Source organism: Erpetoichthys calabaricus, chromosome 2 (assembly GCF_900747795.2).
Source record: "Erpetoichthys calabaricus chromosome 2, fErpCal1.3, whole genome shotgun sequence".
NCBI lineage: Eukaryota > Metazoa > Chordata > Cladistia > Polypteriformes > Polypteridae > Erpetoichthys > Erpetoichthys calabaricus.
In genome coordinates, this window is record NC_041395.2 from 241,037,731 (window position 1) to 241,181,909 (window position 144,179).

Here is a 144,179-nt window from a genome sequence, read left to right on the forward strand (position 1 = left end):
GCATATTAAATCATGTGTATTTTGTCAACATTGCTGAAAGAAAACTGGTTAGTGTAGTGGTCTTTCCACCACTGTCATCAAAATCTGGTCTTGCAGTATATTGTTCTTGATCTGTGCTAAAAATCTTGGCAGTTAGACTGTGTTGTGAAAAGTGTTTCTTCCAGTCGTGCGATGTACATTAATGTCTGCAGTAATGAGCAAACACCCAATCTGCAGCATGAAAGCAGATTAACAGTCAGTCCTAAGCTTCCTTGAAACTGCTTTAATTGGAGAGGTGATGGTAGTTCACCATCCAGGTTGCATTCTGCCCTGTTAGAAAAGAAAAGTCAGCCCTTTGAGTAAAAATTCATCCATCACTATGCTTCTGTTAGAGATGTTATGTTAGTCATTCAGATGAAAATTTCATGCTTTGGATAAACATAAGACTTAAACTGAAGACTGGGATGTTTATACATAAAAATAAAATTTACTTGCAGATTTTTAAAAATTATAGTGTCATTTACAGCAACTATATTACTGAACCTTTCAATATAATTTAAGTCCTAATAATAAATGTCAAGCAAAAAATCACATTTGAACTATTATCCATACCATTGATTGAGTATCAGGGGTGTCAAACTCTGAGCCTGGAGGGCCGCAGTGGCCTGCAGGTTTTCATTCTAACCCTTTTCTTAATTAGTGACCAATTTGCATTGCTAATTAACTTATTTTGCCTTCATTGTAAACACCTTGTTTTTAAGGATTCAGTCCTCTAAATTTATTCCTTTCTTCATTAAATGACAGCCAAACAGAAATAAGATGTGAAACCAGCTAAAAGATGACCAGCTAAACTGGGATTTCAAACTCCAACCAATCTCTTAATGACAAGTTGATTCTTGCTGTTCATTATTTAATTCCATGGCCTGTTGCTGCTCTCATTTTGCCACGGCAGACATTTCTAAAACCGTTGATTTTCTGTTTTTTCTAAGAACACTGTCAAGGTGTTCTGGTGACCTGAGAGATGAACCTTACTGAGACCTTCACCTTTCTTTATTTTCAGATAATGTGTGACGGGTACAGGTGAGCTAGTCATGTGGTGGCTTGTTTTGTCTCTCGTTATTGTTTGGCTGCTAATTAAGGAAAAAGAGATAACTAAGAGGGCCTCAGTCAAGTTAATTAAAACGAAGGCAAAAGAAATTAATTAGCAGTAAAAATTGGTCACTAATGAAGAAGATGGTTAGAATGAAAACCTGCAGCCACTGCGGCCCTCCAGGACTGGAGTTTGACACCCGTGGAGTATATAATATCATTAGAATGGGGTTCCTGGGTGCATCTATTATCAGTTGCTCTAACAAGACCTTAGCATAACACATCGCTTTTTATAAATAAGTCAAGAGTGTGATGTTAAGAGTTTTGTCCCACAGGGGCACAAGGGCAGTTGCTATTTTTAATGTGTATATATATATATATATATATATATATATATATATATATATATATATATATATATATACAGTATATATATATATATACAGTATATATATAGTATATATATATATATATATATATATACACACACACACAAACGATTTGGGTAAGGATATAAGTAAAATGTTGGTTAAGTTTGCAGATGATACCAAGCTAGGAAGATTGGCAGATAATCTAGAATCTACTGAAACATTACAGAGGAACTTGGACAGCATACAGGCTTAGGTAGACTTGTGACAGATGAAATTAAATGTAAGTACTGTAAATATAAAGTTTTACACGTAGGAAGAAAAAATATTAGATTTGAATACACAGTGGAAGGTCTGAAAATTGCAGATACACATTATGAAAAGGTTTTATGTGTCGTAGTGGACTCTATGCTATCAACTGCCAAATAGTGATCAGAAGTCATTGAGAACGCTAATAGAATGTTTGGTTATATAGCACAATGTGTGGAGTACAAATCAAAGGAGGTTATGCTCAAGAATTATAATGCACTGGTGAGGCCTCATCTGGAGTACTGTGTGCAGTTTTGGTCTCCCAGCCGCAAAAACGACAAAGCAGCACTAGAAAATGTCCAGAGAAGAGCGACTAGGGTGATTCCAGGGCTACAGGGGATGAATTATGAGAGAAGATAAAAACAGCTGAGCGTTTGCAGTTTAAGCAAAAGGAGATTCCTGTTTAAAATTATGAAAGGAGTTAGTACAGTAGATTGAGACTGTTACTTTAAAATTAGTTCAGGAAGAACATGGGGGAAATACCTGGAAACCTGTTAAGAGTAAATTTTGAACAAACATTAGGAAGTTTTTCATTACACAGAGGACCATAGACACATGGAATAAGATAGAAAGCAGTGTGTTACAAAGTAGGACTTTAGAGACTTACAAAACTATATTTATTTTGAAGGAATTAAGTGGCTAGGACAGGCTTTGTTGGCCTGTTCACATCAAGACAACATGTTGAAATGTTTTAAAAAAAAGTCAAAATGACAACCACCTTAAAATAGGGGCTACCCATAGTACATCTATCATTCACATACTGTAGATTATGTGAAAAGATCTTAACAAGAGCTTTGTTAGTGTTACTTATTAATACGTAAGGAACAATGGATGCACCATAGTGTGACCTTGCGTTCCCTTCTAAAGACTTATAAAGAATTGGCTGTATAATGCACAATAATGAAAAGAATTTAACTTAACAATGTTATGAATTCTTCTTACACACAGACATTTTTCAGACTGAGAAAGCACTAGCATAATCATGAAATGTGAATATTCTTTTAACCATAAGCTGTAAAAAAACAGCTGTTATGAAAATGGAAGTATAATATATAAAAATGGTTAAGGCATACAGCACAGCAGGGCAGTCCATAGTAAAAGATTAAAAAAAAATCCAGAGGTGAAAATCTCTTAAAATAAAGCGTGACAATTAATCAGAGAACAGATGTGCTATATCTGGTGATAATTGCTCAGAAAAATGTTAGTACCTCATGTGTTTTGTGAAGACTTTACATTTCATGTTTTCACATTTGTCAAATATATTGTAATTAAACAGTGAAATATTAATGAGAATTGTGTACATAACAAAATAAACACTGCGCATTCAAGGATTTCTGGGAACTACAGCTGAACATAATTTACACACAGTAGTTACTCGCAAATGCCTCACAGCACACAGCACATTGGATCAATAAGAGTGTATAAAAAATGAAGATTCACCGTAAAAGTTAGCAGTATTTTAATTTTCATCTGGCTCATAGCATTTTCCAAAAGGTGGTAAAATTCATTTCTAATAGGACATATGTATATTAAATTTGAACTTAGCAGTGCTTTATTATCCATCCATCTATCCATTTCCTCATTTGTTTAATCCAATAAATCAGTATTCATTTTCATTTTATGCAACCTCCATTTTATAAACATAAATGGTCAATCGGGTTACATGATGTCTCTAAATTTTTATGCTTTTTATAGTGTATTTCTTTAAATGCCCCATATATAATAAATACATTTTGATAATTTTGATGAAAATCTCCTATTTTTATTTTGCTACTTTACATTTAAACCTTTTTGTCTTTCTAAATATCAAAGTAATCTTTTTCAAGCACCATCTAATGTAAGATGAAAACTAATTCTCTGAGCAAACCTTACATCAATGCTCTAAGGACACAGCAGGAAGATTTTTTTCTCATATCATACTTAGGTGGGTGTGATTAATTTATCTTCCATAGTTTCCAAAAATTATATTTATTACCGTGGTTATGACGGATAAATATTCTGAACTGTTCTGAAGTGTTCCATCTGTTCCTTGGGTTTAATCAAAGCTCCTCGTCAATGTGTTGGAGCTGTCAGCTATTCTGTATTAGATTAGATTAACTACAGGATTGCGCCACACTGACAATAGGTTTAAATTTTGAATTGCATCAAATAGTGAAGGGGAGATCCCCCATCTTAATGTACCTAGACTGTAAGTCCTTATTACTAAACTCTGCTAATTGGGTTATAACTGACTAAGGCATATTCTTTCACTATCAACCTTGAACTGATACAAAAGGAAAAAAGAAAAATAAATGCAATGCAATGGTTTTATTGAACCCTTTACATGTACTGTTAAAGATATAAAATAATGTTCCTGCCTTGCATCCAACGCTTCTTGAACAAGTTTTCACGCTCATGTCCCAGAAACAAACTGAATAGGTAGTATATGAATGGATAGATGTGTACTGTATTTTAAATTTTGTACACTTTTCTTTCATTACAATAATTTCTTTTCCAGTAATTCTAATAAACTGTCTTGGTTATCACTTTTTTACAAGTTCTTTCATGTTTTCTCATTTTGAATGCTTTTTCAGTCATTTAGTTGTTATTATATATTACTTTGAATATGGCATGACCTTAGTTCAATATTGTTTTGAGGTTATTGCTACTTTGTACTGTTTTCAGTATCGACAGCCATATCATTTATAATAACAGCACTCATTGCCAGTTATGGTGACATCATGTCCCACATATGTATGATGGAAAAGCATATATTTTTGGTGTCTTAGTTTTGACCTTTTCTCCACCCACAAAACTCTCTAGGATTTTCTAATTTGCATATCAGGTTTTAACAATCAACTTTCTAACTGGGTTTCTGTCTTTTTGACTTTTTACCTTTCTCTGACTATGTTACTGCTCTTAACTTTTAACCTGTTCAGCTTACATTTTTTCTTCTATGGACATACTCCAGCCTCTTTCTGCAAATTGTTCCATAACTTAAATGATAAGTATATTGTGACAGAATAGATGTTTGCGCTACCCAGAAATACTGCAATACAATACTAAATATCACAATAAAAATTTAATATGTTACATATTTAACAAGGGCAGCATGGTGGCGCAGTGGTAGCGCTGCTGCCTCGCAGTTAGGAGACCTGGGTTTGCTTCCCGGGTCCTCCCTGCATGGAGTTTGCATGTTCTCCCTGTGTCTGTGTGGGTTTCCTCCGGGTGCTCCGGTTTCCTCCCACAGTCCAAAGACATGCAAGTCAGGTGTATTGGTGATCCTAAATTGTCCCTAGTATGGGTGTGTGTGCCCTGTGATGGGGTGGCGCCCTGCCCGGGGTTTGTTTCCTGCCTTGCGCCCTGTGTTGGCTGGGATTGGCTCCAGCAGACCCCCGTGACCATGTAGTTACGATATAGCGGGTTGGATAATGGATGGATGGATGGATGGACATATTTACCAAAAATATGTTCAGGAATTAAACTTTTGAAGACTTATTATTTATAGTATAGTTTACAGCATATGTGTTTGTGAATAGAATGTGTATGGCCAATGTACACTAATTTTATACAGTATATGAACTGTACACACAAGCTAAGTAGAAAGTGAGTGAGGAAGATACAAGCATACTGTATGTGCAAAGCATGTACAGTATTTATGTGTGAATGAAGTGTATATGTGTGAGTAAGTATGCCTTTTGATGGACTGGCATCCCATCTTGGTCTGATTCCTTCTTATTTCTGTGATTCACTCATACATGCTGTAAATGCCCTGAACATACTGTACAGTACAGGTACAGTATATGTCTTTTACTCACACACCTTATACTTCTCTTGCATATACCATGCAAATACAAAGTACTTTGTATTTACCGATAAACATTAATTACATATATAGTGTTCATTTTACAGAGTTTAATTAAGATACACATCTATTTCTTAAGACTTTTGGATGGAAAATTTATATGGAACATTTTTTTTATCATAGTTTACAGTTATTATTAGATACAGTAATCCCTCGCTACTTTGCGGTTCACTTTTCGCGGATTTTATATGTAAGCATATCTAAATATATAACGCGGATTTTTCGCTGCTTTGCGGGTTTCTGCGGACAATGGGTCTTTTTACTTCTGGTATTTGCTTCCTCAGTTGGTTTGCCCAGTTGATTTCATACAAGAGATGCTATTGGCGGATGGCTGAGAAGCTACCCAATCAGAGCACGCAGTTAAGTTCCTGTGTGCTGCTGATTGGCTCAGCGACGGAGTGCTGCATTAACCAGGAAGTCTCATCTCACTCATTCAGCATTAACGTGCTCTTGCTACTGCATTCAGGGGATTATCACCTTCATCGTCATCATTTTTACTGCGCAGCATATTCATCACGTCATATATAGCTACGTGTACTTCGCTATACAGTAAGTGTAAACTTATCTACCGATTTCATATTGCTTAGCAGTTGTCCCTGTTATTAATAGAGTAAAGGGTGGGTTGTAAACAATACAGGGAGGGTTTAAAAACGTCCAAATACACGTTAAATAATTAAATAAATATGGTGTCCCTACTTCGCGGAAATTCAGTTATCGCGGTCGTCCTTGGAACCTATCTCCCGCGATAAGTGAGGGATTACTGTATAAGTATTTTAAAACCTCACCTTTCTTTGCAGCTTTTAACTTCAGTTTTTAATATCACCTATTTTAATATCACTTTCTGCACTTGACTAGTGAACACAATTTCTTATAATTATAAGTTCTTATAATCTTTAAACACAGGAATGAGTTAATTTACAGTAACTTTAATATTAAATATCAGTGTTTACCACAGAGGCACGGGGGTTCACACAGGCACTTTCTTTTTGGAGTTTGCACATTCTTTCTGTGTTCAATTGGGTTTTCTTCTTAGCCTCTGATTTCCGCCTTTATCTGCTGTCACACACTTGAGCATGGGAGACAGCTAAAGGGTCTAAATGAGAGTAATTCCATGCCAGACCAGGGAGTGGCGGAGTGCACTGACTTTTTTTCTTACCTTCCTGCAGACTTTTCATGAGAAATTCTACCTGGCCCTGACAACGTCACTTCTGGGTTTTGGGGCCTTGGCTGATGTCACTTCCGGTGAAGAACCCACGACCAAAGAGACTTCCGGTTCCGGCCCTTTAAAAGACGTCACGTCCGGGTCTGAACCTATGGAAGAGGACCCTTCTGCTTCCGCCCTCGATGACTTCACTTCCTTTTCTGGCCTTTAAAGCCTTCATATTTGACTATCCTAATAAGTTCTGTTTTGGACTCCGTTCTGAGCACATCAGTGCTAGCAATTTTCCCATTTGCACCCAGGGAATATTATATGGGTGGCTGCCCCAAACCTTTTTATGCCTCTTACGTCTGTTTTTGGTGACACTGTGTAATGTGCAGGTTATGTTATGGGATAAGTGAGAATGGGTATTGCATGATTGTGCAAGGGAGTGGCACTGCATTCCCGTTTGGCTCCTCTCTTGCACTGCATCTGTGTATTTGAATAAGTATATACGGTGTCACGTACGAGCGCATGGGGAGCAGCTTAAGGACCCGACGCGCATCGTGACAAGTTGTGCCAGGGGACAATGGCGGGGTACTAACCTCTTTCTCTCTCTTTCCGTAAAAAAGGCAAAGTGCCGCCGCCATAATTCTTCCCGGACAGTTTTGTGAACAACACTTCCAGGTCCCTTTTTCTCCTCTGGTCCCCCACTGATGACGTCCACCACCACGCCTTCCCAGCATTCCCCGTTCCTAATTTCTGGTCCGGCTCTTTAAATTGTCCATCCACCCATCCTTTGTTGTCTTGTGATTTTGATGAAATTTTTGACCTTGCTTTTGTTTCAGTATACGGGGCCAAAAACCCCAAACCTTTACAACTTTGTGCTTGTCATTATTACAATGGAAAATGAATGAACTATGCAATATCAGTGAGTTGATACAGTTTTACATATGTGTATGTGACTAAGATATTCCTGTCTAGAATGATGTTCCTCTATTTTTACTGTTTTTTGATAACATTTATATATGCAATAGACACTTGTCGCTCTACCAAAGTCTGGATATGCAGCTTTTCATCTTCCAAATCTCCCTTTTCATTGAGCTACAGTATCTAACAATTAAACTGCACAGTATGTATACCTGTCCATAGTCTAAAATGTACATTGAGTATTCATGCTGGTCTCTATGCAGCCAACATCATGATCATGTACATTCACAGAGAAGACAGATCTTCTAAGTCACTCCTGTTTTGAGAGGACAGCTGCCTCATTCCTTTACCACTAAACCACTACCGATTTTTTTAAATGAACCACATTTTCCTTCTTGTACCTACATTTTGACTTATGTACTACTTTACATTACATTTTAATTGAGTTCACCAGTATATACTTTGTGGCTATTCTTTCATTATTTAACAGAAGATCTTGCATGGTTTACAGTTCCCTTTTTAAAAAGAAATGTTACCTTGATAGCTTTATTGAGCAGGTACGGTTAAATTTAATGTTCTCTGTAAATGTATTTTAATACGCTTATTTAATATGTTGTGGAATTTAAATAATACATTTTAAACAACAATTACAAGAGTAATTTAATTGTATCTAATTAAGTAATTAACTTTTACAGAGCAAATGAAACAAAATTGTGGCTATTATAGGGTAATAGGTGTGTAATAATATGGTAATATGAATAAGATGAAAATGGAAAATGAATGCAGAATTGTTTATTTTAAACTCAGTATCAGAACATGCTGAAATAAATTTCAAAGCACTCAGGTTTTCAAAACTTCACATTTACTATAAACTGTATGTAAGCTTCAGAAAGTTTTGTATCCATTTGGAAACATCTACATAGCACTTTCTGTGACACAATTCCACAACTGTTATTACTACTGCCTCACAGCTCCATTAAAATTGGTTGATAACATGGCTTGGTCAGCAGTGGAACGGCTTCCTATTCAGGTTCAATGCCTACCTAAAACCAGATATTTTTAATTTGTGTTATGTTATTGTTTTTATGTGTTTAAATTAGTTTTAGGAAACTAGGGGCATCTGCTCCCTGCTCACTTCGCTCACCATCCCTAGGGGTGGGAGCTGAATGGCCACTATCTTGTAGCTAAGCCGCTCAAAGGGCGTTGGGGCACGTTAAAGAAAGTGACTGTATTTAAAGAGTTGGCATATAGAAGAGTATGTGGGGCACGGGAGAAATACGGTTTGGTCCTTAGTTACTATAGATAGAAAATCCATTACTTGAGTATTTCACTACAACTGTCTATTTTAAATACCAATGAATAATAAAACATAGGAAAAAGTGAAAGTAAAAAAGTAGAGGTAAAAAAGTAAAACATAATAAAAAGATAAATAAAAAGTTAAATTACATTAAACCTCTTTTCAATTTTCTTAATCAGCTCTTGCCACTCTTTTTCTATTGTGATCTAAAATTTGATGTTCTTAAATAGATCATTTGTTTTTCTGCCTTGCCATTATAACCAACCGCGTTGAAGAGTGACTTATCACTGAGAGTGTCACAGAGTGGTACGGAGAGAGGATGAGAACAGTAGGAGTAACAATTGGGCGAGTGGTGTGGAGGGGAATGGTGAAGGCTGAATAACGCAGACACAACGGAAAACTTTAATATAATGGAGAGACAGGCTGTATGCAGCCACCATTTTTATGTATTTGCAACTCCCCCTCCTCTCACTGTATAATTCTTAATACTGTATCATGCTTTCTTGATTTTGATATCTTTTGTACATCTTGATCAAAAGTTTATTTAAATAGTTTTGAACATAACTTGCATAACAATGAAATTTTAATTTAAAATGAATGCATAAGATTGAAAAGATTATTAAATGTACAGTAATCCCTCGCTATATCGCTATATATTGGCTGAGAAGCTACCCAACTTACTTTCTCTCTCTCTCTCTTGCGCTGACTTTCTCTGATCCTGACGTAGGGGGTGTGAGCAGGGGGGCTGTTCGCACACCTAGACGATACGGACGCTCGTCTAAAAATGCTGAAAGATTATCTTCACGTTGCTACCTTCTGTGTGCAGCTGCTTCGTGAAGCGACATGCTGCACAGTGCTTCGCATACTTAAAAGCTCAAAGGGCACGTATTGATTTTTGACTTTGTTTTTCTCTGTCTCTCTCTCTCTCTCTCTCTCTCCCTGCTCATGACGGAGGGGGTGTGAGCTGCCGCCTTCAACAGCTTTGTACCGGCGGTGCTTCGCATACTTAAAAGCCAAACAGCCCTATTGATTTGTTTGCTTTCCTCTCTGTTTCCTTTGAAGAGGAAGATATGTTTGCATTCTTTTAATTGTGAGACAGAACTGTCATCTCTGTCTTGTCATGGAGCACAGTTTAAACTTTTGAAAAAGAGACAAATGTTTGTTTGCAGTGTTTGAATAATGTTCCTGTCTCTCTACAACCTCCTGTGTTTCTGCGCAAATCTGTGACCCAAGCATGACAATATAAAAATAACCATATAAACATATGGTTTCTACTTCGCGGATTTTCTTATTTCGTGGGTGGCTCTGGAACGCAACCCCCACGATGGAGGAGGGATTACTGTATTTTGAATCTGGCGATTTCTTAAAAAAGATAAGACACTGAAAAAGTTAACTAGGAAAACTAGCTTGTCACACCTTATGGTCCATTAAATATTTATGTTTGGAAAATGTTTTATGTTTTCGTGAAAGATTTGATCCTGACCATGGAAAACTTGAGAGGAAGCTTTGGGTACTCTAAGATGACATATATTTGCCAGCAGTGAACAGAGAGAGCACAGAAAGAAAGAAAGAAAGAAAGAAAGAAAGAAAGAAAGAAAGAAAGAAAGAAAGAAAGAAAGAAAGAAAGATTCCATCACATTTAGGGGGCTATGAAAGAAAGGTCCTGCACAATCCAAAAAAAATAATTTCCCAATCTTTTTCCCACCAACAGCCACAACTAATTGATTTATTTTTATTCTAATATGAAACTACAAATAGAACTATAAATGTGTATTTCATGTGTACTTTTGCAGGAGCACTTTGTTTTTCTCCCTCTCCGTATGTTCACGTTGTACTTGGAGTAAAATGTTTTTAAGACGAGTACAGTGTGTGGTGTAAGCGTATTGTGGTTACATTTTTGTAGGGGAGTTTTTCTGTTGTAAATCTGTTTTCTCCTCTTTTTATACTTTATTCCCTGATGAAAGTAATCTAGCTAAGTTTTTTGCTGCCTTCCATAGCCAAGCTTCTCACCATGGACATATTTCTCAAATGTGTAGGTTGTAGCTTGTAGATGTTAAACATCATTGATATTTAACCCAACAAATTAGATGGCCCTTCCTCACAGTTCTAAATCTAGCATGAGTAAAAAAATCCTTCTCAATCAAATTTTAAAAAAAATGTTAAAAGTCAATTAAATAAAATATATGTATCTGCAGTAAATTGTGGTATGTGTATATGAGGTTTAACGCTATTAATACATTTATGTTCACATATTAAAATGATAAAACAAAAAGAAAGTTGGTGGACATACTAGTGTTTTTTGCTATGAAGACCACAGAGACAGGTAAAGATGAGAAGGATCAGGAGACTGTGTGCGAGGAAAAGTGTATTTAAGAAGAAAAAAGCTGACTTTAAAAGATGTCTACTAGTTTGGTTAGTATTTTTGAATCTTGTGAGAAAGGTTTTCAAAGAAAAGCTTTGTAAGATTTAACTTACTGTACCTGTTAGCACTGTAGCTTGCACATGTTTTTAATTTCTAAAGATATGTGATGGTCATGGGCAACTTATTTAACAGGAAAATGATTTTGATAAATGTTTATGCACCCAATGTCGATGATAAGGAATTCATGCAAAATCTATTTGCATCCATTCCCAATGTGAACACTCATAAAATTATAATGGCTGGGGACTTTAATTGTGTTTTAAATCCACTCTTAGATAGGACTCCTGTGACAGGGGGGATGACATCTAACACTGCAAAGACAATTACACAGTTTTTAACTGACCACAACTTATCAGACCCCTGGAGGTTTCTTAACCCAAACTCAAGATCATATTCGTTCTACTCACCAGTGCATATAGCTACTCAAGAATTGATTATTTTTTTATAGATAATAATTTCCTGCCTACGATTAAATCGTGCAAATACGACACAATTGTTATCTCCGACCATGCCCCTCTAGTCTTGGGGCTAAAATCATTAAGCCCCTCACACTCACCTTGTAGATGGCGTCTTAACCCTCTTCTATTAACAGACGAGAACTGCACAGAATTTATATCCAAACAAATCAGCTTCTTCCTAGAGACAAACACGCCCACAGAGGTTTCTGCAGGAACACTCTGGGAAACTCTAAAGGCCTTCTTACGAGGACAGATTATTTCATATTTTTCCCACAGGAATAAATTAGAAACCAAGAAACTGTCAGAGCTAAGAAGCGATATTACTAGAATAGATGAAGAACAAGCCAGGAGTCCGAGTGAAGCTCTTCACAGGAAAAGGCAGGCCCTGCATACAGAACTCAACATCTTAACAACTAAAGAAACTAAACAACTTATTTATAAGTCAAGACATCATTACTATGAACACGGAGAGAAAGCTAAATAAGCTTTTAGCTGAACAAATTCACAAACAAGAAGTTCGCAATGCAATACCAGTAATCACCAACACGAATGGAGAAGAAATCATTGACCATAAAAATATAATGCACGCATTTAGAGATTATTATAAATCCTTATATTCTACTGAGTTCAAAGAACACAACACACAATCTAATGCATTTCTGGATACATTACAGACACTACAAATAGATACTTTAAGTGCTGAGGAACTGGATAAACCTCTGACGCTAATAGAATTACTAGATGCTATAAAGTCACTTCAAAGTGGGAAATCAGCAGGCCCTGATGGTTACCCCGTAGAATTTTATAAGAAATTATCCACTCAGCTAGCTCCCCTCTTATTGGCAATATTTACAGAAGCTAGAGACAACCAAATACTACCTCAAGCATTTTGTCAAGCATTAATCACCGTCTTTCCTAAACAAAATAAGGACTTGTTACAATGTGCATCATACAGACCAATTTCACTCCTGAATAATGATGTTAAGATACTCTCAAAAATTCTAGCTAGAAGGATGGAGAAAGTGCTGCCCTTGGTAATATCACAGGATCAAACTGGATTTATTAAAGGCCGACACCTATCTTCCAATCTCCAACGCTTGTTTAATGTTATATATTCACCAGCAAAATCAAACACCCCAGAGATATTACTATCATTAGACGCAGAAAAAGCATTTGATATGATTGAATGGAACTACCTTTTCACTGCATTGGAGAAATTTGGGTTTGGCCCGAATATTTGTGCATGGATCAAACTACTGTATACCAATCCAGAAACTTCAGTTTGTATTAACAACATTTGCTCAGACTACTTTAAGCTAGAACGTGGTATCAGACAAGGATGTCCCTTGTCACCACTGCTATTTGCAATCACCATTGAACCACTGGCGGTTCACTGTCGAAATTCTTATCAGATAAAGGGGATTATCAAAGAAGGACTGGAACAGAAAATTTCTCTATGTGCAGATGATATGGTTTTATATATATATCAGACCCAGAAAACACTGTTCCAGCAGTTTTAACAGCACTCACAGAATTTCAAAAGATATCTGGTCTTAGAATTAATCTGAATAAAAGTATACTCTTTCCAGTGAATTCACAAGCATATACTATTAGATTGGACACCATACCTTTTACCATAGCAGATCAGTTTAAATACCTAAATATCACAAGTAAACATAAAGCTCTTTATCAACAAAATTTTGCCATCTGTATGGAAAAAATTAAGCAATACTTGCATAGATGGTCAACCCCATCTCACTCTAGCCAGAAGAATTAACGTTGTTAAGATGAATATCCTTCCTAAACTTCTTTTTTTATTTCAAAACATTCCAATATATATCAATAAATTGTTTTTTAAGCAATTAGATTCAATAATAACCTCATTCATTTGAAACTCAAAACACCCACGTATCCGAAGAGCGACCCTACAAAGACCTCAGGCAGAAGGTGGCATGGCTTTACCTAATTTTCAGTTTTATTACTGGGCAGCAAACATACAGGCCATGAAAACCTGGACACAAAAAAATGAACATACACAGGCTTGGTTCGCAATAGAATTAAAATCCTGTAGTACTTCTTTATACTCCCTGCTCCGCGCTCCAATAAATGCAAGTTATCGCAAATATACTAATAACCCAATTGTGCTTTACTCACTCAGAATATGGAACCAACTTAGAAAACATTTTAAGATGGAAAATCTTTTATCCGCGGCACCTCTGCAAGAGAACCATCTCTTTCAATCCTTGCAAACATATCCAGTTTTTAATACCTGGAAAAGTTTTGGGATTAAAATGCTCAGAGATCTTTATATAGACAACATATTTGCATCTTTTGAACAATTACGTTCCAAATTCAACCTCCCAGCTACACATTTCTTTCACTATCTTCAAATTAGAAATTTTGTTAAACAGAAACTGCCCAATTTTCCTCACCTTGTACCCTCCACCATGCTGGAAAAAATACTGCTCAATTTCGAGGAATTAAACACCATTTCCACATTATATAAAATCTTATTAGAGTCCCTACCTTTCAAAGACCCAAGAGGACATTGGGAAGAAGATCTTTTAATCAATATATCAAAAAAGGAGTGGAAGGTAGCAAAGCAGAGAATTCACTCGAGCTCCATATGCGCAGAGCATAGAATTATTCAACTAAAAATTATATATCGAGCTCATCTGTCTCGCTTAAAACTATCCAAAATGTTTCCAGGGCGAGATCCAACCTGCGAACGCTGCAACCAAGCTCCTGCCTCACTGGGTCACATGTTTTGGGCCTGCACCAAACTAACATCATTTTGGACCAAAATTTTTAAGTGACTTTCAGACAGCCTTGGGGTCACAATCCTTCCTAACCCATTAACCACTGTGTTCGGTGTTCCTCCAGATGGACTTAAAGTGGAGAAGGACAAGCAAACAGTGATTGCATTCACTACACTTTTGGCACGCGGACTTATTTTATTAAATTGGAAGAATCCTAACTCTCCTCTAATAAGTTAGTGGGAAACCGATGTTTTATATTATTTGAAATTGGAAAAAATCAAATTCTCAGTTAGAGGATCTGTACAGAATTTTTTCAAAACCTGGCAGGATCTAATCAATATTATTTTAGAATAAGAGAAATAACTATTACCGCATTTATTTCCCTTCTCCATTTTTTTATTTACCTATATATATATTTCTTCCTTTTTTTTGTTTATGATTGCCTTATTAAAAGCCCTAAGCAATTCTCCTTTGGCTAAGCTCTCCTTCTCAGGGGTGGGGTTTGATTTGTCTTCAATTTTTTTTTTTTGTTATAAATTGATCTATTTGTATGGAATGATTACAATAAAATTAATAAATAAAATTTTAAAAAAATTTCTAAAGCTTATAACATATACTTCTTTACAATATACAATGATTGACAAAAGACTGGGTAATTTGGGGGTTAAATAGAGAGTCAAGGAAGGCAAATATAATAAATCTTGATGATTTTATGAAGATATTGTCAAAAAGCACCATAACAGAAGAATAAATTTACATTGAATTGAAAGCAAGTTTATTTATGATAAATATGCCTAAATGCACAAACAGGAGATAAAAACTAAAAAAATGGAGTATTGTGCTAATATGAAGAGTGTACCATGCATGTTATTTGGTTTTTAGAGTATGCCTTTGAATTTTTTGATTTAGCATCTATATATATAATTCACTAAGCCGCCGCCAGCGCAAGCAAGACACCCATGGAAGCACGCAGGACGGAGCCACGCCCACCAACTCTAAGACCATTGGATACGACGACAACTCGCAGAGCCACACCCACCAACTCGGACGCGACAACTCAGAAAAAATGGCATCATTTATGTTCGTCTGTGCTGGAGTCCACATGCACCTCTGAGCCACGTTGACAGTTCATAGAGGCATGTAGAACAGTTTGCGAGGGGTATCCCATGGGATCCTTAAAACAATCCTTTAAAACTGAGGTTAAAACACAATGAAGGAAGCAGTCTTTAAAAACCAATAAGCCCTGTGACTCTTTTTCATTAGCATCTCACCTGCTTCACCGATGCAGGCCCTGCAACAGTCGAGACGCTCTCTCAGCAGCTGACCTTCTATGTGCCTGACTCCACTACTGTCAGTCGCCTGATTAAAAATGGCCTTTTGAAGGGGAGCTGTAGACCCGCTATACCACAGGAACACCTGTGACATTGCCTTCACATTGTTTTCCTTTTATTTCTGATCCTGTCGAGCAGATCAGACACCCAGGCAAACAACACTAAATAATCAATAGCTGCAACTACTTTGCCCGCCCCAACTCCTCACCTGAGTCGGTTTCGTCTGTGTTCAGCAGTGTTTCCCAAACTCGGTCCTGGTGAACCCCTGTGGCTGCAGGGTTTTGTTCCAACCGGATTCCTAATCATTAATGCTGGTGAAACTCATCCGGGATAAGTCGGTTTTTCAAATGCAGCCATGTAGCAGATTAGTCTAGCTGGATATAATAATCCGAGATGGATGCGCGCCCCCGCACTGAGTGAAAAGCCAATGTATATTGAGTCTAGAAAACATGATCAGTAAGTCTTTGATAGGCTGCAACAAAATGATGACAGAACGGGCGCATTTTTTTCACACAAGCTGTTTGGGTGGGTGGGTGTTAGTTAGGTAGCTCTTTTAGGGCGGATGTCGACTTTTGTCGACAGGAGGGGTTGAAGGCGAATGTCGACAAAAGTCGACATCCAGGGATAAAGGGCGACAATCAGCTGTTAATGGCGACAAATCTCACTGTCACGTCACAGGCATTCCCTCTGTGCTTGGAGGAATGCTAGACTCGTTGACTCGGCAAATAAACATTGCGTGTGCGTGAGTTGCGAAATGTAAACAATGGCAAGATGGCACCGACATGTGAAAAGGCAGCGAAGCAAGTGCAGAAAAGAAAACACTTGGCAGACGTTGTTTTGCGCATTACCGCGGAGTCGGACTCTTGATTTTTCAGAATCGGACTTTATTGGCAGTGATCAGGAGATCGAGCAAGAGAGTTAGAAGCAGGCATCAGCTGATCAGACACCAGCCGATGCCGCGCGAGCGGATCTGCTGCCAGTTGAGTGCCTTCGCGCAGCCGATGCATGTACGGCAAGGTTCGCATGGGATAAATACACATACATTGATCCGTTGAGAGCTGATATGGCTACCGGAGTTTACAAGACGGCATGGCTTGTTTTTGGACACAACAGATCACCAGCTACTGTACTTCAGGCTGCTCTCTCCTGATGCTGCTTTTCAGCTACTGTCAGACGAGACAAACAGGTAGGCAGAGATTTTTTTTGAATCGCGGGCTGCCTTTGCATCGCATTCTCGTTATTCAAAGTGGAAACCCACAACGAAAGACGAGATGAAGCGCGCCGTGGCATTACAAATAGAGATGGGACAGAACTGGTGAGATAACTTCAGGGAGCATTGGTCCAAACGTGTTTTGTCCCCGGGTGGCTTAGGTACGTGCTGCTGCAAAGTTTTATTCACTTCTGTAATAAACAGAAGCAAATCCCATGGGGTGAGCCAGGCTATAATGCCATACATAAAGTTCATAAAGTTTCAGAAGATGAAAAGAGGTGACAATACGGTTTTCATGCAGGCAGAAAACTTGGTGGCAGTGGCATGGCACGATGGCAAATGGGTGACTTGTCTCTCTACAGTACACACTAACAATATATGTGAGAAAATGCAGCAACAGACAATTGAAAAAATAGGCATCAAAACAACACATAGAGAATTCAGGCTCATACAACATGCAAGACAGTAACATTTGTCAAAAGTAAATATTGTTGATTTGATATGTTAAACAATTGCTTTGTGTTCTTTTTTAAAAAATGTTAGTTTTTGGAAAAATATTCAGCCCTGGGAGAAAAGAAACAAAAAAAAAATTAGCCCTAAAAGAGTTAATTAGTTACTCGAAGGATTTCAAGATTTAATATGCACAAGCAGTAACACTGCAAAAAGCAGCCCAAAATAGAAAAGACGGCTGGCAAAAAGTGGCTGACAAATTAAACGCGTGTGCATTGTACTTACTGAAAGCAGTATTATAGATTTTGCAAATGTTAATTTTTTTCCCTCTGCTTAAAAAACATTAAAAAAGCAGCGTGATTATGCGGCGTATACTGCACCGCGGGTTGGTATGCAGCGTGTAAAACAGTTTGTTTGTCGCGGATAATTTGCCTTTTACTTTTACACAAAGACAATTTCCTGTTAGATTTGTCTTTGCGATGACAATTAATAAGGCACAGGGCCAAACTTTCAAAAAGATATGCATGTATCTGCCAAAACCAGTTTTCAGTCACGGACAGCTGTATGTTGCTCTCTCCAGAGTTCCATCTTTTCATTCACTTACTGGTATGCCTGCAGGAACACGTGCAGCGAGCAAGCGAACGACACACACACACACATACAGGTACACGCGCGAGAGAGAGAGCGCTGGACACATAAGAAAATAATACTTCATTACATTGATATACCGGTGTTTTCAGTATTCAAAGCGCTATCCACACATGGAGGAACCGGGAAGAGAACCCAAAATCTTCCACAGTCCCCTTACTGCAAAGCAGCAACACTACCACTGCGCTACAAGGCAGTTAAAGAATGCACCGGGCTCGATTTTGTTTTCACTTGGTGGCTTATTACATTACGGATGTTTCACATGTTCATTTTTTCCCTGCGCTTAAAAGACATTAAAAAAGTGTTTCTCAACTGTGACTCTGGAACAACTCAGTACGCAAGCTATATTAAGCGTCACCAACGAAGACTCGCTACACCTTAATGAACAAGTGCTGAAACTTATCCCTACCGACGAAGTAACTTTCACCAGCGTGGCCTCCATCGTCATAGACAATCCCACTTTCAGTCACGGACAATTGTATGTTGCTCTCTCCAGAGGTCCATCCTTTCATTCACTCACAGTGGTATCCACAAACCCACCCCATTTGGACAACTGTGTCGTTCAGCAAGTGTTCACCCATCAATACATAATTATGCGGTGTATGCTACGCCGCGGGTTGGCTAGTTTATAATAAAATCTAAAATTTAGTACAATAACAATCTGATGCTAATTTGTATAAATTACAATGACAATTAATTTCACAATACAAATGTAGCAGAAAATCCAATCATATTATATGATATCATTTACTGCTAAATTCTGCTCCATACTTGTAATATTTTTATTTTTATACTGTATTGAGGATTACTTGTGTCCTCTTCTGTGTATTGTATTGTATTGACTCCTTTCTTTTTGACACCCACTGCACACCCAACCTACCTGAAAAGGGGTCTCTTTTTGAACTGCCTTTCCCAAGGTTTCTCCATTTTTTTCCTACTAGGGTTTTTTTTTTGGGAGTTTTTCCTTGTCTTCTTAGAGAGTCAAGGCTGGGGGGCTGTCAAGAGGCAGGGCCTGTTAAAGCTCGTTGCGGCAGTTCTTGTGTGATTTTGGGCTATACAAAAATAAATTTTATTGTATTGTATTGTAATGTAATTAAAGCAATGTATTTTTTTTAATTGGGCATGATAATCTATTTAAATTGGAACTGAACAGGATAATAAATAATAACCATTGCTGTTGCCAGCCATTGCACAACTATAGAGTTGCATACGTTGAATTTAGATTGTGACTGATTTGATGTACCTTCCCCAGTCAAATCCTTTTCCGTTTTTCTGGACACTGAAAATTTCCTGGAGGCACCCTTGGTTAGATACAGTATGACGAAAGTCTGACCTTTTGAATCTTCTTTAAACTGAATCCACTAGTGGTCATATTCTTTTTTTGTTAATTTTAGAGCTAACTAAACATCTCCCTGATTATAATACTAGATAGGATTGAGGAGTCATGAAAAAAATTCATAATCCTAAACTATCCCAAAATTTCACAAAAACTTTTACTGCTGATTCTATAATGTCAGTTGTTGCCAAGCCCACAGTGCTGGCATGTAAAGAATCATCACACAGGTGACATCATGCTGACAACAACAGTATGGTGTTTCACGGCAACAGGACTTCAAAATGGCAAGACCTGCAAAAAAAGAAAGTATGTTAGTATTCCTATGGTATATAGAAGTGTATGAGTGGTGCAGGACAAAGACAGTTTGATCCTTAGTTATTATAGAGACAAAAACAGTTACTTGAGTATTTCACTACAACTGTCTATTTTAAATTCAAATGAATAATAAAATGTAGTAAAAAGTAAAGGTAAAAAAGTAAAAGTAGAAGTTAAAAAGTAAAATGTAATAAAAAGTACATAACAAATTACATTAACACCTCCTCAAAAATAATATTGTAATGTCCCTTTCCAGGTGGAAGAAATAAACCACACAGGTAAGAGGTTGTAGCAGTCCTAAACAAAGGACTAATTGCTTTTCTGCCTTAAATGGACAATACAAACTCAGAACAAAAAACAACAGTGGCCAAAAAAGAAAACAGATGAAGAACAACCACATGTTAAACACCTCTCAAACTCGTTTTTTTACACCGTCCATACCTCTTTTTTTTGCACAAAAACACCCAGACACTAAGGACAATTTAGGATCGTCAATGCACCTAACCTGCACGTCTTTGGACTGTGGGAGGAAACCCACACAGACACGGGGAGAACATGCAAACTCCACGCAGGGAGGACCCGAGAAGCGAACCCAGGTCTTCTTACTGCGAGGCAGCAGCACTACCACTGCGCCACTGTGCCGCCCATGTTTATTTGTATTTATTGTAATAATACATAGTGTTTATGAGCAACTAAATACGTAATGCTGAGATAAAATGATTTTCTAGTGACGTTTACACAGTACTGTGTATGGGGATAGTACTATAATATGGTCAAAATGTTGGAACCACAGCTTTATTCTATGTTGGGAAAAGTCACGTGCTGGAGACTTCAGATTATATTTGCCTGTGACATTTACACTTGATTCAGCTGCCACTGTACGTCTAAAACATTTCAAAACTACAATCAAAAAAATCTGTCTTTAAAGAATCGTTAAATGATGTGATTTTCTATTATTGACTTGTTCCTTTTTATTTTCTATTTTTGCCACTGTGGTCCTTACAATTTAAGTTAAACATTTACAGCTGAAATTTGACATACAACTAATAAATAAATGTATTTGTAACTGATACTGCTTGCCCTTTAGTTTTCTTGGATGTTCTGCTATTTGCTCCTGAACAGTTTTTAACTTCATGGCTGTGTTTGGTGTGCTTCCAGATGGGCTTAAACTGGAGAAGGACAAACAAACTGTGATTGCCTTTACTACACTATTGCCACGTAGACTTATCTTGCTCAACTGGAAGAATCCTAACTCTCCTATTCTAAGTCAGCGGGTAACTGATGTTACATACTATTTGAAATTGGAAAAAATTAAATTCTCACTTGGCAGATCTGTACAAAAATTTTTCAAAACCTCCCAGGATCTAATCAATAACATTTTAGAATAAGCATTTAAATTGAGGAAGCAGGTTCTCTCCCCTCTTTTACTCCATTTATCTTTATTCATTTATTATTTTATCTATTCATTTGTCTTTAGTAGCATAAAGTTTTACACTGCTGGCCTAGCTCTCCTTCTCAGGGATGGGGGTTTATTTGTTTCAAACCTTTTTTTTTTTTTTTAAAACTTGAGATATGTGTATGGAATGTTATTTGATTTTAATAAATTTTTTTTTAAAAATGTGGTTTTGTTCCTTTTTATTTTCTATTTTTATATAATACAATATAACTAAGTTAAACAGTTACAGCTGAAATTTGACATAAAACTAATAAATAAATGTATTTGTAACTGATACTGCTTGCCTTTTAGTTTTCTTGGATGTTCTGTTATTTGCTCCTGCACAGTTTGTAACTTCATGGCTTCCCAACACATGCTGCTTTATAAATTCCAATACTGGTAAATTCATGGACGCACTGAAGAAGAGAATGGAATGCAACATATTAGGATCATGAAAGGGATGACTGTACAAATCTGTCCATAGGCTTTGTCCTTTTTTTGCACATATACTTTTCAGACACTCTTTCTCTCCATTGTTGGATTCCTTTGTGGTGGACAGGCACTGCTCACATTATTTTGACCATGGAGCAAAATAACTGCGAACTCCTTTCAAACCTCTTAGCCATTTAGCTTATGGTAATATATTAAGGGTGGACACATCATAGAAACAAATGGAAATTGGCTTTAAGACTATGCATACAGCGCAAATGAAACCTTTTTCTGTTTTGGGTCTTGTAGTCATGTTATCTGTACTATAATCAAAGTCAGCTATTTCTGTTTTGTCAAGCTGCATGACTCCTTACATCTTTCCAGTTTTAATTTTTATTTTCTTTCTCTGGTTAAAACACAAAACATTTTTAAAACTTGTAGAGCTTAAGCTTGTAGTACAAAATATTTCTAAATAAATATGCAGTTTAACGATTCACATAGCAATGCATGAAATATGATTTTTTCTTTATTGAACATACCTGTAAATCCAGATAGTCAAATATGCAATTACACAAACAAGGTAGGTATTATTCTATTTAATTTTTTTTAGTCTGCGATAAATAACAAATGCTGCTTTTATTAGCATTCCATTTAACAAGAGTTTTTCTCTACGTCTTCCTGTCATTCTCTTTGGGCTCCTGTTTTCTTTCTCACAGTACATGAAAATTAGAGAGCAGATGTTGAAGGCTACTCCCCCATCAGTCAGCTGTTTCATTAAATTAAACTATATCTTATACAACCCAGCAGTAAATTAGCACTCTGTTGAACGATCTGTCAATGTTCACCTCTTCTTTACTGCATCAGCGCAATAATAGAGCTTGTACAGGACCAGTCCATTCACAGGTTAACACTTTTTAAAGAAGCTGTTTAAATGTTAGCAGGAAAGTGAAAAGTCAAAAGAGTCTGTTATACTGCTACTTAAACCATCATCTATTTTAATAAACAATTGAAGTTTTGAATTAAATAAATTATATGTACTGATATTCTCCTTTAAATGTTTGAGAGTGAGGAGCAGAAATTTGGAGTTTTGTAAGCAAGTTGAGCAGTTATTGAAGCTTCTTCTGAATTAAAAAAAAAATGGAAATGGTTTTATTTTAACAGTGACAGTAACAATGTTGATCATGCTAAAAAGGTAATTTAACAGGGATTCAGTTCATTCAGAACTGCAGATGGTGGCCTTAATATTGAAGGTGACTTTACATTGCCATGCATAAGAGCAGATGGGGCCTGTAAAAATGTGGTTTTAATAGAGTACTGTCCTTTTTATACTGTGAAGTAATTAAGTGACATTTTTCTTCCAATAAATGTATCAAAAGGTTGTCTTAATATAAAATTAACACATACATAGGAACATCTCTTACAATAAATATCTCAACATCTTATATAAAGTATATACAGTATATAAACACACACATATATATGTATATATATATATATATATAGAGAGAGAGAGAGAGAGAGAGATATGTATGAATATATGTGCATACATGTGTGTGTGATTTAGAAGGTATTTAGACATCCTCACTTTCTGCACACTTTATTAAATTTTAAATGGATACATTTGTTACTTTCACACATTAATCTACATTAAATAACCCGTAATGAAAGTGAAAACATGTTTTCAGAGAGGTCTGAAAATTCACTATTTTGTAGAGGCTCCTTTGACAGCAATTGCAGCTTCACATCAAGTCTAATTCTCTACAAGCTTTGTACACCTGGATTTGGGCAGTTTATCCAATTCTTCCAGGCAGATCCTCTCAAGCTCCATTACACTAGATGGAAAGCATTTGTAAACTGCAATCTTCAGGTCTCTCCACAGATATTCTATGTGGTTTAAATCTGGACTTAAATCTGGATATAGGGAGAGTTGTAGTGAAGGACTGGTTAAGGCTATCGCCTCTCAACACCAGTTAATGTTCTTATATTGGCACTACTTATTTCTAGCTATTGTGTCACAGTCTAGGCCTAAAAATGGCCCATGAGGCTTTTTCAAGCCTTTTGGTTGGAGTATAGGAAGCTCTACTTGGTTATTCACACTGTGGGAAAATCACAGTAAAGTCTTTATTTTTTATTTATCTTGTGGATGCTTTGTATATTTACATCAAAACTGATTAGTTATTCTAGAACCAAGATATATACTATTTAGAACCACAATTCTTAAAATCACTCGGGCAACCAATACAGGTAATGTAAACAGCAAGCATTTCCAAGTAAATGGAGTTCTGATGAGAGAAGTGGTGGCATGGAGTGCGATACACAGCCTCTTCTGGAAGCAGCTTGCCAAGCCCTTTCACCTCCTTCCAGGACAAGTGTCAAGCAGGTGAAAAAGTGACTCTCAAAAAGCCTTTCCTTTACGGAGCATGTCTGTCCTTGATGCAAACCAACAGAGGCTTGACAAGCATGAACACATAAAATAAGCTCCAGAATGATGCAGCATTTTAAACAAAAAAGTTACACTTGTGCAAAAGTGCGTAATTTTAACAAACAGTCATTTTTAGGGTGATATTTTCAGAAATGCGATGGAACAATACCTCAGCTTGAAAATGGTTTCTGCTTTGCAGCCATGCGGATTAAGTAAATGTGGAAATCAATGGATAGATGGACATTTTGGCACTGAATAAGCCAAAGTAATACCCATGCTAAAGAAGACACTCAGTCCTGAATACATCCTAAAGGACCTGGCAGAGTATGCCCAGTGAAACAGAAGCAGAAACAACTAGAGTGCATGCTGTTGCTGTATTGGTGTCAGCAGCAAAATAAATTAGTCTTTCCATTTTGCACCAGGCAGGAACAATCCACAGACAGGATTTCAGTCCATGTAACAGTAAAATAAATAATATCAGAGTTTTAATTTTGTATTAATTCAATCAACGTTTTTTTTTGGAACATTTTCTTTTATTCTATTACATTATCACTGGGTACCAGTACCTGTCCTGGTAGCATCAGCTGAATGATGTGCCCAATCATCACATGACACAATAATGCACATACTCACACTTACTTACACCACGTGGATCTACAGTTACTCACCAACCTAAAGTGCACATGTTTTTGTTTGAAAAAAAAACAAAAAGCTGCTGTGGGCGTATGTTTTGTGAAGAAGTGCAAAGCTTAATGAAGTTGGACATGGAAGTAGACTTCAGTGAAAATGTTAGCTATACTACTAAAGACTAAAGAGATGTTACAGCAACAATTAACATAATTCATACGCATTTTTGTATTAAAAATGTTATGAAGATTGTGATGATTTTAAATAAATATGTTTTTCTTTGTGTTGTCTCTTGATTATAAATATTATACCGTATCAAATTAACAGAGTGAAACTACAAAGAATATAACATAATTAATACGCATTTTTGTATTAAAAATGTTATGAAGATTGTGATGATTCTAAATAAATATGTTTTTCTTTGTGTTTTCTCTTGATTATAAATATTATACCGTATCAAATTAACAGAGTGAAACTACAAAGAATATTTTTTACAGTTTATTTACTAGCAGAGTACAGCACCTTGTGCTGAAAATTCTAATTCAAGCTTTACAGTGCAGGGTCTACTGAAAAAATAAGAATGGCTCCAATTTACCATTAAGGTGGAACCTCACTTTATTTTTGCATTCAGTCTACTTGGCAATATTATTGCAGCACTCAAAGGAGCACTTTGGTGGGAACATCTATATAATTTTTATAATTTAGCAAAAAAATAAATATTCATTTATTGTTTGGTAAAAGTCACAGCATATGTTTGTTCCCTACCACACAGAAAAAAATCTTCAGTAACACATAACATAAATTAATTTCTTATTGGCCACTAGGTAGCTACTATACTATAACCTGTGAGAAAAGTAGTTATTCTTGCCATATGATCTCTACTTTGTGGTTAGAAGTCTTAACTTCTGAGACTTATAATCCAACATAAAAGACATGCAATAAATAATCATACTGGAAGATTCAGATACCAAGAGCACAGTGGGCTAATTATAAATTTCTATATGCAAACTTGCAAAAATAGCTTAGCAAGCAAAAGAACAGCTGGTGTATTGCATCACATGCCCGTAAGAACGCTACAGCAAAACAAGTTTTATTTTGCACTGATCGGATTGTTTATCTCACCATGCAAGCTTACCCTTTGCTATTGGATTCATTTGGTTGGAAGCATCTTAATTACTGTAGACTGTTAATGCATACATTTATTTACCATATTGTTTTGAATTCTGAATTAATTTGATGCATTAATTGGGTCAAATGTATATACACAGTGCAGTTAATGTTGTAACAACTAAATGTCATTGTTTTTAGATAGAAACAGAATAATCTAGACTTTTAAATGCAGAATGAAAGCTATGGGTCTTCAGTTTAATTTTTACTATGAGAACCAAAAGAGCCTAAAATCTTCACCAGTGACCAATTTCTGAAGAGTGAGAGACACTGACTGGAATGAGCAATCAGAAAAACCAGAAAACTAACTGAAGGCTGCTTGTGAATCAGTCGCTCTGTCCCAGTTGTAACTTTTGCTGCTCCCTGCAGAAATACCCTGAATTCTGTCTTTAGCTGCTAATACATGTTTTAAATAGTTTCAACACCATATTAAGTGTCTCAGTAACTGTTTATACAGTATATATCAGTGTAAGTACACAATCAAGTATCTAATAAGAATGAAAAATGTGCACTTACCTATAGGGGTACTTGACTTACACAGTTAGTTTACTGGGTGACGCATGCATGTCAGGGGGCTCCCTGACCAGCAAAGCCGAGTTAAGCAGTTCCACTCCCGGGCGAGAGGAGTAGAATGCTTAAGGTCTCCTCTACTTTGTCCACAGCCTGGAAAACGTATCCAATGAGAGCAACCAAGCCCAACAGTAAGGTCCGCAGGAAGTCCTGCGCCTTGTGGTCCCAGCGACTTAAAAAGTGAAACCCCAGGAAGGTGGCATCGTCTTGAGAGGACCATGGAGGAAAGAAGAACTCCGACCAGCACTTACATGTATACGAGCAGATTTATGCTGATACCGCTTCAGTTCTTTGAAGCCTGTGTTGTTTTATTTGTGGGTCTATTTCTGTTGTTGTCTTCACCTTTTTTTTTGAGCTAAGAAGTCAGTAGGGTTACTGGGGTGTTACCCCAGATTTTCACATTGTCTCATCTGCTTCTTGCCTGCTGGTTACAAAGTGCTTAATCACACCATAGTTAGACAGTACTAAGTAATTACAGTTTATTTACTGTATAGAACATTAAGGATCTTTATTTAATTGTAAATAGGGGGCTAAATAATTCTCAACATATTGTACCTTTTATCTGTATAGCAAAACATGCTGAGATTTTAGTAACAGTTCTCCATTCATTCTTGTACCATATCTACATATTCTCATTCAATGTAACAGTATCCAGATTTCATAGAAAATTATCCATTTTTACTATTTTTAAAGACTTAAGAGAGAAGTGGGACAACCAGATTAGAACATTTTAGTATCAAGAAGAGAATAAAGCTCACAATCCACTGGCACTGAGGACAAAAAAGGCCGGAAAAAAACAAAAACAAAGGAGGGCGCATTGAAAGTTTCACTTAGAAGGTGACAGGGGCCATTTGGAGTTTTGATCACTCTGATGTTTCTACAATTTATCAAAAAATGAGTGAGGGGTTACGCTAACAGTTCCAAGTCCACTGATAGACCATGAAGTGTCGGTATGCAGTCATTTATTGCCAGTACTTTAATGGAATGCCATGCAAACAGCTGACATTTCCAAGGTCTTCAGCTTTGCCTGCCGGATGGAGGGCATGAGGCCAAAAATGAGGTCATGTCCGGTTTTTGCAGCACATCTGGTAACCCTACATATTTAGCATTACGAACAGTCATCAAAAAATTACCCACTATATTTAGCTCAGTTATTCGGTGAACAGTTGTTTCCACATATTTATGAGGATTGTTTAGATTTCCCTGGATGCTTTGGTTGATACTGCCTTGAAAATTACAACATTTTATGTTTATAGTATCCCAATGTACAGAAAATAAGAGTTTATAGACAGAAAAAATGGGAGGACTTTTTTCTAATTTTATGAGGCCATTAATTATTATGTGGTTATAGGGTGGTGTTTACCAGCGCAGCCATGATCTAAAATAGTGGTCTCAAACTCCGGTCCTGGAGGGCCACAGTGGCTGCAGGTTTTCATTTTAACCCTTTTCTTAATTGGTGACCAGTTTTTCCTGCTAATTAATCCCTTTTCCTTTCATTTTAATTGAGTTGTTTTTTTAAGATTTGTTCCCCTGAATTTCTTCATCGTCCCTCTGAATTGCTTCATTTCTTTCCTTAAATGGCACCCAAACAGAAATGAAACATGAAGTGAGTGAGCCAACAGAAGACCAACTAAGTCAGGGTCTCAACCACCAACCAATTTCACCCCAACCAGTTACTTAATTAAGCTCTGATTCTTGTTGTTAATTAAACCCATTCTTTAATTCCATGGCTTGTTGCTGCTCTCATTGTGCAATGGCATACTGTGGTATAGTGGGTCCACAGCTCTCTCAGCAAAGGCCAGTTTTTTAAATAATCACCATGCTTGCGGCTTAGCGAGGGGGCGTGGTAGTTGTGGCTAAAGCGGGTCTCAGGACGATCTGCGGTGTGAGCGTTTCTCACCTAAGTGCACAGGTGAGAGACTGCCCACATCCGTGATTGTTCCTGGGGCTGCTAATGTGCTGCAGCAGCTATGTCCTCTCGGCATATATAGAAGCGCGAATCAGCTAGAAGAGGGAAAAACGAAAGATGAGTGGAGAAGAGCAGGAGGTTGCTGGAAGGAAGGGAGGAGAAAGCCGGTGTGTGAGAGAGAGAGAGCGCAAAGGCAAATTAACCCTAGCATGGTGTTTAGCTAACACCTAGGGCAGTTGATTGTAGTCGCTCCCGCTGAGCATTTGGAGAAGAGCAGGAGTGACTAGCGAGGAAGGTGACTCGCCGTGAAAGACAGCGGGAGTCGGGAGACTTAGGCATTTAATCTCCAGCGTGGGAGTCCTGGCCGCTGGAGAGAAGCTAAGTCCCGGTCTGGGATGAGAGCGAGACCAAAGCTAGGATTGGGAGGCCTCCAGACCGAAGTGATTGAGAGAAAGGTCAGCTGCAGAGAGAGTGTCTCACCTGCTGCAGGGCCCAAACGGGAGAAGCAGGTGAGACACTAGTATAAAAGAAGCACTGGGCTTTTAATTGTTTTAAAGGACTGCTTCCAGCATTGTTTTAACCTCTGCTTTTAAAGGATTGTTTTTTTCTATTGTTTTAAACCTCCACGCTTGTTTTTATGGATTATTTATTGACTTTTGCAATACTGCACAATGAAAGCACTTTGCACATTTTCATCATCCCCTTGCTGTGTTGTTGCCTCACTGTCTAGCTCATCTCGGTAACATTATCGACAGTGTTGGGTTCAAGGGCTCCCAAACACCGGATAGGAGCATGGAGCAGAACCCGCAGCGTTACATTTGGTGGCAGCGGTGGGATGAGCTAGCAGTGAGGACAGAAGAGGAGACAGAGCAGCAAGCGGGATTGGTGACAGATATTTTACAAGAATCCACGTACCTAAGCCGGAGGAGGACATTTTTAAAGGACGGAGCTTTTTATGGACATTTATTTGTTGATTGGTTTTTATTTGTCTTTTAAAGTTCTTATTCTTTTAATGTCCTGTTTTTATGAAGGGGGCTTGGGTTGGTTTTATTGTGGGGTTATTTGTTTTAGTGTTTTTATTGATTTTAGTGCAGTGTAGAGTGGCTCTGCTGTGGACCTGGGCTCCAGTTGCACAGGGTTGGCAGTGGCATGGAGCCTTCCTGTGCAACTGGAGTCTTATGGGGGGTGGAATGTGGTATAGCGGGTTCACAGCTCTATTAGCAAAGGCCGTTTTAAATAAATAATCACCGCGCTCGCGGCGTAGTGAGGGGGAATGGTAGTGTGGCTGAAGCGGTTCCCAGGTGGATTCGTGCTGCCGTCGTTTCTCACCTAAGTGCACAGGTGAGGGACAGTCCGCAGCATAACTGTTCCCGGGAGCTGTTGATTGCCACAGCTGCCACGTCCATTATAAAGAGAAGCCTGAGACGGTTAAGGAAAGAACAAGAAAATGAAAAGAGAAGGAAACGGAGGTTGCAGGAAGTGAGGAGAGAGAGAATGTCGGTGCGGGAGAACAAGCGAGCGAGAGCAGGCTTGCGGCAGCTGAGCAGACAGCCTGGGTGTTTGGCCGACACCCGGGGGAGTAGTAGATGTGGTCGCTACTGTAGAGTTTACTTTGAAGGACGGAAGTGACCGGAAGGAGGGAGACTCTCCGCGTGAGGCCGCGGAAGGCAGCGGGAGTCTGGACTTGGGACGTGGTGTCCCCAGTGTGAGAGTCTTGGTCATTGGGGAGTCCCAAGTCACTGTCATGAGGGGCTGACCAGAGCCAAGGAACGGTAAGGCGACTGACAGCAGAAGCAGACACTGAGAAGGTCAGCTGCAAAGAGAGCGTCTCACCTGCTGCAGGGCCCTAACGGGAGAAGCAGGTGAGACGCTAGTTTAAAAGAAGCACTGGGCTTGTCATTGGTTTTTTAAAAGACTGCTTCCTGCATTGCATTTTAACTTCGGTTTTAAAGGATTGTTTTTGTAATTATTTTAAACCTCCACATTTCTTTTATGGATTATTTTTTGGAATTTTGGACACTGCACTTTATTTGAACACTCATTTGTTTTGTTGGATTTTAAATAAAAGCACTTTTGCACATTTTCATCATCCCCTTGCTGTGTTGTTGCCTCACTGTCTAGCTCATCTCGGTAACATTATCGAGGGTGTAGGGTTCAAGGGCTCCTGAACAGCGGATGGGAGCATGGAGCAGAACCCGCAGCGTCACACATACATTTCCAAAATTATTGATTTTCTCTTTTCTAAGAGTACTGTTAAAATGTTTTGTGGACCTGAGCAGATCAACATACCTGAGACCTTCACCTTTCTTTATTTTCAAATATTGTGTGATGAACACAGTTTGCTGGTCATGTTTTGGCTCATTTATATCTCATTATTGTTTGACTGCTAATTAAGGAAAAAGAAACAATTGTGGGGGGTCTGAGTCTTCAAGAACAAGTCGATTAAAATGAATTCAGAAGAAGTTTATTAGCAGCAAAAACAAAGCACTAATTAAGAAAAGGGTTAGAATGAAAACCTGCAGCCACTGATCTAAAGTCAGAGAACAAACACTAGCTGTAACATAAAAAAAATTAGGAAAGCAGTGTTATGCCACGTAACCACCACATACATTGTAGTGGTCTGACCGTGGGGCATCTAGTCATTATACTATGGATAAGCCAGATTGAGTGACGGAGTTACAGGGAAGTTTGGTACAAAACTAGACTATACTTTTTTAAAAGCAGGTGGTATCAAAAGATTTCAAAAATATCAAAAGCTGAACTCAGTGAGTTATCACACAAACAAATCCATTCAATCATGGACCTTCATGTGTTTGAATAAATAAGATGCAGTGAAGAAAAATAAAATACAAATCAACACAATGATTGCAGTCCTTTTCCTTTCTTCCTTTTTTTCAGGCTGCTTTAAGGGAACTAAGAACTTCATAAATCCAAAAAAAAAAGAAGCACCACAATAATCCCAGTCCCTTCTCCCCTTTCCCAGGTTACTTACAGAAACTAAGGACTTCTCCCAAAAAGAAAAATTAAATGAAACTAATGTCCAGCTCAACACACAGCTCTAGGGGTAATTAAAAAGTAATGTGCACCCCTCCTAACCTTACTCAGGCTGCTCAGGAGGAGTCTGACGTCCACTCCATTAACAACATACTTCACTGCAGAAAAACCAAAGACAAACTCTAACATCCATCTTTCTGCCAGCGGGACCTCTTCCTCCAATCCCATCAGACACCACACTCTGTCCCCATTCTAATTACATACTGTGCCTTCAAGCAGTTTGTTCTATGCACCGTAATCCAGAAGTAACCCTTAAAATCTGTGACTCACAAGCGCATGTGGAAACAACCATAGCCACTGCAACTTTGACAAGTCCCTGGTAAGTAATCTCTTCTCTTTCTTTTGGTTCCTTTATTCATACTCAAATGGCATCAATATTTTTATTCTTTAACTTGCAGCTTGGTGCTTCATGCCAGGATACCTTCTCCCGACCAGGCTCAGACGAGATGTGTAGTGCTCCACCACTTGTCCCAACTGTCCTACAATTTTCTTCATTGGTGCTCTCACTGGCACCACCTTCAGACTCCTTAAGGTAAGTGCACCTCATAGCTATCTAAGCAAAACTTATGAAAGTTTACACCCCCACAAGATGAAAAATAAGCCATTGCACGACCAAACACAGGCAGCAGAAAAATCAGAATCCAGAAACTTAGATAAAAGGTCAGAATCACAAAAATATTAAAAAGGAACTCTACTATAGGCATTTGCAATGGCACTAAAGCAACAGGCTCTAGTTTTTTTCTTTTTCTTCCATGTAACTGCAGCATACTGTAATTAGTCTTGCACGGCAACAAATAAAGATAGGAGGTGGCTAATGAAAACAGATTGTAAAATAAGATTTTAGAGTGTAGCCAAAACACATTCCTGACACCAATGTAGCAATGACTTGGAGGACTGGAGGGGTTAAGAAAATTCCTCCAGTTCAACAGATGGCAGCAGAGAGATCACCTTAAGGGTACATGGAAGACAATTCCAAGAAGAGCCTAGCATTTATCTTATGGGTTTATCCTTTTGTTGGATACCAAGAGGCAACTAGCCTAATGACTCTTCAGTTGTTGAGGGCCATCTGTGAACCGGGTACTAACTGTATAGGTTAGCTGGGCAATAGCACTATAGGTTGATGTTTAAATGTTTTTCCAAGTAAGAGAAGTAGGTCGAGTATTTAAAGAGAGAGGGACAATATCTGAAGGTGAGAGTACTTTAAATAAGAGGAAATCACTCCACTGGACAGACAGAGACAAAGCAGCACAATTTTGACTTTTCTTTTTTTTATTTCTGTCCTCATTGCATTTATTATTTCCTACATTTGATTTTCGTATGTAACAGATTTTTGTTCTATAGTAGTGTATGAAAGTGCTCCGATCATGATTATTCATACACTAGCAAAATACCCGCGCTTCGCAGCGGAGAAGTAGTGTGTTAAAGAGGTTATGAAAAAGTAAAGGAAACATTTTAAAAATAACGCAACATGATTGTCAATGTAATTGTGTTGTCATTGTTATGAGTGTTGCTGTCATATATATATACATATACACATATACACACACATATACAGATATATTATATATACATATACACATATATTTTTTATATATATATTTTATATGTATATATATATATATATATATATACACATACATACATATATATACACACATAGATGCACTTACAATAACATAGAAATCAATATAAACAACATTAACATCATTATCATATGAGAATATGAAGTAATATATAAGAAGCACATTTCATATAAATATAAATTATTAAACAGTAAAATCTTCTTCTATAATTTGCTACCGTGGCTTTTCGTTGGTCTGTCCAGGATTTTAAATGACCTGTAGCTTGCAAACCGTTTCACCTATTGACTTGAAATCTGGTACACATATAATACGTCACGTCTGCTATCCGCTTTATGGGTGATGATTGTATTACTCTTTTTATGTTTATTTTATTTTAGAATCAACTCCTATCTGCGCACACCAGGGCGGCCGTGGGCAGATGCGTATGGTGTATTCACTCCATGTTATCGTGCATTGCGCTGTCACTGGTATTTTGATAAAAGAATTTGAACAATATATAAGAAGCGTATAAATTATTAAACAGTAAAACATTAACATTTAAGAAGTAAAGTTACATTGAGTACTACTGCAGTGCCTTCGGGTATACCTCATTTTTTGTTTGCCCATTACATGCTTAAATGTATAAATTTTTTGGTGTACCTACCCGAGAACACGCGACATATAACCGAGCGTGGGAGAAGCATGGATTTTAAACACGCGTTGAGTTCATCTGCTGGTCTCCCTCGTGGAATAACTGGTAATGTTTGACTAAAATGTACAGCGAGTAAAACGACATTACCTCCTTTTTTTTTTTACGATCTCTGAGATGTTGCTTTTTTCGGTTCAAGGCTTCATAAGCTCTTTTATGTGCCATGGTGTACTTAATAAGTACTAATTATCCCAAACCATCATCTTTGAATGTTGCAAGACTTTCGCCTTGTATGTAGATCGGGGTAATTACATTCATTGCATTCCTAGTGTGAATCACAATCTGATTGTATGGGTGGTTACCTGGCACTGTAGGGTTGCCACCCGTCCTTTAAAATACGGAATCGTGCCGCGTTTGAGAATGAAATTGCGCGTCCCGTTTTGAATCAATACTGGACGGGATTTATCCCGTATTTTTTTTATCATTTTTTTTTTTAAAGCAGCGTGTCATGCAAATCATCCCACACGCATTTTATGAAGATGCCTCCTTTCCTACTTTTGATTGGGTAATACTTGATGTCATCGTTAGTTTGATTGGTCTTTTTAACTGTCTAGTGAGGAGGGCGTGTCTTTTAAGTAGAGTCTGCAAAGTGTTGGCACTGAGATGTGGCGTCAGCGCCATAGTTGAAGCCCCTAACGTTGCGGTCAGCAAGTCGGCTAACATCCGCCATGTGCCGTCTTTCAGTTGCGAGAAGCAGATCATAGAATGGTTGAAACTGTTGCCCTTAACGTTGCGCCACGGCATGTGGTTCATTTATACCTCGTGTCTTCTCATTAAACTTTTATCTCGCGAATATGTTATTGCAATCCGCAGCGGGAGCGTTTCTATAAACTTAATTTAAACTTACGTTTTACACCGTGCTTTGTTTCCCTTATGAACATGCTTGTATGCTTCACTCGCTCCGTTGTCAATTGTTTAATTAATTTTTTGCTCTTCGCTGTTTCCGGCTGTTCCTCCATTTCCCCCTACTTCGTTCTTTTATCTCGCAAATATGTTATTGCAATCCTTAACGGGAGCGTTTCAATAAACTGATTGAAAATAGTTTTGCATTTACCTTTTTAGTAAAAGGCGAGCTTTTAAGCCTGAGAAATCACCCCGTAAATGCACACGTTTAATTGCACATGTGTTAATATGTATGGTTACACAGTATTAAAAGACAGTGAACAACGTCAGTTACCTTTGTTCCCGCGTTTGATAAAAGGTGAGCTTTTAAGCCTGAGAAATCACCCCGTAAATGCACACGTTTAATTGCACATGTGTTAATATGTATGCTTACACAGTATTAAAAGACAGTCAAAAATTAACGTCATTTACCTTCGTTCCCGCGTGTGACTCGTGCTGTAAATCTCTTCCTTGTTTTTAGTTCACGTGATTACGTTGGAGGCGTGATGACGCGATACGTGACTCCGCCTCCTCCATTACAGTGTATGGACAAAAAATATGTTCCAGTTATGACCATTACGCTTTGAATTTCGAAATGAAACCTGCCTAACTTTTGTAAGTAAGCTGTAAGGAATGAGCCTGCCAAATTTCAGCCTTCCACCTACACGGGAAGTTGGAGAATTAGTGATGAGTCAGTCAGTCAGTGAGTGAGTCAGTCAGTGAGGGCTTTGCCTTTTATTATTATAGATTGATAAATAGTACATTTAATACAGAGATGCGAGGAGGGAACATTCAGGAGAACACTCTAACTGCCAGGTACAATATAGGACAGAATGTCATACAATCAAGAATAATATGACAATTTCACTTAAGTTAAATGGAGCTGTTGAGTTCCTGGTATAACGACTGGTACAGCCTTCAGGCTTTATATTTTTTCATTACTGGAGACTGCAAGAATCAACATTTAATATAAGCAGATACTGTATAATATATTATTAGTCCCCTCTTGTAGTATACATTGTTCAACCCTAAAAGAATGTGAGTAAACAAAAGCCTGCACTTTTTAGATCATTTTGTTCACAGTAGCAGATAAATGACAGATGTGTATTTAAATCCATGATTTAAGTATTTAATGTTTCAGGTTTATGAACAGCTAGTTTTGGTTCCCACTTTACCCCCAGTGCTTCATGGGCAACTGAACTGGACGATTCCCGGTTCCTCCCTGTGTGGATAGCGCTTTGAGTACTGAGAAAAGCGCTATGTAAATGTAATGAATTATTATTATTATTATAGACAGGTCAAAAAATAGTTGAATGGATTGTTCATCTTTATTTCCTGTATGTGGATGTCCATGTGCAGTCTTGCTAGAATCAGCCACATCAGTAAAAATAAAAAAAGCATACATTTTAAAAAGGATAAGGTATTGGATGTAAAAGGAGTAGAAGATGTACACATGCTCATTGCATTTTAACATATCTTGCAAAATTAAAATTAGACAGCTTCCCATATTACATTTTATCAGCAGCTCTTATACAAAGGTCTACCCATGTCAATGGAGATCTGAAATCCATCCAGCACAAGCCAGCCTGACACTTTACTTCCTTCAATAGTACTGAACAAGACGTGTTATTTCCTCCAGGTACACATTTGGAATGAATCCCAAGGGAACACGTTTAGAGTAGTGTATTATATCATTGGGCACTACTTGCTTCAATCTTTACCCACAAATTGTCTCCAAAGGCCAAGCAACTTTGGAGATTTGCAAATTGTATCACTTTTCACCTCCATTTCTATGTTTGTTGATCTTATAATCTAAGGACATTTGACACCTTCAAAGAGGCCATCAAACGTAGATCCAGTCTGCAGACATTGCCCTGCCTGAAAAAGATAAATTCTTCACATACTTTTCTCTTTCAACATGATCATAAACTATTATACCAGAGTGTGCTTTGCTGTATACAAATTATTGTCATTTAATATTAGACATATTACAGAAAAGAACAGAAAAAAGATTATCAAGCTGCAACAGGACACTAGAAGTTAACCTTATTTTCATGGCACAATCCACAATGAGCTAATGTACTGTATTCTGCATATTGCTTTTGCCAATACAAAAAAAGGTAGCATTTCCAATATTGTTTTGTACCTGAATTTTCAGATTAGTGTTAAAATATCTGCTAAAAGATATGGAAACAAATGACAGGGAGCAATTTTTTCCTAAACCAGTTAAAAAACATAATAAAAAAAATGTCATTACTAAAATCTTTAAAATTGAAACATGTTGTCAGTTGCCCTTGTGGTTTAGGATCAAATGTTTCCCAAGTACTCAAACAGGTAGCCTTTCATGAACAAATGTAGAGGAATGTAACAATGCAACCACAAACAAAATAAATATCCAATAAATATTACTGAGTCCTGAAATGAAGACATCCAGCCTCAAGCCACTGCCTTCAAAAGCTCTTTTTTATATATTGTTATTTTTAGAGATGCCAAATTCAAAGAAGGAGAAAGTAAAGGGCACTATAATGTCATGGGAATGAAAGTTTGAAAGTCAGACAGGAAAGGCCTTTGCCTTGCTAAAAAAAAACTCACTGCACTGGCTTGAGGACAGCAAGAAGTAGTGAAAGATTTGTGAAGTGATGTTGTTTAACTTTTCAGTCTAAGAATCTCTTTAGCAGTCCAATAAAAAAATACTCTGGCATATTTCTTTCAGACTCTCAGCTCACTTCTACAGAGCAGTCTCCCACAGTTCTCCAAAATTACAGCTATGCGCCCACTCATAAGAATTTCAAGCTCTAAACATCTTTACTAAAATAGCATACCTCGTTTTACACTTTTGTTTCTACAGTGTTAATCCAGGGCTGAAGGATCAAAGACATCCTGTTGACTGCCATCTATTTTCTGTTCACTTTGTGGCTGTTCCTCTGTAAATATATTGCACATTAATATAATATAACATGCAGATGTCACTCTCTAATGGGATGGTTGGTGCCAGTGTAATTACATTGAAGGTGCACATGAAATACAGAAAGATATTTCAAAATGCATTTTAAGATATATAACATTAATTAGAGGTATTTGACAATATGTAACTTTTAATATATCTTAAATACGTTTTTAGATATGTCAAATGCATACAAGACATTGTGAAGGGTGTGAGACACGCCCGGACACCACCAGACTGAGACCACATCTTTATCCAAATGCACACGTTTTATTAAGCATCAATAAACACCAGCACACTGTGCCCCCAGCACCAATCACCCCTACTCCGGGCTTCTCTCTCACTGTTCGTGGGCCGCCTTTCCTCTCTGCACGGGAGCCTTGTCCTACTCCCACTCCCGACTCTAGCTCCCTGATTGTAGGGAGGCAGCCCCTTTTATAGTGACCCAGATGGGCTCCAGGTGCTCTGTCTGACGACACTTCCTGGTGTGGCGGAAGTGTCAGGAGAGGACCTGGAAGCACTCTGGGTGTCCCTGGAAGGATCATCCTCCATGTTCCCGGGTGTGGCGGAAGTAAATGTTTCCTGGGCTCTTTGAGACTTTGGGGCACCCCCTAGCCGTGGCCACGGGCCCCAATGGGCTTGAGCCTCCTTGCTCCTCTTCTGTGGTCCTCTCCAGATCCAGGGCGGTTGCCCCCTCGTGGCCTGGAGGACGATTACGCCACCTACTGGTCCTTCCAGGCGTCACGGCTGGGTCTGTCCCCCAGCCGCTTGTGACAAGGGCATGATTGTTCACAAATGCCTAAATGAACTGAGCAATGGGAATGACAGGAGAAGATGGTAGGAGATGTCACCAGAGTCACATAGCTGTCTACTATACACACAGCTCCAAAGTCACTGACCTGGAAGAAGACCTGTGACCACTAGTCACTCCACCTTCTGCCACTCCCACTCTGTTCATCTTTAAAACTCCTCTGCCAGCCTCAAGAGAGGGTTGTTGTTATGACCTGAAGTGAGTGGAGGCTCATTAGAGCTGCTGTACTTTGACTAACACCAGTATTGCTTTCACCATCACTTCAATATTAAAATGACCCCATCTGCGTTCTGTTCGAGTCACATTGAGTTATTAGACTTACATTATAAACTATTTCCAAAACATTTTTTAGATATTAAAAATAAATATTATTTTTAAAATACTTGAAATATAATTGCGTCAGAAAATTGCCTCTAATATAATTGTATTTGTTTCCAACAGGGCTTCGTATCATTTTAAAATATCTTGAAATACATAGGAAGTTAGATATCTGGACATCTCAGATATTCAAAATACATCTAAGACACTTCAAATCGATTTTCTAATATCTTAAAATGGATTTCTCCTCCACATGTTTTAAAAACTGTAAAAAATCTGGAATATCACTTTGAGATATCTAAAATGAACTCCAGTAATGACTAGCTCATTATTTAAGAGGTTTCAAATGCTTTTTAAGATATATAAACAGAAAATCTGACTGAGAAAATGAAAAATTCTACCGGAAGACATCTCGAAATTAAATTCTAATATCTTAAAATATATAGGATGTTACTTTGTGATATCCTGAAACACAAAGGAAGTTATTTTGAGATACAGCATTCTCATAAAATGCATGTGAGATTATTTGGAATATATTTGAGACATCTGAAAATGTACTGTACATACTTCAATGTTTAGGGGCAGATCCTTCTTATAAAGTGCAACTTTAGATAGATAGATAGATAGATAGATAGATAGATAGATAGATAGATAGATAGATAGATAGATAGATAGATAGATAGATAGATAGATAGATAGATAGATAGATAGATAGATAGATACTTTAATAACCCCAAGGGGAAATTCACATACTCCAGCAGCAGCATACTGATAAAAAAAAATATTAAAGAGTGATAACAATGCAGTTTTAAGGTATCACTAAATGTAAATTTAGCTTGCTATATATGGAGATGCTTTTTGCCTGTATTGTATTCCTATATGTAGTAATGCTTATTCTGTTTTGACCTTTTTCTTTGGATTATCTAATGCTGTAATTCCGAACATTTGTTGAAATCCTTCTAGATAACTTCACTTTCTTTATTTTACTATTGCAGATTATTGCTTTTGAGTGAAATATGGGATTGTGTGCAATAGTATACATTTGATTCTATAGCCTAGTGCATATCTTTAAAATATGGGTGCATTATTTCCATTGCTTTTACAATATGTGGGAGGAACTTTAGTGGTTTGTATTGAAATGCCGGGTCTGATTGGTGCCTGTATGAAATTTGTTTGTTTTCCCCATGTCTAGATGAGATTTTGTAAAGGTACCATCATTTTCTTTTCTTAACAAATGCACTTTAGGTTAACTGTTTATTCTACATTGGTCCTACGTGACTATGTGAGTGTGTGCATGAGTGTGCCGTGCGATGGACTGCAACTCATCTTCTGTAACAGGTTTCCTCCCCTGTAACCCAGAATTGGATTGGATTGGATTGGATTGGATTAAGCAGCCCCTGAAATGAAGGGATTGTGTTAAAAAAATGTTTTAGTTGCCTCGCATTTTTATGCAATCGTTTTGTTCACCCCACTGAATTAAAGCTGAAAGTCTGCACTTCGACTGCATCTGAGTTGTTTCATTTAAAATTCATTGTGGTAATGTACAGAACCAAAATTAGAAAAAAGTTGTCTCTGTCCAAATATTTATGGACCTAACTGTACGTTGTTTGCATTAGATACTCTGTATCTGACAATACACAGCAGGAACCAATCATGTAGCACACACACATCAAACTCAGATCCTGGAGGGTTGCAGAGACTGCAGGTTTTCTTTCCAGCCACATTTTTAATTGGTAATTAATACAACCTGCTTCTTTTGAGTTGATTTTAAATGCCTTGCTTTTTAAGGTTAAAAATCTTGCTTCCAGTAGCGAAACAATAATGAAATGTAAAGGAAAGCAAACAGATGACAAACTAACCTAATCCCACATATCCATCATACAATACCTGTTTTAATATAATATTTGAAAAAGAAAAAAGTAAAGATCTAAAAAATATTGATCTGTTCTGGTCCACAAAATATTTGAATGATGCTCTTGGAAAAAAGAAAATCAACCAGTTTTCGAAATGCCTGTTCTGGCAGGATGTGAGCACTAAGAACACATAGACTTAAATAATGTGTTTCATTAACAGCAAGAATTCACCTCTAATTAAGAAACTGGTTGCAGCAAAAAATGGTGGTCCTGAATTTGAGACCTCTGAGGTAGGTGGTCCATCTGTAGGTTCATTTTGCATCTCATTATTTTTTGGCTTCCGGTTAAGGCATAAGGAACAATTAAGGAGTCTGAATCTTAAAAAGTAAGTCAATTAAAAGTAAGGCAACATAATGATTTTTTTGGAAGCAGTAGTGCGTTATTAATTAAGAAAGTGGATAAAATGAAAACACTAAGCCCCCCCTCTGTGGCTGAGTTTGATGCCCCTGATGTGAAGAAATGTCATGGTTGAGTCCAAAAATCTACAGGCACAATGCTCCTGGGCTGCTAGCAGAAACCAGGTTGGAGGCTGCTGAAGTAACAGTACTTACAATTTCAAAAGTTTTCAATAGTTAATGAAACAATACAAGGACAAGCAGGAAGAGTGGCAGTTAATGAATAACACGTGCAGGGTATGACAAAGACAGTGGTCAAGTGTGAGCAGTGTGAGCTTGTGGGGAGCCAGCTCATCATTTCAATGGTTAACTACAATATAATGTAACAAAACATAACTCTCTGTTTTAAAGAGAAACATTTGCATTGAAGAAATGAGTGTAGGCTGGGTAGTAATGTATGGATGAGTCTTATCTTCCTACCCTACAATATATTCAAAAACCTGCAGCAATTAAAATTAATTAACAATCTGAACAACTATCGTGTGTTAACATAAAACACAGAAAAAAAAACAATGGTGTTCATTTTTGTGAACTCTCCAGCAAATCTATCAGCAGCCTATCAAACATGCCTGCTGGCCTTATTTTCTGTCAAACTTACCAAAGCATGTACATTATGCTATTATCACTCAGCTCTAAATGTGTGAAATGCACTCTCTTGGTTGAAGACAGGGGTCATATATCTGGTGGTCTGCCTTGAGAAACTGTAACAAATGGTTTATGTAAGATTAAGCCCTGTAAGATCAGACAATAAAATTAAACTCCTGAATTCTAATTAATTTAGCCTGCAGCTTTACCAGCATATAGCCTGATTTAATCAGATCGGAATAGTTAAGGCTGGGCTTAGTCAGTACTTTGAGAAGAGACTGCTGGAGTCTGTCAGTTGCTACAGGAAGAAGGGCCGAGGGGTTGTGTTTCTACAAGGATAGATTTCCATTTATTAAAACATCTTCTTTATTTTTATAGGGGTGTGGAGCTACTCTTTCAATACAAAAAGGGTGCAGACACTCTTTTTTGCAAGTTTATTAATATTAAGTTCAGTTGTAAGGGTATGAATAATATGTATAGATTATATAGTGGTGTCAACTTTGGGCTAAAATATTTTTAAAATGTAAATGTATAATACTGCGGTGGGTTGGCACCCTGCCCAGGATTGGTTCCTGCCTTGTGTCCTGTGTTGGCTGGGATTGGCTCCAGCAGGCCCCCATGACCCTGTGTTCGGATTCAGCGGGTTGGACAATGGTTGGATGGAAATGTATAATAGAAACATAAGGAAAGTGGTGCAATTAAAACCAAATAAAATAGTTAAATGAAAAAAGGGTGTGTTATGGGAAAATGTTAATAAACATTTAAAACAAAGGAAGTATTATATTAGAAAGGAGAGAAAAAGTAAATGGACATTTAAACGTTTGATTTATGAGATTATTATTGTCGTGTTTACAGAGTCCATGAAATTCTTGCGTGGTAATCAACACACTTAAATCTGCTGAAGTTTTCTTTATGTTGCTTTGGACACATACAGTTCAGATAATCTACACTTATTGGGAAAGGAGTTGAAAGAAACTGATTAGCACTATTTTCTAAAGCATCTGGCATATTGTCTTCCATTAGTATTCTACTCTTCACCTATGTTGGTTTTAATGGTGTTTGAAAGCTCATACCTCAATGAAGTTGAATTATTCAGAAGAATATTGAAAAGAAACCTTTGAATATATCAGGATTTGAATCTTCTGAGTTGCTATTGCACTAAGTATGAGATAAGTCAGAATTCAAGTAAATGCTGTCCTCTAAGCTCTACTATAGCCCAAAGAAGTCAATGTTTCACCAGCTAAAGTGGCATCATCAGGGCATTGGATCAGTTATCCTAGAAAACAAAAAAAGTATAGTACGCTGTCTGTCATGAGGCACTGGAGCAGAAAAAGCTATTTCATAGACAGGAGACACTTTACCCAATAGTGAACAGTGGTCCCTAAACCCAAATGACTACCAGAGAACCTAAAGTAACAACAGAAAAGACAATTTATTTAAAAACATAATTAAATCAGGGTAGAAAGTGCAGAAAGCAAGAGAGATAGAACAACAAAGCCTAAGTCTTCAGGGCCTATGGAAATGAAGGAGGTTTCTAACAATCCTGTGGGTTGACCAGTCCACTTAGCCAATACAGTACACTTTACCCATGTTCACCGTCTTCTGGATATCACTCTTCTCCTTGCCTTTAGCCTTCATTTCTTCCATAAATTAAAATTTTGTCTAATCGCTACTGCATAACTCCAAACTCATACGCCCTGGGCCTGTAATTACTTCTGATTAACTCATGCTAAGTGTTTCTAGTTACCCAGGAACTGGCAAAGGGCCTGGTGCTGCATAGACACACTTAACTCTAACAGGTATTCCAGCCTGTTACCCTCATCACAGTCCCGGTACCCTTGTAAGGGTACAGCATACTGGCCTTTTAGTGGATTTGAGAACCAAAACAACATTTCTTCTCAGTCTTTTACAGTGCCTTTAAAGAATCCAGAACGGAACTGAATCATTTGGTATCTCACTATATCAGTGTACCTGCTTCTAATGAATCATCATGTAACCATTTTTTATTTCCAGCATTCTGTAGTATGTGTTTTACCCAGGCAAATAAACTATTCATCATCCATTCTATTTACTATGTTTCTAAAATTTCTCAAATAATTTCAACATTTTGTACAAATGAAACTAACTACAATTTGTAATTCTTTGTGATTCCATGGCATTTTACATTAAAGAATCAATGAAAATTAAACTAATATAGGGAACATGACGTATGTTTATAAAACTTGGAGTGTCAAATTTTCAATAGCATATGAATTCTGAAGGAAACAAGAAGTTAATAAAAAGCTCTGTGATATCAAATGGTTATTTATTATTTGAAAATATGCATAATAAATAACACCTTCAACTAATTCTATGCTTTCTTCTTAATTGTTTTATGCCAAAGTGTAGAAATGGCAAAGTAGTACACGGAAATGTGGGAAAAAATAAAGTTCTGGGCTGAGAGTGCGGATGCCAAAGTCCTGCTCAGGGAATCACAATCTATGGCATGCATCACTTTTTTCTCCTCAGGGCATGAAGCTTCATTCTACTGTCCCTTAATCTATCCATCATCATTTGTCACATTAGCTACAACAGAGGAAGCAGACTCAAGTTTTATCTAATTTTAAACCAGAGCTCTTCGGCAGCCAAAATAGTCCTTTTCTGATGTTATATTAAAGCTACAGCAATGACAGCTAAAACGCATTATACATTTATTGTCCGGAGCACAAGAATAAACATGCAGCTTTCCATGCAGTCTTGTAATATACTTTACTTATTTAATTTTTCAACAAAGAACTTTGACAAGCGCCCACCTTTCTATCTCAAGTTACAAAACTAAACCTGAATAGCTTAGAATGCTTTGAATTATTCCTTTTTTAAACTTAAAAAAAACATATAACAAAACTAACACAATAACTACCTAGATTTTGTGGTATATGGTTGATTTTAATTCCTTACTGCTGTCATGGTGGTGCATTGGTTAAGACTTCTGACTAATAGCTCAAAGGAATTGGGTTTAAATCGCACCATGGTCACTCTCCATAAAGAGCTTACATATTCTCTCATGTTATATGGGTTATTTACAAGTGTTCCGAGTGTGTGGATGGGTAAGCCTTAGGGATGGCTTTTGTATTGTTACCCAATATTTCCATTGATCCTGAATTTGGGTTAAACGGGTCTGAAGATAGATGAATGGATGATTATTAATTTGCTCATTTAGACATTAAATAAAGTATGTTGTAGCTCTACAAAATACAACATAATTTGTGTCAACAATAAAGCTGCATAATGATAAAATTTTAACGCACATAACAAACTGAATTTTTCAATACGGGATAATGCAGTTTACCTATACAGTATGTTATTCTTTGGAACATGAGGTAAACACAAGTGAAAAGGGTAAGTGTGAGCACAAACAGACAAGGTGGACCTTAACACCAACAAAAGAAAATCCTAATAATGGAATACCTGACACTTGATCTCCCTAAACTTCATGGAAAGGGGGTTGACGTCATAATCAACACATCATGGCCAGTTAAGGCAATCTAGAAACTAAAAGAACTGCCTAATCCTATGTCAAAAGAAAGAAAAAGGGCAGGAGAACCTCTTAAATGCAAGAGACACATACAGTACAAAGGCTATTACTATCCCTTATGTAGAATGGGGTTTACTTGAATCCTTGGTAGCATAGAAGTGCAAACCAACCTAGTGGAAACTCTAGGTTGGTTTTGCTTAGTAGAGGATGTAAGTGCACCTCATCTCCAATGACAACTACTGAAATCTCAGGAGGAAGTGAGACCAAGTTACAGAGAAAAATTAATGAAAGTTGAGAAAATGGAGGTGTGCAACCAGTTAAAATGGAAAGGTGGACCATTTACTCCATCAGTAAAATAGATTAAATATTCCATCTTCAAAGTAAAGTAACAGAACTTTGATTTAAAACAATATAATCAGTAGTACATTTCTCCTTGGCAGCTTTTCCACTGCAGAAACTTTTCTCAGGAACCAGGGACTTTTTAGAAACTTAGGAACTTTTGTAGCATTTCCACCAAAGGAACTTGGGTTATTTGTAGTTCCTTTTTGATCAACAAGGAACAATCATTGGTGGGGCTTGTGAAGTGAATTGCATTGATTGGTTGACCACAATACTGTCACATCTTATAAACTGATTAGTATTTTGGGCATTAGAGAATTATTGGTGAAAAGAAGCACCACACTCTGTACCACATCACTCTCTATATCTGGCTCCATGGGGTGTCGGGCTATTTACTACTTTTCAAGAAATAATCTCCCTCATGAACTCCTGAATGGCCTCACTTCATACCACATCACTCTTTTTAGCATGTCACACATTTTGCATAAAGGTTAAAGGTTGTGCAGTGGGAATACAACACACGAAAGTGGACCACAAGTGGCACAGGGCCTACATTGTACAGGAACTCATTGGTTCCTGCTGTGGGAACACACCTATTGTGTCCATCACCCTCTGTGTGTGTGTTTTGTTTTTTTTTCTTCTGTCTCTAATAAAGACAATTCTTCATTTTTTAGATATTTTGGACATGGAAATGCTTTAAGATTGCCACTATTGTTCAGATCTTGCACATTTATCCATATGCATTGGATTCATTGGCTATCTATCTCTACACATATACTATATTTAAACAGTGGTGGACATAGCAGGGCAGGTAAAGGACAAAATGCATTGAAATCCAAACCATGAAAACTCGGATAGAGGCTTGGAGACATCAGATATTATAATCTGATGCTGATAAAGGCGGATAAAAAGCTGTAATAATACTTGGGTAACAGCGGGGCCAAGCCTAACACCTATGAAAATGTAATTAACGGTAGACACATGTACATAGAGAGAGTGAGAAGAACAGTGGTACATCAACTCTTCACTTTATGTTGTCTTTGTAAGTGAAACAGGTAGAGTGGTTAGAAAGTGGACTTTAAGCCATAAACTAACCAGTTATTTTCCCATTTCCAGCTAACTATGTGACACCCGAGTAAGTAACTTAACCTCTATCTTTTATATTGCATTCTAATCTGTTAATTCCAAATATACAATAAATATTAAATTAACCGGAGTGAAATTCTAAATGTGGAGGGACAGCAGCTGAACAGCAGCAGAATAGATTTAAAGGTATACTTTGTACAGGCATTTCATACCGGAAAGTTAAAACTAAAGGAAACATGGAAGAGTTAGAAGAGTAAAAGGAAATTACTAGGGAAAGGGTAACTCTGCAAGGCTGATATGAAAAACAAGAACATGGCACAAGACATAGAGGTGATTAGTACAGAAAAGCAATTGGAATTACTAACAGACAAAATTCAGCCATACTCCATTTTAGCGGAAAGGAGACACTCAAGGAATTGCTTGGCTGAGAAAAAGAAATATAGAAACAGAAAATAACAATACTACTAAATTATAGCTTTTTAAGTTTTCTTTGTTGAAGAGACCGGTACTTTGTTTTAAGCTACAGTTTATATTAGGAAATACTAAACAGTTTGGGGAACATAGATTTCAATGTGCTGCTGCAGTAGGATTGTAAATTGCTGGGAAGAGACAACAAGAGTGGTCAAAGTTCTTAGTGGTAATGTACTTTTAATGTTACTTTTAACAAAATCCCAGCTGTGGTTGTGAGCATGGTTGTGCCAAGTCAATTTGTTCTTTTTATAGCAGGTTTCTTCCTCTTCCCTTCGAATTATAGATATGTTTTCTCACCATAATACTTTTTCTGTCCTTTCTTATAATGGCTGATTTCTAAGTCTCTCTCTCTTTTTAACAGAGGCATTGGCAATATATCATCCTTCAGCTTCTAATTAGTAATGATTGACCAATACCAGATTTTCTATGTTTTACAAGTAAGGTTTATTTTAAGTGCATAATGATTTCTTTTAAGAGCACATGAATGAAATGAGTCATCCATTTAAAAAGTTGAATAAGCTATTTCTCCACCCCCAGAAGATATTTTGTGTCTTTATAACTAAGCACATGCTGTCTCATTGTCTTTAACTACTAAAGTGACTTCTAAACCAAAATACATGAAGCGGCATCTAGAAACCAAAACCTAAAACCATTCAGTATATGATTTATCATCACATCAATCCCTCCATGGGTTGCTATGTTAAAAAAGACAAAAACTTCTTCTTCTTCTTCTTTCGGCTGCTCCCGTTAGGGGTTGCCACAGCGGATCATATTCTTCCATATCTTTCTGTCCTATGCATCTTGTTCTGTTACACCCATCACCTGCATGTCCTCTCTCAGCACATCCATTAACCTTCTCTTAGGCCTTCCTCTTTTCCTCTTCCCTGGAAGCTCTATCCTTAGCATCCTTCTCCCAATATACTCAGCATCTCTCCTCTGCACATGTCCAAACCAACGGTAATATCGCCTCTCTGACTTTGTCTCCCAACCGTTCAACCTGAGCAGACCCTCTAATGTACTCATTTCTAATCCTATTCATCCTCGTCACACCTAGTGCAAATCTTAGCATCTTTAACTCTGCTACCTCCAGCTCTGTCTCCTGCTTTCTGGTCAGTGCCACCGTCTCCAACCCATATGACATAGTTGGTCTCACTACCGTCCTGTAGACCTTCCCTTTCACTCTTGCTGATACCAGTCTGTCACAAATTACTCCTGTCACTCTTCTCCACCCATTCCACCCTACCAGGACTCTCTTTTTCACCTCTCTTCCACAATCTCCATTACTCTGTACTGTTGATCCCAAGTATTTAAACTCATCCACCTTCGCCAACTCTGCTCCCTGCACAAAAAAAGAACAATTCTTTATTTTAATTTTCTTCTTACACAAAAATTTTGCAAATTTAAACAGATGCAAGGTAATTAAAGTACAGAAATATTTTCTGGTAGACTAAATTTATAGGAGCAAACCTGAACCACCTTCTTAATGTTTTTGATAACAATTATTAAAAAATTATTTATTCATCCCATCTCTAGAAATCATCACATTCTAAACATTTTTAGAAAGATTTTTAAGCCATACTAAATACCTTCATGTTCACATTACGTTGTTAATATCTGATATTAAGATCTGTTTAGGAAGCCACAAGCACCTTGATATAATAAAAATACACCATTACCAGTAAGCTATTTTCAGAGACACTGTGTGAGAACTTCACAAAAACATGATATGTACAAGCCACAACATTTGCATTCTTCCCAGATATGATCAAATGATTCCATAAGTGTGCAAACAATTGAATAGTGCTTTCTGTCTTTTCATTTTAGAGGATGCCAATTGCAGATCTTCATTATCATCTGCCTTATGAAGTCTATACAATGACAGGCGCTTACTAGATTTTTAGGTTTTGAAAGGATAAAATGTTACTGATAAACAGTGAGTGGGAGGGGAGTGTGGGAATCTGTCTGATACGTGGCTCTCTGGAGGGCCTACTTTGTAGCTTGGTTCAGGAAAGGTAAAAGGTTTACACCCTAATTACATTCCTTTCCTCCGTTCTCAAAACCCAACAGGCAAGAGACAGAACACCAACAAGCCACCCCTATGAGCACCAAGAGAAATAAGTACTTTTTTGTTTGGATTTACTAGTTGGAAAGCTACTAGCACATCATTTCAGATAAAGATCAGTCTCCTGATTTGAATTCCAGACCTCTTGACTCGGGTCTGCTGACATCTCTTCAGCATTTGTGACATTTACCAGTGATATAGCATTATATCATTTAAAACTCTAGAGAGAAGCAAGAGAAAGGAGGCCATGGTATATAAAAATGCAGATTATTGGAAAAGAAAGGGATCAGGGACCTTTAAAAAAATAACTGAAGAATAGAAAATTTCTGAATAGCTACTTACTAGAAAATAGGGCAAATAAGAGGACATTTTACTACAGATAAAAAAATAAATGCAACAAAAAGAAGAAGAGGAAGAAGAAGAAACATGCATTTACTCAGACAGAAAAAGAACTCTTTAAAGCATCTCTGGAAATTAAAATATGCCATTGAAATTATTTCTGTGTCACACTGGGCTTTGCTTAATTTATGTAATCTTTTTTGTATTCATTTTGAGATTCATGAGATTTATACTGAAAGAAAGGACCATAATGTAGGAATTTCCTAGATGTAACATACAAAACATGCACACAAACACAATCATTCACACAAGAGCAATTAAGGGTGACCAGTCAACCTGTCATTTCTTTAGTCTGTGTTAAAGAAAAAAAAAAGATTTCCAGAGAAAAGCCAATATAAATATAAAGTGAACTCCACACTGAGGTCATCCAACAGCCTGCCCTCATGGTGAGACAGTAACCTTATGTGCACCACAGTTGCATTTTAATTAGATTGTATATTTTTAAAATGTAAATGCTAGGTTTGTGTCTATTAAAGAATGGAAACAAATGACAGAGTTAATGATTAAATTATAGTAAAATACACATTTATATAGTACACATAAAAATTAACAACAGTAACGGTCAACACTATAGATTTAAAATATAATGTGTTAGTATTCCTGCCTCACTGTTCCAGAGACTTGGATTCAAGCCTCAGCCCTCTTCCTGCAAGTTTTCTTTTATTTGGTTCTTCCAACCATTTTGATTTCCTTCCACATCCCAGAGTTGAATATGTGAATTTAACTGTCATCTCCGAGTTGCTGTAGTTGAGGTGAGTGTGGCTATATGTAAGACCGTGCCTTGCGAAGGACTAGTGTCCTATCCATAGTTGCCTTGTATCTGAAGCAGGTAGAACAAAATCTGGCTTCCCTGTGTTCCCATCTTGGATTAGTGGATTAGTGGATTCACAGGGAAGTCCATGTTGGAACTGCTTCCAATTCTGTCTCTGAGGCGTCAGTTTGAAATTAAAAAGGGTACACAAACTCATGTTCTCACTGTACATAAACTGGTCTGCAAGTCTCTAAAAGATGCCTGTTGCTATATAAACATTCAATAATAAATTACTAGACTTGGATAAGCCTACACTTGATTCTTGGTCTGGGGTCTAGGCCATATATTAACTAACCCTAACCCTCTCCAAATAATTTGCCTCATTATTTCCAAATTAGGATTCGCAAATTTAAAGTGGAGCCCAGTCCCATTCAGGGTGCTTGTTCTGTCAGAAAAGAATAGGTAAACATATTTATAAAAACACATGGAAAATGTCAAAAAAGGAAGATCAGAAGAAAAGGAATTGTAGTTTGAAACAGGCTGAGGTCAAAACCAGAAAAAAAATCTAAGATTACTAAAGCCCAAAGCAAAAACCAAAGACAACTGTTAGAATAACTTGCTAAGATGAAAGTCTTTATTAAGATGAGAAACAGCTAGTAATACTGAAAAACTTGTCTTCTTTAGGAATCTAGAATCTTGTACAATATAAACTAGCATGCTATCTTATCTTATATAGTTATGACCTGCTCACATCACATGATGCAAAAAATGAATTAACAGTTAACTAGTCATTAAAAACTCGAGGCAAATTCATAAGAGTTCAATTTTTTTTCCAAGCGTTTAAAGTGTTTTTTCTAAAAGAATGGCAAGATGATAATATTGCATATGTAAATTGCACTGAATTGCTTATGATGTCATAAGAATTTGTCCATTACGTGACGAAACTTCACTGGGCCCCCTTTAACTTCAGAAGGCTAGGGCACAATGTTTCCAACAGTCACTAGTGCTTTTACATGCAGTCTTTATCCTTAACTTATATAATTGAGGGTACTTTTAAATGCTCCATCGTGTCAGTTATAGAAATGTAGCAGTGCCCTTCCAGGTTTTCCCACTCTGGGCATCAGGTAGCTGTCAAACATGAAAACCCGGTTCACCCTTTAGAAATAATTTCTTAAGTACCAAGTGTCATTGGGTTTAGACACAAGTAAAACCGGGACAGACCATGGATTGCTGCTCTCCATTATAACATTCAAGGACAAAATTTGATTCACTTCTGCATTGAATTCACCCATGCTTGCCTTCAGGATGTCTGTAAGGACAATCTTTCACCACTACTCTCCAGTCTCTATAGATAATAGTGTGAAATAAAGTTACCGGTAATTAAAATTTTTGGTTGATCATAATATTTATTTGGTAATCCTAGCAAGGGGCAGTATAGATTGGTCAGCAGAGAGTTCACTGTAACCATTTGTAGCTTTACTGAACTAAGCTTAAGCTATTTGAAAATTATTTGTGTCATATCCAGTAAACCCGGCTCATTGCAAAATCCCTAAACTAGTTTGGTCAGGGACTCCTTTTTTAAATATTTTTGCCTCTATCATGTGGTTTTATATCCTAAGGTATCCACTGAGTTAATTTATTTTTGAAATATAGTTGCAGATTTAATTTTGATTTGTGATTTGGGCCATTATATTGCCACCATTCTGATAACGTTATAGTTAATTCCTGTTGCTAGGATTGTCCCAGAGTGGGTGTGTCTTCAGCGGTTGTGACCTGTCATTCATGACACTATGGGATGAAAGGTCATCCAGGGGTATGCTTCCCATCTGAATACATGGATTCCAAAACCCTTCAAACATTTTTGAATATATTTTCTTTGCTTTGTTTCTCTGGTTTCTGAACTCTCTGCACTCTTGACTTTTATTTTGCCTCACGATTCTTGACTTAGATTACTGATAGTTGCTCTCCTGGTTCTGACCCTCACTGCAGTTTTTTGACTACATTCTTGTCGTCCAGTCACCCTCTGAAGTTTCATGCCTTCTGAGCATAATAAATTCTAATTAGTTTAAAACGTATATTGATATAAAACTGTAACATACTGGAGCTGCAATTTCTTCCCAAAGTCCAATGACATGCAGGTTAAGTAGATTTGCAATGCAAAAGAGGCCCTAGTGTGTGGGTATGTGTGTGTGTAAGTGGTTCCCTGGGATGGACTGGTGCCCTGCCCAGTGGAATGTTCCTGCCTTATGTGTTATGCTTGCTGGGACAGGCTCCATCCCCCCGCCACCCTGCTCAGGATTAAGCATAATTAGAAAATAGTATGGTATGATTATGTAACTTACCATACTACGCAACTTTTATTTATCAATTTTTCAACTTAATTTATTCCTATTAAGAGATGTGGATTTATATAACTAATTTAACAAAATATGATGTATTAGCACAATACTTAGAAGTTTTAAATATATCATGAAAAAAGTAAAAGTGAATTACTTTAATGTAGTGCTGATGCAACTTTCACCTCTGCTGCACGTTTCCTAACAGTGATTTAATTTGTCATTCATATTGGATCATTTTAATCTCATTGTTAAAGTATCTGTTTGCATTTGCTTTTTGTCACTTGAAGAAGTAGAGATACCATAAACTCCATGGACTTGTTCACTGAAGGAAAATAAGCCACTAATTAAAGACTATATTACTTAACCTATGTGGTCTGCTCAAACATTGCAAGGAAGAACTTATCGCATGCTTGTCAGGGGAAGCAAATTGAACTCTTTATGGGGCATTGAGATAGGTCAACAGGCATCATTTTTGCCTTCACCCACTTTCGAAAAGCACAGTAAGAAAGAGGGCAACTGTCAATCCAGCAGAGTGGTAATCATTACAGGTTTGCAGTCAAGCAGAAAAATACTGTAATAAACAGGTCTTGCCGCCTTCTATCAGACCATTCATCCTCTACTTCAAGTGCCTGGTCCTTCTGGCCTTGCTGTGCATCAAATCCCTATCCAGCTGCTTGACCCTATTACCAGAACATGATAGGCACTCCTGTCACTCGAAATGGCTGCAACAGTCGGGTGCGCCAAATCAGTCTTTCCGACAGGTAAACCTGCAGATAATTTATTTTTATATGGTACAACGACCTGTTGGAAGTTTAAAATGAATAAAAAAAATCTTTAACACATGCCAATGTAGAGATATTAAAGTTTTTGATTTACACTGTAATATTACTCATTCATTTTTATTAAGCCAAGTGACACTTCAAAAAAAAAAAAAAAAAAGTAATTGGTATTTTCATTGAACGTCTACAGAAAAGAAGGATCAGTTTTAATAATTTTTGTGTGTTATGATTATAGTCTGCCAAAGCTGATATAAAAATATAAGCCTAACATTAAGAGCTGAAGAAATGGATTATTAGAAATGCTAATATTCCATCAATTTTCCCTTTGCTTTGGATATACAACAGATTAAAACACCTTTGTTTAGATCATATCAGACACCTAATATTATATTATATTTTGCAAGTTTGCATAAATATGATTTTAGCCAATATCTTTGTGATATACTATTGCAATAGTGCTCAATATTTTTTAAAGATCCCAGAATAAACTTACCTATACTATTTGCATCATTCGTTTTATTGTCACCTGCTCCCTATTGCCACCTGCCATTTTAAAGAAAATCTTTTTTCCTTACTAATTGTCTTTTGGCATACGTCTCATCTCCATTACCACTTCTGACAGTATACCCAGGTACCCTGGCAAGAGTTGACTTCTCATTGTCGGGGCACATAGTGCCCTGTCCCTGTAATATAGCATTCACTGTAGCTTGTGATACTAGTCTTGACATGAAACAAACCTACATTTTTTATTGTACAAATGTAAAAAGGAGCAATACTGTTAATGACCATTTTTGAAGGAACAATAGATAAAAATATATAACCATTCTTCACCGGAAATGTACTTTGAGGTAAATGTTAAGAGAAAAAATTAAAAATAAAACAGTGCCTGGCCAGCCATGAGATAGGACCACAACCCCATCAGGCTAGAAATGAAAGACTAGAGAGTCAACATTTCCACATCACTAGTCACTCACCTTCCTACTAGCCAAGGGAAGACAGAAGGACAGAAAGATCGATTATGAATCATCCAATGAGAGGTACCATGGCTCTCTTTTCAGCAATGGTATCCAAGATAAAGATCACCTGATGTATAAAGCCAAAGGAAAGAGAAGAAATGTCTAGAAGGAGAAATATATCTGCTAATAAAGGAATATCTGTTGAACTGTCCAAGCAAAGAGCATTAGAAATAAGAGATCAGAAGAAAGAGACAGAGGGTCACAGTTCCCAAACTTGTGGAGGAAAGTGTCAAGTTGCATTTAAGGAGCAATGATGGTAGTTAGTCCCATAGCAAAACCTTTACAAAGCATAAATGATATACAGATGTTTTGATTTGAATAGGCTATAGGTTTGGGGTTTAGGAAAGTAGAACAACATTTTTAAAAATAGCACACCGTTATAGTTTGGTGGAAGATGAAAAGTCATGCTGCCAAGTTTAGTGTATAGGTAAAGGCTTATAGACGGCTTTACGCAAAGCAGCATATAGTGTGGCAAATGACTGTGTATTGGGAAAAGGAATAAGAGAAAAAAAAGGATGGGAGAGAAGTAAAGCATAAAGTTGAATTCCTCATTTTTTGGGGACTGATATCTATTGAAGATTAAAAGGGTTAATTAGGAAGAAGGAAAATTTGTGCAACACCAATGGTCCAAGTGTGGAAAGAAGATTTAGTGTCCACTATTTACAAGGGCTTTGTTGTAGAAGACTGGAGTTTGGGAGAGCCAGTTCAGAAATGTGTCCAGGTATACTTCAGCCTAACTCGATGATTTGACAGTATAAGCAATAAGAAGACTTGGCTTTCAGGGAGAAGAAGGAGAAACTGAAAAAAAATATATTTTAAGACCAATGGCAACTCTGATGCAAAAGAAAATGGTGTGGTCAACAGTTACAGGACTGAGCTAATCACTGCTGGAGAATTACTAGTCTACTAACAATACCTTACACTGGAGGGATGGAATATCAGACTAGGGGAGGAACTGCAGTCAACATAAAAACATGATGTAAAGTGGAAGTGACTATCATTAAGAGAAATTGCTGGTGGTCTGAAAATTTTCAGCATTGAGAGCTTTGTTTGGGTCAACTCATTTACAGAGATAGACAACAGCTCGAGAAGAAACAGGTACAAAAGAAATGTCTACAAACCCATCGGTCTTGATCTGTTACTGGAATAAAATTTAGGAAAGAGGGAAATTCACTGATCTTCAAAGTGCAGGTTATGAATTTTTGAGCCTTCTTGAGAATTCTCTCACAGCACAATTAATACACAAATTTATCAGGGAGACTGATTTAGATACATTTACATTGTCATCTGTCAATCACTGGAGAGATATAAGAAAGTCCAGAAAGTTCAGCTGGCCATGACTTCTTTGAAAAGTCTATGGGATTGCCTCTCTCTCTGTTTTCTTTATTCTCTTATAACAGAAAGACAATATTTATTGGATTCCCCTTCTCCATATCAGTTAATGAGAAATAAATCAGAAACAATAAAAACAATACCATACAATCTGAGAATAATACATAAACCAAAATTAAATATACAAAATACCAGAACAGAGGCACAAAAACAACAAAATAATAGATTTACAATACAGCAAGAGTGAAAGGGAATGTCTACAGGACGGTAGTGAGACCAGCTATGTTATATGGATTGGAGACGGTAGCACTGACCAGAAAGCAGGAGACAGAACTGGAGGTAGTAGAGTTAAAGATGTTAAGGTTTGCACTGGGTGTGACGAGGATGGATAGGATTAGAAATGAGTACATTAGAGGTCAGCTCAAGTTGAACGGTTGGGAGACAAAGTCAGAGAGGCGAGATTGCTTTGGTTTGGACATGTGCAGAGGAGAGATGCGGTGTATATTGGGAGAAGGATGCTAAGGATAGAGCTGCTAGGGAAGAGGAAAAGAGGAAGGCCTAAGAGAAGGTTTATGGATGTGGTGAGTGAGGACATGCAGTGATGAGTGTAACAGAACAAAATGCAGACGACAGAAAGCTATGGAAGAAGATGATCCGCTGTGGTAACCTCTAACGGGAGCAGCCGAAAGAAGAAGAAGAAGAAGAATGAAGTTCAGCAAATATCAAGGAATCAAATGTCCTACACAGCACAAAGATGTGGAGAGAAAAAGAAAAACAGTTAAAAAATTTAATTTTTATACATATCACAACATAGGTATATATAGGAAATAACACTTCCTCTGATGTTCCTAATTGTAATGGAAAAACACATGAACTTGGTTAACTAGGTCATTGGCCTCATACTGGTTCTTAGTGACTACTAATGTGAATGACAAATACGCATTATAAATGTACCACACATGTTTGTAATAACCCTTGAGTGTTAACACAATTTAGTATAATTAAATATTTCAATTTTAAAAGTTTAATTCATATTTTCTGCTCTTTATATTTTAAATGTGGAATGTAATAATGACTGACTTCAGATGCAGGCATGCAGTCACAAAGTGATAATAGCAAAAGATGTTGCTTCATTCTACCTCCAGTGATGAATTTTGAAATTGGAAATCATAGATTTGCCCTGGTGAGAAGCAGTGTTCGTTTTTCAATGAAATTGAAAACATAATTTTTCTAGAAATATAATGTCAGAATTGTATGTGGTTTTACTGAAACAGTAAATCAATAGCAGTTTAATCATGTTGTTAGTTACCATTTTGGAGAAAAATATGAATTATTAAAAATCCATGCATCAGATACTGTATTAAAATGGATTGGGATATGGATTATAGAGATTCTATAATGAGCTTAATAAGTCTGAAATTAGTAACTATGTCTTTAAATTATTTACCATAAATTATAAAAGCAGGTTACATACTTTTCAGATATTCTTTAAGAGGATGAATTACAGGACAGTGCAAACCAGCAGTTTTATTATTTTTTTTAAACTAAACAATTCATACATAAGAGTTCAAGACAAACAGAGCCCCTCAAATTTACCTCTGTAGTAAATATTGGGAAGAAGCTCTCTTTCCAGGATGTGTATTCATACCTCACAAGTGAGCATGGGGTGGGGGTGACAGATTTATGCTCTGCCATGCATCACTGAGATACTGCAGCTATGGTAGGTGAAGATACATATGTTGAAATGCCTAATTAGGAAAAGCATGGCTCTATTCCTCTAGAGCCTAGAAATTCCCTAAAGCTGGACTGTCCTTTGTTATGTGCTCCCAAAGGATGGTATATATGACAATATGGGAAATGTTATTGTTTTGCCACAGTCATAATGCTACAGTATAAATTACTACTGTACAATGTGATTTGAACATGCAGGATTGCATGGTCTGTAAAAGATTCCCACCGACATCATTGTATACTTGTCTGAAGTAGGAGGGTGTTGTACCGTGTTAGCCATTATGGATGCAATGTTTACATCTTGCTGAAGAAGGGGCCTGAGTTGCCTCGAAAGCTTGCATATTGTAATCTTTTTAGTTATCCAATAAAAGGTGTCATTTTGCTCGACTTCTTATACTTGTCTGAGAAAGTCTCTGTCCTCTGCACTGAAATACTGGTTTAGTAATGCAACAGAACAAATTTTTCACATTAAAATAGGCACTGCTTATTTAAAAAACACAAAGATTGAGGTCTTTTCAATAAAGACATCTGAGAATTGATTTTAAACTAGGTTTAATGCACCCATGACTTAAAAAAAAATGACTTCCAAGTCACCCTGTTCATTGCCATTTAAACCTACCTTCACTAAGTCTCCGGTTAAAGCTTCCAGAATCCAATCAATGTGTCAGTTAAATTGCTCTTCATCTGTCGAGATTAAGTGTGAGACTATTACCTCCGATTTAACAGAAGTCCTGAATACTGGCACATTTCACTGAGGCCATTAGTAACACCTGGAATCATTCACATTAGTTTAAGATCTGGCACCATAAATTTCCAGCCATTAATGATTATTCTGACTTCTTGGGATAAATGGCTCAATGTTTTTGATAATGAAAATATACACTCTGCACCAGGCCTTTCTTAAATTCACATTACCTTTGTAATGTACTTCATGGTTGATCATATCAGACGATGTCATAACTTTTTACAAGGAGGGGTTTATTAATTCAGAATCCGTTCAAGAGTTGGTCCTGAGATTCTGAAACACATTTCTTTTTTTGTAGGCTGTGCTTCCATAGTGACAGTTTCTGGCTGTCACCGTCTTCACAAATTGTTAGTCGATTATTTACTGTAGGTTTTTATTTTACAACATGCAAATAGTATATTAGGAAATATGCATTAATTTACACTGAGCCATTTTATTTGTTATTAATGAAATTAAAATTAAAGGAGAAATATTTAGGTTTTCCATACTTTACTCCTTTTTTTTTGTTGTTATTTTTCTCATACTCACAATCAGTCCTCATTACTGTATAAATGATGCACAGGTTTAATTTGTTTTCTTGTAGAAATCCCATGCGTGAGCACAGTTTTCTTTGATATTTTATGCCCTGACACAGCAAGTTATGAAACACCATATTTATGGTATATCAGGATGCACAGTGATATAATTTATACATATTGGCATCTATTATTCTTTTACATGAGAAGAAAGCTACACACTGAAAGTGATTTTTTACTTAACCCTGGAATAGAACTAACATTTAGTAATTGTGAATGGAAATATAGACAACTTTGTTGTATTGCTTCACAACCACAAATTTCATTTTCGTCTATATTTTGAATTAATGCGATTACATTTTCTTATCACTATATCTTAGATCTGTAGGAAATCATAAGACATGCATGCTGTGGGGTAAGTATTGTTGTCTACAAAAATCTTTCATACTAAAATTGTTATGTTAATGTAAGTATATATTATTTGATTTTCCCTATTGGCCTGCAGAATAATAATTACATTTATGTTATTAGAATGTAGCTACATATGTTACCCTTCAGTCACCAAAATGTTGATGGACAGGGGTTAAATACCAATGTATACAAATATTAAATAAACCAAGATCAATATATGTTATACTGTAAAAAATCTTAGCCTCTTCAATGACCTCACATCTTTAATTTTATTAAAGGTCAAAGTATTGGAATGAAATCTCTATAACTCGTATGATCTGTGTCATTTTTTTATATTGTAATGGAAATATATGAAGAGCAGAAATGGTGAGAAATTCTCAGCACAGTTAGCAGACTACATTTAATGAATCCTGTTAATATTAAAGTATATCAGTATGATCTACTACTGTTTCACAGTTCTATCAACACACGCTCAGTTCCAAGCCTGCACAGAGTTTCTTTGAGCCCCTCATTTCCACATGCAATGTTCTCTGGGTACTCTAGTTTCTTCTAGATTTCAAAAATATTCATCAAAGCTTAAGTGTCAACTCTGAAGTTCAGTCCTATTGTGTGAGTGAATGTGTGTGAAGAATGTGGAGAGGAATTTCATCCAGTGTGCCTTCCTGGCTTTTCATTTGGTACCATTAGAGTCCCCCTGACCCTGTAATGGAAAAAAACAGGTTCATAAAATGGATGTCGAAATCTTTTACATGCCTTCTTCATGTCTTTGGAGGCTGTGTAGAGAACAATTTCTATTTAGCACTTCCAGTGTCCACAGGAAAAATATTCATGCCTTTTTTATTTTACCATGTAGGATGTACAGGAAAACTTTAATATTCATAACAAATGACATCGGATTTTTGTCATTTTGAATATACACTACCATATTTAAATGTAGCTGAGATTATAATTATCTGAACTAGAATAATTAAACACAGTGGTGTAATGGTTAATAGTAGTGCCTCATAGACTTACAGATTCAAATCCTGGTCTGAATATTTTCTGTGTGAAGTCTGCACATTCTGCTCATTTTATCATAGGTTTCCTATTTTGATTGACTGGTCAGGCTAAACAGGCCCTGTAGGAGTGTATGTTTCTGTAAGTGCGACATACACAGCCTGCCTTATGACAAATCTTGCTATGGAAGGCTCTAAACATTCACAATTATTCAGTGGAAAAAATGATTTCAGAAAACTGGTAAGTTAATGCAGTTACTAACAACTTTCTATATATTTAACAGTGAAATTTTAACATATAAAGTACTTATTATAATCAGAAAATTTAAAAATCACACAAGAGCTCAATGTGAAGAAACACATTGGTGATTACATACTAGTATGAATTCCAAAATATTTTTGGAAAACCTGTCCAGTCTGCAAGCTGCAAAGATTCTAAAAAATAATAAGAGGTTTCTGTTGGCACAACATTCTCATCCTCCAGGCAATGTTCACCTTCAATTAAATGGAAATAAAATGTTACATTAAGTCTTAATAACCATGTGAATACAAATTAAAGAGAAGTTACTGTCTAACTCTACTGCTAGACAGCATTTGCGGTACTGAGTGCAATTCTTCACCACACTCCAATGAAATTTAGCTGAAGGAACAACAGCAACTCAGGGCATCCTGGCACTGACAGGTAAAATGAAATGAATATCTTTAGTCCTGAAATGTGAAGAGTATATGGAGACCTAATATAGGTCTTCACAGTTTTCAAAGATAATGATTTGGCTAAACTCCATCAATTAATTATCCAACTCATTATATCCTAACACAGGGTCATGGGGATCTGCTGGAGCCAATCCCAGCCAACACAGGAACAAACCCCAGGCAGGGCGCCAGCCCACCACAGGGCACAAGCGACCAAGCACAATTTAGGATCGCCAATGCACCTAACCTGCATGTCTTTGGACTGTGGGAGGAAACCCACGCAGACACGGGGAGAACATGCAAACTCCACACAGGGAGGACCCAGGAACCGAACCCAGGTCTCCTTACTGCGAGGCAGCAGCACTACCACTGCGCCACTGTGTCACCCTTGGCTAAACTCTTTCAAATCAATACTGACTAACATATTCATGGATACCAGTGGAAATTAAAAGGAAAAGCCTGCAAGACTGAATAGAACAAAACATTTTGTCACACTGAGAGTCATGTGCATCTGGTACAAACATCAACGTCATGCAGCTGAAGTGGAGACCATGATGATGATACACATGAGGTATTTACATTGCTCAACTATGCTTAAAATTTCCTATGTTCTACATTCATATACTTCTTGGTGTTTTTAAGCTGACTATAAATATACATTTTGTAAAAATCGTTAATTTACATTAGCAGAATATAATAATATGAAGGTAAGTCAATAATTATCTACAATTTTGGAATTATTTTGTTTGGGTTAGCTGTACAGCCACTCAAGGCACATGTTGAAATATGGTGTGTCTGGGGTCACATTGGTAAAATTTAAACCTTGATCAGTCAGCCTCTCTTGTTGTTTTCTAGGTGTAAGCATGACTGCTATCTACTCTCTGTTTGCACCAAGGTATTGCAGCAAGCAATGATGTGCTTTTTCCATGGCACATTGTTTACAAATGGACTGAGAAGTTTAAAAATGGTCAGTCAATTGTTAAGCACAGAGAAAGAGTGGGACATGTGTCCGACAACACCGAGTAAGTCCACACCATAATGTTAATGAAACGATAAAGATTTTGGCACCTGGTACAGCTTCAGACTACAAAAAGCGGATCAGTGCTCACTGCTCTTGTTTGGTGCAAATAAAGAGCAGGGCAGTCATGTTTACTCCTAGAAAACAACAAGAGTCAAGGTCAAAACTTTACCTCTGTGAACACAGATACTCCATGTTTCCACTTGTGCACAGTTAAAGCTATAAAGCCAACCCTAAAAAAAGTGTGAATAATTATTGACTTCCATTTGTAATAATATGTAAATAGAACTTGTCACAACTAAATAAAATACTGTATTAAGTGACATTTCTAAAAAAAAAAAAAAAAATCAAGCACTCTCCAGATTACATCCATATAAAATGCTCAACTATTTTCCAAACCAACTCCCACACCTTTTGAGTTCTGCTGCCATCACAAATTCAGAAACAGCTAACAAAATATTGGTTTCTGTCTTTTGTTTGTCTTATTTTATGAGAATTAATATTTTTCCTGATTCTCAGATTCATGCCAATTACTAAGCTGTTATTTACTGTATACTGTATCTACTGTATACATATAAAATCCTAATCCTAAAGGTGCAACAATTTTGTGCAACAATTTTATGTGACATTTTTTGTCATGCTTTAAATCGGGCTTATTTTCAAACCTACATATACTGTATATGTTTGGTATCATTCTTTTCAGAATTTATCAAACTTTAATGTGATGTTAGATTTTCAGATTCTTATTCTATTTTTAAATTATAAACTAAAAAATATCAAGAACTCACGTCCCGCGAGACGAGACTTTATGCCAAGAGATTTAACCATGCCCAGGGCCAGAAATAAAAGATAAAGAGCAGGACAGCTGCTTTACAGGCTTTTAAATGTTGGAAGCACCGCGCAAGATGCAGATCATGTGGCACGGGAGCAGCAGCAAGCCAGCAGCTGATTGGGCAAAGAGGAGGTAAAAAAAAAAAAAACTGTATTTGTTTCCCATTGTATCACCGTTTAAGAGAGGGTTTCGGAGGAGTGACCGCATCTCCTTGGGGTGCATTCAGCCCCCATCTTCACAACGCGAGTGGCAGAGAAGCGAATTGGCTGGCACGTAGCTCAGGCCATGGGGTTGGGTTTGACGAGGGAAGTGAGCAGGGGCGAACCCCCTAGTAATAATAAGATTTGGGAGGAAGTGAAAGGATAACATAGGGGGAGAACAATGAGCCCAGGGACAAACAAACAGAAAGGGGCATAATCCCGATGATTTTTACCTATTCAGCTCAGGCCCAAGGGATTACATGGATACTGAGAAGGAATTATCAGGAGGCGCAATTACAGGATGAGGATCTGCAAAAATTTAAACTAATGGCGGCATATAGAAAAAATAAAAACCTTAAGGACCTAAATAGTCAGGGCCTCCTGTACAATTAGATGGAGGAATAAATGCGCCTGGCAGATACCTTGTAGAGAGAAAAAAATCATCCGGAATCCTATAACATCTACTGAGTGCCCAATTTTCCAGGTATTATCCTTGAATACAGTTAATTGCATTTGTGCCATCCAATGCAAGGACTGTGGCCTGATTTACATCGGGGAAACAAAAAATGCCCTTAAGACCAGATGTGTACAGCACCTAAGGCTTATAGAGAACCAACAAAAGCATACAATATTATATTTGCACTTTAAAGACCCGGATCATACCCCTCTCTTTTTCCCATTAGAACATGAGACGTTTTGGAATAAAACGAGACATCTGAAAAAAGAGTTGGAGTGGATTCAGGCCCTGAGTACATTCCATCCCAATGACCTGAATGAAAAATAGGGCCAATTGGAGTAAGCTGGGCTGAATCAATTTTAGATAATTGTGGTCTTTATCTCTTGGTTATCTTTCAGGCAATTAATAACTTAAAAATAATTATGTATAATGCTGGACACAGTGAACCCGAGCATGCCAGCTTGGCTGGTATCCCCTACCCTCCCCCTAGTAATAATCTATATATATAATTCACTAAGCTGCCAGCGAGCAAGACACCCATGAAGCACGCAGGATGGAGCCACGGCCACCAACTCTAAGACCATTGGATACAACGACAACTCACAGAGCCATGTCCACCAACTCGGACGCAGCAACTCACAAAACACAGCGTCATTGGATACGACGACAACTCGCAGAGCCATGCCCACCAACTCAGACGCAGCAACTCACAAAACAGGGCATCATTCGAGTTCGTCTCTGCTACACTCCACATGCACCTCTGAGCCACGTTGACTTTTCATTCTTTTCGGTTACGACGCACGACCGCGTCCACCATCGCAAACTGTTTTACACGCCATGGTCTTAGAGTTGGTGGGCGGGTCTCCGTGAGTTGCTCTTGCGAGCGGGCACATGACCAGGCAGTGTGTATGCTTCGAGAATGAATGTGGATGCGGCAGGACCATCTAAGAAGAGGCAAGTTTGTCGGCGGATGTGAATCGCTGTATGCAGCGTGTAAAACAGTTTGTTTGTCGCGGATGTGAATCTCTGTATGCAGTGTGTAAAACAGTTTGCGGGGGGTATCCCATGGTCTTAGAGTTGGTGGGCGGGTCTTTGTGAGTTGCTCTTGCGAGCGGGCACATGACCAGGCAGTGTGTATGCTTCGAGAACGAGGGTGGACGCGGCAGGACCATCTAAGAAGAAGCATGTTTGTCGCGGATGTGAATCTCTGTATGCAGTGTGTAAAACAGTTTGCGGGGGGTATCCCATGGTCTTAGAGTTGGTGGGCGGGTCTCCGTGAGTTGCTCTTGCGACCGGGCACATGACCAGGCAGTGTGTATACTTCGATGTGAATCACTGTATGCAGTGTGTAAAACAGTTTGCAAGGGGTATCCCATGGTCTTACAGTTGGTGGGCGGATCTCTGTGAGTTGCTCTTGCGAGCGGGCACATGACCAGGCAGTGTGTATGCTTCGAGTGCGAGGTGGACGCGACAGGACCATCTAAGAAAAATTATGTTTGTCGCAGTTGTGAATCGCTGAATGAGTGTGCGACGGCGGTCCTCCAATTGTCAGTCACGGACAATTGTATGTTGCCCTCTCCAGAGTTCCATCTTTTCATTCACCTACAGTCGTATCCTCAAACCCACCCCATTTGGACAACTGTGTCTTTCAGGAAGTGTTCACCCATCAATTCATAATTATACGGCATATGCTACACCACAGGTTGGCTAGTAATAATAATAATACATTTATATAGCACCATTCCCGTGCTCAAGGTGCTGTATAGAGCAACAAATCCTCAGCAATGATAACTACAAACAGAGCTGGCCAGTTACATACAGTAGAGTTTCAGCAACTGATGCAGGTCTGTAAATTTTATTGTCTAGTTCTACATGTACACTCTCTTTATCAAACAATTAAAATAATAAATGTCAACCCTTATTAAAAGAGTACCTTGTTTAGTTCTATTTTGTGCTAGGGGGTTGGGACTCTAAGTCTCAGTCACTAATATTTCCAGCTCAAGATACAAAAATTAGCCTGTAATTCACTGCAATAGAAATTTCAATTCAATTTGATTATATATAGCGTTCTTCACAGTAGGCTAGCTCAGAGTACTTAAAGGAAAATGAATGCCCCTTGTGTAAAAAGTGGCTCTTATTCTTCTGATATAGGCAAGATGGTTAAGTACATCTTTTTAAGCAAATGAATTACAATCATTGCACAAAAACATATATCACACTTGGTACACAAAAAGTATTAAATGTCATTCTACGTGGGCAAACCAGTTTGCTAAGAGTATCATTTTACTACCCTTTAAGTGTATTATAGTACACACTACACTTTAAATATTATAGTATTATTATGTCAATGATGTTTCTTCTACTGCATGTCTTTTAATTTTATTTATCCATCTCTTGTATTACTACACTGATTACTCATTATGAGTTTCATAACAGATGAGATCAGTATGGGTCTCATGTCAATTAAGAATTACTTCTGCTTTTAAACGATTTTATATTTTTTCATATCATTGTTCATTCAGTAATAATTTAAATGAATCACAAATCACAATCACAAAACTTTCAAACCACCCACCACACGATGAACCACCTGCTAGACAGCCAATTATTTCTAGTGTAACATTTTGGAAGAACGGAGCAGTTATACATACAGATATGCTTATTATAGTATTACTCAAAAATAATTCCAAAACTCAACCATAAGAATCAACATGTTGCATGCGTATATTTCACATATTTTACATGTGGAAACTTTCCTGGATTATACTTAAAATTTTTTATGTGCCCAAATAAAACACTATTGTCGAATTATTAGTAATCAAATTGAAAAGTTCCATACTTTCTAAAGAAAATATCAAAAACAGAAGAGTTTCATCCATAAATTAATTTTCATAACCCACCATTCATCCCATTGTTTAACACACTTTTCAAAATTTAGGATTAAATATGGATAAAGCCTACAATGCTAATATGTGATACAAGGCGGGAATCAAACCTGGATGAGATGCCAGTCCAACTCAGGGCACACTCACACAAGGTCAATTTAAAGTCGCCACTGAACCTAACACTCCCATGTTATATAACATCCATGAAGAAAATCCAATATAAATATGGAGAGAATGTGCAAACTACTCATATATAGTAAACAGGTCTGGAGTTTATTAATAGGCAATGTCATCCAAGAAAAGACTACACAGTCTTTGCTTTTGAACTACGAATTCTAGAACCAGCTCTTGTGGCTTATCATTATACTCAAACACAATATGTCATTGTGTTTGGGTATGAACAGGGTTACACAAAAAATTAAATATAAAATATAAATAGTGTACAATAAGAAGCCCAAGAATTCACAAAGAAGATTGCTTTCTAGGAACTTCGGATGGATTTTCGTGTACTGCTTGCACATTTAAAGAGAAAATGGAATCCGGAGATGGCATGGAGAAGTCAGAATTCACGCAAGGGTTGTAACTACAAAGACTTTAATTAAATAACAAAGCTCAGAACTTGTAAACAGAATCATGATTATAGATCCAAGTGGTAAATCATAAACCAAAAAGAGTTCTTGGAACCAGAGTCAAAACATATGAGGCAAAAATAATAATAATAATAATAAAAATAATAATAAGAGGACAGAAAAAAAAGACATAATAAGCAAACTCAAAGACTAATAATGGCACAAGGATTTCTTTTTTTTCACAAATCTAAATCTTGGATAACTAGGTACACATGGCATAGGCTTTTAAAAACACTGCACTAGTGATGTTATGATGTGCAACCTCCGGAAACTCCTTCCAAGCAATGGGGCCACCCATCAAAGCAAGCAATCTCCAACATGATGGCACCATACTCAATTTTTTTAGCGGCCAAGAAACAATTGGAAAAAATAAAACTTCCGAGTCAGATTGTGACTAGTGTTGATCAGCATAATGTGCCAAAGTGTTTTTCACAGTAGATTTGCTGCATTCTCCAGTGTACTTGTTTGCCATGTGGCCACTTTAAGCAAACTTATTTATTCCAGCACTCAATTATACTTTGCAAGACCAGTGTGACATCACAGAGCTGTAGCAGCCATGTTGAAATGGAATGTCACTACCCAATCTGTGCTATCTGTCTGATTTGTGTCACGTATGTGCAGAAATGTCTCAGATACAACTGTAAGCTTACTCCACCTGACACTTCACGGAGCTGTCTGACCTGCTTTATGCATGCATGAATAATTTACAATGTATACATGCATGCATGATGTCACTGCCCAATCAGTACTCCAGCCAGATTTGCACCTCTCATATGTTTACAAAAATAAAAACACTTACAGTATTTCCATTTGAGGGGTACATTAGCTCACCATTAGGAGAATATTATGATAATACTTAATTCTCCTGCTCAAATTCGTTGTATGTTATGTCTTCAGTGCAGTAGCAAGCATGTTATGCTCCTCTCTATGTAGTGCAGATTGGGTAGTGACAGGGACAGTACCCCAAATATATAATATTGATCCCTTGCATCACAGGCTCTGTGGGCATTAGTTAGTCATAGTGATTGGAGCTCGGCTGATACAGAGCGATAATAATTTTATTCCTCAGAAATGCAGGGCACTGCATTCATTAGCACTGCTGCCTCACAGTTCAGTTAATATATTTGGCCACAATAATCAGTCCAGCATAGTTGGCAAACATTTCCTTAGCCATCAGGACAATTAAAAGACCATCGCATCCTTATAATCCCCTCAAAACTAGTTCAGTTTCTCGTTCCCAATTGACTTCAGTGTATTTCACTGAGCTCAACAGAATTCCAGAACATTTCCATATTTTTGACCAAATTCAAGGCAAAATGAATTCAGCAAGGTTAGCTCATCACTGATCATGACATTTGCTAGGTAGGTCTTATACTGCCAAGCCATAAAACATGTGTGAAATGCATACTGAGGCTTGTGGTCAAATAATTTATCACCTTGAGTCTTTCTAGGGCAGCCTTTGACCCTCTAAGTAACAGCCATCCTTATCTGTAAAGTGACATCAGAATGTGGTATACTTCAAAATAATTTACTTTACAGTAAGTAAGGTGAAAGTGCACCAGCAGGGACGTAGAATGAAAAGGTCAAGGTCCATGTTTTCCGTTTAAAGAATAAGGTGGGTAGGTTTTTAGAATGGCTTAGTAGAAACTGACACCAAATACCATGTATTACAATTGCATTTCGAAGTATTATAATGCTATAATTATTTATTGCCAATCTGCCTTTAATAGCCTTTTCTTTTACTAGAATAGTTATTGGGAAGATTCCTTGAATTTGCTTTCTGTCTAAGAGACCTTCAAGGAACACTGCGCTCTGTGAAAGTTAGTTTTTGTTCTCGTTTCCTCCACATCTAATGGCTAATCCAAACAGTGTTCAACAGCCCTTTATATTTTCAGATGGATTTATGCTTGAAATAAGACACCATTACTTCTTAAATACCACACATAAAGTAAATATGATTTCCTGTTTCATTCATGACTATTTTGCTCTTGAAGTGCTGCAGGATTAATGTTCAAGATGAATTAAAATAGAAATGTATTATTTGTTCCCACTTACAGTGAGAAAGGTACAGAGGACACAGAGAAGCAAATGTGAGAAATGCCATGCTGTTTTGACAGTAGTCATCATCAGTACATAAAAATGTAAATTGATTAAAGCTACAAATAATAAATTTACAACACATGCAACCAAGTAGAGTAGAAGTACATTCAAATGCTGTGAAAAGACACCCACATTCATGCTGACTTGGTAAATGATGGAAGATTGAATATTTTTTTCATAGTTTTTATGTAAATTTATTAGACTTTAAAAAATGCAAAGCTCTAAATGGATTTGAAGTAAAAGATAATTTATACAGGACACTCTAAATTGTCATTCTTAGTCCTTTTATTACTATGCAGACCTTTATGACTTTAAAGAAAATGTCAGTGGCAGCAAATGACATGTTACTGAATAACCTAGTTATAAAGGAGGAAGACATTTAAAACTCTTCGGTATCATCAAGGTTCAGTTCTGCTGAACATACATTTTCTCCCACACAGAATTTTTTTCTGTTCCTACATCATCTATACTCCCATTTTTGGTATACCTACCTTTTGTTTTATTTACTGATTTCAGCAATTACAGTTTATTGTCTTTAACCTTTGGGCTATAGTGATATTAAAAGCCCACAATTCATTTATACAGCACCAGTTCCTCTTCATTTTATAATGTACTATATATATTTTAGAAGTGAAGACAGTGGAGTTAAATGGTCTCCTTCCCGTTCTCTCATGACAGAATATATAGTATGTCATGCAGTTTGCAATGCTTTACCTGAAAGGTAATATTTTTAGTTGCCCTGCCTAATATGTAATGTTAATAACTTTAATAAAAAATCATTTTAAAACTTGGGTGTGTCCTGCAAGGAACTGGTATCTTCCACAGGGTTTGTTTCTGCCTTATACTTAGTGGGAGTTCTTGCCCCAGGACAGTGAATTGGATTAAAGGGTTATAACCAAAAGACCAACCCTATGCCTGATCTACCCAGTGAGGCCAAGCAGGCAAAAACCAGATGCTTCTGATAATATAGTTTCTGCTAATGAAACAACAGCTTCTGTTATCCTTGGCCCATAGTTCATCTTCATGTGCCATACTGCTCACTAGAAAGCTGTGAAATTTCTGAATCTTCAGCCTTTCACAATGACTAAAAACCTTAATGAACATTCCCCTGTGTTTCTTTATGCTCCTTTTGTTCTCATAAGCAGAATTCCACTTGCCAGACATTTTTCTTTCAAAATTCAGCAAGTTGTGCTTCTTACCAGCTGCCAAAGATTCTCAATACAGACAATAATGCTGTTGAATTTCACTGAACCTGGCCTACTGAAGTAGATGGAAAGAACCATTGCCACTTCCAAATTTTGCCATGTGGCTGTGCTGAGAATAGAAGATTCCCCAGCTTTTTCTCCTCCCTGTCTTGTGTTTGAAATAAAGCCTGAGAATGTAAAGCATACAAAGGGGTCTTGTCTGAAGTCTTTCAAGCGCCACACCTCATAACCCAAACTAGCTACATGTGGGATCAGGATTGGGGTGATGCAAATATGAAGGAACACCAGTATTACAGTATACTTAGCATGTGCCTTCACCTTCTCATACTGAGGAAGGACCACATCCAACCCCGTCTAGGACCTTAGCCACAGTGATACGCTCCATACATTGACCCTGTGATGACACGTGTCCCTGAAAGCCTATGAAAAGAGACATGGACTTCAAGTATTGTGACTAAAGACCAGTGGATCAGTTATCAAGTGCAAACTCCAGACGTGCATGTGCAAGAAAATGTTATTTTGTTGTATTATAAAACAGTAAGGACTGTGTGTCCAGTCCCATAGAGCAATCTGATTGGTCAGTTTGGCTTTGGCGTGATTGATCAGTTGGATACAGTCATTCCTCCCGTAAGACTTCCGAGTCAACTATCCAACAACACTGGCACAGGCTGATGCAATACTGGTGGTCCGACCCACCATAATTTTCTGCTGTTTCAAATGAAACCCCCCAGTACCAGTCAAGCTTGGGCATGGAGAGGTAAGGCTGAGTTGTATTGCTGTGGCCTCTGGAATTAACACAAAAGATCATCTTTGTATAAGAACCCATGTAGCAAAATGTAACATGTCTGCCATCTATATATATAAAATCCCTATGTGCGTCCAGGTGTCTGTGTGTGTGTGTCTTTTGGTGAAGTGCGCATGCGCGGGGCACGGTGCTATGCGCGATATTACTGTCAGAGAAAGTTAGAGGCGTTTTACGGAAATACAAACCAGTATTACTGCGAGAGGAAATTAAAGGTACACAATACAGTAATGCATATTACAGCCACATATAAGCCAGTATTACTGTCAGAGGAGATTAAAGGCATATTACCGACGCGCACGCCTGTATTACCGCCAGAGAAAATTAAAGGTATATTACGGACGTACGGACGTATATTACGGACGTACAAGCCAGCGGACGTACAAGACGGTATCCTTCAATAAGGGCGTGCACAGGCATCCTTCAATAAGGGCGCGCACAAAAAGGCGAGACTCAAAAGGACGACCTCAATTGGGCGCAGTGAATAAAGGCGCGCGTAAATAAAGATCTGCACCTGTTGCTCTTCACATATTCCAGAGCCATTTGAACTAAATTATCTACGCGCCCTTATTGAATAGAGCTGTACAAGACAGTATTACTGTCACAGAAAATTAAAGACACACAATACACGGCAGCAGCCCACGAAGAACGGTCAGCTCAGCAAGTAAACATCAACAAAAGAAAGGCTGAAAGACAAAGAAAAATACGACCAACAAAAAGAATGAGGTCAAAGTCCCTTGCCATTTAATATAGACTGTTCCTACTAATGTTTATGTACTACTGTTCTAGCGCCCGTTATTGTAACGGGCTAAATGACTAGTTGTGTTATAAGTCAGGAACTGTTGAAAATTTTTACATTTAAAAGGCTGAAGACAATAGAAAATAACTAGACAAATAATGATGTGGAAAAAGTATGAAACTGTATCATATAAACAAAAAAAGCAAGAGCCGCCATCTTAAGACTCTTTTTTTGCTAAAGTTTAAAACAGCTACCTACCAGCGTCCAAAAGAGCCTTCACTGCTAAAAAACTGCTGTTGTGGTTTTGGAGAAAATACCACTAAGTGTTAAAGGTAAAGTTCAATTTGAGAAACGACACTGAGGAGGGGTGCACCCCAAAAGTAAACTAAAAGAAAAAAAACAATGCTTACAGATCCACCGTTCAAACACCACTGCTGCAGAAACATCGACTTCCCCCTCTGCTGAAGTGCCAGACAGTCCCTGCTCTTTCTTTGGGGTTATTCAGTCATTTACAGAAGGATGACAATCATTTTGATTTTGCATTAAATCAAGCATACCTTACTCAAAAATAAATATCACAAGGAAATGAATAGAATGGACAAAGATTTTCTTGTTAGAATGCAGACTTTTGAATAATTTGAACAGAAGTAGTCACTCATGTACACTAGCAGGACGCTGTATTAGCAGAGTGCTCGCAAGTGGTGGCCCTGCAACCCTACACCGCTATACTTGGCAAAGCACCCAAAGCAGCATGCAAGCAACTTTGCCTGTCCCATGACCTTTAGCTTTCCTTGTTTTTTTTCCCCAGCTTACCTGGAATTTCTTTAATTTTTTTTTGTCCAATCTGACCAACTAAGCTTATCATCAGACTAAGGGCCATCTTAATGTGGGCACAATGGGTACTGACTGGGGGCTCCAGGAGCACAGGGGCCCATGATGTTTCTGATGCCTATGCAGGTTTCTGTTTTGCTATCGAAACAGGGGCCCTGGCACACTACTTTTCCTGGGGGCCTATGATCCTGTTAAGATGGCCCTGGCATTTAGAGACTTAAATAAACAATTCTTTATTTTTCTCTATTATTTTATCTATCTTATGTAAGAATGCATTATTTATTTGTCTATACTGTTTATGTATTATTATGCTTATCTAATTTCATTTTGTTTGCATGTAACTACTGTACTTCTTTGACATCTTGTAAAACACTTTGAACAACAACAACAACATTTATTTATATAGCATATTTTCATACAAACAATGTAGCTCAAAGTGCTTTACATGATGAAGAAAGAGAAAAAAGACAAAATAAATCCATTATCCAACCAGCTATATCATAACTATAGGTTCACGGGGGTCTGCCGGAGCCAATCTCAGCCAACACAGGGCGCAAGGCAGGAAACAAATGCAGGACAAAATAAATAAGAATTAAAATTAGGGAACACTAATTAACATAGAATAAAAGTAAGGTCCAATGGCCAGGGAGGACAGAAAAACACAAAAAAAAACTCCAGACGTTTGTATTTGTATTTGTTTGTATGAGAATGTGGTACAGAAATAAATGTTGTTGTTGTGGTTATCTCTATTTTGTGACCTTGGTTAATATATTTCCAGGTTGCCTCCATCTTTTCACATAGGTACTTGGTTCTTGACTTTTCTGTGAAGTGTATCTTTTGCCTACTGGACAGCCTGTAGAGATTTTATAATCTGAAAAAGTTAATATGGGAAAGCACAGAAGCACAATGGTTAATCTGACTCCAAGGTTCAAATTATGGCCCGAGTGAAGTATGCAGTTATCTTCATGTAGGTCTTCTCCTGGTGTTTCCACTTCTGTTTTTATCCCAAAGGCACTGATTAACTTGACTGGCAACTTTAATCTAGCCTGGTAAATGGGAGAGTCTGGTGTGTGGATGAGTGTGCCCTGAGATACTCTGGCTCCCTTTCCATGACTTGAACTTCTCCCTGTAACCCTATTTTGGAATAAAGGGATTAAGAAAATGAATGAGTGAGTGAATGCTACATATTCAAAAAGTTACAAATGTCCAATAAGCTTTCTGGTAGATTAAAAGAAAGACTTCTATTATTTGCTTAGCCTTTTTCTTTGGTGAATTTTAAGTTTACATTAAGTGAATGTTCTATAATATTAAAACCAAAATGGGTTTCTTTCATTGTTTTGGCTTGTTAAAAATGTATAATGAACAAAAGGGTTTTTGGTTTACAGAAAAAATCATCTCTTAATTATATCAGTTGAGCATTCTTATGTATTTTTGCTATTTGTGTCAGCTGTCTATTGCTACCTTCCAAAGTTATTTTAAAGATAAATAAAAAAAAAAAGAGAAAACAAATAAGCATAGTCCATGTGTACCAATTCCAGGACTGTAAATCGTAATATAAAATGGTAATTTATTGTAAAAGTTATACTTGGCAAGCATAATAATCAAAACAATAAGCTAAGTTGCTCAGTGATTAACTTCTCTATTAAAGTCTCTTTTTCTACTTGAAAACTTTTCCTCTCTAAATGCTAATCTTTTAGTGCAAATCTGTGCTTAATCTACTACAACTAATTAATGTGTTAGAGCTGATGAAATGTTACCTCTGCATTTTTCCGTTCCTTGTATACAATTATTGTAGACGCTGTAAATAAATCAATATTCCCAATCCAACTGTAAAAAACAATCAAGAAACGCAGCATTTCTCAGGGAAAAAAACAGAAAAAAAAACACACCAAATAATATTTATTAACTGTGCTGCAATCCACAGCAGAGACTAATACCACTCAAGCATTTTCTGCAAGCGTAATAATAAGCAAACTCCAGTACATGATGGAAGTGGCACATGCCAATAATTTTACCATTTTACACTGCAGGGTAATTGAAGGATTTAATGAGAAACACAGCAATAAAAAATAAGCAGCCCATGTCCGAGGTGGAGGAGTGCATTTTAAGCTAAAGTTCCTGAGTTCATGGTTTCATACTGAGCAAATTGTTTTGTTTTTTTTTTTCTTTTCTTTTGTTAGATCGAAATAAAACCTTTTACATATATATTTGTGTCGAGGAATGTAAGGAAAAAAGCAGACATTAAAACATATCAGGCTAATAACTAATACCACTAAAAGAATTTTACACTTTTAACTTTGGCCTATGGGAATAATGCTTAAGCACTGTAGGATTGGTACAAGGTTTTATTTTGATTTATTTGAATGCCACAAACATCATCAGGAATGATGAACCGAAGCTTTATAGTTTCAGATGACTTGCTTCTACTGTATCTTATCATTGACTGAGTACCCTTCTCATAGCAAGTTTGGAAAAGAAGATGGCATAGTACAAATTCATGGCTGATCAAATGTTTTTTATTTATGGTATTGATTCAGTCACCACCGTGTATACATAAACAATCTAGACAACAGGCATAAATGACCTAGACAAGAATATAAACAATAAGACGGCTAAATTTGCAGATGATACCAACCAATGAGGAAGGGCAGATAATCCGCTATCACCTAAATTGTTACAGAATGACTTGGACAACATACACTCTTGGGGAGATCGTTGGCTGAGTAAATTTAATATATATATAAATGTAAGGTATTACACATAGGGCATTGAAATGTTAGATGTAAATATACAATAGGAGATCTCAAACTCATGAAAAGTGCCTAGGAGTCATAATGTACTCATCATTATCTACAGTATATCAAGAAGCGATCGAGAAGGCTAATAGGATGTTAGGTTATATTTTATGATGTCTGGAGTACATGTCAAGAGAGGTTATGCTTAATTTATACAATGCACTGTACTATGTACAGTTTTGATCTCCATATTACAGAAAAGACATAGCAGTGTTAGAGAAAGTTCAGAGGAGATTGAGTAGGCTGATTCTAGAATTGAGAGGTATGAGCCATGAGAAGAGATTGAAGGATTTGAACATTTTCAGTTTAAGTAAACAGAAATAAAGGGGAGACATTGTTTAAAATTATGAAAGAAATTAGAACAGTGGATTCCAATTTTAAAATTAATATTCTTCAAAAAGAACTTAGGAACACAGTTGGAAATTTGTTAACAGCAAATTTCACATAAATTTTAGGAAGTTTTTTTTTGCGCAAAGCACCATAGACACATGGAGTAAATTACCAAGTAGTGTAGTGAAGAGAACTTTAGGGGTCTTCAGATTTCGACTCCATGTTATTTTAGACTATCTAGGTCAGGCATGTCAAACTCACTACCATTGGTGGGCCGCTTCGACTGCCATACGTGCGTCAGTGGGCCGCACTGTAACAAATATTATTATACTATTATATAAAGTTACTGTAGCTTTCTTTCCAATACTGAAAACTTTAAAAAATGTAACACTTAAAGTTTAAAGAAAAGCAATTTATTTCCATACAATCTCCGTACAACATCGTACAATTAGAGTCTTTGCCTCTTAGCTAGGTCCTTATATTATTATATTATATTCATTGCTTATATTGGAGTCTTACAGTGTGAGATCTATTTCTTTTGTCCTGACACTTGGCATCTCTTGTTAGTAACCAGTGCGTCAATATCAGGCTTGAAATCTTGTGCAGCTGTAACTTTTATGAGGGATGAATGGTGCTCGACGGTAAGTCTTGAGCGATGTGGGGTTTTGGTAGCTTTCATTAACAAAAACAATTGCTCATAAAGGTAAGTGCTTCCGAACGTAGACAGTACTCTCGATGCCAACTTACGGATCTGCACATACGAGGGTGGCAGGTAAGCATACAAGCCTGGCACACCAACTTCGTTGTATTTTGCCTTCAGAATAGAATCTGACTGCAGTTCAATCAATTCCATTTGGATATTCTCAGGCACATTCTCAATGTTGTAAGAGTATGGTGACGTAAACAGCACAAAGTCATGTTCGTGTGAACTGAAATTACGAAAACGCTCACTGAATTCATTGCTCAGTAATTCAAGTTGGAAAACAAATTTTACTTTACTAAGTTTACTTCAAAGATTATATTGTAAAATAAGCCGATATGCAAAAAGCCCCCTGACCTACACTAATTTTACAAACTCAAAATCACAAACATTTGTTAATAAACAACTCACCAACTTCTTGCATCCACTTCAGATCTTCAGCTGTAGTCTGCACTAACTGTTCGTTACAATACTAGCACAAAATTACATAAAACTAGAGCAAAAAAATGTGAAAATATGCGAGCTATTACTACTCGTGATGGTCAGTTCTGCCCAGTGGCCAGTCTCAGCAGCCCAGCCAGTAATGTAGCCTGCCAGGGGCAGCTCTAGGCTCGTGGCGGACCTGGGCAGAGAAAGAATCAGTGGCCCCTTCGCCCGACAATGTCAATATGGTATCTTATGCACGGCAGATAGCCACGTCCTTTGCGGACACTGCATAGCCACCTCGTGCTCATGACACGCTTCTATATGCGCGTGTCCGTAACTTGAAAAGCAAGTGGCGGCCCATGATATTCTCATTATGGCAGAACATTGTAATACTACATATAGCTTACTTCTCCGACTCGAGCGACATTAGTAAATACAGCGTACTAATTAACAAGAAACACAATGTTTTTTTCGGCCACATTGCCGTCAGCTGTGTCGTTATTTTCTCTTTCTGTTTTATATTCAATATATATTGGCGTGGCGGCCCTGTGCAGGTGCACAGTTTGCACATGCCTAAGGCCGCCCCTGCTGCCAGGCTGCTGCAGCCTAGCACTTCAGTTGCGATGTCGCGGCTCATTAAATTTGGACAAGGCTCATGGATATACTAGCAGATGACGTTTCCGGTACCGTAATGCCATGGGAAAACGCGCTTTTGTCAGAAGGCAGAAGTAAGAAAAGTCAATAAGTAACGCCGAAGATGCAGAATGATTCAATCACAAACAATAGAAATCATTTTGTACAAGTTTAGTGCTAACTAGGATCTGTCATGCGGGCCGCACAGATTTCTGTTGCGGGCTGCATGCGGCCCTGGGGCCGCGTGTTTGACATGCCTGATCTAGGTCACAGGTGTCTAACTCCGGTCCTCAAGGGCCGCAGTGGCTGCATGTTTTCATTCTAACCATCTTCTTAATTAATGAGTCGTTTTTACTGCTAATTAACTTCTTCTGCCTTAGTTTTAATTAACTTGACTCAGGCCCCTTAGTTGTCTCTTTTTCCTTAATTACTAGCCAAACAATAATGAGACAAACAAGCCACCATATGGCCAGCTCACCTGTGCCCATCACACAATATTTGAAAATAAAGAAATGTGAAGGTGTCAGTAAGGTTGGGCTCTCAGGTCACCAAAACATTTTGACGGTGTTCTTAGAAAAAACAGAAAAATCAACAAATTTGGAAATATCTGCTGTGGCAGAATGAGAGCAGCAACAAGCCATTGAATTAAATAACGGGCTTAAGTATCAGCAAGAATCAGCTTCTCATTAAGAGACTGTTTGGAGTGAAATTGGTTGGAGTTTGAAATCCCAGTTTAGCTGGTCATCTGTTGGCTCGTTTCACGTCTCATTTCTGTTTGACTGCCTTTTAATAAAGAAACAAATCAATTCAGGAGGACTGGATCCTTAAAAACAGGACTACTGAAATGAAGGGAAAAGGAGTTAATTAGCAGTGAAAACTGGGCACTGATTAGGAAAAGGGTTAGAATGAAAACCTGTAGCCACTGAGGCCCTCCAGGCCCAGAGTTTGACACCCCTGATAGGTGAATATGTATGAGCTCGTTGGGCCAGATGGCCTTTTCTTGACACAGTTGATCTAATGTTGTAATATTGTTTAAAGATATGAGATCCTGTTGCTAGTTACTCTTAATTACCTTTATAGGCATGGAATTACATTTGTATTTTTGGACACTAGGGTGTTGTACCGTGTTAGCCATTATGAATGTAGAGAAAAGCCAAGCAAAATGACACCTTTTATTGGCTAACTAGAAAGATTACAATATGCAAGCTTTCGAGGCAACTCAGGCCCCTTCTTCAGGCAACATCTTGCCTGAAGAAGGGGCCTGAGTTGCCTCGAAAGCTTGCATATTGTAATCTTTCTAGTTAGCCAATAAAAGGTGTCATTTTGCTTGGCTTTTCTCTATTTTTGGACACTAATTTTTGATTTATGTTATGAATTTTGACTAACGATTGTTAATTTTGACATTGGACTTTTTACTGATAGTGATCACTTGTGAGCTCTGCTAGAGCTTTACACTATTTCTGTTTTTTTCAGGGGGAATTTTTGCTAAAATCTTCTTGAGGCCTTAACACTAACACATAACACTAGCCCCCAGTGACCCTAGATTGGTTTAATCACGTTTGACAATGTTTAGTAGTGTAACTTCTAAATATCTTTATTACTTCATTGTATTTTTTCAGTAGGCTTAAATGGAATGTGTTGTGAAAACATAGAATTATGTCCACAGATTTAGCAAATTAATAACTAGGAAATGAATTTGAGTATCAGGAAAAATTAAAGGCACATTCAAAACCTGGCTTACTTGCCTTAGGAATCAAGTTACCTGAATTATTCTATAATATTTCAGTAATTATTTACCACTCTGATGCTGATCTTTCTGATCATAAAATAGGTCATTACGATAGCAATTAATGAGAAGAATTCATAATTAATTGGATAATTATGGTATTTGCCAAAATTGTCGAAATATTGTCACAAATTCATTTGAGGGTTCATCCAGAGTGCTTCTTCTTGTTGCCTGATTTGGCTGATAAACTAATCAGTACATTGTCATCTCATAACAGACTTAAGTTTTGAGTGTGGTATTTTTCCACCCAGCCATTTTAGCTCTAGACTGACCTCAAGAAACTGTGACACACAGACACACACACACTCCCATTATCAAGATATCAGTGTTTTTCGCTAAAACGTCAAGATCTGTCAAAAACCGGACATCAAAGTTTTTGGAAAGCTTTTGCTCCTCCCCCATAAATGATTGGTTATGGGTTGGGAGGCACAAAGCAAAAATATGACTAGGTCAAACCATCAATACTAAATCATGTATCAAAGCAAAAGGAGGCCAAAATAATATTGCAAAAATATATTGAGAACTAATATAATTGATGTTTGTTCGGAGTGTTACATTTGGTCCCTTACATCTGTTTTTATGTATCTATTTACATACTTACTTATTAAAATTATTTAATTTAATGTTATTCAATTTTAGAATCTTGATGACAACATCATTATGTCTCTGTAGTTGATGGCAACATCTTGTATGAAATGCACATGACAGGAAAGGTAGGGAAATAATACAAAACACACAATTCATTGGGTGATCTAGAATTGCACCTTGAAGACTAATATTTGTCCTTGTACTTTTTTAAAACAGTTCAATATGAATACAAGTATATGCATTTGTATTTTGTGAATTTTTAATGTTCCTCTTGGTTTGTGATTTTTGGCTCTATAACTAATGTTTTGTATCTTGCTACATACCAGTGTTTTTACTTCAGACCTGTTCATGACTGTTGCTTACTTTACATGCATTATTTTGGTTTATTTTCATGTTTACAGCCTTTCTATGCTTCCAACAATATTTTTATATGAGTCACATTAATCCAGTCCTAACATGCATCTCATTCAGCCAACACTGCATCATGTACTGTTATTATCTTTTTTGAGAGAGTTTAGGGCCTGGCGAGAAGCAAATTCTGAGTGATCTGCTTACAAACATACCTGGCTATCATGGGTAAGACCAGCAGAATTTTTTTTAACATATTTCATTCAGTGCTTTTATTACAACCAATATCTTTATTGCACATCAGTGTTAATTTCACTTATAATATATAATATCACATTTAAATAAAGAAATATGCAATCCAAATATCTATTTCAATGAAACATAAGGAGTAGGCCGGGAATGTTCAGATTTTCAAAATAAAATTGGCTTACCAAGTGTTTAGCACTGCTACCTAACTGGTGCAGGAGACAGTGTTCAAATACTGGTGTGGTTACTTTTGTCTGTGTGGACTTCTCTTTGGGTATTGCACTTTTCTAGCATGGATTATATCGATTGCTGACTTTAAATTAACTTAGTATAAATAAAAATGTGTGTGTTAGTGTGTCCTGAGTGGAATAGCCCTTTATTTAGGGTTAGATCCTGCTGATGCAATGACATACTGGCATGGTCACTCTGCCTGTGGGGAGTTTTCACTCATTTCTTGTCTTTGTGGGATTCTTTTTGGGTATTACATTTTTCTAACATGGACTCATAGACTATATTGATTGCTGACTTTAAACTGGTTTAGTATGAGTAAAGGTGTGCGTGTGAGTGTGTCCTGTAATGGGCTATGCCACCATAAAGGGTTAGCTCCTGCTGATGTAGTGACATACACAACAGCTCCTAGTTCAGGATTGAGTAAGTCTTGTAAAGGATGGATGGGTTTGGAGAGTGATATGGTATTAGTAATCATCTGAGTTTTCAAGTTTTGATGCAATAGCACATTTACCCAGCAGGTCCCCACATGTTTAAATCACCACTAGACTTTTTTAATAGTTTAACTACACTTTTTGCATTCAGCCTACTAAATATTTTATTTTTGATTCCAAGGAGTTAGAGAGGGACTGCATAAACATGCAATGACAAAAAGAAAAAAAAATACACGGAAGTTGACTCCGTGTTGGGAAAAAAGGTTAGAAATACAGTAGTTTATCAGCAGTTGACCTTTCATCAGACATGTATCTGACAAAGGACGTTTCAATACATAATAGAGTCTGAGTCTTTTTATTTTTCCATCATGGAATTAACTTTTGGCTAAAACCTTGATTAGAATATCCTAAATCTCAATTTCAGTTTTTGACTGCTTGGAGGTATCCTTTGTCTTTGGCCTTGCCTTGCGATTGATGACATCAGTACTACTTCTATACTGTACTTCTAGTTCACAACCATATCCTGGGGAGATGTGCAAGTAGGAATTTCATTGTACAATGAACACATGACAATCAACTTGAACTTGCACATTCTCTCTAAGAAGAATGGATGCATCATGACTAGCTACCACATATCTAAACTTTCTCTCTGTTTGCTTCTAAGTTTGGGCTTGATAAGCACATAAAAGTAATCTTTAAAACTACTGTATCATAATGACAACATAGATTCAGTAAACAGATAGATGAACTCGCAACCACAAATGTGGTAAAGGCAAGGATGAAAAGTGAACAGATGCAGAAATTAATGTATCAGTTAATACTGTAGTTGCATTACAAATCTGTAGATTTTTCATTTGAGTCTTAGTAAGCATTTGTCATGCTAACTTGTATCACAATCTCAATTCTTAGCATCTATTGCCACCTGCAAGTAAGTGAAAAGGTCCTCTGCCCACAACCTTTATTTACATCTCAAAGATTCGATGAGATTTCAGGCCTGATGCACACCTCTAAATAGAAGCATAATACTGCCCCCTTCTAAATTTACACCAAATTATCATGGGCATGTTCTAAAGTAAATATATAGAGATACAAAAAACAAAAATCATGAGGCAACTTGAAAACTTAACAACAGTAACCATTGACAAATCCAAACTGCATATTTTAGAAGTATTTTTAAATGAAAGCTCTGTACTCTGCAAACTGTCAAGATGATGCGAGTCTCAATGACCATGACAAATGAAGATTTCTCACAGCAGCCTAAACTTAAAATATTTTCTCTTCAGTTCAGTTCAATTTTAGACATTAAACGTAAAACCAACCCAGTTAACACAGCACTGCCAAATGTGAACTTGGATGAGCAAGCAGTAGTCTGTACCATGCAGTTCAACTAGTGCGATCTGTGGGATTTCAGAGAAGCGGAACTCTGGCTTCATTTTCACTGCTTAGCAAGATACAACGAGCTGCCCAGAAGGCAAAAGTAATTGTTCAAAGAACGCTGCATGGGAACATATTTAAAAACATATGTGCTTCGGTGAGGCTAGCCCGAGACCATCTTTGCCTGTCAGTTGATCAGTCAAATGCTCTATTTAATATTTAAATACATTTTCTTTAATTCCTGGCTGCTGATGTCAGGACATAATTGCTGCAAAATATGTCTGTCTAGCAATATATCTCTTCTTCATGTCTTCATTCATTTACTGAGAAAAGGTACAGACTTTTTTTCCCGCCTCAACCTTTCTTATACATTTTCTTTTTCTTTATCTGTGGATGGATTACTGGAGTGGACGATCTAGATGTTGTGTTCAGTGTAGCAACAATTAAATCTGCACTTCATGTCTCAAAAGGTCCTCTTCCCAAACATGACAGGTCTAACCTAAACGCCGGGATCGCTGACCCTTCCACAAAAGGCCACGAAACCTTTCCTTGAGATGTATTGACTGACCAGTCTGCAGCCAAGTTCAGGCAATGTGACTCCATTCCAGCTATGACAAAAATCAATTAGCATTTAGAACTGTTTTGTGTTAATTTATACAATGCATGTCTCAAGTGTGACTTTGTGTGAGGATTTAATTATGTTCCCTTTCAATAGTCAAAACGCTGAAATGTAATAAATTTTGTTAATTCACTTTCAACTAGCATTTGTATTAGGGCAAGTAAGATAACAGTTCTTCACTTGTGTGCAGCCATTAATGCAGTTCATCTCGCCCTCTTGTCATTTGTCTGCAATTCAAAATCAATTGTAGTCTGGATTGCTGCTCTGTGGCATGACAAAACAGCGCATTTAAAAGCATAACAATGCCTTTTAGAATTTTATGTTGTATTATTTATTTAAATATATTTGTCATCTACAACTCATTACATACTCATTCTGTTGTAAAAAATGGGCTTGTTCTGTATGTACACTATAGTACCAAGTAAAATAATTGTTTCATAAATTAATCAAAATTGACTTCAAGCCCTGCTTCACATATCTGTGTCATTTTATTTGACTTTTGCTTTTCGGATAGGACTTTGAGGACCTTTTTGCTGCATGTTTTTATTAGTTTATTAATGGATTTAGTTATTGACACTGGTTGTTTTCTATATTTTCCTGGTCAGTCACTGGCTATGTTCTGGATTCTAAGAAAAGAGGACTTAAAGAGATTCTTCACTTTTTTTTTTAGTATTTTAACTTGCTTAATCTAGTCAACAGTGCAGCATAGGGAAACTTATCCAAAGAAGATCATCCACAGGTTAATTAATCCATTTTTCTAAAGGACTTAGTATAATGAGAAGCTGTAAGTTGTCAGGGAAAGGTGGGTATGTGAAAGTGTTGTGATAGGCGACAGGCATGGGGCATCCTGATGGTGACGATGCATGACAGGGAGACTGCCATATACTCAATGGCCCAGAGGAAGGGCTGTTCTCTGCCTTTGTTTGAAGGTTGGCAGGAGGTGGTAACCTCTGAGTGAATATGCTGTCATCCCGGTAGGGATGGATGGAAGTTTCTATTCGAAGCAGTTTCTCCCCTGATTTGCTAGAGGGCAGAATTCCTTGGCTAGGCTTCCCACACAAACACCCACAGGGCATGCTGGAACTTGTAGTCCATTGGGGCAGCCTGGTTGGGGGATGGGGTTAGTAAACCCATGACCCACATGTGCTTGCAACAGGCTATGCCCTAGCACCAGAAGTACTCCTGGGTCCAAGATAAAAAATGTCGCTCTACCTCATGCAGGTGATTTGGAGTCGGGTGTGGATGACAGGCAATGCTCGTAGGGGAAGTGTGGAGGAGAGAGAGAAAAGAATATTTGTGCTTTTGCAATTTTTGTCACCTCTTTGCAACGTATTGTTGCAAATAAACCTTGTATTGAAACTGGTGAATTTGTGTCTGTAGTTTGGGGTGTGAAAACACCCCCTACTGGTCACAGTGTGAAATGCTTAATCCAGGGCAGATTCCCTCCTTGCTCCTGACACTGCTAGGATAAGCTATAAAATAAAGAAGGATATAAAAAAAGAAGGGTGGCACGGTGGCACAGTGGTAAGTGTTGGTGCCTTGCAGTAAGGAGACCTGGGTTCACTTCCCGGGTCCTCCCTGTGTGGAGTTTGCATGTTCTCCCCGTGTCTGTGTGGGTTTCCTCCGGGTGCTCTGGTTTCCTCCCACAGTCCCAAGACATGCAAGTTAGGTGCATTGGCAATCCTAAATTGTCCCTAGTGTGTGCTTGGTGTGGGTGTGTGCCCTGCAGTGGGCTGGCACCCTGTGTTGGCTGGGATTGGCCCCAGCAGACCCCGTATTAGGATATAGCGGGTTGGATAATGGATGGATGGATGGATAAAAAAGAAAAGCTGGGTGGCATGGTGGAGCTGGGGCCCACTGTTAATTTAGAATCTGCATATTCCTCCCATGCCTTTGTAGGCTTAGGCCTGATCTCTTTCTGTATCCTAAAAATATGCATGTTACAGTGGATCAATGGATAACACTAAATTAGAGATATACCCTGTGTGTGACATTTTGTACATAAGTATATCCCATGTGGAGCATTCATCTCATTTTGGGTCCATTTCTACCTTGCACATCAAGATGCTGGAATAGGCTGTCTGCAATAACGTATTAAAACAAGTATGCTTTAGAAAATGGAAGAACAATTAGCTATTGCAATGGATTTCAGTACAGTTTTTGTATAATGTATTTAAGCGCAGGTTTGATATATTAGAGAGTTATAAAGACGTATCTAGAGGCTTGATTTTAATTCCCAGGTTAAGCTCTATCAGGGCAGATATCTATGTTTTCCCTTTGCTTATGAGTTTTCTTTGTTTATTTCAGATTCCTCCCAAAGTTGTGAAACATAATAAATTGACAACTCTAATTTGTCTTACACTGTGTAAGTGCTGGTGTTTGTAGGAGTGAGTCCTGTGACAGACCAGCATCTTACCTCAGTTTGGCTCTTTACGCTGAAGAGTGCTGACCTTAGCTCCCAGTTTTTGTGAAATGAAAAAAGTAAGTTCACTATGTAGATGGTTTATTAACTATACAGTTCTCATCTCTTGCTCTTAACAAAAACAAAAAGTAAACCTTATTTTTTAACAGGACCACCTAATTCAGCTACTGAACAAGTACATGCACAGATGGCACTATTTCCAAATGATGGCAATAAAATTAAATATAAATAAATAACTATGTCTAAGTCACAAGAGGAAAGCAAGAAAGTTCTAAAACATTTGTCATATAAAAAGCAGCAGAAGGCCATGGATGGCATGAATTATACCACATTTAAATTGAAATGAAAATCATGAGACATGAAAACCTGAAGCTCATCTGAGTTAGTGGAGGAGGCAGGAGTTTCAGACTCAGCAATCTCCTAGAGAATTGGAATGCGTGGGGGACACCATCAATACACGAGTTTTAGTAAGCTTTTACATTTTTCAGCAGGGTGGTTCTGTCACAGTACTGTAAGCTGTTCAACTGCTAAATGAATATTTTTAATAAAATATACCCCTCTAATTTTAGGACATTTTTTTGCCTGTTAAAGATGGTATGTATTGTACAGAAAAAGTAAAATGATTTTAAAGAAAGATGTATCAGATAATTAAAACAAGAAATACGTAATGAAGAGTGTGCTTGATCCCATTATAGAAACTCACACACTCCTGATTCCACTCTGTTATAGCTGCTGTATAGGGTCCTTCGGAGACAGAGCCCCTTATGGTAGCATCTCAAGGCCAGGAACAATGTGAGACTGGGTGTGTGTATGCCACACTCATGCACAGGCCATTTATGTTCATGTTAACATGTCAATGTACTACAGTTTGTTACAGGACAAGTTTGTTACCAATTCACCTAACATGCACTTCTTCAGGATATGGAAGAAAACAGAAGTATTGAAAAAAAGAGCCAGCATGCAGACCACTGGAGTACCATGTTGCCCATTTGCCTCATTAAAAATTATTTAAAAATATCCATTGACTGTATTAAACGCTTTTGGATTGTACTTTTACTTATAACTAGCCGTTCCCTGTGGCGTGAAACAGGACAAACTTTAAAAATCAATAAACAAACAGGTATTACTAGCTAAGCAGAGGCAAGGTCCACTCCAAAACGTGATGAGAGATAGAGCGGTTTGAACGGACGCTGGCGCTTAAGTAAGGAGGGCCCTGCCCAGCACCCAACTCTTGACATCACTCTTCCCCCTCCCCTCGGCCCGCAGCCTCTGTCTCGGATTAGCACGAATGTATCACTCCTGCAAGCAAACTATGATTCTTAGCGCAATGAGAGAAGTCAAAAAATCAACAGGAATGTTCAAGCAAATTCCCGAAAAAACCCGATCTAAATCCATTAAGTAGTTCTCTCATGAAAAGTGAACAGACATACAGACAGACAGACGTTGGATTTTATATATATATTGTGACAGATAGGGGCGCTCTCGCTCCCTTGAACCCTCGGATCAAACGCCAGACACCAGATAAAAGTCCAATAGTTGACTTTGTTATTAATAAACAGTGCACAAAGCACCCTCCTCTCCACAATACTCATAAATACACAATAACCAATACAATAATCAATCCTCCACTCTCCCAGATGCGTTGCCACCCTTACACCCAGCTCAGCTCAACCTCTGGGATTTCCCATAGTCCTTTTATAGTCCGTGACCTGGAAGTGTTTCGCTCTCTATATCCATGTGACTCAGAACACTTCCAGGTCAGATAAACCTACTTTTCTTCAACCTGGAAGCATGTCATTTCCTCTGTCCATGTGCTAAGGACGCACTTCCAGGTTGTAGGAAAAATACTCCTTGTTCCTCCCTGCAGCATCCTCTAGCGGCCCCCATGGTATCCAGCAGGGCTGTGGATAAAAACTCCATTGTCCAGGATTCCCTGCTGGTCTTCGGGGCACTTCCATGTTGCAGGGAGGTCTCCATCTGGCAGCCTGGGGGTATTGGCCAGGATGAATGGCCGGCCATATATCACAATATATATATAGAGATGTTCTTTTAAGCCTTGTCACAGAGTGGAGTTTGCATGTTCACATTGGGCTGCTTTTCTCTTTTTAAATCTGTTAAGTAGCTCTCTCATTCGCAAGCTAAGCGGAGGTAAGGTAAGGTACCTCCCCCCACCCCCTCGGCCCGCTGCGTGTCTCTCAGATTTGCACAAATTAATTGCCACTGCAAGCGAACTATGATACTTAGCGGGATGAGAGAGGTCGCAAAATCAACCGAAATGTTGAACCCGATCTAAATCCGTTAAGTAGTTCTCACGCGAAAAGTGGACAGACATACGGACAGACAGACAGACATTGGATTTTATATATAGAGAGATTAACAACTATACTTCATCACTTTTTTAATATATTGTAACTAATTTTGTAATTTTATAATACTTGTTGTGGTTTTCCTAGACGTTTTCAGCATACCGCAAATTATTTTATAGCACACAACTAACTCCATTACCATAAAGTATATAGAATAATTATTATTTTCCAAACAACTGACTGGGATGAATGTATAGACTGATGATAAACAAAACGGGTGAAAGACTACACTATGTGGATGGATGAATGACGGAATATTATGAATTTTATGCTATGCTCCAAAGCACGTAAGTACAAAACAGTTACAAAAATGCTCACTAGAGAAGGAAATCCCATCAAAAAACCACCAGCTAGTAACAGAGGACCACACAGAATTTTTACAAAATAAAGAATTGATTCTTAACAAAAAATGCTTTGAAACATATAAATCTCCTTAGAGCAGAAAAATGCAAAAAACGAGTTGCCTGAAAGGCAAACCACAATGGACAAGTCACAAAAAACACAATCCAGAAATCAGAATCCTTAAACAGAGCAAAAAGATCCAAAAATCCAATAAATCACAAAAGCACAAAATAAAATTACAAGGAAACACTCACCAAACTCCCATGCGCAGTTGAAACGAACCACCAGGAACTGTAGGAAACCCTCCTCTTTATAGGACTGAGCACAGTCCCTGGTGGGAGTGGAACCACCCAGGAAACAAAAGGAAGATAACAAAAGACACAAGCCAGGGGCCATACTAAAGACATTATAACAAGAGAGCCATAGCGGAAGAATCTCTGAGAAGCCTGGCACTTGAAGAGCTGGTTTGAAGTTGCTGCAATATTTATTCAGAAAAGATAAACTTACTGTGAATAAATAAATATAAAATCCATATTGTGATACCTAGGAGGAATGTTTGGTTACCTAACAGAAAACATCATCCAAGCAGTATGGTTTGCTGTGGAATGCCTCACTCGTCTAGAATATTTTTTTCCACTGAATCCCATATCCTTTGCTGTCATCTTCTAATTCCAACTCAGAGGCATCTTGAAGCACACATTTTCTTCCACAAAAATTGCTATTAATCTATCACTAAGAAACTTTGTCAATGTTTGACATCAATTATCTATTATAACCATAAAAATGTCACACTTTTGGATTTTGGATGAATTACTGCATTTCTCTTTTCAATAATCATATTGCATAAAGATTTAAAAGAACAGAACTGATTCAAAATGTTGCTGCCAGACAATTCATCTATACAGACTACATTTCCAAAAAGCACATTCAACTAATTCAACTACATTTAGCTGTGTATCAGATTATCTTAAAAATTATTAAAAGCCTGAACCTCACGTTGTGTATCTTTACAGCTTAAATTTGTAATATGCCACAGTTCTTTTGCTGCAGATATTTTCAGTGTCTCAAAACCCCACTACATAACACTGAATAATCAATTGCCTTGTTTGTGTCTGCTCTGTAGAACTCTCCCCAGTGGTCTGCTCATAACATTCAATTAATACCTAAAAATAATCTATTCATCCATCCACTTCTATAATCAGTTCAGTGCATTTTATGGCCATTAGGAGACTATCTTGGCAGTATTGTGCACGAGGAAGGCACGAATCGGCCCTTCACAAGATGTCAGCCTATCCAAAGACACATTCATGCACATACCTAGCACAGCAGGTGAATGTAGAGGTGTAAAGTAAGCTTAACATATCTGTCTTTGGGATGTGGGAGGAAAGTGCCAAATCAAGATGGAATAAACTCATGGACATGAGGAGAAGCTGCAAAGTGCACAAAGACAGTGACTAGGCCAATCTATGAACCTTCAAGTATGCATGACTGCACCACCATGCTGTTTCATTATAGGCCTTCCACATGTGTATTGTGATAAGAAGTCACAAAAACAACTATAAAGAGTTGGGGATTGGCCCCGTATATTGCTGTGGTCGCTAGCAAAATGGTCAAAATGTAGAAAAATCAAACAGTTGACAAAATACAGAGGATTGAGGGTTGCTTTTATACAAGAAAATGGCTGCTGGAAATGATCAAAAAGGAAGTGACGTCATCAATAGAGGACCGGAAGTGGTATCATCATCATCGGAAGCCGGAAGTGACATCATCAATGGAGGGCCGGAAGTGGCATCGTCATGTGAAGCCGGAAGTGACATCATCAATGGAGGACCGGAAGTGCCGTCATCATCGGAAGCCAGACGTGACGTCACCAATGGAGGACCGGAAGTGGCGTCATCATCGGGAGCTGGAAGTGACGTCATCAATGAGGAACCGGAAGTGATGTCATCAAGGAAAGCCGGAAGTGACAAGGAAGTTGAAGTAGTGGATGGACAGCCATTTTCTGGAATGTGAACTGTTGTTGGTAAGTGATTATTTGTCTTCTTTGGTTCTAGAAATTTAGAGAGAGAGGCATCAATACCATCAAACAACCCTTCATCTGTTACAACTTCGCTCACCTCTGGGCTTCTTGACAGTCTCCTAAGCGCTCGTGTGTGACAGTATCAAATACAGTCATTCGCCAAATAACAGCAGACCAAGTTGAAGCCATTTGTATTTTTGAACAATGTTATCTCAAACTTTTTTAATGATAAGTTGGTGTGAATAATACATGAGTTGGTACTTTCCTTTTATAATCCCACCACACTAAATGAGCTTTCCCCCCGTGAAGTATCGATTGATCACCACAAAGCACCAACAAAAGAATGACGCATGTTTACCAGTGATGTAAAAAACACCGCTAAGCACCAACATGTAAGGCTGTCCTCCGTGAAGTTTTGGGAACACAGTTGTTCATGTGGCACTTCCAAACAGGAAGGCAGGGCGAGGAGGAGGAGTGACTGGCACAATAACAGCTCAAAAGTGTTGCATGGCACCCTCATAAAAGGCTGCCAAGACTTGAATACTGGTTTGTGCTACAATATATTTATAATTAAAATATGTGTACCTGTGAGTCGCACCAGACTTACAGAGCCTCAGTTGCAATGAGCTGTACACTTTGACCAACATACGGCCAAATGACCGGTCTCAAATGAAGCTGTAACTCGGTGCCTGAATGTAATTTAAAATTTCAATCACATGTGCCTATAGAAAAAAATTACTTCTATTGTGTTGTCTGCATATTTGTATTGTCTTTTACCTGTGTGACGGACAGCTGGGACCCATGCCCAGCCAGGACGTCCCTTTGACACTAGATCCGGGGGAGCAGCCATTGGATTCATGCTGCGTTCCAGGGAACACTTGGTGGCAGCCCCCCTGGGTTGCATCGGGGCCACAATTTTTGGAACACTGGAGCTCATTCCTGTTGGGCTCCGTGGCCACCTCCAGGGGGAGCTGTACGGCTTAATGAGCCCATCTGGGCGGAAGCACAGCCACAGCCAGAAGTATGTCAACGAGCACCTGCAGCACTTCCGGGTGGGCTATGAGAGGAGCCGAAAGTCACCACTCCGGATGCCAGAGTCGGGAGGAGGAGGACGAAGCTGCCTGGGAGGAGTAGTGGAGGAAGAAGAGTGTGGTTTGGGGTGATTTACTTTGTATGTTGTTTTGGGACTGTGTTGGGCCTGTGGGACATGGGGAAGACGTGCCCCGCTGCTGAAGAAAAATTAAAAAAACATTTTTCATTTATTCCGACACGTGCCTCTGTTGTCAGTCTGTGTCAGGTTGACGCCTATATAGCGCCTTTGCCTCACCTGATAAGTATATTTAGGTCTTTGTTTTTTTACTGGGTCACTAATTTCTTTCCACTCTCAAGTTGAATAAAGATCTGTGGCTGAATCAGTACAAGTGTGAATTTGCCCATGTTGTGCTATTGTGCTATATAAATAAATGTTAACCAAACTAGAACACTGTTGCTAGGCTAGGAACCCATTTCTGATGCCTTAAGTAGGGAAAAAAAGTGAAATGGATTCACTTCACTGGTAAGACATTTTATATTACTGTCAGTTGGTTTCTAAAGTATCTTGTGATGGAGATCCTTGTAAAGGGTAGTGTGCCACGGTTTTCCATGATTTCCTCAATCAATTTATTGTTACAGTAATGTGAACTGCATTATAGTAGACATTACAGGGTAAAAGGAGTAGAAGCAATTTTGACAAATATTTTCTTTAAATAAGGGGGTTTGAAAATGTATGTATGCATGAGCCATATGAAGAAGCTTTTAAAGTGTGACAGACAGATCAATGAACTACTGTATGGCTGTCGTAAATAATGTTAAATTAAGACTGTCACTCTAGTCAAATAGCATACGCCATCAATTCATTCAGAACCACTTATTCCAGTTTAGGATTGTGTGAGGCTGGAGCCTTTCCTCATAGCATCAAGTACACAGCAAAAATCATCTCTGAACAGGGCCCAGTCAGCCACACAACCATTGTCATAGTCACATGAGGCCAATTTAGAATCACATCTCAAACTAACAGGGATGGTGTAGAGTTCAAGTTTAACCTGACACTCATATGTTTTGGATGTGGAAGGAACAAAAGAGTATTCAGAGAAAAATCCACATAGGCGTGGAGAGAACATGCAAATCCGACATAGACAGTGTCCAGGTCAATATTCAAACCCAGTGGTCAGGTGTTATAAGGCAGCAGGGCTAACCGCTGTGCCATCTTAAATTGAGTACAGTGAATTGTGAATGTGTGGCTGCATACCACATTACATATTCCATATGTCTGATGCAGGAGATATATTTAATATAATTTTTATATATACATATTTTATATGTAAGACTATCAAATGTGATTTACAAAAACAAATATTAACTGGCCAATGTGGTAATTAGCAGGCACAATAGGCTTGAAATGTTACTATTTAAATGAAAATTTTACAAATGATTTTGTTTTGGCATGGCAGTGCTGAAGTATCATGATAATGTGGGTTGTTAATGGGACAATATGGCAAGCAGTAATTTACTGCTTTTGCAATGCTCATGTTTACTCCTATTATTGGGATGTATTAAGACACCTGATAACTGGGAGGTGTTTTTGGACAGCTCCCATCCTCTCAATTCCATTACACTGTTAGATTTACATGCAGAATTAGCAGTTGCCTACGCAGAATTATGTTAAACATGACCTAGACTCAAAATCAATATTCCGCTTAAGTAACTGGCCCTCCAGTAATTTAATGAAGCTAAATTGCATTACACAGAGAAAAGCTCGTGTGAGACCATTACATCTCAAATTCTCCATTACACAAAAATGGCATAGTGCAGAGTCAAAAGTGAAACTATTTATAAAGTCTTTCTGTTTTGTGGTCTTGGTTCTACAGGCCTTGTATTAAAAAAAATAAAGAGGTAAAAATATGTACTCTAGTTGCTGTTCACAGCAGACAGATTTTTAAATAAATATGCTTAATACGAAATAGTAATATTGTACGGCAAAAATATATTTCAAAGACATATCAGTTACATTAACTGTCGACTCTAAATTGGTCCAATGTTACCTCACAATAGCCCTAAACTGGGTAAGCAGGTTAGAAAATGAATGAATGAATGAATGGAAAAATATATTTGGAATGTCAGCTATAAAGATTGTTGTTTTCAGTGATTTTCCAGAAATCCTCAACACAGAGATACAGACATACTGCCCTTAAAGAGATGGAAAATGTTCAACTTTATCTGACATCGATCAAACAAAGTTAACCAGGCTAAACTCCAGTTTGTTGTAAAAAATGTGAATGTTTCACTGGGAAACACAACATGGAATTTTGCCTTTTTGGTGTATGCCACCCTTTTTTTGCAGTTTTGCAGCAATGTTAAGTCAAGTCAGTTTATTGTCATGTGTACTTGCATGTGTGCACGGAACAGCAAACAAAAATAAATAAAAAAGTAAACAGTACTTGGCATTTATCATATACATACAATATATACATATTGTATATGTATATGATAATGTATGTATCTATACTAATAAAAGGCAAAGCCCTCACTGACTGACTGACTGACTCATCACTAATTCTCCAACTTCCCGTGTAGGTGGAAGGCTGAAATTTGGCAGGCTCATTCCTTCCAGCTTACTTACAAAAGTTAGGCAGGTTTCATTTCGAAATTCAAAGCGTAACGGTCATAACTGGAACCTCTTTTTTGTCCATATACTGTAATGGACTGCAGCTCGCTGGCCGTGGGAGGCGGAGTTGCGTATCGCGTCATCATGCCTCCCACGTAATCACGTGAACTGACTGTGAACGCAGTACGTAGAAAACAAGGAAGAGCCCCAAAGAGCGCTGAAGAAAACATTCATTACACAATTGAGAAGGCAGCGAAACAATAAGAAGCGAGCAAGTGACGCATACAAGCATATTCATAAGTGCAGCTACTGTGGAAACAAAGCACGGTGTAAACCGTAAGTTTAAATTAAGTTTATAGAAACGCTCCCACTGCCGTTTGCAATACCATATTCGCGACATACAAGTTTAATGAGAAGACACGAGGTATAAACGAGACTTTGGATCACTTTGTATCAGAGTTAAAATTGCTGTAGCGAGAAACTTTTAAGTGCCGGGTCTTAGCTAACATTAAATAAAGCCGTGGACATCGCAACATCACACAAGAGAGCGGCTCACGTGAACTGACTGAACGCAGCACATGTGATGACTCATTACACAATTGAGAAGGCAGCAAAACAATAAGAAGCGAGCGAGTGATGCATACAAGCATATTCATAAGTGCAGCTACGGCGGAAACAAAGCACGATGTAAACCGTAAGTTTAAATTAAGTTTGGCAAGATTGCTTTTCTCCTGTACAACTATACGTTGCATTCTCAACAGTAAGCTTGCATGACTTGGTCATATTACAACCGGAGTGCTGAACTGACAACGTGGTATACAAAGAGAACTATAACAATCGTAATAAACGAACAATAAAACAGCGGAGAACCCATGGATTAAATAAAAAGGCTGCTTCCTTGGCGAAGCAAGGAAAAAGGATGGCCCTATATGGCGTTTGTTTATAAAACAGCGGAGAAGCTGTGTAAAGGCTGCTTCACAAAAAAACAGCAGAGCGCCTTATATGAGCAGGCAGTCAGCTAAAGAAGGGAATCAATAAATAACTATAATCGTAATAAACGAACAAAAGATAGCGGAGAATCTGCGGATTACATAAAGGAAATGAGTACCTGAACAGAAAAGTGAGTCTCAAATACCTACACAATAACTATAACAATCATAATAAACGAACAATAAAACAATACAGAACCGCTAAGCAAGGAGAAAGGACGGCCTTATATGGCGTTCGTTTATAAAACAGCGGACAGGCTGTGTAAAGGCAGCTTCACAAAAAAACAGATCCTTAACAAATTGTTATTGGTATATTTTCCCTCAATTTAAAAAGGTTTTCTTTTCTTCTTAATTAAAATTTAAAAGCAATACTTCACCGCTGCGAAGCGCGGGAATTTGGCTGTATGCAGTGAGTGTGTACGCCTGGTGAGCCCAGAATTAGGGCGAAACACGTGTCGCGTACTCTTTGCATTATTTGACAGTAGACTATTTTCAACCATTCTATGATCTGCTTCTCACAACTGAGGTCACCGTGGCAGATGTTAGCTGACTTGTTGGCCAACCATAAGCGTTACCTGGTAGGTAACCACCCATACAATCAGATTGTGATTCAGACTACGAATGCCGTGAATATATACATACAGTATATATATATATATATATATATATATATATATATTCATATATATGTACATATATATATATATGTAAATATGTGTCTATGTATATATATATATATATATATATATATATATATATATATATATATATATACATAGACACATATTTACATATATATATATATGTACATATATATGAATATATATATATATATATTCATATATATGTACATATATATATATATGTAAATATGTGTCTATGTATATATATATATATATATATATATATATATATATATATATATATATATATATATATATGTGTGTGTATGTATGTATGTATGTATGTGTGTATATACATATATATGTATGTGTATGTATGTTTGTGTATATGTATATATGTATATGTGTGTATATATGTATGTGTATATATATGTTGATATGTGTATATATATATATATATATATGTACAGTAATCCCTCGCTACTTCGCGGTTCACTTTTCGCGGATTCACGACTTCGCGGGTTTTTAAATACAAGTGATTGCCCGCCTATCGCGGAAGTTATGTTCCAGACCCATCAGCAACAGGAGAAAATCCGCGATATAGAAAGACCATATAAATAAACATTTTTATAGTTTAAGCCTTAAAATACCCATCCCACATGCTTTAAACACATGTAAACTTATAAAACACACTTTGTTAACACATATGATATGTGGATGTCAGGCTAAGGATATGAGTAACATCTCACTATTATAAAACATTTTAACTTCACGCAAGACAAGACAGTGAGACAGGAAAATTGGTGATGTACATGCTTTTAAATTATTGACAGGCAGAGCGACAAGCAGCACAAAGCCTGCACAAAGTCCACTTCTCCTTAGCGTTCATTCAGCTCCCCACCCCCTTGACAATGGAACTGCGCCTCCGGGGAGGGGGGTTTGAGCGAACGTGTGTTCAGCCCTCACACACGCACACACACACACACACACACTCCTCCTTCTTCCTAACACGCAGAGCGACAAGCAGGCATTTTGGCAGAAGCAGCACAAAGTCCATTTCTGCTCAGCGTGAGTTCAGCTGCCCCCCTTCACAAAGCGAGTGCAGACACATTGACGTCTGATCGCTGTGTGCAGTGTTTAAGAATGTAGAAAGTGTTTAAGAGCATAGGAAGTGTTTATAAGAGTGTGGGAAAGGTTAACAAGAGAGTGAGAAAGGTTTATAAGAGTGTGGGAAGGGTTTATAAAGCCTTAAAATATGTATAAATAATAAAATAAATATAGGTCGCTACTTCGCGGATTTTCACCTATCGCGGGGGGGGCTCTGGAACGTAACCCCCGCGATAGGTGAGGGATTACTGTATATATATGTGGATGTGTATATGTATATATGTATATATGTATATGTAGATATGTGTATATGTAGATATGTATATATATGTATATATGTATATATATGTATATATGTATATGTATATATATATGTTTACATAACCTCTTTAACACACTACTTCTCCGCTGCGAAGCGCGGGTATTTTGCTAGTATGATATACTGTATATATATATATATATATATGTATATATGTATATACATATATGATATATATATATATTGATATATATATATTGATATATATATATAAATATATATATATTGTGGCAGACCACCAGAGCCCTTAGTCAGCCAGGATGCCCCGATAATGGAAGGACCGGGGTAAAGAGCTTATTCTGGACACTATCTCCTCCAAAATGCTAGCACGTAGCCCCCCTCAAACCCTGCTGGGGCCCGTGGTCAATGCCAGGGGGAGCATGGACCTTTGCTAAGCCCCATTTAGCAGCACTTCCACCACACCTGGAGAGAAGCTCATTGGACACCTGGAGTCCTTCCGGGTGTCCTATAAAAGGAGCCAGCCACCACTACTCAGGAAGCTAGAGTCGGGAGGAGATGGACAAAGCTTACTGGGAGAGGAGTGTTTCGCCATGGGAATAAAGTGTGTTGTGTGCTGCACTTGTGTCTCTGCTTGTGTCAGGGTTGGGGCAGCTGGAGCACCCTTGGGCTTCACAATGTATATAAACATATACATACTATATACCAGGCATGTCAAACTCACTACCATTGGTGGGCTGCTTCGACTGCCATATGTGCGTCAGCGGGCCGCACTGCAACAAATACTATTATACAAAGTTACTGTAGCTTTCTTTCCAATACTGAAAAGTTTAAAGAAAAGCAATTTATTTCCATACAATCTCCGTACAACAGCGTACAATTAGAGTCTTAGTCTCTTAGCTAGGTCCTTATATTCCTATATTATATTCATTGCTTATATAGGAGTCTTACAGTGTGAGATTTTATTTCTTTTGTCCCAACACTTGGCATCTCTTGTTAGTAACCAGTTCGTCAATATCAGGCTTGAAATCTTGTGCAGCTGCAACTTTTATGAGGGATGAAAGGTGCTCGACGGTAAGTCTTGAGCGATGTGGGGTTTTGGTAGCTTTCATTAACGAAAACAATTGCTCATAAAGGTAAGTTCTTCTGCACATAGGCAATACTCTCGATGCCAACTTAAGGATCTACACATACGAGGATGGCAGGTAAGCATACAAGCCTGGCACACCAACTTCGTTGTATTTTGCCTTCAGAATAGAATTCGACTGCAGTTCAATCAATTCCATTTGGATATTCTCAGGCGCATTCTCAACGCTGTAAGAGTATGGTGACGTAAACAGCGGAAAATCCTGTTTGTGTGAACTGAAATCACGAAAACGCTCACTGAATTCATTGCTCAGTAATTCAAGTTGGAAAACAAATCCTCCAAAAATCAAATTTTACTTTACTAAGTTTACTTCAAAGTTTATATTGTAAAATAAGCCAATATGCAAAAAGCCCCCTGACCTACACTAATTTTACAAACTCAAAATCACAAAAATTTGTTAATAAACAACTCACCAACTTCTCAAGTCCACTTCAGATCTTCAGCTGTAGTCTGCACTAACTGTTCGTTACAATACTAGCATAAAATTACATAAAACTAGAGCAAAAAAACATGAAAATATGTGAGCTATTACTACACATGATGGTCAGTTCTGCCCAGTGGCCAGTCTCAGCAGCTCAGCCAGTAGTGGCTCTAGGCTCGTGGTGGCCCTGGGCAAAGAAAGAATCGGTGGACCTTCGCCCGTCCGTTGCAGACACTGCATAGCTGCCTTGTGCTCATGACACACTTCTATATGCGCGTGTCCGTAACTTGAAAACCAAGTGGCGGCCCATGATATTTTCATTATGGCAGAATGTTATAATACTACATATAGTTTACTGCTCTGACTCGAGCGATATTAGTAAATACAGCATACTAATTAACAAGAAACACAATGTTTTTCGGCCACATTGCCGTCAGCTGTGTCGTTATTTTCTCTTTCTGTTTTATATTCAATATATATTGGCATGGTGGCCAGTATATACGATGTCGCAGCTCACACACACTCACAAGCTGGATGATACCACTGCCGTGCAGGAGGGGGCATTGCCGTTGATCATACCTAATTTTTTCCACAGCATGTCACCAAGAAACCAGGATACCTAGCCTTATCCACGGCTAATGTCTGAATCACCACCCCATCTGGAAATAGGCCAATCAAAATGAGGAGTGACAGAATAAAGGTCCTCTTTCTACCAGTTTGAGTCTCTCAAGACAGTGTTTTCTAAACCTTGGCTAACAGCTATTTTGCAGATTAAATGATGTGCAAGAAGCACTATTTGTTTTCACTTGGACAGTCACAGGGTCATTGTTTATTTTCTTTGCTTTAATTAAAAGAAATTACATTTTATTTAAAGGGATGTTGGCTGGGTTGGCACCCCAAAGATTACAAAGTCACAACAGTTCTTTGCTTATCAACATGCAAGTAGGAGACTTCTTCAGGGCTCTGGACAGATAAGCAATACCATCCTGGTATGAGAGTGGATGTTCTGGCTATTGCAGCAATTTTTTCTACAGTTCAGAGGGACACCAGTCAGAAGACAAGTGAAGGCATTTCTGTGACTGCATGGCCAAGACCCTCTCCTTCCAGGAACTAACCCATTAATTCCACCTAGCAGCAGAAGGAGATTTGGCAATCTACAGATTCACTACAACTGAGAGGATCACTCAGGAGTGTTTCTTTCTGTTTTCATTGATTTGAGCACATTCATTTACTATCTATTTTCTCATTTTTGTGATCAATCAGCATTAAATGGGGGCCCACTGGTTCTTTTATTAATTTATATCTCCATTGTTATGTTACAATATTAATTCTTATGATTGACTGTACAGCAGCTTTACAGCTTGTGGCTATAAACTGTCCCTGAATGTACCAGTGCAAGTGCCAATGGTCCTGTACCATTTGCCAGAAGTAAGGTGTGCAGGTTGGCAGAGATCTTATATTAAACTGTTTAATTAAAACAGCCAGTATGTTATATGTTACATTATTTTCATAATTGTGCCTAGTAAAATGTACTCAATATTTTGTAGAATGTCAATGAGGGCAACCTCCTCATTGAATAACCCATTTCCGTCAAATTTTGCGCAGATTCCCTATTTGTATAGGAAAAGACCAAAGACTGCTTTATGCTGAAACATTCCATGCCTGCACCTGCACTTTATTAGGGAAACATCTTAAGGAGGCATTTCTGGGACTTGGCACAGGTATGCAAAGTTGCTCCCCATGGTGGGTTCAGTCAGTGAAATTTTGTTTTAGGGCCAAAAGTTTTCCCTCTGGAGTTTTTTTTTTAGTGTCAGCATCTGCCCTTTGTTCCACCCTGACAGTACTGAGTACTCCTCATAGTTTAATATATCAATAATTAATTTGAGTGTGTCAGTGGTACATGGGCACAATAGGTAACACGACGGTCTCATAGTAGTCCTGAATTCAAATTCCAGGTCTGGTAGTGTATTTAAGATCTAAGAGAAGGTTTATGGATGTTGTGAGAGAGGACATGCAGATGATGGGTGTAACAGAGCAAGATGCGGACGACAGGAAGATATGGAAAAAGATGATCCTCTGTGGCAACCCCTAACGGAAGCAACCAAAAGAAGAAGATCCCATCTCACAACACAAATTTCACTGTACTCTTTTCATGTCACAGTACTACTGCCAATGCTAATGTGTGGTGTTTGTAAAAAAAATCGGTACTGTTAAGTACTATGAAGCACTATGAAGTAAAGTATATTAGTTGAAGGTGAGCATTCATCAATAGAGTCTGACATTCTTGTTTGTTTTGGTTTAGATTAAATTTATTTCCTTCTGTGCCTGCATGTTTGTCTTTTTCAATATTCTAAAGAAGCTCTTGTTAGGTTAACTGGAGAGTCTATATTTTCCCCATGATGGACTGGTATCCATTCCCGTGTTGGCTCCTGCTTTGGCATCAGAGTTTCCAGGTACTGGGAACTGCATTTAATTGGGTTAAAGAATAAATGATTGACTTATTTTAGTTGTACCTTTTTCAGTTATCTTTAAGGTCCTACACAAATGTAATTCCAGATTTCTGAACTCAACGTGACTATGAAACCAACTCAATACCAGCTAACAAAACCTTCAAAAGAAATGATAATCAGAATGCTTTCAAATGTATTGTTTTTCATGCTGAGGATCTTTGCGCTATAAGAGAAAGCTCAAAAGAATGAAGAAAGTGACCTAATTGAATTGGAACGCTAGAACAATACAGACGAGAATAAGTCATTCATCCCACGCCAGTCATATTCACTTAATTCTTCCAAATTAACATCAAGTCTAGTTTTGAAAGTCCCTAAAGTCCTACTGTCTACCACACCACTTGGTAGCTTATTCCAAGTGTCTATGGTTCTCTCTGTAAAGAAAAACGTCCTAATGTTTGTGAGAAATTTATGCTTAACAAGTTTCCAACTGTGTGCCCATGCTCTTGATGAACTCATTTTAAAATAACAGTCTCGATCCAATGCACTAATTCCCTTCACAATTTTAAATGTTTCATTTCTCCTCTTAATTTTCTTTTGCTTAAATTGAAGAGGCTCAGTTCTTTTAATCTTTCCTTCACCCTGTAGCCCTGCAATCAGCCTAGTCTCTCTCTTCTCTGGACTTTTTCTAGTGCTGCTATGTCCTTTTTGTAGAAGACCAGAACTGCACACAGTACTCCAGATGAGGCCTGACCAGTGTGTTATAAAACTTGAGCATAACCTCCTTGGACTTGTACTTAACACATCGTGATATATGACCTAACATTCTGTTAGCCTTCTTAATGGCTTCTAAACACTGTCTGGAAGTTGATAGCTTAGAGTCAACAACAACTCTTAAATCCTTCTCATAAGACATATTTTCAATTTTCAGACCTCCCATTATATATTCACACCTAATATTTTTACTTACTACGTGTAATACTTTACATTTACTAACATGAAATTTTATCTGTCAGAAATCTGCCCAGGTCTGTATGCTGTCCAAGTCCCTCTGTAATGATTCAATGAATTCCAATCCACCTATTTTGGCATCATCTGCAAACTTAACCTGCTGTTACTTATGTACCTATCCAAATCATTTATAAATATTAAAAATAGCAGCAGCCCTAGCACTGACCCCTGTAGAACACCACTCTTAATGTCAGCCAACTCTGATAAGGTTCCTTGCACCGTAACCCTCTGCTTCCTGTGTCTGAGACAAATTTTGAATCCATCAATACACTACACCCTGAACTCCCACTTCTTTTAGTTTGATACCTAACCTCTCATATGGCAGCTTGTCAAATGTTTTCTGAAAGTGAATAAAAAAGTGATTTACTGTATATTTGTTGCATTTATGTATAGACATGTACTTAAAAAGAAGAAATCCATCCATCCATCTTCTAACTTGCCTTATCTGATTGGTTGTAGCAGGCAGACCAGGCCCGAAAGAGGGAGCCCTCCATTTAACAGGGCTCTAGTCCATAGCAGGACAGACTCAAACTCATATCCACACTCACTCCCTCAATCATGCCAGGCCAGTTTAGAATAGCCAATCAAACTTACCTTTTGGAACACTACTGGGATAGTCTTTGACCATCTGCCATGCTTTACTAGAATAATAGAGCTTAGAAAATGAATGAATGTCTAACACAGATGTCAAGGAAATGGAGGCAAAACAGTCAATGTCATTTTTATTACAGCATAGTGTTTTCTGAGGAAATTATGAAGTAAAGTATGTTAGTTGAAGGTAAGCATTCATCAATAAAGTCTGACATCGTTGCTTTTTTGGTACAGAGGTTAGATCAAATTTAGTTTTAAGTGTTTTTTTTTTATACTGTTGTTGTCCAGCCATAAGCAAGACATTAAAATTATTGTGCCCTGGTGGCTAAAACCAGAACATTTTTATTAATGTGAGAACAGATTTAAAAAGACATCAACAGCAAAGTAAGTGTGGCTTCAGAATAGAAATATTCCCATAAACAGAAATAAGTAAGAATGGTTTCAACAATGCTATGTTACTTTTTTATTGTTTGTGTAGTTTTTTTGGCAGCCTTGAATATTTTCTGTTTCTGTTTTGTTTTCTCAAGCAGTTTAGGCTTTAATTAGAGCTGGCACAGACCTCATACCCACAACTAAATAAAGCAAATACATTCTAAAATTTAAGTTTCTTGTTTTGTTTTTGGTTTCTTAACAATTAACTCATTTTAGACTGTCTTTGGAAATACATGTTGTGCTCTGGTTTAATTTTAGACCTTATGAACTTTTTGAGATTCAGTGAACTGGTGCCCCTGAACTGGTTTGTTATGGGTAAGTTTGCCCTATGGTGGACTGCCAGCTTGTTCAGGGTTGGTTGCTAAACTGTGCCTCATGTTGTTGAGATAGAATTTGATAAGCATGTCCAGGAAACCAATGAACATATTTCAAATGAATACTATAGAAATGTATGTAACCCTGGCTGAATGGAGGACCTCATATCAGAATTTAAAAGTGACATTTGCTCCGCAGTGAGTTCACACAGAAAAGAGACGCACCTCTTGAAATTGCGTGGAAATTAAAATTTCTTGTTATGAATTGGAATGTCATATTGAAACATGAGGATTATTTTTTGTTATTAGATCTTAATTGGCTTTTCCAGTCCTTGCCCTGAGGATCACACATTGTTTTAGCGACTGGCACTCATTCTAACCAGGCTTTCTTAACTGCAGGCTACAGCTTCTTTTTGTTCAATATCCTGTCTTTGCATTTGTTTATGGAATGTAGATATACAGAACAACAAGGATAACTTTTAAGAGTAAATTTTCATTAAGATCTTTGTTGAATAAGCAAGGAAGAAATTGCTTTCCTAAGACAACTAGTTTAGGTATGGTTGTCACTTTTCATTGCAACTATTTCCAAACTCATTGTCCTATCTGGTGACAATATATTAAAAAAAGAATTTGCTTTACAGTGTGTAGCAAGCCCCAGCCGGGATGCCTGGAAGGACCGGAGGACGGCTTACGCCTCCTCCAGAAGACGCCTCCTCCCTGGTGGCTTTGGGGAACACAGGAACTGAGCTTGGAAGCTCAACCCTATAGGGACCCGTGGTCTCCAATGCCTGGAGAGCCCTGGTCCTCAGCACTTCCGCCACATCCAGAAGTGCTGGGGGGAAGACGACTAGGGACACCCGGAGTGCTTCCAGGTGCACAGCTGGTACTTCCGCCACACTGGGGAGTGCCAGCGGAAGGTCATCAGGAGGCACCTGGAGCACATCCGGGTGTGTATAAAAGGGGCCGCCTCCCTCCATTCGATGGCTGGAGTCAGGAGTGGAGAAGACGAGGTCTTGGAGGAGAGGCGTGGAGGCGGACCTGAGAGGAAGGCATTGGAAAGAAGGCCTGGACTTTTGGGGGGAGTTTTGGGGTTGTGTGCACCTTGTAAATAGTAAATATGCAGAATAAACGTGTGTTGGGTGAACTATCGGTGTCCGCCTGTCTGTGTCCGAGCCAGCTACCACAAGTGCCAGTTTCTAGCTGATATTTGGCAACTTCTTACAGAGTTCAATAATTTATGATTGATCAGTTTCTAATTGTTAGGATGGTGGTTAGTACTGCTAATAAAGAACTCCACAAGACCATATTCACACAACTTAGTATCATGGTTTCACATTCTCTCTGAATCTGCATTGGTTCTTCCCTGTATATTCAGATTTTCTTCTGTGTACCTATAATAGTATGTGTTAAGTTAATTTACAACCCTAAACTGGACCAGTGGGTGTTTACATGTGTGTGTGTCCTGCTCCTGCACCCAAGTGCTGCCTGTAGTAGCTATGACTCACCATAATCTAAAAGAAGATTTGTACAGGTTAAGATGAATAAAGTTCTAAATATCATTTGCAGAATTTAATTATAATTTGTTAGCTAATTACCATGTTATCTGATATTCAGTACATGTACCCAGTATGGAATGGTCCCAAACTAGGAAAACAGCTAATTTAATCTTGTTACACAAGTACTGATTTAGATGGAAGTCTGGTGACTTGGGACAAACCTGCATTAAACGTAACAGACTGTTATGCTCCTGAAACCATTAAGAAGTTTTCTAGCCTGGTGGCATGCATCATTACTTTCTGAAATTGTTCATTCAAAAAGATAGGTCCACTGCTATCAAAAGTGGTCAACTCACTTAGATATCGCATGGCACAGAAACACCACTCTGCTTATATCAAAGGTGTGTCATGCATACAAAAAAGAAAAAAAATGGTTGAACTTTAGGTTAGGTACTTCATCTATAGTATTATATACTGTGTATACTGTTATGTAACAAGAAGACCTTAACAAAGGCTTCTTTTGGTCTTGGTAACACTTAGAGTATCAGTAAAGTCGTTTTTCAGTTATGTGCAGTGTTGCATATAAAGAACCTTTGATACACTGGTAAAATTTCTCTTGAATATTAAGGATTCACAGATCTTACACTAAAGTATGCACTATCAAGAGAAATATGTCTCAAGTGAACTCTGACAATTCCAAAGTGAGGTTATTTTAGTTGACCTTATTGCAGAGATAAATAACTATTTTATCAAAGATTTTTAAGTGTTACCAAGATAAAAGTAAGCCTTTGTCAAGGTCTTTTGTTACATAACAGTATATAAGTAATAGATACACTTTTGCAGTAGTAACACTTAAAAACGTTTCACTCCAACATGATTGTGGGGGACTGCCACCACTAACCCATTGTTGAAGGAGTTCCGATTGCATTAGCAGGAGTCACATAGACAGATATAACTTAATTTGTCCACAGGGGGGAAATTTGGCTTTTTACAGAAGCTCTTTCAATAAATAAATACACGAATATATAGATAAATAAATATATATGCACACAAACTACACACACACCAGAATGACTAAAAAGGAAGAGATTTTTAAAAAGAACAAAAAGAAAACTTCTGATTTGGTAGTCCCAGTGAGGCATTACACAGGCGTGTTGCTGTTTATTTAAAGGAACCCCAGTAGCGATTCTGGACACATTTCTGATAAATAATTAATTGGCTGAAAGTCCTCATTGTTAGTGTGTGAGAGAAATGATGTGCAGCATTGTTCATAATGACACTCAGTTTTGTTTCAATGCTCTCCTTCGCTACTATCTCCAGACGATCCAGAGTACATCCCATTAACTGTAGCCTGCCCTTTTAATCAGAATTAATTAGAGGAAATGATGTGCATTTAATCATATTATGTTCAGTGCTCCTTAACTCACAGCACCCAAATCTTGTTGTTTTTAACCGAGTGGAACTGCCCTGTTATTGGCGGTCATATCCCTTTAGTGACTGGGTAGTAGGAGTGCATTGTTTCTTTATCACTAAGCTCTTTGTTGACTGACAGCCTCTGTAAATTCTTTTTTATTAATGGTGTGTTTCCATCCACAGTTTGATATTTTGCCTATATGTTTTAAGTGCAGTGGCCTATACTTTATGTATTAGTGACAGCATCATGCATGAATACACCAGTGTTCCTGATATACTGTACTAATGCCAGCACCCACTGCCATTGCATGTTCAAGGCCAATAGAAAGTACAGTAAGGTCTTGCTCCGTCTATACCTGAATTACAGACATACGCATGGTCTGTTGCTACCTGCCTACCAGCTCTGTAGAGCTGTATCTTGTGAGGCTGTCATTCATTGTGCAGTCTATAACATGTGAATACAGGTGTGCCTTATAATGTGGCCTCTTGGTGCATTTTTCATAAGCAATTAAATGAAAAATAAAATCCCTTTTCTACCTGAGTTAATTAAGAGAGTCTCATTAGGTTGATAATATTTTTGCTTTGAAGTTGCAGTCTATTTGTCATAATGTTTTGCTTCTGGTCTATTAGAAGCTTACTGTTGCTTAAAAGTCCCATTCTGTTACTATGTTATGATGATTCTCTAAATTACATTCACATTCTTCTTCAAATGGACTTCAGTGTTGCTGTTTAAAGTTACAAACATTACTTAAATTAAAAAAAAAACCTTCTGCTACCTCACACCTACCCTGGACCCTGGGTTCAAGCTTCAGGCCCAGTTGTTGTCTATATGGGGTTTGATCATTCTCTGGTTGTCTGTGAGGGTTTTCCTCTAAATATTCCAGTTTTCTTCCCACAAAAACAAAGACAATTGTATTAGTTTAACTGGTGATACCAAATTGGGCCCATGTTTGAGTGTTTGAGTGGACCCTGTGATGGACTGCTGCACTGTCCAGGGTTGTTTCCAGTCTTGCATTCACTGAAGATGCACGAAGCTCCTGTCTCCTGTTAACCTGACTGAATAACACAGATTGAGAATGTATATATATCTCAGTGCAAGAGAGGACAGAATCGGCTATACTTCCTTAGAAGACTGGCGTCCTTCAACATCTGCAATAAGATGCTGCAGATGTTCTATCAGACGGTTGTGGCGAGCGCCCTCTTCTACGCAGTGGTGTGCTGGGGAAGCAGCATAAAGAAGAGGGACGCCTCACGCCTGGACAAACTGGTGAGGAAGGCAGGCTGTATTGTAGGCACGGAGCTGGACAGTTTGACATCCGTGGAAGAGCGACGGGCACTGAGCAGGCTCCTGTCAATAATGGAGAATCCACTGCATCCACTAAACAGTGTCATCTCCAGACAGAGGAGCAGCTTCAGCGACAGACTGCTGTCACTGTCCTGCTCCACTGACAGACTGAGATCATTCCTCCCCCACACTATGCGACTCTTCATTTCCACCCGAGGGGGTAAACATTAAAATTATACAAAGTCATTGTCTGTCTGTATACCTTCATTGTTATCGGCATTGTTATCACTGTTTAATTTAATATTGTTCTTTATCAGTATGCTGCTGCTGGAGTATGTGAATTTCCCCTTGGGATTAATAAAGTATCTATCTATCTATCTAACACTGAATTATGGCAACATGCACAGATTCAGGCTTTTTGTTTTCTAATTTTTATTCACATGATAATTACTAAAGAAGTGTCATACCCATTTTCTGTTAACTCTCCTGAACAAAGTTTAAATAAATATACTTAAAACACCATAGCCATGTATTAATATAGCATTAGAAGCGTACACCTGTTACATTACTGGTAAAATATTCGATTCTAAATACTAAGGTATAACTCTAATTCAAATGAAAAAAGTGGAAAAATAGTATGATATACGTTTTGGTGACAGAACTTAAGAAACATGACAGGCAAAAACACATTTTTTCCTTTGGTAAAAACTCATTCAGTTTCGCCTAATATTGAAATGGCATTTTCTTTAAAGTTGCTAAAGGACTTTAAATGATTTAATAATGCATACACTAATCCTTAATTGGAAAATTAATCCAATTAATTAGAAATGAAATTGGAATTCCACTGTTGTTAAAAGTTAGGAATTGAGAATTCTTACAAAGAATGCACCTATTTTCACATAGCAGACATAATTTAAAAACACTTTAAATTAGTTCTCTTTGTATAATTTTGCTGCAGCTAGGTTTCTTCTAATCCACAAGGATTAAGAACTAGTTCAAAGGTCACACTGTCTGTAAATTCCAATTCACTTTGCAAATTTGAGTAGAAATCATTATCTTCTTGTTAAATGATGGAGAGAAGCACCATATAAAGGTCTCCATACTGTATTAGAATTCCTCATGGGTGGCTGTGTAGCACAGTAGCTAGCACAATTTCCTCACAGCTCCAGGAGTCCAGTTTCTAATTCTGGCCTTGGTATTGTCTATGTGGAGTTTTCACATTCTCTCAGAGTATACATTGTTTTTTTCCAGCTGCTCCAGTTTTCTGGCACAGATGTTAGGGTAATTACCAAAGCTACCTTGGCCAGTATTCATGATGGTAAATATCATTGTGTAGTTGATGTGACTCCATCCAGGTTTGGCCCTAAATCCAATTTTTTTCAATTCTGTTTAGTTTTGTGCAATGCTCCTCATTGAGTGCAGGTAAAGAGTGCTGTAACAAGTAAAATGTAGATGCAAATACAATTTCTACAAATAATTACATAATTTCTACTAATTACACAATTTCTACTAATTACATAATAAGTAAACCTAAAGACACAGATATTTGTAAACAAACTGGAAAAGAAAGCCATTTGAAACTATTTGACGTAAACGGAGCCCAGCCCTCTCTGTCCATTAATTAATTGTTGAACTATGGCCAGTTGACAACAATAAAACACATCTCCAGTCGGGAGGATCCTTGGAGAATATAAACCTCAGGAGAGTCCACGGCCAGTTATTACAGACAAAGTCAGATATAGTCACTGTGCTGGAGACCTCAGGCAACTGGCTTCCCATCCCTTACTGGGCGTTCTGCAATAAAGTCTGTGCTGTCTAATCTGATGACAGAATTATATAAACGGGTCCAAAAATTAGCAGCCATAACTCCTCATGACCTTATATTGTACACCACTGTGATAGGCCGTGCAGCTTAAACAGGAAATTAAACCTTCCATCTTTCACCCTATATCTTTGTAACATGTATTCATTTACCTGTTAACTATTTGCAATAATATCTATTTTAATTCTATACAAATTCTTTTGGAAACTAGTTCTGAGACACAGATAGATAAGGACAGTTATTGATGCTGTGTGTGCATAGTTGTGAGATGGACGCACCTTCTAACCAGATATTGTCTTGTTGGGAAACAAAAAAAAAAAAAAAAAAAAAAAGGCTGAAGATGCTGAATGATGGGTGACAAGAATCTCTTTGACATATTGCTAAGTGATCAGCTTACGTTTAAAAAGCAAGAGTGGCAAGCAGCTATGATATGTGATGAACAGCTATACCTTAACAAATTCTGTTTGGCTAATGTGCAATTTTTATGTGTAAATGTGGTGGTCAGCCTCCAAAAGGAAATCCATGATGCTCAAATCCTGGTACTGCTCAAGTTACACTCATTTTTCTGGTGGAGATTTTTGAAAGAATATACTCTTTCATAAATGGTGTTACAGTTCTTTGAGATATCATCTTGGGTTTCAGTGCACGACCTAACAAACCATGGATGGTGACACATATCTGTAGGTGTTGAGAAATGTAGACCACTCATCCTCACAAGTCAGTTGTTTTTATAATAGCAAACAGGTTTCCATGATCTAAACCCATCAAGTTACTTTATTTTACTATAGTAATAAAATACTACAGTGTACTACACTATATGAGGCCTTTTCTTCATGAACTGGGAGCATTAGAACATTAGAACACTCTAGATGAGAATAGGCCATTCAGCACAACAAAGCTCGCCAGTCCTATTCACTTATTTCTTCCAAAAAATCATCAAGTCGAGTTTTGAAAGTCCCTAAAGTCTTACTGTCTTCCACACTACTTGGTAGCTTATTCCAAGTGTCTATCGTTCTTTGTGTAAAGAAAAACGTCCTAATGTTTGTGTGAAATTTACCCTTAACAATTTTCCATCTGTGTCCCCATGTTCTTGATGAACTCATTTTAAAATTACAGTCTCGATCCACTGTACTAATTCCCTTCATAATTTTAAACACTTCACCTCTTAATCTCCTTTTGCTTAAACTGTATAGGCTCAGCTCTTTTAGTCTTTCCTCATAATTCAACCCCTGTAGCACTGGAATCAGCCCAGTTGCTCTTCTCTGGAAATTTTATAGTGCTGTTATGTTCTTTTTGTAGCCTGGAGACCAAAACTGCACACAGTACTCCAGATGAGGCCTCACCAGTGCATTATAAAGGTTGAGCAGAACCTCCTTGAACTTGTACTCCACACATCGTGATATATAACCTAACATTCTGTTAGCCTTCTTAATGGCTTCTGAACACTGTTGGAAGTCGATAGCTTAGAGTCCACTATGACTCCTAAGTCCTTCTCATAAGGTGCACTCTTGATTTTCCAACCGCCCATTGTGTATTCAAATCTAACATTTTTACTTCTTATGTGTAATACTTTACATTTACTGACATTAAATTTCATCTGCCACAAATCTGCCCAAGCCTGTATGTTATCCAAGTCCTTCTGTAATGATATAACGGATTCCAAATTATCTGCTAATCCACCTATCTTGGTATCATCTGCAAACTTAACCAGCTTGTTACTTATATTGCTATCTAAATCATTTACTGTATATATATTAAAAATAGCAGCGGCCCTAGCACTGACCCTTATGGAGCACCACTTTTAACATCGGCCAGTTCTGATGAGGTTCCTCGCACCATCACCCTCTGCTTCCTGTGTCTGAGCCAGTTCTTCACCGATCTAAAACCATCACCCTGAACTCCCACTTCTTTTAGTCTGATGCCCAACTTCTCATGTGGCACCTTATCAAATGCTTTCTGAAAGTCAAGATAAATAATATCATATGCTCCACTTTGATCATATCTTTTTGTTACCTCCTCATAGAATTCCAGCATGTTAGTAAAACACCTCTTCTGAACTCATGCAGACTGTTCAGAATATCTCCTGTCCTTGCCAGGTGTTCCTCAATCTTATCCTTAATAATTCCTTCCATTATGACTGAACAGGGGTAAGGAGCACAACAGGTAAGCTGCTTTGTGCTTTCTATTAAATACAAAGAAATTATGTATTTTAATATATCGCTTATCACGAAGACAGACAGTGAAGATGTGTTGCACGTTGATTAGATGTGCAAGTAATAATTTCATTGTACTTTAAACAAGTCTATAAAACTAGTACTGTTATTACTGCTGCTGCCACTACTTGAATATTGATAGGCAATACATAGAAATGCGTATATATTTATTATATATACATGGCATAAAGGTCAATATGTACAGTATAGATGCTACTTGTGTCAAATCCTATATGCCATCTTATGTGTCATTTTTGATTACCAGAACTCACAATTTAAGTGACTGAATCAGATCTTCGTCAGTTACATCTTTATAAAACAATATCAAGAAGCATCCTAATATGCTTGGGTTTAACTGATTTCCAATTCTGATCAGCTGGCTTTTCAGCTGTAATTGTGCTCAGACACAGAGATGATGAAATTACTCTTGTAGTTGAGTGCCTTATTAACTTTGTAAGTTTATTCTAGTTGACACATGATATCCTAAAACCATCCATCCATTTTTTGAGCATATTTATTTCATTAAAGAACTGTAAGTAACCCTGAGTCTATATAGGTAGCATAGGCCATCTGGGCTGGACAGACCCAGGATAGGATTCTAGTCCTTTAAAAAGCACATTAGGTCTTAATGGGCCAAATTAGAGGCGTTAATTGTGCTAAAATACAAAACTTTGGAATGTCCTAGAAAATGATGACTGCTGAGAAAAAAACATCATGAACAGAAGAATATAGAGGCTCTGTACAGGTAATAGCTAGATGATGAGCCAAAGAGCTACTCCAATATGAGTTAGGAATTAATAAGAGATGAACTCTTTCATGTGTAAGACCAATGCAAGTTTTATTAAAAAATGTGTGGGATCAGTCTTGTTGTTAGTCTTGTTGTCAGTCAAAGTAAACTAAACAGATAGTAAATAAACAGAAAATTTCAATTGTGATTACATCTCTTGCCAGCTTGACTACAAGAAAGTACAGGAATCCTGTTGCAGTGATGTCCTCGGGAGCAAATTGTGTATAGAATGGATAACCCGAATTTTACTTGTATAAACCAGAGAACAATCTAGACTCTAGATTAGAGTAAGTAATCATCTACTTACTTCTACTTCTACCAACTTCTGCTCTTAAATTGTCCAGTGTTTGTTTTGGTTGTGTGAGATATGCATTAAATACAAATCACATATAGTACTAGCTGTCCCCTGCGGCTCCACCCGCATAGAAGTAAAACAGGACAGTGAGGAGGGCCTTGCCTGGCTCCCTACTCCTGACGTCACGCTTCCCCCTCCCTCGGACTGCAGTCTCTGTCTCGGATTAGCACAAATAAATTGCTCCTGCAAGCGAACTATGATACTTAGAGTGATGAGAGAAGTCACAAAATCAACCAGAATATTCCAACAAATTATAGAAAAAAACCCGATCTAAATCCATCAAGTAGTTCTCTCATGAAAAGTTGATAGACAGATAAATGCTGGATTTTATATATATAGAGAGATGTTCTTTTAAGCCTTGACACAGAGTGAAGTTTGCATTTTCACATTGGGCTGCTTTTCTCAAACTGCTCTGATTTTCTTCCCACATCTCGGAAGTGTGCCTGTTAGTGAAGTTGGTGGTTTAACTAGAAATAATATGTGTATGCGTGCCCTACAATAGACTAGACTAGCATACTATTCAAGGCTTGTTTCTGCCTTGCCAATAATGCTGTTAGCATAGGTCTTCTGCATCCTTAAAAGTGGATTAGGTGGGTTCATCAAATGGATGAATATATATATATATATATATATATATATATATATATATATATATATATATATATATATATATATATATACAGTACATGTGATTTAGGGGTTAGGATGGTGGTACAGTGCTCCTCGCTATTACCATTAAGGATGGTTCCTACATATTGTATCCAAACCTGTTGTTATAGTGTGGCTTAATTTATTGGAATATGTTGGTCAGAAAATGAATGGATGCGTATTTGGTTTTCTGTATGGGCCAACTGTAAGTTCCCTTTCTGCTCAAAAGATAAGTTTGGAATTTTTCAAGTTGAACTTATTTCTTCACAATCATGGTATATATTTATTTGCCAGTTGAAGTTGTGTTCTAAACTGAAGCACTTTTGTACAGATTTTTAAAATACCTCATCTGTTCTAGGAGTTTACAATGGGGCTGAAGGGTACCCAGGTCCAAAGGTGAAAGACTTAAAAGCATTAAAGCTTGCCAGATATGTCCACTTTGAAGCGGCAAAGGCTTAGATTTAAGAAAACATGTCTTCCTCATTTAAGGAAACTAGAAATAATTATTTTATCACAGATTCTTGGTCCTGTTTTTTTCAAGGTAAGGATATGTTTCTTGCTCATTTGTCTGCTTGCAGTGGCCATCATGGAGGGAGTTATGATAACCCAGCATTGACCCCCACACCAGCCCATTCTGTGGTGTTATTATTCATAGCCTATAGAGTGAGATACATGTCAAATGGGAGCATAGAGAAGAGAGCACATACATTAGGAGTTCCATGAACTTTGAACACATAAAAATACATCTGAAGTGAACTGATTACACTAAATTGTAGTTTGAATTACAGCATTAGATTTTTGAAAGAGTCAAGCCACCTTTTCAGTGATGTGTTTTACACACACACACACACACACACACACACGCACACACACAATTAAATAAACAAAAAAAATAAAACTGGGAAAACGAAGAATGCAGAGTGTGCAATAGGGCAGATGGAAGCACCACAAACCAAGTGTCAGTTTTTGTTTTCTTTTTTAATGTATAAGGAGTTGCTCTTGCAGACAATAGTAATAAAATAATGGAACACAAGGTCAATTCACCAATACCAATCACGGGGAGAATGTGCAGATTTCATGTAGAGCCTGGTGAGGCAGGAATGACAGCTGCTTGGTCCTCCTCGAGACACTTTTCAAATGTATGTAATTTCTTATTTGTGTCCATCTGGCGGTCCTCCTCAGAGTTTTCAGCGTGCTGCTAGAAGCATGTTCTATCAAATAATGAGCAAGCAAGTGGTGGGGTGGGATGTGTGTTTGCTGTGGGAGCACAAAATGCCACCACAATTTATAATAGGTACTTCACTATTTGAAAAGAAAAATGCCCCACTTGATGCCCTGGCTTGTGCCTGCTCAATATACTCTCGGTGAATCACACGTGTGCTCTTTATAATCTAGCAGAAGCATGTAGTATCTTTGCAAAGTAAAGAACACAGCTTTTGTATAGTGAAAGAATATAAGCAATCATGTGACTACCATTATCTAGTTGTCTACAGAACTGATACTGCAATTTACACATGGGCATTAACATTCAATGTCAATAATGACGGTTGACAATGAGTTTCAAGGTGAATTCATGCCCCCTCGTCCTGAAGGGTGCCACACAGCTGAGCAGGAAGAAAAATTTAGCAAAATGAGCCAGTCTCCTTTGAAAATTATTAAATTTTGCAGCAGTGTGCTTTTTACTTTCTCATATACGAAGCATAGGGAAAGTATTATAATTGTCCAAAAATTCAACCTTGACATTTTGATGAATCTTGACATTTTAGATCTCCCCGAGTCTGATTTACTTTCTCGTAGGGAAAGTATTGTAATTGTCCAAAAATTCGACCTCGACATTTTGATGAATCTCAATGTTTTATACCTCCCTTTGTCCAAAAATACCATTTTTGGAATTATGTCTGTGTGTCTGTCTGTCTGTGTGTGTGTGTATGTAAACACGATAACTTCAGTACGCTTTCAGTCAACCAAATTTTGCATACAAATATTAGATACAAAATGTAGATTTCTATCAACTTTTGAGCTACTTCCGCTAGTACTTTTTCATTCATGCAGCGGCAGAGTCTGATTAATTTAACTTTACTTTTATAATTTGGTGTTGATGGTTCTTTAATGTACATAATATAAAAATACAATAATTGTCTTGTGGTTTACTTCTCAAATATCCATCCCCATATCTGAGTATACAAAAGAGTCCAGGGGAGACCATTCCTGATTTTTTGCTTCTTTTTTCCTTCTTAAAACAACATGAATATGCTGTTTTGCAATATGCGTGCAATCTCAAGGTGTGGATCACTATAACATTTCTGGCCTGAAAAACTGACATATTTGTTAAATTTTATGAATCTTTATGACATTGGGACTCCAGTACTCTTTAGCTCAGGAGTCTCCAATATGTCGCTCGGTAGCTCGCAACCCCTTTCCAAGTAGCTTGCCAAAGGGTTAATGAATCGTACATAAATTTGAAAACTTGATTAGTCAAATTAGGGGTGGATGATCTTTCCAAAAAAATCATACACAATCTGAATTGCAATCTGTCCTTTCAATATGGCATACACTTAAGAAAATATCCGGACTCAAACTCATCAAGACCTAAGTAACACTTTATTTTAAATATCAAACAAGGTTGAATTCAATTGTTCTCTCGTTCGCTAGCTAAGCAAAGTTAAGGGACACGCCCCGAAGATGGCAAGTGAGTGAGGAAGGCCAATCCCCTTGGCCTGCTGCGTGTTTCTCGGATTCGCGCAAATAAATTGGTACCGCAAGTGAACTATGATACTTAGCGAAATGAGAGAAGTCGCAAAATCAACTGGAATGGTCAAGCAAATTATAGAAAAAACCAGACTCCATGGAACCCAACACTATCGTCTTCTTCGGTTGATGGCAGCGCCAATGCAAAATGGTAAAACATTTTTTGAAAATTCCAATAGTTAATACTGCATTAAATCTGCATTATGTCATCATTTTTTTTATCAATGACGCAAATCTATTATCTATTATCGTGACGCAAAGACTGGCCTACCCCAACTGCCTTTTCTGATATGAATGTCATGAAATCAAAGTTCAGAACAAGACTGACAGATGAACATTTAAATGACTTCATAAGAGTGAACCTAAGTGGCTACAGTCCACCATACGCCTTTCTTGTTAACTCCATGCAGTGCCAGTCATTTGACTAACTAAAAAACAAATCACACATGCAACTGGACATGTGAATACTCTTGTGAAGTGAAACAGTGACATCTAACAAAATGACAAATGAATAAGTCATTCATGTTTTAGTGCAATAGTGTGAGATACACTAGAAAATGCATACAGACATACAAAATGCACTTGCAGGTGAACTAAATATTTTTGTGATGTTTTAATGCAAAACAAGCTTATTCAGTTTGTTTGGGTTGAAATAAACTATGAGAATAAACGTTAGAAAACATGAGTAGCTCTCTGCCATTTTCATTTTGTAAAAGTAGCTCTCAGGAGAAAAAAGGTTGTAGACCCCTGTTTTAGCTCCATTTTAAAATGCAAGAGTGGGCCAGTTATTTTTATTTTTTGTATAAAAATATGCTTCATTTTAGAATGCAATTTCATGTTGCGAACTAATATATATCATAATTGTGAAGAAATACCTTTGTCTTGAAACATGCCATATCTACCCATTAAATTGCCAAAATAATAATGTAGAGAGCAAAAGATGCACTGAGCTTTTAATTTTTAATTAATTTTGAATTAATAAAAATAATTTAAAGTCTGTTTATGGGAGTTCAACATAAACTAAGAACTGCCTGTTAAATTCATATATTGAATGGAATGAAAACAAGGTGTCACACATGTGCGAGTAGGAGGCAGCTAAAGGGTCTGAGTAAGTGTAATAAAACATCCAACCAGGGGGTGGTGGAGTGTGGATGCTGGAACTAGGAGTGATTGCAGAAAGTCATAGTCCCTGGTCCAGTCCAATTGTCTTGGTTAGTAAGCCTGACGGTAGTTGGAGGTTTTGCAATGACTTCCATTGGCTTAACCAGGTCTCCCTTTTTGATGCTTATCCCATGCCTTGCGTGGATGACCTCCTCGAGAGGCTTGGACAAGCAGAATTTTTGACCATGCTTGACATGACAAAGGGGTACTGGCAGATTTCCTTTAACGGACTCCGCGAAGGTCAAGACAGTGGTTAGCACTCCTAGCGGACACTGGCAGTATCGTGTTCTTCCATTCAGGTTACAAGGGGCTCCTGCAACTTTCCAGCATCTGGTAGACAAAGTGCTCCAACCCCATAATGCGTATAGTGCTGCCTATCTGGATGACGTCGTCATCTATTCCAGCACATGGAAGGAACACTTACAGCAGGTCACTGCGGTATTGCGGACACTAGGAGAAGCCGGGCTTTGTATCAATCCCAAGAAATGCTTCTTCGGATTGAAAGAGGTTAAATATTTGGGCTACCTGTTGGGTTGGGGTACCGTGAAACCACAGTGTTCATAAATAGATGCTATTGTAAAAAGGTCCCGTCCGCGAACCAAGAGGCAAGTCCAAGCCTTTCTCGGATTGGCTGGGTACTACCGCCTGTTCGTACCTCGGTTTTCAGAGAGAGTGGCACCCTTGACTGATCTAACAAAGAAGAGGGCTCCTAATCATGTGGTATGAACTGACAAGGCGGACGCTGCATTCGGTGACTTAAAACAGGCTCTTACTTCACCACCAATATTAAAAGCTTCTAATTTTTCTCTCCCTTTTATTCTCCAGACAGACGCTTCGGACACAGGCCTGGGTGCCGTGCTGAGCCAAAGAGTCGATGGTGTTGAACACCCCATCATGTACCTGAGCCGGAAACTGTTGGATCGGGAGACCAGGTATGCAGCGGTGGAAAGGGAAGCCCTTGCGATTAAATGGGCGATTACGCAGTTGAGGTACTACCTCTTGGGCCGGGAGTTCACTCGGGTGACGGATCATGCTCCCTTACAATGGATGGCCCTTCACAAGGAGTCAAATCCATGGGTCAATAGGTGGTTTCTTGACCTTCAGCCTTACAAGTTTTCGCTAATTCATCGTAAGGGTTTTCTCCATGCCAACGCTGATGCCCTCTCTCGTGCCCATGACCTTTCGGTGCGACCCAATGGGTCTGGGCTGGGGGGGGGGCCTTGTCACACACGTGCGAGTAGGAGGCAGCTAAAGGGTCTGAGTAAGTGTAATAAAACATCTGACCAGGGGGCGGCGGAGTGTACTGACTGTCTTTCTCAGTTCCCTACAGACCTTTCCTGGGAAATCCTTCAAGGTTCCAGCGCCTCAGAACACATCACTTCCGGAGCTGGCCCCTTTGCTGGTGTCACTTCCAAAGCCGGCCCCTTTGCTGACATCACTTCCGAAGCCGGCCCCTTTGCTGACATCACTTCTGGTTCCGGCCATTTTGATGACATCAGTTCCTCTACAGGCCTTTAAAGCCTCCATCTTGGGCTACTATAGTTAGTTCTGTTGTGGACTCAGTTCTATGTACATCGTGCTTAAAAAACGTAAACTTTTGCAGCCGGGAAACACAATATACGGGTGGCTGCCCCAAATCTTTATAATGTCTTTTGTGTATTATTATCACAAAGGATAAATTGCTCTCTTTTCATATGAATGTAAGGAAAAAAAAACAACAATACAAACAAAAATACTGATGTGTAAAAAAATGTCAGAGAATATGTAGAAAATAGGTAAAGAAATATTAAAACAGTAAGATAAAGGGAAAATGAGCAAAACCATTTGTCAAATGTATAGCAAAAGTCTTAGAGGATGAATATTAAGGGTGCATAAATCAAGGATCTTGTTGTGGCACCACCACTAACTGTAGCCAGGAAGACCAGGACCCAGATGAAGAACAGTGAACCTATTCCAGCCCGATCTGGTTATTACTCCTTAGAGCCAGGAATGGTTACAACTTTGTGCTAGTGTTTGACAGACCACTGAAGAAGGCACACAGGTGCTGCCCACCGTTTACTTCAGTCTTAACACCTGTTGCCAGCCAGAAATAAATATATGCACCCTATCCCTCTTCCGTTGTCTGTCTGGTTTTCTTTTCACACAGTATAGCCAAAGAAAATGTGAAAAGGATTCCATCCACTTATTCATTAGTAAAGACTCAAGTTAATATATTATAAGAAGCCATCCATCCCTCACTGAACTTATTTAATCTAGTTCAAGGCCTCTGGGAGCCGGAGCCTCTTAAAGCCCCTTGGCAGCATCAGTCACGCACACAGATCAAAGCAGAATGTGCAAATTCCTTATACAGTAGACAGGGAGGATTTGAACCCAGGACCCCAAGATTAATGTTCTCCAACTGGATTAATCAAATTCAGGGTTGTAGTAACCAGAATCTATTCTGGCAGTATCAGGCATAAAAATCTGACCAACTCTAAACAAGGCAACAGTATCGCAAGACCCACTCACTTTGAGCTCATTTAAAATCACTAGAAAAAAACAACCATGCACATCTTAGTGATGTGGGAGGTAAACGCCTACAGGAGACATGAAATGTGTGAAATCCACAAAGATTGGGGCAAGGGACCGAATGAACACAAAGGTGCCTGAATGGGGTGAAAGTATAAGAAATTTGGTAAGATGTAATTGCTGTTGTTTTTTTTTATTCCAGTGGGAATCTTCTGATTGGAATCCAAAGTTTTAAGTTTGTGTTTCTTAACTACAGGGTCTTGCCTATTTTATGTTTCATTACAAAACTAGAAAGTTTCCTGTATTATACTATCTGCAGGCAGGTTTCTCAGACAGCGAATCTCAGCTCATAAATGGGTCACGCATGGCTCACTACTGGGCGGCAAGTGACCTTGTGTTCCATTGCTTTTAGCCCTATGTTAAATATGTCAGAAGCAGTTATATTCAGAATGACACAACCTCACACATTTCAGGGATGTTATCCATATTTATTTGACAAATAGTATTAGCTAAGGTGTGACACTTCTGTTTAATGTTCCTATTAGAATACTTCTTTGATGTAGATGGGTGGATCATTTAGTCTAATTGGATAGTGAGTGACCCTGAATGCAACGGCCATATTATATTTCACATTTTAATCACATTATCATTTATGCAAGACTTCAGTCACTGGTGACTTTGCAAAATAAAGACCAAAATTTCACTAGTCACATAAAGGTATCATACAATTATATACAAAAATAAAAGAGTAAAGTGTGGTCATGGCAGCACAGCAAAAACAGCAACTGTGTTTTATTTATTCCATAATATAGAGAAAAATACAATTACGTCAGTTTATTCTTTGCTTGATATTATTGGTCATGTTAAAAGAAAAAAATGATTATTGTGAACGAGCTTGTTTTTTCTTGAAATATGGGTGAAAGCACACCCTGGAAAATATGAATAATTTAATAATCTGGCATTAAGAACAGAAGATCCATCATAGACATAAGTCATTAAAACTAAAGAAGGAGCAAACTGGACTTTTAACTCAGCTGAGGTTTTCATGGATTAATATTTCTCTGTTCATGACCAATCAAATAAATCTAGTGAACTTTATATCTATATTTAATGAAATATACACATTTACCTAAAATACACTATGCATTGCTATATAGTTCAGTCTCCTTTATAATACATTCAATAAACTTGCCAGGGATAAAGAATATCTACATTTTCTCATCCAGGAACAGCTTCAATACATATTCAATTATAGGGATAAGAAAAGCTAAAAATTCATTCCAAAGATGGCATAAGCAGTTTTTAAAATATTGAACATCGTATTATATTTATAGATGTGTAAGTAAGTTATTGACAGTTATCACACGTGCTATTGGGAGGCAGCTAAAGGGCCTGAATAATAGTAGACCAGGGTGTGGTGAGGTACACTGACTTTCTATCTCAATCCTCTGCAGATCATCCACGGGAAATCCTGCATCCTTCCGGCACCACTGGTAACGTTACTTCTTGTTCCGGCACCATTGATGATGTCACGTCTGTTCCAAACCCCACTGATGGTTGTTACTTCCTATCCCGATGGCATCACTTCCGGGTTCAGTGCCATGGATGACATCACTTCCGGCCCAAATATACTCACTTCTGGTTCCGGTCCCAATGATGTCACTTCCTGTCTAGGCCTTTAAAGCTGCCATCTTTACAACCTTAAAATCAGTCCTGTTTTGGACTCAGACTTGTGAACAACTCACAAACAAAGTACCCAATTACAGCCAGGGCACAATATACAGGTGGCTGCCCCAAACCTTTTTCGAAGTCTTTTGACTATTATTGTGACACAGTAATAGCCCCACTTTGTGAGATCGCAATGTATAACAGATAATAATACCAAGTATTATTGTATAGTATGCAGCATGATGCATAGCAGTGCAATGAGTACTTGTGTAACCTAACAAACCCAGTGTTCTCAGTTCAAATCCCAGCTTGGTCATTGTCCATGTGAATTTGAAAATTCTCCCTGTGTCTGTCTGGGATTTCCTTTGGATGCTCTGGTTTTCCTCACACATACTGAAAGTTGTGTTGGTTACATCAATTGGTGACTCTAAATTGCCCTTGTTATAAGTGTGTGTTTGTGTGTGTAGGCCCCATTTGTGGCTGTTTCCTGCCTTATGCCCACTGCTGCTGGCATCAAATAATCTTTCCCACTGTCACACATATTCATCTGTGGATCATCCTCAGGGCCCCTCTAAGGTATGCAGTACCATATCTAGGCGAGAAGATAACTTGTTAACCATGTCCTCTCCTTTTCCTACAGCAATACCTAGAAGACACCCCCAGAGGGAACCTGACTGCACCCAATGTGGTTTTTTCTTGATAAATTAAGAAAGAAATGGCTTGCTGCAAGCAAAGCACAGCAATGTTTCAGTGACCCGAACTTGAACATGATGTAACCCCTTTTGCAGATACTTTTTTGCTATTTTGTTGCCTTTGTGCCTGGGAGTGCCTGTATTTTTGTTATCATCTGAAGAAGTAAACAGGGACAACCAATTTGGCGGCCCAGCATTCCCTGACTTGGGACTTCACTCATTCACACCACCCAATGGGATTAAGAAGATTGGGGAAGGAACGGAAATCATTTTTATTGCTGCACATGCTGAAGAAAAGACGTGTCTATTAAATAGCAGGCTATCAACACATATATATTTCACATCTCTTTTCAACATAACAGTTAAAATCATAATGTGTCACACAACAAAAGCGACACAGAAAATGACCCTTTAATTCCACTATAACACTTCTCTATGTAATTCATCTGTGAAGAAAAGAACCTACACCCACATACAGCCACAGACTGCAGAAATGACTGAATCACCCTCTTTTTTACTGTGACATGCAACAACATCCATCTATCCATTATCCAACCCGCTATATCCTAACTACAGGGTCACGGGGGTCTGCTGGAGCCAATCCCAGACAACAGAGGGAGCAAGGCAAGAAACAAACCCCGGGCACGGTGCCAGCCCACCACAGGGCACACACACACACACACCAAGCACACACTATGGACAATTTAGGATCGCCAATGCACCTGACCTGCATGTCTTTGGACTGTGGGAGGAAACCCACGCAGACACGGGGAGAACATGCAAACTCCACGCAGGGAGGACCCAGGAAGCGAGCCCGGGTCTCCTATCTGCGAGGCAGCAGCGCTACCCACTGCGCCACCATGCCACCCATGCAACAACATATAAAAACAATTTTGAAATGTTGTTTATAACAATTTCTCCACAATACCCATAAAATACTGCAACTCCACCTAAAAGACATTGCATAACTTGATCACACATTTCCATAAATCTTTATGTCATTACCACTTCTAGCATTCCAACAAGTTGTACATAACAATCCAGACAGGCTGGCAAATTACATAGAATTTCCCTGAATTTCTCCTAAATATTCTTTTTATTTGAATGTGTCTAAATACTAAACACAAGTGTATTAAAGAAGCAACGCAATAAATATTACCATGAAAACTACGCACAAATCTCTTGTACTGTATAAAAATGTAGAACAAGAATGCTGTGTCAGATAAACCAAAATCCGAAATAGAAAATTACATTGGCACGAGGGTTTACAATTCAGATAAGAGGAAACAAAAAATCACATAAAGAGATTTATTTGGGTCAGAATAAGAAATTCTAAAACTAAGCAGCCAGAATAAGAACAAATTCTCCTGCTGCATAACTGAAGTAAGTTGGTTAGCAACAGCAGAAATGGCTACTGGGATGAGCCATCTCTGCACAGAGCAAACAAGAAGAAAGGCTGTCCCCACGTAGGATGGAGAGTGGCAGGTTGCACAAATAACCCAAGACATTGCAGCTACTGCATCTGTTGACTGATTGGACTAAAAAGGAACAGAACCTATGGTGATTGCTACTGTTCATTAGTATCACAGTCAAAATGGATAGAAAGACAGGCAAAAAAGAAAAGAGCTGCCAGCAAGCTGCTTGGCAGACTCATTGGATAGAATCTGAAAACTGCAGTGTTTAGGGGCACAGGGACAGCACTGGGTTCATATTGGATGGGTATTGTGTCCTAAAGGACTGTGAAAAGATTAATTAAGATATTTTTTTTTCCATAAGAATTATCAAAAATGTTATCAAGGGTCTGATCCCAAATATCACCAGGTCTTTTACAAAATTTAAAGGACAAATCATAGGTGAGGTTAAACTATAATAGAAGTTGTGATAATTTATTTATTTTGATAGAGTAACAAACATTTGCTATGTAATCTCTTAATTTTTTTAGTTTTTGGGTTTTTGGGTGCTCCTTACCACCTACATCCATATTTTATGACAAAGCAGTGATGACAGGACAACATTTGTATCATGCATCCAACCACATGCCAAGTTCTTAGCATCAGAATGACTGTGCCAATAATAAAGTCCCCGAAGTAACAACAAAAACATAAAAATAAAAACTACAGTGTGATGAAAACCAAAACAGACATCAAAAATGATTCAAAAATGCATTCCTGACAGACAGCAATAGAGGATATTAGCCTCCAAGAAGGCCAGACATTTCGGGCAAAACCCAAAATAAAAGTATATTCAACTGCGGTGTCTTAAGATTTTCCCATAAAGGTTGGGTCTACTCAGCTGTGCAGATCTCTAACACTGGGAACAAATAGAAATGAAGGTCTTGATTTGTTCCAAACAAAGTGAAAATCTTTTTATGTTTATGAGCAGTATCACTTCTTTTTATCCTTAAGCAAAGCATTAACAAAAGAGTGATGTTTTTAGATCATGGATTTAAATCAAAACCCTAAACAAAAAACACCATAAGAACAACATAAATTACATGAATTAAATGACATCGTTAAAATCCAGCCAGCATATGGAGTTTTTTGGTGCTCCTGAAAATTATGATGTTATGTCAGTGCAAAACAGTAATACATTTCTGGGCAGTTTCATTTGATCTATACAACAAACCATACCACAGATAAAAGGAATACTCCGTCCAAAAATTATAATTTTTGTACCTGTAACATACCCCTCATTGTTTGTAGAGATGGCCAAGAGAAGCTTTAAATGCCGTAATTTCGTGAACAAAGTAGATCACAAACTTTCTGATATAATGGGCTTCACTGGTGACCCACCTTGAAAAACAGCAAACAATATCAAAACATTAATAAAAAAAAAGTCAAATTCATGTCACATAATCAAAATATCAGGTATCCAGTTGTATGCTTATGACATCCCAAACACATGTATTTGGCTGAAATATTACTAAAATAAATCACTTTTTTACAAGTGAGAGAAATGAGTTTAAACACCATAGCGCTTTTCAATAGAAGACTCGCCTCTGCCTTCATTGCTCTGGCACAGAGTGCCGCTTATTAATAGCTTAATGGCGCTTCTTGTGATATCAGCATTGCAGAGGGGACATCCAATTAGAGATTAAAAGCTAGTATGAACATTATCATGTGGAAAGTATGCCTTGTATTTGAGTATACGTTAGGCATTTCCACGAGCAGAAGATCAGTTCACTGGTACAGTTTCACAAACTGCCAATGAAAAATCCAGAAGCACTGTACTTTACGGCCGGCTAAGCATAGATTCAGTAGTAAATGTCTTGTATGTAATTTTTCTTTTCATTGCTTTGTCTATTTCAAGTCATTCCAAGTCTTGTGTACAGGTTATATTTGTTACTTTTTTAACAAAAATATGAATGTCAAGAATATACATTTTGGCAGTTTTCAAGTAAGAAAGCCAAAAATGAAAACAACATTTTTTCCTCATACAGCAATCATTTATTAATTGTGAAAATCAGGATCAATATGAGTTACATGTCTCTGTAGTGCTGTATGACCAAATTGTGTGTTTGATCTGCAATGAGCAATGTTGAATAAGAATTGCACCATGCATCATTTTTCTTTTCACATGAGGTCTTAGGAAAGACTGTACTCGATTTATTAAAAAAATGCTTTATAAATATATCTTAATCACCTATCCTCCAGTAGATAGATAGATAGATAGATAGATAGATAGATAGATAGATAGATAGATAGATAGATAGATAGATAGATAGATAGATAGATAGATAGAGTGGCAGACGACCGGGGAGCTTGACACACCAGGATGCCCCTCTGATGGAAGGGCCACGGAAGGCGACATATTGGGGACAATACCTCCCCCGGAACACAAGAGGGTGACCCTCCTGGAGCACATTGGGACCACGGGCTTGGAGCTTGGAAGTTCAGCCCTGTTGGGGCCCGTGGTCACCGCCAGGGGGCGCCTGGACAATCCCGGACTGGTGCAGGAAGAGCATCAGGAAACACCTGGAGCACATCTGGGTACAACACAAAAGGGGCCGCCTCACTCCATTCGGACAGCCAGGCCAGAGTCGGGAGGCAGAGGACAGAGTGTGTGGGAGAGGAGTCGAGGCGGCAGAGAAGAGAAAGAAAAAGAGAGAAGACTAAAGAAAGGATTGAGCTTTATTGTGGCTGATTTGCGCACTGTTTGCTAAAAAAGAAATAAATCCTGCGTGGTTTTGAGACTTCCGTGTGTCTTATGTCTGTCTGGGTCCAGGCTAATTCCACAATAGATAGATAGATAGATAGATAGATAGATAGATAGATAGATAGATAGATAGATAGATAGATAGATAGATAGATAGATAGATAGATAGATAGATAGATAGATAGATAGATAGATAGATAGATAGACTGGAATGTCTATAAAGCAAGAAAATTCAAAAAAAGAAAAGTTCCGACTTGGCTGTCACAGTCATAGTGAGGCATTATGGAGGGATATTGCTGTTTGTATGACAGAGCCCCAGTAGCGTTTCTTGACACACTTCTGCTGAGTAGTTTCTTGTCTGAAAGTACTCAGTGTCAGTGTGTCAGAGAGAGAATATGCAGTATTGTTCATAATGTTTTAATTTTCTCCTTCACTACTACCTCCAGGAGTTCCAGATTGCACCCTATAACTGAGCTTACCCTTTTAATTAGCTTGTTGATTCAGCGGGCATCTCTTGAAATGATGTTTCCAGCCCAGCATACCACTGCACAGAAAATCACAAAGGCCATCACAGAGTTATAGGAGATGAGAAGGATGTCACATCCTACATTATTGGAATGCACTGTCTTAAGGAAAAGGAGCCTGCTCTGCACCTTCATATATAGTTCCTATGTGTTCGGAGACCAGTTCAACCTGTCATTAATGTGGAGCCCCAAGTACTTGTAGGAGTTGACCACATCCAAATCCACTCCCTGAATAGTGACCATACAGAGGGGCATAGAGGTGCAGTGAAATTTAACAGCCATTTCCTTGGTTTTGCTGATGTTAAGATGCAGACAATTCTCTTTGCACCAAGAAACAAACTTCACCACCTGACACCTATACTCTGTCTCGTCCCTTTTATCAATACATCTCTTAAGTAAAGAATTGTCTGAGAATTTTTGAAAGTGACATGGCCTGAGGTGTATAGATTAAACAGAAGAGGAGACACGACTGTCCCTTATTATCAAGTTCAGTCCTAGGGCTCCAAATTGTGTATAGGTTTTAATTCTAATCAGTTTCATGATTGGTGAGATCTTTTATCTCTAATTGTTTAATTATCCTATCTTTCCATATTCTGCTTCAAAAAAACAGAATGTATGCATGTATGTTTACATTTATAATCAAAGTAGCTGGACCTGTCCACAATAAATCATGAACTATTGGTTTAGTGATTAATTCTAAGTGCATGTGCATCAGCAGAGATCCATATCACCACAGTAATGCCCTGAAATCATTTCTTCATTTGATAATGCACATTTTGCTAGATTTTACAGGGTCTCTGATCTTTCTTGAATGAATGTGATAGTATATTTGCAATTAATAATAACTGGCATCCCATTGTAATCATTTTGAATGTTTCACTGGCAGATTGTAGCATCTGCCTCACAACTACAAATTATCACTTCTTCAGATTTATTTACATGTAATTTACCCGCTACTGTATCTCTGCCACATCTGCTGTATGTTCTGCATCCATTATATTTGTTCTCCTTGAACACTTTGCTGCAGCATCTCTTGTTAATCTTATAATTTGCCTTTCAGGTGATTCACATTGTTGAGCTTCATACACTTGCTCCCCCTCTGTGATGTTTCATATCTTCATTCATATTTGACATAATTGATTGGTTAAGTATGTTCAACAATTCGGTCAAAGTGCTAATTTGAAATCCTTCTCCTTGAATATCCACAAAGACAGCTTTACCTTGAAGCAATTTACCATTAACTATATATTGTATAGATTAGAAATATTTGTATTTTTGATATAGCCTTTCTCTGTTTGGCCATTTTTGTGCAGTCTGCTGCCTTAGTAATTTAATAATGACAAATTATGTTGAGCAGAGTAGAGGCCTTTACTAATTTGTAGAGAGGCAGTTTATTTTTTTTGAAAAGGACGAGGAGATTCGCCAAGTCATAAAACTAGTGGAGTCACCAGATCTATCAACGTACCCAAAACAAGAGCAAAAAATCAAAGGTCATAGACAAGACAAAAAGATTCAAAATCTAGGAAATCAAGGTCAATAAAGGTCCTGAAAGTCACAAAAGAAGATAGGTTTGTTATCTGCAAACTCAATCCAAAATGGCCATCGAGACAAATTTTAACCACTCACCTATTGACCCCTTTAAGTTGTGAGCCTAACATCATAATAACAGAATCCATGAAAGGTTGTGACTATTTCACATTTGTTCCCACTACTGTGCTCAATATTAAATAATTGATTCAATAACCAGAACATCTGGAAAAGCATAATGAAAACAATGAGGTTTATTAAAGTCCTAAGAACAAGATAAAAAAAAAAATATATCCCTATGTAACATACTGTTGCAACCCCATTGTCTTGACCTGATAGGGAAAAGCTTCTCAGGTAACTGAGACCTGTCTGAGAGGAGGGAGAACCTCCAGTAATAAAAGAAGCCCCATAAGCAGCATCAAGATGGCATGACCATAGCACTTACAGAGCATCTTGATTGCTAAACCCTATTGGCTTGAATACATGGCCCCCAGAAATCCTTGAATGTTTATCCTAGTCTTGGAGTGGCAGATGAGTGGAGTGAGGAGGAGCTGGGAGGCATGTGTGAGTGGACAAAGGGAGCAAAGGGAGAAAGCAACTGTGTGTGTGTGTTGTGTGCCCTGAAGACATGAGCAATTGCTGAAGAAGACGAGAGTCCTATTTAAGGGCCACTCACCACCGTTTGGCATAATTTCATTCCACCATCTCCTGCCCTCCCCAGGTCATTACACTGGTGGTAACATTTGAGAGAAGAATATACTAACAATCCCGAGACACAGGATTAGTTTTACCATTAATGCTGATGGACTCCTCAATCACGCTCACAACAGCTCGCTTCAGGCAGGTCAGATCAGATTGCATCACACTTCTCAAATCTCCCTGAGGATGGAGTTCGTGCTTCCCTCAGGAACAAGGGCTTAAAAGAAAGGGGCAGTGTAGCAACCTCATCAGGTGGCTGAGACCAGTCCAAAAAGACAGGAATACTTGGAGAAGGCCTATAAAAAGCAACTTCTTGAACAGAGTCGTTGGAAGGGGATGCAGACGTAGCACTTAGAGAGCACTTCAGTCACACCTCCTGGCTGCCAAAGCCCATTAGCCCAGATGTCTGGCTGCCAGTGAGCCTTGGATGTAGACCCTGAACTTTAGTCAGCTCATGGAGCTGAGGGCATACTGTTGACATACTGTTGCCTCAGACACCAGGTAAGCGGAGTGAGAAGGAGCTGGATGGCGTGTGTGAGTGGACAAAGGGAGGAAAACATCTGACAGCGTCAAAGGTCCTTTTAGGGTAACTCACCTGCAATCAGCATAAAAAAGCTAATTCCATTCTTCCGTGTCCTGCATGCCCTCCCCCAGGTCATTACAAATACATAAGAGCTCACTTCATTCCAATATATATTTAGGAAACCCAGTATTATGATATCTGGATTAACATCAAGACATACAAACTGGGAAATAAAAGCTTGCATTATCAAGGCTGGAATCCAATTTAAAGCAGAACTTTACTGGGACGAAAGCCTGCAGTCATAGTGGGACTCTTGAAGTAAACTTGTGCAGCAATGTACCAAGAGACCACTTTAAGAGGATGGTCCACCCCCCATCCCCTCAGCCTGAATTCATTAAAGCATGAAATAAATAAGGCATTAAGATTATGGTGTAGGGATACTGTCTTTGGGTGACTTCAGTAGGTCCTGTAGATTTTACAGATGAACTGGTGGTGGACCTTTATTCCCAATTGCACTGCTACAATGAAGTCTGGGGACGAGGAAGACCAGTGCATTATTCTGAAGTCTTTGTCATGTGTCTAAAACTATTCTAGCACTTTCCTTTGTGAAACATCACCTGGCTGACAAGAGATTGCCAGGCACAGTGAGGAAAGAAGAAATGCGGAGTATCTGTCAGAAAATATACAGGCATAGAAAGACCAACTCTAGCTGTCAGAAAACATTTTAATGTAGAGAAATAACAACTTCAATGATTTGATTAAACCTACAGTATAGATACTTTTAGTGCTTCAGAAATAATACTTTTAGGAGTGCCAGTGGAGGACAATGCAGTAGGCCTATACAATTCTCCCAGGCAGCACACTGTCTTTGAATGGAGACTATTTTCCGCTTTTAATAGAACAGAAGATGTGGGAGCTGTTTTATAGTTCTGGCCCTTTTAAGGCAGACTAGATGTCAGAAATGCAGTAATCTCAGGTGCTAGCAGGAGTTCTCTGGCGTTGTGACCTAGATATTTAATAGACATGCCCTGGCCACAAAAGTAATTCAGGGACAGGGCCTGGAAATGATCCTAGTGTGGGGTTTAACAACTGTCCCTCAACACTTCAATGGTGAACCGGGAGTCTAAAGGTTTGATAAAAGAGAGAGAAAGAATGAAAGAAACATAATGTTACAAGGAATTATTTTTTGTAGGGTTGAGAGGGTGAAAAGTGTGGAAGCCAACACGTCATGCACGGACAGGACTGTAACCTGGATAGGCATTCCCACGGGGATTTCAGGGTTTTGCTTCTGTTCTGTTTGTCTTTGTAATCAACAATAAGACACATTCGTGAAAGAAAACTAGCTTCTTCGGCAATTTAATATAAGGAATAGATTATATTGTTGACTTTACCAGTCTAGTGACTTTTGAATTTCATGTTGCCCTTTCTGTTACAATGCCGGTTTGTTTCTCCATTGTAACAAACTATGTACTGCACTTGTTTGAATTTGTTTCTACCATTCACCCTGAAAAGATCTCTGATACTCACATTTCCCTTGCTGCGTTTCTGCCTTTGAGGAGATACAAGTGGGCATGACCTGGAGCATTATTCCACAGAAAAGAGCATTTGTAAATGGGTACACTTTTGCTTAAAGGTATGTACCTTATCAGCAACGAAGTTGTCCTAAAGTATCCAAATGTGGCTCTGCTTGTAACAAAGGACCAATGAGCATTACACATTCATACCCAGCCTGCATTTCTGACAATTGGCAGGATGAATATTTTTGTTTTCATCAATTCCTGGCCATCGTATCATCATGTGTCAGCAGGTGATATTTTTTAAGCACTTCAGTATTTAGGGTTTGTATTCTGCAGCCTAATGTAACTTACACTTTCTCTTTATTGCTGACAGGAATAGAACTCAGCTGGGCCTTTGGCACAGTATGATAAGTTGTGCATTTTGACATGCCTCTTCTAGGAACAGTGTTGGATTAAGCTGTTAGTTAAATGACTGTAGCTCTTCTTCTACTCTGCACAAGTCATGTCAGACTCGGCCGGACTTTGTTATCAACAGTCTGTTTTGACTACAGGAATGGCTGGATTTTTCCATTACTGGCCTGTTCTCAATACATCCAAGGCATTGTCTTTTTATAAAAAAAACACAGCAAGGTTGCTGTTCTCTATTTAGATGCACTTCTGGTGCTCATCAACATGCTGCAACTAAAGCCAGAAAAAGCTTTAATTTTGTCTATAAACACATAATTAAAAATACTTGCCTACCTGTTTAAATTACAGTGTCTGCACATATGATGCTGTTAAATGGTTTTATAGTTCATTCTTGGGAAGGGCCAGGTATACCTACTAAATAAATGCTAAAGTTGAAAATACTAATCCTGTCAAATAGTAATATTAGAATTACTAAGAGTAGCAGTTGTAGTAGGAACAGTAGTGTCACTAGTGATGAGTGAACCCAGTTGAATTTGCTTTGTCTAGAATTTGGTGAAATCATGGAAGTGTTCAGGAAATTCATAGAGCTCAGCAAAGTGCACTTACGTCAATAGAGAAGGAGGAGATGAACTAGTTTTAAGTGGATTATAATGGCACAATTGCCTTTTAAGTGTTCCTGACAGCTAGGGGATCCACCTATGCTGAACCAATTATTTTGGCTGAAAATGTGGCCTGAGCTGTGAGGGAGCAGTTGTAAACACTGCACCACTGTGAGAAAAAGTTAATAAAATTAAACAACAGAACAGTAACATTTCTTACAGACAGTGGTAGACAGGAAGCATGAATTCACTTTGGCTTGCTTGCCCCCCCCACAGATTCGATAGCAGGTACTTACATCTTTTGAACAAAGCAGTACAGTTTGTTGTTTTTTTCCCTGATCCTTGTACTTGTTCACTGCCAATGCTACCACATGCACAACACTAAAGCATGTGGATTCTTCATTCCTTCCTGTTTGCATCAACTGCACAGCACTCTGGGTAATACTATTAAAGAGGTAGGCTTACATATTAAACACAGGTCACATACAAGCCCATACAAAAAAAGACATTACCTTTGAGACACACACGTGTGTCTTGTGTTTAAATGTACTCACAAGTTTCATTTTTATTATATTACTATAATTATTCAAACATTTTTAGACCACTAGTAGGATTATACACTGGGGAGGATCTATTCCATCCAGCATGGGCTGCTACAGCTCTGTGATGTCATGTGAGCCTTGCAAAGCATCATGGGGTGCTGGGAAAAAAAAAAGAAGTTTGTCTAAGCCGAGCACATGCTCCCAACCCACTCCCCACTCCCCAAACTGAATATATGGTGAATTTCCAGGAAAATATTTAGCCAACAAAGTCGCCAGCACACAGTGTAACTACTGCAAAGAATGCTTTGGTGAATTTTATAAAATAGTTTGATATAGAAAGAAGTAAATGTGGGAAAGGTATAATTTAATTCAAAGCAAAAATGTCGGAGGAGCATACCTCAATCCATCTTAAAGGGACAAGTGTCCATCCAGGGATATATGTCTCTGCTCTATGCAGTTTGTTATGGGATTCACAAAAGCAGTGCTAATATTTATGATGTGCCATCTGTTGGAATGGAAAATGCAGTGCATTTTATTACTGCATGCATTACAAAATACATTCCAATAGATGGTGCACTTCAAACGTTAATGCTGAATGCACTGAGGTCTACATTGATTACTCAGATTTCAACCTGTCTTTGAAAGGAAACATAGCTAGTATGTCATAAAGTGACAATGATCTAATTTTTCAGAACATTGATTTAAACAGCTATATAAAGCATGAAGCATAGAAATAAAAAAAAAATGATAGGCATTGTAAACACCAGCATGCTATTGTCATGACCAATGTACAAAACGCCCTGTTTTGATCAGGTGCTGCAACCAAATATGCAATAAATCCAACAAATTAAGGTAAATACAACAAATTAGGTATGAGGAGCACTAAGAAAAATGTTTATTAGAAAAATTTCATCATACATGGATCAATCTGCCAAATAAAGGTAATGTATTATGTACTTCTGACCATTATCATGCAGAAGAGGCAGTTATTTTATGACACATGCACACTTACATACTTTGGGTGAAATGCTAAAATAGTTATTTCTTTATACTGGTCAAGGTCTTGTGTGCCATACCACCCTGCAATAGACTGGTGCTGCAGTTCTAGATCATTTCACCAATAAAGACTGCTAAAATAAAAGGAAACGCCCCAACAATTATTACTTGTCTGAATTCATAGGTGTGCAAATTATAGCAAGTATTAAAGCAAGCAAAGACAGAGCCTAAGAATACATGAATAACAGCTGATCCCAATAGCAGAACTTTTCATTAAACAATAACAAACAGCAACACTGTACTCTAATAGCCTAATTAAACTGAATGCTTTACCCTTACCATCGGTACAAGCCACAGTTCTTCCAAACAACTACAGTAGCATGAATTTGTATCAAGACGTGACTAGCCTCCAATGGTTTCCCTGTAATGTAATCACTGACATATCATGGTCTCAGCCATCACTTTTTGCTATCCACTGCCGCACTCTTCAGCATCACCGTGAACAAGGCAAACACTAAGACTTGTGTGGAGATCCCATTCCCTCATTTTCTGTGAAACTGTCCACCCTTTTTCTATCTATTGAGGCTTGTCAAAGGATGTGCTCCCCTTTTTTGCCTAATAGGCCGTTACCATTCAAGGATCCTGCCCATCCCAGCCTGCAAAGACGTCGCTGACAGCTGACCTCACACCCTGCCTGTGCTACAATACTTTCTATTAAACACAGTAATGGGCACTGAGTGATTTATAACACCATGATGTTTTTAAAATTTATTTGCAGGAACACCCACAATTTTGATTAATAGGCTTTCACAGGTCAAAATGGTCAATGAGATGATCCCATACTAGCATGTGCCTTTTTTTCTCCTGCTAGGATGTTATAGCTGTTAAACATGCTGATTGTAAAGAATCATCTGTGTGTCCTACTCGTTTAGAAAATTCAGTATATAACTTGCATGCTTGTGCATTCTTATAAGTGAAAAATTATACTTCTAATTTATTTGAATATAAATAGATAAACCTCTAACAGCTGATGCATTACACATTTCATATCTCAGAAGTTTGCCTTTGTATGTAAAGAATGGGCCTTTAATAATCACTCAGAGATGATTAAGGAAAACATAGCTGTCACTAAGAACTGTCAAGGAACTGGCAAAATAAATGCTGCATAAAATATATACAGTACATGGAAAATGTATATTTAAATATTGACTTTGTTGCAAGCAAACCTATAAATTAGTTCTTTTAAAGAGACATGGTTTGCCTATCACTTCCTAAATCCCCAAGTAAGAATAAGGTTTTTATGCTGTTAATTTCAAATGAACACAGTGAAATGTATATGCAGCTTAAAGTAAAAACTGTTAAAATAATTAAAATCAGTATTTGAAGAAATTGTAGTTACAGGTTTATCGTTTCTAGCACAGAAGTAAAAGGGTGCCTTGTGCCATTTTTTCAGTTTTATATTTTTTTCCTGCTTTATGCTGTGAACAGTGTGCCATGCAATGTCTTTTAAAAAAATGTATAAAGGGATTGGAAGGAGTAAATTAGGAAACATGACCTTAGTCACCAAGGAAAAAACATTCGTCTACCAACTTATCCTGTGAGCCTTAGCAGAAATGTCTTAGGTTACTGAAGCAGATAACAGCACCAGTCCATGGCAGGAAAAGAGTTCACCCATCCATCACTGGTCCAGCTTGTCTTAAATATGACTAACCTTAAAATGATGATTTTTGCAATGCAGAAAAGACATGCAAGTTAAATAAAAGTTTCTTTAAATATTTGAAAAAAAAATATGTGAAATATTTACATGTGACGAAAATAACATAATATTATGTTAATCACTTTCAGAAGCGTACACCTAAAGCAGTGGGAGCAAAGAAGTAAAGCAAGCCATGCAATTAAACTCCAGTCCGTCCCAAGGTGCAAATGAAAAGTTAATCACATAAGAACAATTTTTGAAAATGCAGAAATGACTAAATGGATGAGGAAAATGGAAACTCACAGAAAGAACATATAAGGAACAGATACAGTGTCACAGGAAACTATGTATCCCAGTCCTGATTTCCTCTGTTACTGCAAATTTATGACACTCAATGTTTTAAGGGCTTCAAATCAAATCCAGTACTAGGTAAAGGACACCCAATTGAGCAAAAAATAAAAAAATAAACATGGTTATTTAACACCAACTGGCAGTGTGTAAAAAATAACCAGACCCATTTAATTCAGTCCATAAAGATAACTGAACACTGACTATGGCTGGCCGTGCTCAGTATAACCCTTACCTATTTTGACCCCTATTGTCAAATTCTAATTGCCGACACAACAATTAAACAACCAAACTAAACTTCTGACAAGATCAGATATAAACTTGTTGATGTCTACAGTATCAGTCTGGAAAAAGACTGTTTAGCAATTTATATGATCAAATCATAGTGAGAGCTATAATTATACAAAACATTGGGAAAAGTAGTGAATCTTTCCAGAGGTGTCCACCCTTCAACAATTACTGAAAGGATGCAGCATTAAGTAATAATCATGGAAGTTATGATGAATCCTATAAAAGAGAATTCAAAGAACAGCAGGTTTCTTTTGCCTCAGAAATGGTTGTGACTCCACAAACAGAAAGACAAAATTGAACTTCATTGGAAACCAGCAAGATGGAAACAGTTGATAACTAAAAAGTAAATAAATTACCTTCCCTTAGCCGAAAAGCATCTAGATGATGCCTAAGCCTTTCGGGAGAGTGTTCTATGGATGGAAGAACAGAAGTGGAATATTTTGAGCAACCTGGCTCTCATTGTGTCAGGTGTAAAGCACACAACATTCTACCATAAAAACACTATACTAACTGCCAAACAAGGTGGTGGTGGTGTGATGGTGTAGGGATGCTTTGCTATCTCAATACCTGGATGCCTTGCCATAAGCGATGGAGTCATGAAGTTTGCTCTGTATCATAACATCCTTAAGAATGTTTGGTCATCTGTCTGTGAGCTTAAGCTGAAGCATATTTGGCTCTTATGGAAAGACAATAATCCAAAACTCAAACACAAGTCCACATCAGAAAGGAAGTCCTTGAGACCCTACCAGTGTTTGTGAATTCAGCAACAAAGATTGAACTAAATTTTCTTTACACTGATGTGATAGACTGATGTTGAATTGGTTGCAGTCACTCTAACCAAAGATGAAAGATGTTCAACCTGTTATTAAGGGTATGGGGGCAATAACTTTTTCAGATCATTCCAATTTTTACTCGATTACTTTGTTCATTCAATTAAGTCGCCTAAATAAAATGTTCTACTTGTTCGCTCAGGTGCCCTTAATCTAATATTACATTTTAGCTGAAGACCTGAAAACACTCAAAGTCACAATAATAGGGGAAATCTGGCATGGGGCAAATAATTTTGATGGCATGTCAAAGTGAAATAAAAGCAGAACACAAAGACTGTGTGATATTAACCCCACTTTCTCTGCTATTTTATCACTCATTACAGAATGCAAAAATATAAGTTTCACATGCTTAATATGCACTTCTAATTAATAATATCTTGCAGATGTTTCAATACCATACCATATCATTTTTTATGAAGCCATCTATCTATCTATCTATCTATTAAAGCTCATTAATTACTCGAAATGAAAATGATGTCACTTTTCACAGTTTTAAAATACCAAAGGGTTTATATCTGAATGTAGATAAAAGTATGAAGAATAGTTGTTCATAAACCATCCATCTTGTTAGTAAATATTCATAAAAAAATAGTTAAGAAGTCAACATTCTATATTTCTATCTACCTTCTTGAGAAAATATTCTAAAAAAGCAATTTCCCGGTAGAGAAGTACATAAGCAATCCTCAAAGAACTTAGGCCTGGAGATTTCTGAAGAGCTAGATGAAATTCACCTAAGATTAACACCATACAACATAATAGAAAATTTAGCTGGGAAAAAATGAAGAAAACTCACTAATTAATTGGCAAAATATCATATTAAAACTAATATAGAACCAATAGGTTATCTACGATTATAATGACAAATTACATCTGCAGCTATTGTTTATATGTATTTTTTCAATGACAAATAAGAATTATATACTAATTCAGTTGCCATATATATCATCAAACCATCCATCCATCCATCCTTTATCCAACCCACTATATCCTAACTACAGGGTCACAGGGGTCTGCTGGAGCCTATCCCAGCCAACACAGGGCACAAGGCAGGAAACAAACCCTGGGCAGGGTGCCAGCCCACCGCAGTCATCAAACCATACAATAATAAAAAATTTATTTTACACAGTACAGCTCATGGGAGTCCTGCTATAATTGTAGGTGTTATTTAAAAAAGATTGTTGTTTTCTTCTTTTCACTGATACTGATTTCAACCTTGTCATTTTGAACTTATACGATATATCAAATAGGACATATCAGTTGTTAAATAACTTCACTGCTGCATTGATATTTTTAACATTTAGACTAAAACATCATGTACATTTATATAGCACACAGTGCTGTAAAATTACTTGGAGCTGCCAACAGTGTAATTTGCCAGGTTTGAGAATTCCTTAAATGTAATACAATAATACATTTATAGTAATGATAAAATATATAATTATATTTATCTAATAATAACTGTATTCCAGGCATTGTACTTATTTTCATGTGAGCTGCTTTTGGGCAGCAAAAACCGATTAAAAAAAAAAAAAAAAAAAGTCAGACTTCTATTTTTGTCAGCCTGGCTAAATCACAAATCCTGTATAGCAGTTACAGTGTATATATGCTCTAATCTTGCCAGTACACAGGATTTTTTGCCAATAGATCCTACACAAATATAATCAGCAGTGTAGTGTAAAGCAAGGAAAAAAAGCAGATTTTGTAAGATAAACAGATTTTGCAATCTTTGCAACACTGGTCTCTGTATTTGCGGATACCAGTGTTTAAATTAAAATCAGTGCAAAGTTAGAAACCTGCAGATATTAATGCAGACATATAAAGTCATAAACATCCAAACCTGCCAAGTACACGCTCAGTAGCAAGGACAGATTTTATGGTGGCAGTTGTTACCTTTACCATTAATTGTCTACCTGTGGAATGGAAACAGCAGCCTTTATACAAACGGTCCCTGGTGGGGACAGCATCATTTGGCCAAGGTGCTTATTTTACCCTCTTCTGCAGGCCCGACCAGATGCTAGGAGTACCGCACAGCTGTCAGAGGGCCATGCACAAGGTTAGCAGGGTAGGTGGGATAGGAAGTGGCTCCCAAGAGAAGATCTGGGGAGGCAGGAGGTGGAAGGAGGGAGTTAAAGATGACTCTGTAATTTCTGCCAAGGGCCTAGGAGCATTTATGAATGCAATCCCTATTACTACATGTAAAAGATGCAAATTTGGGGAAATAATCAGCTGTATGGCCCTAGGCTGTTTTTCAAGTACCCTGATTCTCAGTGGTAGGAAAGGTATTAGTGTAAGAAATATAGAAAGGCCAAGTTCACGTTGCTTAGGGGAAGCTTCTAACCAAACTACACCAATTGTGGAAAAGGAAAAATCCTCACTTGAAAGATGTTACTGCATAGAAATGAATACATACAGATCCTAACAGGTCTCCCTCAGTTTAGATATTACTTCTAAAATAATCGGTTGTACTGTAAAAGAATAAAGGTGCCAAATCAATGTATAATGCTGTCTAATTTTTTTTTGTTAAATGATATAAATGAGGGCTGCACACCTATAATTTTTATTTAGGTAATTTTTTAACATAAGCATTGTTCTCTGATTTCATTTATCCAGTTGTATGAATAATCAGGTTATATGTATAAATGAGGCTGCTGCTATTCTCTGCCAAAAATGTGACACAAAAACTGCAATGCAATGTTTTCAATTAGTAAAGACATACAGTACAGTATGATTTAATTCTGGTTTGCATTATTTTTCATCTTATTCTTTTATGGTAATACCTTAAAATACTGTGAGAAACAAAACATTTATATATTTTTATGCACAGTTCGAAATGAAAAACTTACTATTCATCAGAAAGTATACAGAATACAACTAAGTAATATATAGAAATTTACAAAAAAAAAAAAGAATGGGATTTTTTTTTTTGTCTGATGCTAGTATAAACTATACTTTCTTTAATGTTAATGTTTTTGTATTCTGGAGCCACAAAATTAATATTATTTAATTGGCAAATTTTACTTACTTTCTTGAAATGTGTATTTTAATTAGCAAAAAAGGGGGTATACAGTATATTATAATATCAATTTCCAAATATCCATTTTCTGAAGACAAAGTCCACTTCAGGGTCACAGGGTACTGGAGCATCAGCCGGAATCAGCCCTGGACTGGACTGGTCAGTATTCCATATTCTAGTATTCCATGACAGAGCACACACTGACACGCTGAACCAGTTCTGACCCTGACCTGCACATCTTTGGGATGTGGAATGAAAACCAGAAAGCGTGTGGGAAAGGCCACACAGGCAGTGACTGGGCTTTATTCCATGCCATTTTCCTGGGGTGGCAAAGCAATGGTTCTAAGCATTTTTTGCACTTCTTAAAATTTTATAACTTTTTTACTTAATGTCTTTGAAGATTACATTTAAAGCTTATTGGTCATAATTTAACTGAACTATTTTATATCGGGATTTATGCTGATGCAGATAGTGTTGACCATTTGACAGCCGCTGGGTTCACATCATAGCACAGTCACTGTCTCAGCAGAATCTTCATGCTTTCCCCATGTCTGTGAAAATGTGCAGATCATTCTGGATTATGTGGATATAAGTGTGTGCACGAATGTACTCAGTGACAGGTTAATAACCAGAATCTGATGCTGCTCAAATAGTGTATGGCTCTATACTAGCTTCAAGTGAAATAAATGTATTTATAAAATGATTCGTTAAGCGAGAGATTCTACCTGTAAAACACTGAACATTATCTGTTGTACAAATTATATAAAAAACATAATGTTCTTAAATGTGCTTAATCCAATTTAGGGTCACAGGGGCTATAGCTTATCTGTGCAGTGCTGGGCGCAAGGCAGGAAGCAACTCTGGATATGACAAAAGTCCATCACAAATAAATATTATAACAAAAAAGTACAAATTTAACTATAGCATTAATTTTAGCAGATTTTCCTAACATATACTTTACATTTTTACTGTATACAAAAATCACACACTTACATTCTACTATCTTTAGTATGAAGAGTATGTGTGTGTACACAAATGTGTCCAATGACAATACACCAACAACTAATAGATCAAAAAATAGCATAAAGGTAAATAAGCCTTGCATCATAGCATCCTTTATTTAACTTAGATAATGCATACATGTAAGAAATCTCTCTAATTATATCATGTACTTTGTATGTTTGGTCACATATGCAAAATTACTGCTTACAGTACGTGTCTGTTAACTACAGGGATACAATACAGCATTATGTACTTATTGTGGCAGATGTGACAGCACATTAAAGAACAAAACTGTGCATGAAATTCTCACGGTTCTTAACAGATGACATGTAAACACTGATTTAATCTGGAAAAATGGGAATATTCGGTTGTAGTTAGAATCGTGTGAAAATGAAGCAGCATCAGTGTTTACTGCATGTAAGAACAAAAAAAAAAAAGCTGCGTCAAGACTAATCAAATGCAATAAGAGGAGGACTGAAAAAGACTAAACACACACACACGCAGCAAATCCTTAAATCTGTGGGATATTAATCAAACATCATTATGTTGACCTACAGTATAAAGAGAAAGAAAAACAAGATGGAAAGCTGAATGTAAATGTATACTCTTAATTTAAGGAAACAAATTATCCTCACATCATCATGTTTGTGAAGCAGCTTGTTATATTCACAATATTCCAAAATTGTATTATGTCTGTTTACATACGAAACCTTCTACTCCGTTTAAATTCTCTTTTTCCATTCTTTCTTAGAATTTCATAATTTAAGTATTTAGAAAATCTGCAATCGTTTAGCATTAGCATGAACTGAAGATGTTTGGCTGGATACAGGCACTGAAACCACTTCAGGTTACTTGAATAAAAGCACTCAACTGCCACATGATTTATACTCTAATACATTTTCAGGCATACTGCATTGAAAGTTAAGGCAGTCTTCTTTGGCTTTTGTTCAACTCTAACAATAAATCAATAATAAAAAATTAATTTGAAAAATCTTCTGAGAGTTTAACAATTAGTAGTTCACACTGAACAATAGTCTGGCATTTATAAACAATGAAAAAATGTGTAAAACAGTGGAATAAAAAATAACATTGCAAAATAAATGTAATTGCAATTCTGGAAAACAGTAAGCAATTGAAATTTGTTAAATATGTTATATTGTTGCATTGCACACTACCACTTAAAAGATAGATAGATAGATAGATAGATAGATAGATAGATAGATAGATAGATAGATAGATAGATAGATAGATAGATAGATAGATAGATAGATAGATAATACCTGCTTAATATTTTATATCATACTACATAATTGTGTTTTTAAGCTTTGGTTCCTGTAATTTCACAAGATGAGCTTTTCCGGTGAGGAAACATATGGTAAGGGATTTTAAACCTCATAGCTGGAAAGCATCATAGACAAATCCACTGTGCCAGTGTCACAAGTACCCACTACTGAATTTATCCAGTCACCCATTAAAGAAGTAAAGGGTAGAATAAGAAAAAGATTTCAGAAACCAAACTGTTGTTGCTGTGAAATAGTTACAGGTTCAAATAATGGCAAGAGAGGGCAGTAGTAAGTCAAAATCTTTGGGAATACAGTAATCTCTGATTATTTTGTTTCTGTTGAACTGCGGTAAATATCATTTTAAGATAAGAAAAAAAAAAGCATTTGCCTATGATAGTAATATATGAGCGTGCAGCCGAATGTTTAAATAATGCATGATGAGACAGAAGGACAAACAGACGACTCGCAAACCTGTGAGCTCCACCTTTTTTTTCCCTTACTTCATCACTGAAGGACCTGCATTGTAATAGAGAGGTAGTCACAGAGCAGAATATGAGTTGTGTTAAGTAATGAATGAACAAAGAAGGAAAGACCCAGCATGTCGCTTTGGACTGGCTTTTATATTCAGTTTCTACCAAATCTGGGTTTTACATAAATGTATTGGTGTTTCACTTCACTGAATTTTATCTTTAAAAATAATAAAATGATGAAAAACCTATAACAAACTGTAGCACTGGCAAAGAGAGGATTCAGCTGAACACAGCGGCAATGGCAAGGAGATGGAAACTTCAAAAAAGAGTTAATGTTTCATTCAGAGGAGCTAAATTATATTTACAGGACGACTGATATGCTGCCATGTTTTGCTTAGTTTCTTTGTTTTACCAATGCACGGCTCATTCTCGTCAGTGTAATTGTGATTAGGTTCACTAAAAGGCTACAGCCAAACTCCAGCGTGATTTATCCAAAATGCAAAATCCTAGCATTTTTTTTGTGCAAACAGAATTAGTAAAACTAATATGCTTGTTATTTTATTTCTCAAAGTTAACGTGTGTTAGGTTGCTTGACGAATTCCAAGTGAACCTTGTGTGATTGTCAGAGTGTTACCGTGTGTGTGTGTGTGTGTGTGTTGGGGGGTCCCGTGATGGATCAAATACCCATTCCAGTGTGCTCAGTGCTGCCAGGAGAGACAGGATTGATCCTGAAATAGATTATGTTGGTTTGAGAGTGTTATGATTTAAGATCTTTTACAGACAATGAAAGTGAGGTGTCACTCTTCCTTCTGAATAAACCCCTTTATTGGTTTTCCAGGCTGCTTTATTAAGGAGAGAATATTCAGCACTGGGTGTAAGTGAACCTTGGATGGGGCACCAGTCTATTGCTGAAAAAGCTGATGCAGGTCTCCACTCTCCACTTTACCCTTGTTATTTATCATAGACATCCTCACCACATAAATAATCATGTGAATCGAGAAAACCCACAAGTACACAGGTAGAACATTAAAACATCACACAGTTAAAGGCTACAACTGAAACTGACCCCATGTCCCTGAATCTGTAAGTTAGCAGTTCTAACCTTCTGTTACTATGCCAAGTATATGAAAAACTGCCTGCTAATTAACATTTAAGAGATTTCTGGGCTTCTGATAGTGGTACTTTAATCTTCCTGATGTTATGGTAAAAATGTATTTCAAATTTTAAATATTTTGCAGTGCATTATGTACCCACAAAACAGCATTTAGTATATAACAGACCTTCTGTTACTGTAAAGCAGAAAAGAAGGTTATTTCTAAACAGTCTAAACATTGTGTCTCTAATCTTCTTTTCTTTTTTCAACATGGGAATAATATTTGCTTTTTTCTGTTTAGTACTGAAAACCATTTTGATTGCAATTGCTTACACTTGGAAAACTGCATTATTACTATTGATATGGTAGTGAGCTAAAGCCGGCTGTTTAGGTACTAAGCCTTGGAAAGTCCCTGAGTTTAGTTTTCACTCTAACACATGAATATTCCATCACTGAGATTCCATATCCCCATAACCAAACCTGCCTAATCCAGTTCTAGGACGTATAGTTTCTGGAAGTGCGCAAGAACTACAACCCGAGATAGTGTGCCAGTTCATTGCAGGGCATGTTCATGTCCCCAGTGAGCCCATTTAACTTCAGGTTTATTCTCACATTTAAAATTTCCATTTAAGCTTGTATGCTTGTGTTTGGGATTCAAAACTGAAAACAGCGCACAGTGATCAACCCCAGATTTGCATGCAGGTCACTGGAGCTGTA